The 144179-nt window shown below is 38.2% G+C and overlaps 4 protein-coding genes across 8 annotated transcripts in view; all 4 read left to right on the top strand.

Moving 5' to 3' along the window:
* Positions 1–9157, top strand: part of DPH6 (diphthamine biosynthesis 6) — a 200524-nt gene extending 191367 nt beyond the window's left edge. For both annotated transcript variants that reach the window (XM_033063508.2, XM_033063511.1), the window contains one exon: positions 8837–9157. In XM_033063508.2, coding sequence (XP_032919399.1) covers positions 8837–8952 — 116 coding nt within the window. In that variant the 3' untranslated portion in view covers positions 8953–9157. The remainder of the gene's footprint in view (positions 1–8836) is intronic.
* Positions 9158–44844: 35687 nt separating this feature from the next.
* On the top strand, positions 44845–53019 carry ZNF770 (zinc finger protein 770). 2 transcript variants are annotated; one of them, XM_033063640.1, is made up of 2 exons: positions 44845–44951; positions 49023–53019. In XM_033063640.1, exon 2 carries the CDS (start codon positions 49166–49168, stop codon positions 51359–51361), a length of 2196 nt encoding a protein of 731 aa, XP_032919531.1. In that variant the 5' UTR covers positions 44845–44951; positions 49023–49165; the 3' UTR covers positions 51362–53019. The 2 variants fall into 2 exon arrangements, with proteins under 2 accessions (XP_032919531.1, XP_032919530.1); XM_033063639.1 differs by having other exon boundaries at positions 44845–44972.
* A 9722-nt stretch (positions 53020–62741) lies between these two features.
* AQR (aquarius intron-binding spliceosomal factor) lies at positions 62742–114367 on the top strand. Its single transcript, XM_033062606.2, has 35 exons — positions 62742–62874; positions 63721–63777; positions 64583–64623; positions 65599–65634; positions 66682–66802; positions 67924–68064; positions 69624–69692; positions 70165–70265; positions 70917–70993; positions 73076–73140; positions 74991–75107; positions 76562–76675; positions 77436–77539; positions 78044–78146; positions 79141–79261; positions 82063–82204; positions 82901–83079; positions 84877–85044; positions 85458–85627; positions 90740–90981; positions 92497–92640; positions 93141–93210; positions 94157–94267; positions 96316–96425; positions 97782–97917; positions 98759–98968; positions 99771–99908; positions 100762–100833; positions 102248–102435; positions 104018–104189; positions 106467–106637; positions 107376–107461; positions 109212–109386; positions 110653–110766; positions 113842–114367. Exons 1-35 carry the CDS (start codon positions 62779–62781, stop codon positions 114088–114090), a joined length of 4410 nt encoding a protein of 1469 aa, XP_032918497.1. The 5' UTR covers positions 62742–62778; the 3' UTR covers positions 114091–114367.
* Positions 114368–130009: 15642 nt separating this feature from the next.
* The window catches only part of ACTC1 (actin alpha cardiac muscle 1), a 14514-nt gene continuing 344 nt past the window's right edge, over positions 130010–144179 (top strand). Inside the window, exons 1-6 of one of the 3 annotated variants that reach the window (XM_033063330.2) lie at positions 130010–130047; positions 139920–140068; positions 141030–141354; positions 141977–142138; positions 142255–142446; positions 143664–143845. In XM_033063330.2, coding sequence (XP_032919221.1) covers positions 139940–140068; positions 141030–141354; positions 141977–142138; positions 142255–142446; positions 143664–143845 — 990 coding nt within the window. In that variant the 5' untranslated portion in view covers positions 130010–130047; positions 139920–139939. The other 2 variants (XM_033063331.2, XM_033063329.2) reach the window with 2 other exon arrangements.

The raw sequence follows: 144179 nt of genomic DNA, 5'->3' as shown, positions 1-144179 counted from the left end.
ATTTGCTAAGATGTAGCCAGCATCTTAAAAGAATTATTATGGAGGCCAGTTCTTAATTCTTCCTTTTGAGAAACAGCCCTAACTAATACATGGAGGAGCTCAGCAACATTTGTTTATCTTTAAAAGAGTCACATTTATTTCTGCAACTTGCCATTGATGTGCATGATAACATACCTAACTGGATTGGTACTGTGTGCACTTTGGAAGGTAACTACTCAAGTTGGGTGGTTTATAGCTGTTTTAGGGATGGCATTTGGGTCTGAAATTGTAATTGTTGTAAATATTAATATATTTTATGATTATCATTGCCTTATTTTCTTTTCTTCTCTTCCTAAACTACAACTTTAGGAAGCATTCCTACAAGCCTAAGTCCATACTACAAATAAGATGAAGTTTAGGTTTCAAAATTTGAGAGGAAGTTCACAAAAGAATGTATACTTGGAAAAGGATGTTTTAAGATAGTAGTGTCTGCTTGAATATTTTGCCTCACCCAGCCTCAGTTTTCCTGTGCAGGCTGTCTACTATTAAAAAAAAAGACCATTTTAGGTCTTCTTCTCTTCCACAGGTTTGGTCTCTTTACTACTCTTGGTTTCATGTTTTATTCAACCTAGCTTCATATACTCCATGTACGTAAGTCAGGTTTGCTTTTGGATTGTTTTGGGGTTGTGTTGGGTTTTTTGGGAGTTTTTTTGTCTGCTTGTATTTGTATAGTACCCCAATGGCATTTTCTTTTTGTTCATTTTATACAGTAGTTCCTAATTTTACCTACCTATATCATGTTATAAATTTCACTTCCACCTGCTACTTTTTACCTATCAGTACTATTAAGTCTTTCTTCATCAACCACCATTTTAATATTTTTGACCTAGTAGCTGGCCTTTTGCTTTCAGAAAGTCAAAAGGCTTTTCTTGTCTTCTAATGAGAGAGGAGGAGGGCAACATCAGCGACCTTCTCGTACAGAATGACAATGCTCCACTCCCAGAAAGATGCAGAGGAAGAGAAAAAGGTGTTTACCAGTTTTTTCTAAGATGCACAGTATACTTGAGCACCACTGAAAACACTACTTAGAAGCAAAAGCTTCCTAAAGTTTACCTACCCCCTTCTGAAGCTCTTTCTCAGTTCATTAGTTGAAAAGTCTTTATAGATGTGAAATACTGCTTTAATTTTGATTTTAAAAGGCTAGAAACTAGAATTCCTTATTAGGGAATGATAGGAGATAGGTTCTTTCAGGACTGAGTTAAACAGAAGCTTTCAGAAGAACAGAAAAGGGGTTGGTTCATTCCTATCTTCATATAAATTGAATTACAGGGTTTGGTAAGTGAAACAGATCATAAGATAAACCCCGCAGAGGCCAGGAAGCACTAATTAACGCCCACAGTGAGTAACTTTTCTGAAATTGGTCTTTAATCAAACTTTGCTCTGAAAACAAAACAAGATATTGTGGCAGCTTGATAAAAGAGATGCATCACCAAGGCTGACAGGCCCACAATCAAACCAATACTAAAAATAACTGTTTTGTCTACTAATTTTCTTTCAGATGCTAAAAAAAAATGCATGAGCTACAGTCTAAAAAGACTCCTGCAGTTACTCAGCCAAGTGACTCAGCTCTAGAAAAGTGAGCGTCCTATAAATGTTATTGCCCTCTCTGGTTATGAGTGAGTCCTTTTTCTTTCCCACACCCTTCTGTTGAAACAGAGGAACAGCAGAGAGGCTTGTGAGGCTGGGAGAGGAAGAGGCTCTGGATTCCTTCAGAGTTGATCATTTTACACCAGCTGTCTCTCTCCTCTTGCTGCTGGTGGTGCAGAGTTCAGGCATCCTGACTGACTTAGTAGTGTGGATTAAGATAAGCCAATCACTCATTTTTCTTGTATCTCACATGAACAGTAAGGTCCATGACTGCTGCATTTTGCAACCTCTCGCTAAATCTGAGAGCAGGAGTTATCAGTATGGAATGCAGGGAAACACAGCTCATTTTCCTCATTTCTTTTCATTGGCTCAGCTGTAGGAAGAGTTGCTACAACTCCTGTGGGTACCCATCAAGCCTAGAGCAACTTTCATTATGTTTTCACTGTAGCTTGCTCAAAAACATTGCTAGAACTTTTAGGCTTGGGATAGATTCCAAAGGGACAAGAAGTCCACTGCACAAACAGGACTAGCAGTAAAATATAACAGAGCACTAGTATTGTCTTTATAGCAGATTTTCCTCTTGGCACAAAAATGACACAGACCTGTTGAAGCAGGTCCATAGGAGGGCCACAAAATGGTCAGAGTAGAACATCTCTCTCCTGTGAGGAAAGAATGACATAGTTGGGGTTGTTTAGCTTGGAGAAGCTCTTGAGAGATTGTTTATTGGCCTTCAATATGTACAGGGAGCTTATTAGAAAGATAGGAGAGACTTTCTAATAGGGCTTGTAGTGATAGTGTGCCCCTTATCCAAGAGGTAATGGTTTTAAACTAAAAGAGGGTAGATTCAGAGTAGATATGAGGAAGAAGTTTTTCACAATGAGGGCGGTGAGATACTGGAACAGGTTGCCCAGAGAGGTGATTGATGTCTCATCCCTGGAAACTTTTCAGGTCAGGTTGAATGAGGGTCTGAACCACCTGGTCAGTTTGAAGATGGCGCTGCTTGTTGCAGGGGAGGGGAGTGGACTAGATGAGCTTTTGAGGTTCCCTATTTAATGATTCCATGATTTGGTGAATGCTCTGCTCCTATCAGTCTGGAGCCTAATTACCATATCCTTCACAAAAGAGGTTGCAATAATTTAAAATGGCACTCCAATATTAGGAACAAGCTGAAAGAGGATGGCTAACGTTGGCCTTAGTGCTTCCAGTACAGGTTGTATTTTCATCTGTTAGGTGGTTACTTGAAGAAGGTATTTTCATTGTTACAACTAAAACTAGTTTAGTGTGAGGTGAAAGAAGTCTGTCAGTATAGATGGGTCTGTGTGAGGAATTCTTGGAGATAGGTTTTTATGAAAGAATTCTTTGCAAATACAGACGTGCAGATTTGGCTGCTTTGGCAACTGACCAGGCATATGACTTGAGTTCCAACCACAACTACATTCCCTCTGTAATTTCTTTTTTTTTTTATTTTTGTGGTATGTGTGTCTAAATTATACCAGTTACATTTTTGTTAACAAATGTTATTGTGTATTTCACCATTCAACAGGAAAGCTCATTCATCAGCTGTTGTCATTGAAGGAAGGGAGAGAAATCTAGACACAGTTTAAAAAATCTCAACCACACAGATTATGTTATGAAAGTCATGTAGCAAAGAATGCAAGTTGTTTTATAGTCACAATTCCAAGGACTGCCATAGGAAATCACAGGTTTAAAGTGGTTTCACAGCCTTATCCAAACTCCTACTGGTCATTTGTCTCATGTATCATGGCTATAACAGATTCCCCTGCAATTCAAGGCAACTGCTTAACTTGTATTCAGATAAATATCCTAGGCCAGAGTGACTGAAGTACATCATCAGTATTCCATGAAGGAGCTTACATCAGTTTTGAAAAACCAGTCCCTTAAAAGTACAATGGCCAACGTGAAATAATGTAATCAAGAATAATAACGAAAAGCATAAGGCACCACATGAAAAACCAAGCACTGAACTGTGAAAAATATCCATATTGTGAGTTAAAATCCTTACAGCTGCAAGAAAAAAAGAAATCAGCACAAAGTCATATTTTGCCAAGTGACTTCCTTTTATATTCCAATAGTATATTCTTGTTCAGGGGGTTTGATTTTATTTTGGATAGAAAGGCATTAATTGCAATGATGCAAGCAAACTATGCAAGTTTTTTTTCCCAAATCTTATATTCCACTACATCATTTTGTATTAAGAAAAATGTGTGAAAAACCCTGGACTGTAAAAAGAGACAATGTTTTAAAGCAATGTTTTAAAGTTTCTGTTCTTGCTGTGGTTGTACAACACAGAGACAGTCAGCTGGATGTTTAAGAAAGGGAGGGGCATCTCCAGTTCCTCCGGTTTCACCTTTTCATTGCACTGCCTGATTATTTAAGGCAGAGGCTTGTTCCAGACAGCTTTAATTAAACTGTGCTGTGAAACTGTATATAGATCAATGGAAATGATCCATAACAAGCTAATCATGTATTTAACAGTGTTCAGTCCAGTTCAATCACCTTCTAACATTTCTGTGGCTTTACATTCATGTGGCAAAGCCCTGAATGTGTATATGTATTTTTAATCCATCTCATTAGTGACCATATGCTTTGGCTTCAAGGGAGACAAGAACTGTCTGCAATCTGCCAGGGATTTAGGGACATCAATAATTTGTGAATAGTCATGTTGGTACTGGTCGAAGGGTTAAGTGTTCTGCACACCAGGGGCAGATCTTTTGGGACTGGAACTCTTAGTCAACTGTTAGGAACCTGATCCCCTCTGATGCATCTTTTCAAAGTACATGCTGCAATGTCAAATCTCTGCAGCAGAAGCAATGGAGCTTTATTAGCTCAGGGATTTAAAAACCTGCTCTAACCAATATAACAGTATCTTTTGGTTAAAAAGTGAAGGAAAGATAGTAGTAATATGAAAGTGATTTTTTATGTACTGGGCTAAATGTGATCTTCCTTCTTGCTACCATTTTCCTTTTTGTTACCATTTTCCTTCTCCATGTGAGCTATTAGATTACTTCTCCCCTGCAAATATACAGTGAAGCAAGAGTATGGCAACAATAACAGGACCTGATTTGTGGACCTGAATTGTGGATTCTGTGGCCTCACCTGATATTCCCCAAATCCTCCTGAGACCAGTGACAGCAAAGATATAAAAATAACCTCCTAGTCTTTTGGAATGACCCTTTAGGAGTCATTTCAGAGCACTGTTTTTTCTACCTAGTATGAAAATCACCTTTAAAAACAATAGCTTACACTCTTAGTTTGTGCGATGTTACATAAAAGGGCTGCTAAGTCAGCATGAGAGATCATCAAATTATTGATTTCAGTATCCTGTCTTCACAAAGAAATGGCAGGAATAGATTGTAATGCCGGAAGACACCGAATAAGTTTTTTTCATTTGTAAGTTTTAGTTATGTCCATATTCCTCAGCTGTACCCAGGTTAAAAAAAAAAAAAAAAAAAAAAAAAAAAAAAAAAAAAAACAAAAGAGAAATAAAAAAGAAAAAAAGCATAGCAGTGCAGGAAGACACAAAGGGGCATCCATCTTGCAGGATGAAGTTCACCTGCTTTGAGCAAATTTCATGTACTTACAATCATAAAATCATAGGATGGTTTGGCTGGAAGGCACCTTAAAGATCATCCAGTTCCAAACCCCCTGATATGGGCAGAGACATTTCTCTAGAGCAGATTACCCTGAGCTCCATTCAACCAGGCCAGGAACACTTCCAGGGCTGGGGCATCCAGTTTCTCTGGGCAACCAGTTCCAGTGCCTCACCACACTCAGTAAAGAATTTTCTCCTAATATCATATCTAAACCTACTGTTTTTCAGTTTGAAGCCATTTCCCGCTTGTCCTATCACTACAGTCTCTCTCCATCTTTTTGGTAGGGTCCCTTTTAGATACTGGAAGGCCACAATAAGATCACACCAAAGCCTTCTCCTTTACAGGCTGAACAAACCTAATTTTCTCAGCCTTTTCTCACAGGAGAGGTGCTCCATCCCTCTGATCATATTCATGGCCCTCCTCTGGAGTCACTCCAGCAGATCCCTGTCCTTCCTGTGCTGGTACCCAGAGCTGTACACAGCCCTGCAGGCGGGGTCTGACAGAGCAGAGCAGAGGGACAGAATCCCCTCCCTGCCCTGCTGCCCACGCTGCTCTGGATGCAGCCCAGGACACACTTGGCTCTCTGGGCTGGCAGTGCCCATGGCTGGCTCATGTTCAGCCTCTCAGCCAGCAGCACCCCCAAGTCCTTCTGGGCAGGGCTGCTCTCCATCTGTCCATCCCCAGCCTGTGCTGGTACCGGGGGTAGTCCTGACCCAAGTGCAGCAGCAGCACTTGGTCTTGTTAAAACCCATGAGATTCCCATGGGCCCACTTTGACTTGTGTTGTAGTGGCAACAAGGACATAGATTTCAGGCAGCATGGTGTCTTCCAACTCTTCCTGTTTACATTCTGCATGCATTGGTGTAAAGGCACCTCAGCTAGGCTGTTGGCTGTGTCAACTTTCTAGAGGAATAACCCTTAATTTCTTTGAGATATTTCCTTCATGTTTTCCTGTTGACTTGTGTTACCTCAGGAGTCCCTGGCTGTCTCCATAAAACTGCAAGTGTGCTGCAACATGGCTATAGTATAATTAGTGTGGACTCCCACAGGAAAAGCAAACATCCACAATGCACACCACTTGTTTACTGCTTGATAATCAGTTGGTTTTGGTTGTACTTAAACATTCTGTATCAGGGCAGTTTAAATAACTTTGAGACTGACATCAGCCATCTATAGTCTCTATTAAACCTCCACACTCACTGTAACCCTTTGTGCTTTACTTGTTTTAGCTTTTAAAATCAGCTTTTACAAGTATGGTGCACAAATGAACAAGCATTCCCATATAAAAGAAATAATAATAAAAGGAAGGACATTTTTGGAAATCTTTGTATTTAAACAAAGAGTTACATATTCAGAAAACACTCATGGCCAAGGCTCTTATTTATCTAAAGCATATTTTGAATGATTAAAAAAATATAAATAGCATAAATATAATTTCCCATCATTAAAAATATACAATTAGTGTTGGAAGATTTAGAGTCACTTATTATAGCAGTTAAAATACAGAGCTGTCAATTATTTTAGTTTGTTATAATTGCAAAGATTGCCACAGAATTGCTAATTGTGCATTGTCTTCCATGAGACAATTTTACTGTTTTAGAAAATCCAATCTCTGCTTTTTAGGGGAAGTTTGCATAAGCAGACTTTAATCCACAATTTTTAAGTGTATAAATATGCACATCTAAGTTGCACTGCTTTCATATCAAACTAATTGATTTGTAAAATATTTAGAGGCATATGTCCCAGATTTTTATCCACATTTCATTTATGCATGTAGGCACTGGCAATAGAAAAGGCACTGGTCGTTAGGAGAGGTGGCTCTTCCTGGTTGGTAAGCAAGTCCACTAGGGCACATTCAAATGTAAATATTTAAGGCTATTTTAGCCACCTCAAACCGACCAAAGACTGGAGTTCTGTTTCCAGATAGCCCCACTTTAAAATTCTCCCTTTAAAAGGAATACCTGTACTTGTATTGTTAGCTTTTAGCACTGATTCCCAGTTTTTAAGCAAGTGCATAAAACATTGAAGTCTAAAATCATATTTTCACAATGTTAATTGATGAAAAAAAGAAATGTAATTTTAATAGGGTGGAATCAATGATTTTGAGGTGGCTTGTCTTTACCCCTTCCACTTAATGACTTCTGAGTCAGCATAGCCATAAAGTTTCCTGAAGTCAAATTTTTCAAGAAAAATGCTAGTTGATAGTTAATTACCAGGTCACTGCTGAATATCTGTAATACAGAGAATGAGTTCCTTTTTACACACCAGATGAAGAAGTCCTTTGACCTTTGAGATCACTGTTGATCTTTGGCTCACCTTTGTCTGTCTTCACCTCCAAAGTCAATGATGCTTATACAAAAGGAAGCCAGCAGAATTTCAGAAGACTGGTACTGTGTTTGCAATGTTTTGTAGGCAGCATTGCCATTATTACATTAATTTATGTTACTGCTGCCAGATAAAAAGAGGAGTTTTGGCTTCAGTGAATACAATTGCAAAATTCCTGTTTTATCCTGGATGAGGTAACACTTTGACTGAACTGCCTATTCGCAGTTTCACAGGCAGTGACGCCAAAAAAAAAAAAAAAAGCTCTGACAGTCTGCAAGTTCTGCCCTCTTTACACCCTTTCTAGCCAAGATTGCTTAGTGTTATAAAGAATTGCCATAATCCCAGAAGCTGATGACAGAAATAAGTTATTGAAACAAGAACCTTTGCAGGCTATACCTTATCATTAGGAAATGTGGGTCATTCAGCAGGTTTTCAGTAGTTTTCTTTAGGGTTCTGTGTGGCTTGATTTCTAGCATGTTCACTGAGAGTGAGCACAACCAAGAATGTCTTGATGCCAGGTTTAAATTTTCCATTCTTTACTTTTCTTCTGTATTCTAATTAGATCTTCTCAATCATTCATTCTGTTCCCACAGTGGACTTTTAAATTTGCAAATGTCTGCCACACATACCAGTCCTATTAGAGCTTCTTGTAGCCAGATTCTGTATTTTTAGCAGTTTGAATCTTGCTGTAATTCCAGATATTCAGTCATATATGTTGCCATTCCTGGACTTCCTCCATTATGTCTTCAAGATGGCATGCATCCACTGATTACAAATTGAAATCAAGTTCATAATGTTTTTTAAAAATGGCCCACTTTAACTTCTCTTTTGATTGATGTCCCACAATGGGACTTGAGAGAAGAGTTCCATTTACAGACAACTATGTGCTGATAATCCAAATATCAAAAATAACAAAGAATTGAATTTGAAAGCTGGCCTTTTGGTATTTTTACTACCTGCTCTAGTTCAGTTCTCTGTATCTGTAATCAACAGATCACTCACTCACTCACTCGAGGTTGAGAAATATGCGTTTAACTGTTTTGTTGACTTCTGGCCTAAGGCAACAAAATTAATCTTAATCTCAATTTAGTCGAAATGGAGGTGGGAGATTTTCCTTCTATATAAAGTGAAGATTTAAGAGTTGTATTTCATTTCCTTTTTTGTTAATTGCTACTTGACAATAATTTTTAGAAAAGTATTTAAAAATCATTCTTAAGAGATAGGATATAATAAGACATGGGGGATTAATTAGTTGTTTTGTTTCTATTTTAGGACTGCAAGAATACCTTGAAAAATATCTGGAAGAGAAGACCCCAGCTCTGATTTTAGTACCTGTGGTGGATTTACCCGACAAAGATGTTATTCATATAACATGCTGGCTAAGCTAGCAGTTAAAGGAGATGAGTTGATATCAAAACACATATACATTCCATCCAGGCGAAAACAAAGAAAAGAGTTGATACTAACTCCATTGGATACTTTCATGAAGCAATATTATTTGATTTAAGAAAAGTCATATCACCTTGTTAATGATGCCTCATGCTCTGTAACAGTCAGGTTTGTATGAAGAATAAAGTTTTCTTTTAAAAATAATGTACTTTTTTCTGACTTGTTTTTAGATGTCTGCAGGTTATAGCAGGTGATTTTTGGGAGATGCAGTTGGTCTGCTCACATTGGTTCTTTGATATATTTAGGTGTGGTTACAATACACCAATTATAACTTTGGATATAACTTTGGATGGAGGTGAAACTACAACATTACCCCCAGTACTGTTTTAAGGACTGCATTTCTTTCAATTCTATGTTGAATTTACTCATGTCGGGCCAAGTAATGAAAACCTTACTTGTGGCCAGATTTTAAGCATTTCCTAGCACCCAGTAAGAATTATTCAGAGTAGTATTTAGGATGCACATTTTACTGAAACAAATAATGGAAATTACGGGCAGACAGTAGGATTTGCCACCTTGCTTTCTAATCCAGGGGTATTTTTATATTTTATATCTGGAAGACAGCTGTTATTAAAGAGCTACCAACATTCAGGTATCTACCAGCTACCAGTATTCACAACTATCATAGACCTCAGGCTTCAGTTTTCCCCAGAAAATCAACAGGAGTTTTAGCACTGCTTTCACTAAAACAGGCTCAAACACACAGGTGAAGTTCCTGTCAACTTCATTACTTCTGATATTTTACTCATTACATAAGGTCAGTATAGAAAAGAAAGCCTTTTGGACTTTGCTTGAAGCAGTAACGCACTGCAGAAAAATCTTACTTTCAGACAAAGGCTACAAAATTAAATCTTCAAGAATGAGTGTCAAACCTTTGCCTTGCTTATATTCTGCATGTATATATTCTCATTGCTTCTCTTCCAGAGTGTGAGCACTGGAGCTAGGAGACCGGCACTCAGTTATCCTTCTCTATCCTTCTCTATCCTACCTCCACATATCTGAGATACCTCCACAAAAGTCAACTGTATGGCAGGACATTCACATTGAGGTGACAACAAGGTGGACTTAACACTCCAGTTTAATTATCTTACCCGTTATCAGAAATGCACTTGGCAGCACCTGATATAAGAGACTAAAGATAGGAGGATCTTCCTCTGTTAGAACTTCTACATGCCCAGCATACTATGATGATCAATATTTGAAATTATAAACTGTTAAATGTTGTTGTTCCTTACTATTGCTTTCAATAATGTAGCAGAGTTGCCATCTCCTTTAGAAAGAATTACTTTTTTCACAGATCTTTAAATGTTTTTGAAAGGGGCAAGTCAAAGAGTTTTTTGTATAACAGTGTATAAATAAATGATTGTATTAAATTTCTTAAGGAAAAAGCGATGAATCTATTAACAATACATTAGTTGATTAGTATTCAGGATCATTTTTAGGTTAGACTTAAACATATTTGATCCTTTCCCACGATCATAAAAGGACTTGTTAATACCTGGATATGCCTGGTTTATTTGAATTCTACTCTTTTAGAAGCCTAAATCATTTTCTCACTTCTCCCTGAAAATGCCAGTATTTTATTTCTCTCAGTGTGGAGTGTCCATGGGCCAGAGACACAATGGACTGTAAGAGAAGAGAAGATGTACTTTCAGAGAGATAAGCATGAAGCTTGTTTTTTCATTGATGCCTATGGAAACTAAAGAGATAGCATAAGTTTCACTGTAGCAGTAATTTTTTTTTACCGTGAGTTAAAAAAGATACTGAAAGACCTTGATCTTAGCTTTTATACTGTACTGGGTACTTTAAGATGGCAGGATATTTGCTCCTGAAGAAAACAGCTTTTCCTGCAAGTCTTCCTATAAGACTCATGACTCAAACTAGCCTGCTTTTTTCTCATTAGAACTGCATTTAGAAATGGTAACAGAATGTATTGGTCTGAAAAACAGTGTGATCTTCTATGTTTCTCTCAACTGAAAGCAAACCTTTTCCTTTTTTTGAGAGAGAGAAATAGAACTTCAACAAGTCTAAATCGTGAATATATAATAAAGAATAATTTGCTGACTTTTTCTCCTAGAGATGCTTCAAACAGTTTCTGAGTGGTGCGAATGACTAAAACTGTAAGTTCAGTCTACACTGTTCTAAGTATGAACAAGGCCATTTGTGCAACATTGATATGCAAAGTAGGTGAGTAAAGTGTTGGGCCATAGAGAGGCCTAAGACTTTTATAATCGAGAGAAATAGCACCATTTTATCTGCCTTAAGCTGCTGTACTTTCATCAGAATTACTGGGTCCTGCTATGAATAAGATCTTTCAGCAGAGCTCTTTCTGACTTTGTAACAAAGTGGTGGCTGAAGAGATGAGGTGGGGAGATGGGTACAGACATCCACACACACAGACATACACATGGTTTAGTGAAAAGAGGGAAAGACATCAATACTCAAAATACATAGATACGGGGGCAGGGGAGGGAGGGAGGGTTGTGCTATTTTTTATTAGGGGATTTTTTTTTTTCACAGCAAGCTTAGTGGACTGATTACCCCATCAAGTTTTAATCTTGCGACTATAAATTCCCATATGTGCTAAGACACTGTTTTTGAGGACTTTGTATGCACACAAATTCTGTTTCTCTGATTTTTACTAAGCCTGCAGGAAAATGTTTTGTATACTTATTACGACACAAAATGTTGGCTTGTTCTAGCACCCCTTATGTTAAAGGCTGGAAAAATGTCTTTAAAAATGTAACCCAAAGTTTTAACTTTTAGTTTCTCTCCTTAACAGGTGTTAGAATATGTCTTGCATATCTTCTCTGCTTCCTTTTTTTTTCCAAAAAGTAATCTATGTCTTTTTATAGTTCTCTGTGTCCATAAAATTTTGTCTCCTGCCTACTTTTAAAAGTCTCTGTATATCAATTCCTTTAATTGCTTGAAAGTATGAACCAAATGGCTCTGTAAGACAAAAACTGATTTAGTAACTTTGTGCTGTACTCATTTCAAAACCAGTGATGGCAACAATACTAGTGAGCCTTTACAATGCACATGGCTAAGCTGCTATAAAGGCACCAGAGCTGATCTGCCTAAATAGATTTTAAAATGACATTGAGATCTTTTAAGCAGAGATTATTTAATTTTTTCCCTGTGAGTTTTACAGTTAGGTAATTCAGGAGCTGATTTGTTACAGCAGATAGCATGGGTGCATCTTTCCTCTTAGCGTTCAGAATTGTGACGAGTACTGGAAGGAGGATGTCTCCTGAGTATTAGAGAGGTAATCTGAAGCAGCTCTTCTTCTTCAAGGACATCCTGTTCAATCCATTATCTCCTGTCTCTGTGCAGAGTCTAGTCTATCAAAATACAGTGACTGAACAATAATTTTATTTCAAATACATGAGTGCATTGGTTTAATAAAAGATTTCTACTGCATGGTGTTATAGTTCTCTAAATGAACATTGAAATCCTAAAATACAGAAACTTTTCACGTGTCTTAGTTAAATCTTTGTTATTCCTTTCAGGATAGCTTTCCTGAAGCAAACCTAGTTTGTTCTATGTATTAAAGAAAAGCTGTTCTGAGATCTCTGAGTACTAACTGGCACTTATTATTTAAGTAACCTGCTTTTACTATTATAAATGTCTGGCATTGAGAATACATATTAAGAACACTTGACAATTTACTAATTTATGATCTTTTTACTTGTATTTTAATATTTCTGGCAAGGCAGCCTGTGTTGATGTATTAGACAAACATTCAAAATACAGACTTGAGATCTTGAAAGCTTCTTTTTTTCAACTTTCATCTGAACACTGAATATTTTTGACCTATTTTAAATTTTAATTTTAAAAAACAGACTGGGTACCTGTGAATTGAACTCATATGTTACATGCAAGTGCCCTTTTACTGATGATTCACTGCTCACAATTTCTTGGATTTGACTTCTGTGGGATTAATTCATGCAGGATTTGCCTGTGATTTCCTGCTTTTATCATTTTTTAGAGCACTGCCTGCTTTTTCACTACATCCCAAACAGTCTGGTTGTTCTGAGGCTCTTGGCACAGGTTATGTCACTGGCTATAGGTCTCCTTACCATTACCTTGGCTCTCCAGTTCACTTGCAATGTTTAAAAAACATTTGTTGAATATGTTTGCTCATCCTCCATTTCCTATTATAGGGCTATTTTATGACTGTATCAATCTTAAATCATTTCAAAATGCTGTTTGCATGAATTAACAGGGTTGATGAGACTTAACTGTCCACAGTACAACAGCATGGATTCAAAATAGGTCAGATTTCACATTTGCTTTTCCAAGCTTTCAGAAATTCTTGTCTGAATTATAAAGATCCCCAGTTCAGAATAAAACAATGGTTCAGAACAAAAAGACAAGCTGAGCTAAATGCCATGAATAAATTGACAGCTGCCCTGATCTAGTAACCTGTTAGGGCACATGTTCAAGTCAGGAGGCAAAGGTTAGGGCCAACTCCACCTCCTTCCTGGGATAAGCATATCCGTTAGATTTCTTGTGCCTTTATTTCCATATTTGTATGTTTTCTCACCCTTGTAAAGGTGTTAGCAAAGGGATGCTATGTTGTAGTCATACAACCTGCAATAACAAAAAGTTTAGACTGAGTGAGCAGCACACAGGAGTGTGAAAGTAATGTTGTAGTGGGAACCAGAATGAATGTGATCACAGACAGAAATTTGCATGAGCACAATCTGGAAAGCTTTTCTCCCAGCACACTGCCTGCAGCAGTCTCAGATCACAGAAGTCTATAATACATCTAGTAACATTAATGATACATTTTACAGCATGATTCATCCCTGATGATCCTGAAGTGCTTCACAGGTCCATCACATAAAATTTTCTTGGTCCATCACTGGGACAGCCACACACATGCTTGGGGCCTCCCTTGCCCAGCATGAGGGTAGTCAGGTATCAAGTTATACTGATAACTCTCCACAGTCCCCATGTAGGAGTAGTTGCTTTGGCAGAAGAAGCAGTTTTCAACCTCAAAAGAACATTACCTGGCAGCCAGTTACTACTTTTTGTTACTCATGAGAAGATGCATTCTACTTAAATTTTGCCATGATACAGGGGGAAAGTCTCTCTTCTGTGCACTGTTCCTGTCATCTTTCTGCAACTCCTGCTACTGGCAGCTGTTGACTGTACTGTCTTACCACAACATCCTTCATACATCACGTTATTGCCATACCCTCACTTCACAAGAAAGACATCGTTTGTCTGAGACATCATTTGTCCGAGCTAGAAGTTGAAGCTCTTGCATTAAGGGTGCAAGCATTGCTTCCCCTTCACTGATTCCCACGGGTCTGTTGGTAGCTGCCTTGGCATTAGTTTATTTTGTTGCTTATAAAAGACCAGAGGCCCAGAAGGAAGAAATACGTTACTCAGATGTAAGGTTTATCTCGTTGCAACAAAGTTCAGTCCTACTCCCACACATACCCAACCGTTCTGCAGCAAGACCCAGATACATGCAAATGTGGAGCCTTTTGTAACTGAAGCAAATTACCACAGCTCCAGAGCTGGATCTGTTAAAGTTCAAAGGAGGAAGTGTTAAAGGATATGAAATAATAGAAAGGAAACACAGACAAGTTACTGCCAAAGGAATGGTATTACTAGGAACTGGTGGGGAAGTCAAGCTAAAAAGGCAAACAACAGGTCTAGGGACCTAAGGGGTTTATTCTTTATTTATGGGATGTCTTTGAAGGAAAGGACCCTGGACTGCCTTCTCACTACTACTAGTTCTTACTATAAAAGATTAATGAAATAAGAACAAAGAGGAATAAATAGAGGTGCCAGGAAAGAGATCCAGAAGTGAACTATAAAATGCATCTCTCATTCCTTCAACAAGGTAAATGCTTTGACTACTCTCACAGCGTGCTTTGGTCTGGGTCTGAAGGTGAGGATGCCTGAAATGAGGGTAATATGTGAGAGAAGCCACCAGCTGTGCAGCATGTTAAGGGACATTTCTCCTGGGTACTGCCACAAGGAATGTGGTTAATAGGTCTTGACTGGAGAGCTGTAGCTCATAAATGTGCTTCTCATCTGTACTCCTTGATCAAGGTGCTACAGTGTACCAAGATGTTGATTCAGGACTCATCTTCATCGTTATGGCTACTGTATAAAACTAACTATTTAAATACTGAAAGTCTGAGTATCTCATATTGCAGCTCAAATTAGGCAAGCCAAATGTGATTCTCTTTATGCTACAGTCCCCAGTGCAGACAAAAAGCTTTCTCAGGTTGAGATCCTGCCACTCATGTAATTATTTAGAGAAAGACAGCTCCACTACTTCAACTCCAGTACTTCACAAGAGGAATGGAAACATTAGGAAAAGTTTTTTTCTTTGATGTAGAATATGCTGCCACTTTTTTGTTATTAAAATAGGAGCTAACTTTAAATAAATAAAATTTTGCCTGGAGGCTTCTGAAAACTAATGTTGTGTTTTGACAGTGTCATTTTTCTGATTCCTGAAAGCATTATGTGAGCTAGCTCAGGACTTCAGCATGATTTTTCTTCTATGCTACATACAGTGAATTAGCTTTTCAGCTCTGGATTTTGATTTCTCTCTCACACACAGGCAGTGTCGCATCACTGTGAAAGTTTCCTACCTGACAGCACACCCCAAAGTTGGGTTTTCCTGTTTTTAATGAACAGGTGGATCAACACCATGTAAAGGAAGCAAAAAAAAAAGGGTAAAGCAAAGTAGAGGCAGCCACCACTATTTCTTATTGGAAAAAAATGGATGGAAAACAATCATCTTTGAAAACAAACTAAGGAAATTAAGAAAGGTCACACAAAACCCCCACAAGATAGAATTTTTGTTTGAAAAACCCCACACTACCTTCACATGCAAATTGCACATAATGCTTTTTTAATTGAGTTTATAGGTTTACATTCCCCTTATTTCTGCTTTTCTTTAAAGGATATTGATGTAAAGATGGCATAGGATTTTGAGTACAAGCAGATAGATAGTCTTTAACTAACAGCTGACTTGAGACACCCCTGTTTTTGATGACAATTTATGGCCCTCTTTAAAAGAAAAAATAAAAAGTCATTTAGGTGTATGCTCAACTAGAAAACTCAAGTAATGTGTGCTTCATGAGAGAAAAAGGATTGCTAACAGCACCATGTGTCTTACAGCATAAAGTGCAACCCTAAAACTGCACGTTGCTGAGCATTCTTAATGTGCTGTGAGCAATTCCATACAGTGCATTTCAAACACTGAGTGCCCATCCTAATATGTACATATATCAGGGGTGCCTGCATTTTTTGCTACATGATTTCAAGAAACAAAAAGAGCTGGCCAAAGGACTTCTATTCCACCTTACAACTGTCAGACTATTTTATTTTCTATTTGAATGAAAGTAAAATACTTAAAATTGTTTCAGGATTGGGTTTTCTGGTGGTGTGTTTTTGTTTGGTTTTCTTGGGGTTTTTTGCTTGGTTGGTTTGGTTTGGGTTTTTTTTTTTTTTTCTCATGGTTGTATTTTTCCCCCAAAAAGAGGTACTTCTTTTCTATTGAAAAGGTCAGATTTTCTGTTCAGATTCCCCTTTTTTTCCCTGGAATTACCCTAAAGCATTGAACCATGGAAATTTTTCTGTTGCAGAACTTGTTGCAATTTATGTATTTTAAAATGTTTAGTTGGAATGCCTAATTCTAGTTAAAAGATTATTTTTAGCATACTTAGAGACACATTATTTCAAGTAAAAAATAAAAAATAACTTTGTGGTGTAAACAGAATCCAGAGGTGTGAGTAGAGTCCTCAGAAACAAGAACTCTTGCATTCTGATATTGACATTGAACCTTGCAGCAGTTACAAGTTATATATTTATAAGTGGCACACACTGTGGTAAAGGAGAACATTCCCAATGTTCTTTATGCCCATGGTTCACAAGGTAGTTTTGAGTCTGAGTGAGTTGTGACAGAGACTTTTTTAAAATACAACACTGAGAGTTTATCACTTGCTTTCTGGTCCACACAGCAGACGTCAGGATGGGTGGGGATGCTATTGCAGGTGCAGATTGGCCCAGGAGCCCAGAGCATAGCCCACGCTTGTCTCCTGTACAGCTGCAGGGTTACTCTTCAGATTCTGCCTGGATTCTTCCATCTCTGCACTACAGAGCAGTATGTAGCATGCGCATACTTTGTCTTTTAGGGCTACTCCTTCATTGTCATGGATTTCTCTGTATCCTCAAAACTAGAAAGCCCTGTGTTTAATACTACTGAGATTTTTAGATTGCTTCTTCCCAGAACCTGGGGAGTTAAGAACTGCCAACAGAGCAGGAGAATTGAGAAAATTGCTATTATCTCTTCTATCATCAGACATTATATGCCTTCAGTCCTCTTCATCTGTTACCAATGTGTTTCTTTTCTCTCCTTTATTTCCCCCTCTTTGGGTCCCTATTCCTCTTCTTTGATTTTATTTTCTTCTCTTGCTCCCTGGTAGTGACTTAACATGTTCAGTGTATGTTCAACAAAAGGAAAGATCCATGTGACCTCTTCTTTTGCATTCATGACTATGGACCTTAGAAATCCAAGTTAGGATGAAGATCATAAGCATAAGTGAGACAGCACACAGGAAAAAAAATGCTGAAACATGCACCTGGTCCCATTGGCATCAGATATATTTAGAAATACAAACTGCAAAGTTTCATAGATCCAAAGCAAGGTGAGAGCAAGCCTTACATTGTACCCAAGTGTCAGCTGCATCTCAACAATGTGACTCAGTAGTGAAATACCATCTGTTGCCTTTACCAAGCCCCACATACATCTTTCAAAATGTCCAAAGTGACTGGGAACACAATTTGTATTTTGACTGAGTGGAATTTGTATTCCCAAGTCATGTAAGGACCTTCGACAAAAAGATTCTTGGGAAGGTAATATTTTATGATCTGGTAGCTTGAACCAAAATTTCCGAAGTTTAGCAAAGCAGACTATATAAATAAACTATAAAGTCAAACTACAAAAGGTGTTAGAAAAACCCTCACTATCCCTTGTCTCTTTTACCCATGTGATGTGAGGCTTTAAAGGAGGTGCACCAAGAGTGCCACGCCACTTAGTCTCACTGTTGAAGCCCAACGCCTCTCCTAAAAATCTTCACCTTTGCCTGGCTGAATCTGCACCTTTGCGTGGTTGCTCTGGTGAAACGGCAGACCAGTCTTCGCAGAGAAGTGGAAGTGTGTGAGTGTGTAAGAGGAATTAGGGCATTGCCTCAAGAGCGCGCTTTGACGCTGGGCCTGCCCGCAGCGGCCGGCCCGTGCAGGTGCCCCCCGGCTCCGGCCCATCCCTGCGCTGCCCTCCGGGCTCCCGGGCCCAGCCTCGGGGCACCAGCCAGCCACAGCTCTGGACCTGTGTTTAACTGTAAGTCCCAGGTTTTTCCTAAGTACGCCACACGCTTTCAACTTAAAAATCCGCTTGGAAGCCTTTGTCGCCTTTCCCAGGCAGAGGCATCCCCGTCGCTGCAGCGGACACCAGCTGCCGGTGCTGACTGCAGTTTTTAATCTCGCACTCTGCCCTGAAATGGAAAGGCGGTAAAGGGGCGTCCGAGCGCGCCGCAAAGCAACTCTCGGCAGACTCCGAAGGGGCACAGAAAAGGGGCTTTCGTCTCTCCGCTTCCCCTCCCTCGTCCCTTCCCCGCTCCCGCCCGGCCCCGGCAGCTGCCGCCATTTAGCGGGCAATGCTGCCCCCGCCCGTCGGCGCCGCGCAACAGCACGGGGCTGCCCGCGGGCCGCCGCAGGGGCCGGGGCCGGGGTTGGGATTGGGGCCGGGATTTGGGGCCGGGGTTGGGGCCGGGATTTGTGGCCGGGACCGGGGATCGGGGCGCCCCGAAGCCCGAAGCTTCGCTTCCCTCTCTGCATTTGTACAGAAGCGGGGCAGAGTTATTACAGTTAGTAATTAATGGTAGTAAGTATGGTTCCTGATTGATGCATGAAATGTCATGGACAGCAAACACATACACAAAGACCCACCCCCCCTTACCACGCCATTTGCTGCTTTGCAAACTTAAGGGTTTATTTTAGTCAGTTTTGTGTTTACCTTTCGGACTTAGTACTATAAATACAAGAATTACATTCACAGCAAATACGGAGAGATACAAGTATAATGTGTCAACCAAGAGGGAGAGGGAATGAGGCTGCATCATGAATTGGTGCCAAAGGGAGAGTTAAAATGCAGGAAGAGAAGAGAAGTCTGCTCTGCTTTAGACTTTTCAAACCCCTTCTGTCGGCTGCTTTCTCATGCTGCAGTTCTTCCATATGCTCCCTACACCCACCAACACACCCACCTACACACACTCACAATTTACCAACATACTTCATGTCTTTGCTGAATTAAATTCCACACCATCATCCAAATAAAATAAAATAAACAGCTGTTTTCTTTCCACCAAAACCTAATGTTTTCTGACTTGCCACTTGCAAAGCATTTAAAAGAAGCAGGCTGCTGGAGATGCTTTTGTACTGGCACATGGTGATGCTGCACACAGGGCCAGGGCTGGACCTAGACACTCACCCGTGCTCTTAGAACCACTCCACTTAGGAAAGGGACCCTTCCCAGGAGGAAGGGTATAGAAGCTATGCAAACAAGAGCAAACTGCCCTGGTGGTCACTGAGATTCCAGAACATGCTTCAGTTGAGTCATCAGGCCTGATAAATAGAATATTCAAAGCAGCACAGACAGGCAGAAGACGGCGGAACCACATCATAGGTATTTATTTCACAGCCTCCCTTCCTGTGGGAGAAGTACACCTCCAAGAGGCTGGCTGGCATTTACGCTACCTGTGTCATTGTCTGTGTTAGCTCCTAACTGAATTTCCAGCTGAAATTTGAAAGCCCAGTGCACAAAACAAACAGTAGGAAGGCAGGACCTAGAAAGAGTCATCAACATGATCCTGTTGGCAGACATTCCTGTGGTTTGTCAGCCGTGGACCAATGTACATCTCTGGAGCCCAAAAGGGTTGAAAGCAAGACAACCAGCTCAAGTGGCCATCTCAGTATGACTCTTCTGTACCACTCCTTTCTGACTGCTCCAACATGGTTGTCCGAACAGCTCTGGCAGGAACTGCTCTCTCCGGTCATCAGTTGTGTTGGTCACAGCTGCAGGAGCAAGGCTGCTGCACTGTATAGGTAGAAAGCAGATAAAAGAACACTATCTAACTCAGAGCTGCCTTGTCATCTAGTAGAATCCAAAGACTGAGATTATATGCCTGGTTTATCCATAAAGCACATTGTGAGACACAGGTCACATTTTTTAAACCAGCTGTATCAATTTCCCAGAATGTTGTGTAGGTAGGCACATGCCAAGCCAGCAAGAGCAACTGAAGGACTCAGATGCCTTGCTCTCAGCTCAGTGCAATTCAGAAGTCATAGATAGTCATGAATACTCTCCTCATAATAAACACCCAAGCTAGGTTGGACCTGGCACAAAACTCAACTCAAAGAAGAAACAGTGCTCTCTTATTGTGCAGTACAGTTCACTGGGGTACAGGACAACCATAAACATAAATGCATTCAAAATGCATGTAAAACTTGCCGAAGGGTTTTGAATCAGTATTAGCTGTTGGCATCAATTCACTGAGCTAGTTAAGTTTCTGGTTCATGATGTAAGTTTTCATCTGTCCATCCAGTCTTGAGTGCTTTGCATCACTGCTGTTATTGGGTACCAACTTCTACACCTAGAGAGATGGAGTAGCAGTCAGTGGTACAGGATGGGATACAAAACAAGATATTTCACCTCCATCTCATCACACATCAACTCAGAACTGCCCTCTGATAAAAGCAGCTGAGGCACAGATTAACTGCAGCTGTAAGAAAAGTCTTTAGGCTTTCCTTCCCTCAAATATATTTCTTTTCTTCCTCTGCAGATGAGCTAAAGAGCACCAGGACTCGGGGGAAGCGCTGTTACAGGATATGTGAACTAAAATTTCTAAAAGTGACACATGTTGATGTATAGTTTTTGGTTCTAAGTCAGGCCACATGTCAGTGAACTGTAAGGACTAGAACCCAAAGAAATACCTGATCCTGTTGTTTGCCCTATACATCAAAACCTCTACTCAACCTTATAATGCCACTTCCCAGTTCATGAGAGAAATTATTTGCCTCAGATGTGCTTGCCCAACTACTTTTTATAGTTTATTTACAGAGCTGCACTGCTGATTCTCCATGTTGCTGCTATCAAGTAACTCTCCCAGAAGCCTTTGAGAAGGACAATAGAAAATAACTTACAACAACTAAACTAAGTAGGGGAAATTAGCTGTTTTAGTCCTTTGCTCTAGGGACAAAGATATTTGTTTTTTCTGTTTTCTTTTCCATCTCACTGGGGAGTGGGGAAAAATGAGTGAGCAGCTGTGTGGGTGCTTGACTGTTGGCTGGGGTCAACCGACCACAGCAACATTTACAAAATTTCACAAAGTCAGTCAAAATGCCTCAAATTCCTCCTTTTCATAACTTGTTCTGACAATCAAACAAGCTGCAGTATCTTCAGATCCTTGCGTTATCTTCTCAATTTTGGTTCTGTTATCCCTCTCATGTAAATCAGGCTGACATGACAGGCAGGGGAACTCTGCATTGCTTTGGCTACAGGAAGACTCAAGGAAAAGAAACCTGTTAGAATAGGTCTTCTGGGATGGACATTAATGTGTACTATTTGTGGAAGAAGCCTTGGAACATGGTGCCCCAGGCCTCTTACTTGAGACACCAGAAAAGTACCTAGTGAAAACTAACAGCAGGAAGCACTCTGCTTCAAGACTGATGACAATAAGGGATAAAAGAGAAAAGGAAAAAAACTCACAGCACTCCGTCTCTGTATTGGGAACCTGATTTTGGCAGCTCTGCAGGCTCAGAGTTCTGCTAAGACGTGTTCTCTGTTAATATTTTAATGAGCTGAGCAAATGACAGTCCCAGCTGAGTACTTGTCTTTGTTGCTGTTGCTAAGCAAAACAATGGTAAAAAAAGCTCCTTTTTCATCTTCTAAATCATAAAAACAACCGAACCATTCGTTTGATATGGGCAGAAATTCATTCTACCTCTATGCCAGCTCAACCCACACGCCTCAGTTCACTCTTTTGTGTTTTTCATACATACTTGCTCAATTTCTCTAACATGTGCCATGACACATCCCAGTTGGATTGTCCTGCACATCCTATATACCATTCAGGCCGCACAGAGTCCATTCAGTTTGTCCTGTTCATGTGGGCTCCAGCACAGTTTAATGCAGGTTTCTGTGTTCTGGATTGACTGAGTATCTTGCCGTGCTGGCTCATGCAATTTTAGCAATAGCGTAAGAGATGCTGGCATATTTTTGCGTTTTTGCTACCTTTCCTTCTCTGGTGTCTTCCTGCTTTCCTAAAAAAGCTTCCTGTTTTCTTTTCAAATTAAGAGATGTTTCCAGACTCCCTTTATTTATCAAATAACTTTTTGCATTCCTAATTCTTTCTTTCTTTTTCCTTTCTCTCTTACATTTTCTTTAGCTGTCTCTCTACATTCTCTTTAGCCATTTGAGTTTTCACTCATGGGTAGTTAAAAGAAGTTTTATTCTTGCATACATTTTGGTGGGGCCTGCTATCTACCCTGTTCTTCAATGGCTTGTCTTCGCAGAGCCTGTCTCATGATAAGAAAGTTTTATCTAATGCGATATTAAACCATTTTGTCTGTAACATGAGTAAGGAAATTCCTACTTAAAGTGTCAGTGAATGGTAATTATCCCTTTCTGATCAATGCTAATCTCTGATCCTGAACCCTGACCTGTAAGACACAGTCAACAAGCGTATTGGGGAGCTACAGATCCAGTTCCAGTTTGAATAATGAGGCAGAGCAAAACAAGCAAGTGATTATTAGCCCTCCATAGGCCATCAGTAATAGATTTCCACAAAAAGAAGGGAAATTTCTACCTCTTGGTGATACTACCTGACATAAGTGCCTTCGTGGCTGACAAAGATGCTGAAGAAAGAACAGTAAGTAGGAGAAAGTATTTTCAGTCATACTGAGTGTTTAGCTTTGATGAATCTTCCTTTGACTATGGAGTTCAACATTACGATTGTGCTACTCCCAGGTTTTTAATATAATGAGATTACTATAAAAACATGCCCATCAAAACAAACAAACTCTAACATAGCATCATTTTTCAAGTTCCAGTACAGCAGTATTTCCTTCATGACAGAGAACTCTGAGTACTCATGAGCTCAATGTCAAGGAGCGCTTTAAAGAAAGACTGCTGAATCTCAAAAGTGTTTTCTATGCTCACCACAGTTACCTTTTTTTCTGTCTGCTGGGCACAAATCCTGAGCAAGGTACAATGCTCTACCTCATTTTCTTCAGCCTTTTGCTCGCATCTCTGGAATCTACACCTTTCAAGTGCAGTTAACCGATTACACACAGAAAAGGAATTTAATAAATCACATAGGCACACAGTAAAGGATTTTCATGCATTCCTTTCCTATGTAAATGGTCTGTAACTTTTTCATGAATCAGGCCCATAGACTCTTTATTTCACATTTCCATCCTCCTTTCCCTGTAGAATTGCAATTTAAATGATCCTTAAACTTTTGAAGACAATTAAAGGTTAGCTTTGCATATCAGTGACCTACCAGCATTTCCCCTGTAAAGCTCTGATATATGTACAGTGTTTGATCTAACCTGCCTGATTTCAGGAAGGTAGAAATGTTTCCATGCTGCTCTGAACTCTAGGTAGGGTTGAAAAATAGACTCAGAAGACACCACAAAATAGCTACCACTTCCTGAAAGCTTCACACAGTTCAAGGACCCCATTGAGGATTGCCATGACTTTTTACTTAATTTGAGTTTTGAACAACACATAAATTATTAATAGGGTTTGGACTGCCTTGCTAGAAAGATTTAAGAGATGTTCAGAAAATACTTTTGGTTGGTTATGTGTTGTTTTTCTTACATCAAGCCGCAACAGTATTTTGTTAGAAATTGTATAGCCTTTATTCCCAGAAGCAGCAATGGAGACTTATAACTGTGACTGTCTAAGCAACCTCCCTCAACCCAAAACCTGTGATTTCTATATTGCAGCAGCCCCATCAGACATGATCTGTGTGGGTTCTTAGAGGAAATGAAGGCTGCTTGACAGCTTGGAATGACCATGTGTGACTTGATTAAAGGTGGAATAAGATCTACCAAACCAATAGGGACTCAGCACGTAACTAGATTTTGAGTGAATTGTGAAATATTTGAACAAGATTCTTTTCCTTCCTTTTCAGTCCTTTCCAACTTCCTCCCTCTGGAAAAGCCCTTTAATATGTAGAGTATAAATTAACAGGTCTCCAAAAGATTTGATATACATTTGAGAAAATATTGTTGCACAGCATGACTGGACAATTTTATTCCATGTAGGACAGATTCAAAAGATGAAAATTACTATAATATTGGAGGGTGGAATAGCTCCAAACTCTTTCAGCTTTTTCTGGAACAGGCATTGCTTAACTACTATTGTCTTACACAGTGACTAAATATAAATATTATAAAATATTTATAAATAATGAATGGTAAAGTGATCACATTGTGGAGTTTTACTGGAACATATAATTCCTGTTATTAATCTGGCACTTATAAATTTTTTACTACTGATCACTTAAGACAGTCATCTGTCCATATAGGCTGTCTTATTAAAAAAAATACAAATGAGGGGATGGAAACAGCTTTGTGATTTATTCAATCTCTCTGAGACTGTTTCTGCCAGTATGTGTGCTGATAAATGTTAGGCTAACTGTTTCTCTGTTTGTTTAACATTCTCTGGAGGAGGGCTTGATGTGATTTAAGCACTCTCATATATTTAAAGCACAGCATTAATATCTAGTCTGTGGTGAGAAAGACAAGGAAGGGCCACAGGTGGCAAAGGCACTATTCTCACAGTGGATAGCCTTTGTCTTCCTTTGTAAAACCTTTTTTGCATCACAAAATACTACTGATCTTGAAAATTTTCATTTAGTAAAATATAGTCTGGAAATTACATTCTGCATTGCAAAACTAACTGCCTAATACGACTTCGTTTAATGACAGTCTAATATCTGTTTTCCACCTTTTTTTTTGGCTAGGTTTGCATGCAGCTGGGTATACAGCAGCTTTTTCTTAAAGGAAAAGGAAGTTTTTACAACATCTTCAATACACACAGAGGCACGCATTCACACTTGCATCCTTTCAAGCTATTTTCTAGAACAGTCAGTAATACAGATGTGATGAATAACGCCTCAATTGAGATTCCACTTGCATCCCTGTTTTCCAGAGAGCATTTGGAATTGCTAAAGCAATTCAAAGTCTGAGATTTTTGCCTTATTGTCATGAATATTTGTTATGCCTTGTCTGCATTTGATGGGCACCTGATTAAAATGTAGAAAGCTGAATCCATATGACAGAAAACCTCATTTTTCTCACTATAGACAGACTGGAAGTAAAAAACATTACTAGAGAAAGCCTACTAGATCAAGTAATCCCAGTAAGGTTATGCAAAAGTGGTGAGTTGTTTTTGTTTTGGTTTTTTTTTAGCTCAACCATTATAGAAGAAACGCTATCATTGAGCATCAACTATGGAAAATTCAGGCTGTTAGAGATTCATTAAACACTTGGTGAGAAGAGCTGATGGAGACTGCTCTATGTCCAAGTTTTGATTCACCTGCAATTGCCAAAAAACCACCCACCAGGCTTCAAGGGAAGTGCTCTCTACAGAAGGACTTAGAAAATAGATTATCTAAAAGCTGTCAGCTTTCCTTTGGGTGAAATGATAAAAGTGACAACCAGATAGTTTTAGTTTTGGATGAGCTGGCTCTGAGGTTGCAAATGTTACAGAAAATGTAACATGTTCCCTTCTGAATTACCTTTCATATAATGTAGTGCCTGGTGTGGATAAATGAGATTACCCCTAAGAGTTATTAATTCCAAAAGCTGGGTCTGCTGTTTATCCATAGACTCAAATAACTTTTGGTCTTTGAGCCCACAGGCTAACTAAAGTTTTCAAAAGAAGGTCAGCAATTCAGCACTGCAAGGCTTTTATCACCAAACATACAGCTGCCCTTAGGGCAGTTTCTGCACTTTCTATAATATCACCTGACTACAGAAAAAAAATCACCTGACTACAGAAGCCAAGATGATTTTTTTCAGATTATATCCTGAAAAAATGACAACTTTTGGTCCCTTAATACCTTCAGTTTGGATGCTAGTTAGCATCAGCCTCTACTACCTGAATAACTACGGTCCAGTTGTCATTCTCTGGAGTTCAGAGTGAAATATTAGGACAAGTTCAAGTCATGGTGAATTTTCAGAATCCTTAGAAGGGCCTTATTTCTCCTAAAATACTGATTCAGTGACCATTACGCACACAAATTAAATCTTGATGTCTTTAAGTTAAAAGCTGCACTTCTAGAAAGTTGTTATTATTATTATTATTATTATTATTATTATTATTATTATTATTATTATTATTATTATTATTATTATTACTATTATTATTATTATTATTATATATCTGAGGGATCTGCCAAAGAAAAACCATAAAATTTCTGTAATGTTACCACTGTCATGTTTTTATTAGACACAGTAAAATGATCCTAAAACACAAAAATGAAATCATCTTTCATTGTAATATGCTTACTTAGAATATTATGTTATGTCCAACTACATATTCCTTGTAAAGTCTCTTTGCCAAAAGTTCTTTTGAAGTAAAAAAAAGGCAGAGATGACACAACAAGAATAACTGATTACCCAATAATTCTTATTTAGTTTATCAAAGCTCTCTATTTCTCCAGTTTTTATTCTTCTTCATCTGAGTTGGGTGAAATCAGCACTTGTCACTTGTAGATTTAACTGCTTTGGACGTTTCTGAATAGGGTATGTTATTGGGGGTTTATGTCAGTCTTAATTAGTCTGCTTTCAGGTTTGCTGGTAACTCTAATCTTACCATTGTCAAGATACTGTTCTGTTTAGCAGGTGCTAAAATGTATTAGGCTGACAAATACTGTATATCCTTTCTGTGTTTTTGAAGTAAACAGAGATAATTACTTATTATTTTTCTGAAGTTTCATGAAGTTAAATCCAGGTACAAGATGATGTATTTGGTGTGTGCTTTGAAACCTAGACTTTACTGGCCAACATGCTGATTTCATAGTCAGTAACACACTGGGATTCATGGTAACCAACCAGCTGCAGTGGTGCAACCACATGAAATACTGTATTTCAGGAAACACAGATAGGAAAATTAGAAATGGATCCCCAAAGACATTTTAGGGGTTGCAACCAAGTCCAGTGAAGTATATTAAGAGTGAATCTAATATAAAGGAATCCAAGGTCTTGACACTCTAAAATTTACCATGGAATGGGTTAAGCAAAGTTCTCAGCTCCAACATAAACACTGGGGACAGCTTTTTCTCTGAGTCCGACAATGAAGAAAATTTGCCAATATGGAAACAAACCAGAAATGCCACACTGAGGGAGGAGAATTTATTTAGTGGTTTTCTGTCATCTCTGGCAAACAGTCAACAAAAAAGCCCTTGATCTTCTGTGGGGATCTGTGGACATTTGCCTCTCAGTTATACTTTGGAGTATTTTGTACTTGTCATACTTCAGGAAAAAAGAATCAGCTGGAGAATGCATATTTAGATGGCATGGGATGATTCAGTTGGATGCTAATGCTTGACAGGATCTCTAAATTTTTGACTACCGAAATAGCAGTTTTCATTTTCTGTCCTTTCTGCATAAGCCACTTCTGAAAACAAGCAAACCACACCCTGTTTGTTCTTGCTGCTCTGTCGTGAGCTTCAGCTGGCAGCCATTGCTCCTTGCATGGCAAGAGATAATAAGCAATAGATACCCATCCAGCTTCATTGCTGCTCCTTCTGGAACACATGATGATTTATACTGACAATACTGTGCCACACAGAGATTTCAATACCACAGTCATTACTACAGTACACAAACTTCTGTCTGCAGTGCATTAAGCAACATATTCCAATATCTATATGTGAGCTTCATCAGTGATGTAGAGCTGGAGTGCCCTGTTCATAGCCTGGTGGTTAGGTGAAATTTGTGAAGGCAATTCAGTTAGTGATGTATGTCCTTCTCATTCCTCACTTTTTAAAATAAGGGCCAAAACATGGACAGGTTGTCCTGGCAACCTGCTGAAAGGATCAAACAATTCCTTTCCCAGGTACAAACATATGAGGTGATAAGACTTTCTGTGCTGGTCATATACTGAATGTAACTGCTGGTGACCGTATCCTTTACTTCCTTTTGCAGTTGGCATCTAGTTTCTTCAGAAAATTTATAGCACATGATTTCAATATAGGGCAGGGATATGCAGGAGTTTTTATGAGGGGGATCAGAGTGAGGTTATTAATTATTTTTGTAGTACTATAAACATGCAGAGTTGTCTCTGTTCTTCCTAGGATAGCTAACAATGCAATTTAAACATTTGCAATTTAACCCCAATGAAAAGAATGAAAGAAACAAAACATGGGGCAGTTGGAAGAAGGCAGAGGTTATAGCATTATATCTACATGGTTAGACAGCAGAGGTTAGCATGTAAATGTAAATTTCACAATGTAAATTTATGAGAATAGAAATAAAATAAAAATAAAATATAATTAAATTAAATAAAATAAATAAAATAAAATAAATCTATGTCCTTTTTATAATGGAATTTAGTAATAATGATAACAGAGGTCTCTGTAGTACACCAAATGAGGTTACCCTTGCTGTTAGAATGTTCAATTCAGAAGGAATAAAAGTTAACAACTGATCAAATCAAATTAAAATATAGAATCCCCAGCATACCCTTTCATCATGCTTTAATGGCATGTAAAAAGCACATACTTAGATAACCAAGTGAATCTGAGCAAATCTTTATGCACAGATGTCACGGACAAGGACTTACCTCAGCTTTTTACAATATCCTTTTGAAGAGTTGCAAATCTAAAACTAAATCCAAATGCATAATTACTTAGGGATTCTATATCCAGAGAGCAGACTTGGATCATTTGTGAGAGCAAAACCAGTCCAGCATACAAGAAATCTTTGAACTGTACATCCCATTTAAGGGTACACATAAGCTTGTATATGAAGAACAATATCCAGCTGAAAAGTCAAATAAAAAGGGGGAGTAAAGCTAGCCTTTTCTTGAAGCAATTTCTGAGGGAATCTAAGAGAATTGGCTTTGTGGAATTATCTGGAAGGTGGATTCAAAGCATACTATTATCATTCTAAAATATTCCTCTCTCACGGAATTAAATTTTGTGGATTCATCTTTGTTTCTCTGCAAAAAGGAAAACTATGTAAGTTACTCTCCTCTCCCAGCTTCAAAATCCTGGAGGTTGTTTCTGTCCTCATTAGGGTCTTGCTGCGTTTTGCTATTAACCTCTAAAGGAATAAGACTTGATTGTAATACTACTTCAGGGGCCTCTGAAGATTCAGTTGCTAATCCACTTTTATATGTAAATTACATAAATCATTGATTTCTATGAAACTGAGGGAAAGGAAATGCTTGTGATTTTGTTAGGTAAGGAAACAAGGCCTATGTAATTGTCAGCTCTCAGAGTTACAAAATTAAAAGAAAAATAAACCCCTTCAGAATAACAAGAGTATCCAGTTCATCATCATTCTGCAAACTGGTACCTTTATGGGTTTTGCTTTTTTTCTTTTCCATCCTCACTGTTCTTAATAATTCAGTATCTTCTTTCTTTAATCATATTATTAAAGGCAATAGAGTGATGATTCATTTTGCTTTCTTTGCTCTCTCAGTGATGTCCATTAATGAAGACTTACTTTTCAGTGCCATTGACTCAGTTATCTAAATTATTTATTTGGTTGAGCAGTTCAGTGTATCAAACTTTTTTTCTCAGTGTAGCAACTACTTGTAACTCAGATTAGAGTTTCATATTGATTTTCTCTAGGAAAATGTGTATGAAATGGGTTGTGCTTTAAAATGCCAGAAGTGGTAAAAGCACGGCTAAAGAAGGTATAACTGAAAAGATAACAATAATCCCTTTTTCTGTAGCAGTTTTTACATTTGTCCTTTACATTTTGAATGAGTAGAAGACTTTTGAAAACCATAATGGTACTGAAATTCCCATAAGGAACCTCATTTCCTGCTGATTAGGGTATTGGCCTAAGGTATCAAAATCAGATATACATTTTCTGCCTTTTGCACTCAGCACACAGTATGTCCCTGGTCACTCTAAATTGAAGAAAAAAATGGATTTTAATGTCCTCCCCACCCAAAGCCTGTACACTAAATCATTGCCTCCAGAAGACCTCATGTAAATGTTCAAAGGATGAATATATACTAATAATATTTACTTCACAGAAAATTTTTGAGATGCTTCATTTGTGTTAGTGATTTCCCACTGCTTTGTTTGTCCTGACTAAGGAAACTTAGGTTGCTTGTTGGATATGTTGTTGTTGCTCAGCTTCATTTTCTCCCAGTTTTTTACTCTACTGTGACCATCAAATTCGTAATGGCTCTTCAGCTGCTTTCACAACTGATCCTACAATCCTTTCCTACTCCTATCTCCTAATAAAAAATATTTTCAAAAATTTAATTCCTTTCAGTCTTTCATGTAATCCAGTAAACAGAAGTATTTGTTTCTACCCGAATACTTGGAAAAAAAAAAGTCCGATAAATTCTCTTCTTTGTACTTCATATGACATTGTAAAAGGTTATTTTCTTTGTTATGCCTACATTCATAGCCTTCTGAAAAATGCTCATATCACTGATTCAAACTCTCCATATAGATGAATATTGGCAAACCCATCGGTCCCAAAAAAAGAAAAAAAAATATTTCTGTGAAATAATGTTACTTTTGAGCAATGATATTTTCTTCACCTAAATACAGAATGATGGAAAAAGCTTTTTTCCATTCAAAGTCTGTGATCATGTGGTGGTTAGATTCCTAGGAATATCTGTACAGTTCTGATAAGCTCTGTAGGATCTATGTAAAGCAGTTATCAGAGACAAGGGTGGAAGCTTGATTTAGTACAAAAGACTACAAATTAGTAGAAATTATAAAATGGAATGTGAAACATACAATAAAATGTGACTACTATTTGGCAGATGGAAAGGATCTTTATTGTCTATTTTATTTGTTATGGGGATGATACAGAAAAAACTTTGAATGGAGAAGTACTGGAAATTCCTTGACTTGAGACCTGGTACCACCACCTGTAGCTATGTCTGCAGAATGTGACTTTGGGAAAATTGACAGAAGCTATTTTATTTTCTCCAGATAGCAGGAATGTTTATTCCTAGGCATGATGTGACACCAAGTGCCATGGTGTTTCAGTATTGCACAGATAATAACAAATTTGATTTTAAAGTATTTTTTTGATCGAGAAAATATTTGATCTCTCCATTTTTTAGAAACAAAGTGAAGCACAGAGAAGTCAGAAAGTCATATTTTTCTTTATAGTAGACCATGAAACTGTTTCTATGTAGGAGATGAATTTTTTAAAATTTTCTTTTTAGAAGAAATTTTTAGTGAACAGACTGAGAAATGTCACTCAGATCTTTTGCATCTATCTTATTAAAATCTAGATTAGCAATGCTAAATTTTCAGGGTATTCCAGTATTGGCCCTTAATTTCAATAACATAGAGCAGATTCCTTCCTCATTAGTGCTAGATCTTATTGTACAGTAGAGGTAACAAATACATTATTTTCCATTTACAGCACAGAAAATCATGTGCTTATTATCAAACCCAGTCCAGACCTTATAACCCAAATCCTTCATATCCTGAAATCTTCAGTACCATTCTCTACTGAAAAAATTGAGGTACAAAGTGTTTTGATAATATTTGACTAATGAATTTAAGTAGCTTTTATTAAATATTTTCTGAACTTAAATGCCTATAGAATACTTGGAAAAACAGTGTCATTTTTGAAATATCAATTACATAATGCATTAGTGCAAGCACTGTAGGTAAAATTCCAGCCACTTCATAGACTGGATGCATTCCCAACCACCTCTTTGCAGCACAACAAGCTCCTCTCTACAAAAACTTTTACTCAAGATGAAAGACTAGACATGATGCTGCTTATCTGGACTTTTAAATATTTCAGCAGAAAAAGCAAAGTATATGAAAAAAGTAGCAAAATCTGAGGTAAGAAAAAACTTGCAGACATTTACCAGCATTCTGAGTGCAGTCTCACACCTCTGCTCCAAGGGATTTCTCTGTTCTGAAGTCTCCACAGACACAGTGCAGCTGCATAATCGTGGTTTAGATAGTTGAGAAAAGAATTGCATGAGAAAAAACTGTAAGAATGGAGCTGGTTTAACCCTCCTTGCTCAGAAGCAGCTTTCAATTCCTTGTTCTTTCACTTGATCTCCACCAAGGGTCCTTGCCCATGCCTGGTCATGTACCCCAGTGATCCAGACTTAATCCTGAATCAGTGACTTACTTTCACAGCTTGGGCTTGCACTTGTCTCACACCACAGGTTTGTCTGGCAACCCCTTGACTATTGGCTGACCCTCACTGCCATCTTCAGATTTTCTGTCCTCTGCTTTGGGTTTGATGGGACTGGACCTTTGTTAGTGCAATCACAGACCTGCACCTGCCTTTGGTCACCCTTGGTTCCTGGCTCCCTTTTCTTTAGAGAGTAGAGATCATCCTGCTCTTGCTGCTCTCAGACAGTATCTTCAAATGCCATAAGAAATCATAACACACAGACTCAAAAAAAAAGAGAGAAAATAACAGAAGACAAACACAGCAATGGATAAAAATCCTTTGCAGGTCACCTTAGGCATTGCTTTTTGACAGAAACCAATTTGAGTATTTATAGCCAAATTAAAACCCATTGAAAGCACAGGTCAAAATGGAAACACTGACCCTTGCCTACTGCAGGGCTAGTGATCATCACCCCTGTCTGAGTACATGTAAGCTGCTTGCAATAAAAAAACCTCTTAGTTTCAGCCCTCCAAGTGTCAGCCCTCTGTACTGGTTAATATTATCGAGGGAATCCTTGCCTGACAGAAAGTAATTTAGGATCCATTAAATATGATTACTTGGCCTTGAAAATGATGGATATTGAACAGAATTATAGGATCACTTTACAAAAGAAAGGTCTCTTTTACATCCTTTCTTGTGGGGCATTAAATAAAGTCTGAGAAAACTCCTAAGGGATTTCTGGCATTTATGGGTTACATTTGTGAAAAGAAGGATTGATATTCATATTAAAAACTCTAAAAACTTAACAGGGTGATGTGGTAAGCACATGGACAGCTGAGACATGTCTAAAAAGTGAGTGACATGTTCACCAACTGTTTTCATTGCTCAGTTTTACTAGAGATATGAAAAGTGCCTTTAATTTCAGACTAATCTTTCATGTACTCTATTGGAATATTAACCCCAAGTGGTTTCCTAAGTTCCCCATACTTCTCACTATATTTCTGTTTTTAACTGAAGTATTTATGCCAGAGGTTTTCAAAATTCTTAGGTCACTGTTTTCATCAATGTCCTTTCCTAGCCATATGTTGAAAGGGAATTTGTATAGAGTTGTATAGAGGCTTGATATGTTTGTGCTGCTTTAACCTAACTGAAATCTATTCCTAAGAACATATTTTAGGTACATGGGATGTTTAACCTTTTCATTACTAAATCATCTGCCTAAAGTTCAAGAATACAATGAAAATAGACAATATGATCTTCCTCATGACTAAAATTTTAAACTTAACAGCTTTTAACTTTTATTTTTATTTTTCCATGAGAACATGGACTGGCTGACTTATCCTATTGAGAAAATAGGAAATATGGCCCCCAAAAATAGAAAAAAATTGTTTTGGATGGCTCCTCCTGAAAATAAATCCTTCTCAAGAATCAAAGAGAAAAGAGAAAAAAAATATAAAGAGAAGATACTCAGGAATAATTAGGTATTCTGCAGTGATCTTCCCCATCTCATTGTTTCCCCATAAGAAGCTTCCCTCAAAACCACAGCATCCTAAAATCCTGATCCTCACTCTGATTATTCTCTACAGATAAAGGTTTGCCTTACAAACAGAAATTCCAGACATTTTATGTCAGAATCTTCCTCATTAACCATAAGGCAGCAAATTCAACATTAAGACAAAAAGCACATTCATTATCTACTTCACAGACATAAACACAACCACAGTTTGGGCACAGTACAAGGCATGGCCCACTGACAAATCTTGGCTTGTGTGCTTTCTGTTATGAGATTAGGAGGAGGTTTAATACATCTTTGAGTTTCAAGCCAGTATTGTCAAGGAATTCCCTGCCAAACTGATTTTTGATTGCAGTGTGTATGTTGAGCATATATTCAGACATTGCAAGACTGTGGATGTGTACTTGGAACCATTCACATACACTGGCATTTAAATTCTAGTTATTTTAAAAAATATTAATATACCCACTCAATGACATTAAATCACCCCTCTGGTTTTCAGATCTGACTGTAAGCAGTGCACAGTAGAAGCAAGTCCGACCCTTTCCAGAGGCAGCCTTTCCACTACTTCATATAATGTGGGATCACTTGTACCTGTGTAAACATGGCCCAATATTTTATGGGACTAATTTACACTGACAACAGCTGCTACGTGCATACAGCTGAGGAGATCTCAGGATATCTCAGCTTCAACAGCAAAGTAGGTTAACTCTGAACTGTTTTCTTTTAACTAGTAAAACAGCAACAATCAGCAGCTTCATGCCTCAGGCACACATCACATACAGACACATGGGTTTAAATTCCAGTTTTGCCAGTTGCAGAGCACAGCAGTGAAGTGGGATTTTTCCACATCCCCTATGAATGTCTTAGCTATTTGTTTGTTCGGGAAGAAGGGCAATCTCACTTTACAGTTTCCATCAGGAAAAACACATGCTTGACATGAGATAATTTCACCAAAAAAGGTTGCGTTAAAACTGATAGATGAGTAAAAAAAAATAGCTTTAGTGAATGAGTATTTTTTAATAGAAAAGTAGTTTCATCATGCAGTTCTTGAACAGTTCCACTAATGTAGGCTTTGCATAAGCAAAATTCACTAATTTTGGTGACTTTATAATACATTTAAAAATGTAATTAAATTTATACAAAAACATTTCCTGATGGTATCACTATAGTTTCATAATCCTCAGCATGCAAACTAAGGCAGCACTTAACCACTCCCTTTTTGAAAGGAATTTATGGTTACATATCTGGGAATATTTAGAAATGTACGAAGTTTCTTTTTGTTTATTTTTTCTTTCCAGTACATAACTGAAATCCCCTTTGAGATAAAGACACCTGGAAAGTTTATCAGCTAAGTATAGGAGGAGATGGAAAGGAAAAAAATAGATACATATTTGTAAATAAAGCAGCACTAGTCAGCCTTTGATCATAATACTAAAAACTTTATTAACTATGTTCCAATGTATGGAAGCGTGCTTAAAATATTTTTTTTTTATTATGCATAATCTAATTAATCCTTAGACAGCAATCTTAGGTAGTCAGACTAAGTCAGAAACACATTTTTATGGTGGCAACATAAACCCTCCCAAAACAGGAGCTCATAATGGAAGTGCTAAAACAACCTTAGCATTTCAAGTGCAAAAAATATAATCAAATTTAAAAACTATTCTACCTTATCCATTAAAAGCATTGTCACAATCTGGTTGTTCAGCAGGAAAATAGGTGATGACAGCATGCAAGCAAAATAAATCAGGATCAATTGATGCTGTTTATTTTATGTATTTTCTAAGTTTTAAGAGTAAAATACAGTTTTCAGTGTTGTGTTTTTTTATAAATGCTGCTGACTGATGCTGAAGCAATCAGAAAGTTGTGTTGGAGTATACATTTTCTTGAGCATCTTTCCCCTCTCAGTACCAGAAGTGAACATAATGAGAAGTTGCAATACTCAGGCTGGAGGGAACAACATTTCATTCTGTGAGAGAGTTTAGAAATGTGTCCTTTACTTGAGTGCATCAAAACAGTATCCTAAGTTTTGTAGTTTCATGCTCTTCCAGGATTACATTTACGTTTGAAATTTGCCAGTTTATTTCTGAGGGTTGAATGATTTGTAGCACCAAGTCTCATCATGCTGTGTGTATGGACACATGCAAGTAAACATCTTTCCTTTGACTTTCTGTGACTATCCTGCACTAAAGTGCTTTAAAAACAGTGCTGAATGCCATGGTTGTACTTCACAATACTCTGCTGTTATTGCACATATTGCTGGATTTATGATGCTATGCACTGTTGGACCCCTATCAGAAAATGATATAATTTCAGACCAGGAGTGAAACGAAATAGTTTCTATAGCTTCTTTTGTTCCATTCTCTAATTTTTCATTTGTTGTTTTTTCTTTCTCCTAAACAGTGCAATTTTCAAGGTACTGGCAGGTGGCCTGGAGATCTGCTATTCCTTATGGTGATTAATATAGATAGACTCCTGAAAAAATATCTGAAGTTGTGCTGTGACATTAAAAAAAACACTTCTGAAGATATGAATGAAGACATGGCTCAGCAAATCTTGAGTGGAACTGAGAGAAATCCTATGGTCCGCTCAGACAAAAACATAGGATGCAGGACTGGGAAAAGCAGTAAAGCAATTATGAATTGGCCAGTGCTGACTATTGCTGATTAGTAGGTAATTACAGCATTCTTAGTTAATCATTCATCTTGAAATTAAAATGTTTGTGACTACTGAGTGAGCATCTTTGTCTCTAACTCATAAACCTGAGTAAAACACAAGAGGTTCTGTTGGTTTGTGGTCACTGGGTTCCCAGAAAGTGCTAAGGCAAGTAATGTGATATATGGAACTCCAGTTGTCAACATTCAGTAACAGAAATTAAATTTCTCTTTGGACTGGTGTTTTGGTTTCTAATCTCCCTATATATTGTACTGTTTTCTGCCAGGTAACTTTTAGGTGCTGGGATTGTTTATCTATTCATTGGTGGAACTTCTACAGGTTTGAAGTCTTCTTATCTTTTTGAAGTTATTAACTTGCTACTATACAAAAGATGTGTGGAAAATGTGTAAGAAAAAATGTACCACATAAAGTCAGAATTCATTATAGGATGGCAAAATTGTGGTGTGCTTTTGCTAGATCAAAACCAGACCCTATATAGGAAGCATCTTCAGCTTTTGACTTAATGAAACAAGAGTTTGAATGGAAAGCTGCTAAACTCAGAGCACAGAGCCCAGGAAGTTTCTCATAACATTATTTGCTTTCTGACTAAGGGTTAAAGCAGAAATTAGAAACTAAAGAATGCATCAGGGTTTTCAGAATAACTATACAGTAGTGATCACACTGCTGAGCAGATGAAGTATCAGAGTGAGTTTTGAAGGCAAATGTATCATTTATCCATGGTGTTTGACTGTGGAATCTGTCAGGGATAGCTCTGGGCAAGAAAGTGTCTTCTTCTGGCAAACTCAAGAATGTACCTTAGGTGAAGACAGGTCCTGGAACTTCATGCCTAAACCTGGCAGCTTGCTTATGCTATCGGTCTGTGCAGCGGTATCAAATGACTGATGTCAAGTAAACTCAGTTTGTCATAAATGGAAACACAACTACTTCCAGATTTTAAGAGGATCACCTGGAACTTTTAGGATTGACCAGACATCCAAGATACATTTTTTTCACAAAGGGACCTCAAGAGTACAAATACCTGACTGTGTCCATAACATATGGTAAAAGATAGACAATCTGTGGAAGTAAGGGATGGGACCCTGAAAAATCAGCAATTTCTGTCTCTCCAGTGCAAAGGGGAAGTAGGAGATGTAGGCTGGCATTTAAAGGTGTTGCACTCTCAGTTCTGGAGTTGTCAAGGATGCACAAGTAAATGTATAGGCTGACATGAGTGCCCATAATATATTTTAGTAACTGGAAGGCTTGGCAGGTGTGTAGAATTTACCAATTTTCTATTTTCTTCTTTTTGTTACTCAAGGTAATTTAAAGCTGGAGTCAGAAGGGTGAAGTACTGTGAGAGAGAAAATATCTTTTACCTTAATATCCAATCCTACAGATCTTATGTAAGCAAATATCTAGCCTTAGAAGCCAAAAGTGTATTTTTCTCCAAGCTAATAATTTTATCCTTCCTGCAATATGACTTTAGTTGACATTAAGCACATCTATTAAATTTCAACATATTTCTTGAGTTATCAGGTAATTTGATAATTTGACAATTTGATTTGTCAAGATCCTATGCAGTGTAGATAAAACTAATTGTATTGTCAGAGAGGAGTTTTTGAGCAAGTCAGTACAGGGGCACTGGAGTTTAAGAATAGAAAGGATTTTGTAGCTCATCAAATCCAATTTCCTGGTGCCACAGGTGGTCAAGTGTTGCATGTTCTACTGCTGTTATATTTTTGGAAAAATAAATATACATCTTTCCTAATTGTCTCACTTCAAGCTTTACAAGTTTTGCTGCTACTTAAGAATCTCAGTTTCCCTGTCTTTTCACCTACCTAGTGATCCATATTGAAAACTGAGGCAAAATATTCATTGCATTTTGAATATTCAATGCATTTTGAATGATGCATGGTTTATCTTCCATTGCTCCTTTCTCTTTTGTGAACAGGGATGTCACTTAATGTTCTCTTAAATTTATGTGGATGAAGAACCTTTTATTATCTATTATTTTAAAGATTCATAATGTTTGATTTTCAGTAAAACTTATTTCACCACTATACTTGGCATCAGTGATGTTTAGCTTTCCTTGCTGACCACTATTTGGTTTAATAAATTCTAATTTTGTGAAATTCACCCTTTCACTTGAAATCAATAAACCTGAAGACTTCTATTAATCTACCAGCTAATAAGAATGTTATCTGTATGTGATCACTTAAAAGGTTGTTTTTATGACTAACTCTTCTTTAGTGCACATACCACTTCAAAAATCAAACGTAAATCAGTTCTAAAATAGAATCAGCTCTATTTGATTTGGTAATCATTCAGTATTGTCTACCATATCTGACGATAAATGGTTCTGAATAATATTATTGACACTTTTCTCCCAGGGAGTGACACAGACCCTCATCTGTCCAGCAGTCATTTTGGCTATTGTGTTCCTAGCTCATTTATTTCTTCTCAGCTAAAGCTGTGGTCCCAAAGAACTATAAACCAGTTTAAATGTTAGATCATTTTTTCTTCTTCATCTTTTCTTCCATCAGCTCCTACTACATTTAATTTTGTCCCTAATATCTCCAATGACGGACACCTCACAACATCTCTGGGCAACCTCTTCCAGTGTTTTACCATTTTCAAAGCAAAAAGTTTGGGATTTTTTCCTCATGTTTAAGTGAATTTTCCTGGATTTCAGGAATTCAGTCTGTGCCTCTTGCAATGGCGTCCACTGAGAGGAGTCCAGCTCCAGCTTCTTCCCTCCCTGCCTCCCACTTCAAAATGTATTTAAACACATTGATAAGATCCCTGCTAAATCTTCTCTTTCTGAGGCTAAACAGTCACAGCTCTTTGAGCCTCTCCTCACAGAGCAGATGTTACTTAATCATCTTAGTGGTTTTTTGCTGGACTCATTCCAGTCTTTCCAGCTCTACCTTCTACTGGGCAGCCCAGCAGTGAGCACATACTGAGAACGTTTTGTTTTCTCAATGTCTCATTTTGTTTATGTTAATTTTACTAATTCCATTAAAGGAATTAATTTCCATTTAATAAAAGCTCACTTTTAGCTCCTGCATGCATACATATACCTTGGAATTATATTGCACAATTTAATGTTTCAGTGATGTAAGGAATACTTTATCACTGAGGCCACCTAAGCTAGCAAATGGCACCGGATGTGCAAAGTCAGAAACTTAAAACTCACATATTAGACACAGCTCATGCAATTTTATATTATATTTTAATTTTTCACTTCTATATCACCAGAAATTTCTTTTAAATTGAAACAAATTAATCTAGAGGAAGGAGGTGAAGAGAAGGGGAACTTTCTATGGAGTATGTCAATCTGTAGATTAATTAATACATTGATTCTATTTGAGAGCCTGAATGTACCTATCTTCCCACTGAGATACCCACTGTGCAATCAGTGGTAATTTAAAAATCAATTGCTCTTCTGTAGTAATTAGGTTTGTCCATTTAAACAGATAAAATTGATAGAGCCTGCAACTAATTTCAATGCGGGGATTCTTAAGGGATTGTAGAGATTAAGAGCTGTGAGCTAGCAACTTGTTGGTTTTTCACTCAACAAATGAACATCTACGCGCACTGGTTTATGTATAAGTTTCAAGTCCATTACACCAGATAAGAAAATTATTTTGAAATATACTGCTAAACAAAGCATAGTATATTGCTAGACAAAGCCAAAAGGTTAATGAAAGTGATTCTTAAGGCACTGAAATATAATTATTCTTACATCTCGTAGAATTAAATACATTGCGTTTAAAATTCCATCATATTCTTTTGAAATTTCTCTTTATTTTCCCTGTGTTTTTATAAGCCTGGCTGAATAAAGTTTACTCTTCTCAAAAATTTCATTAAAAGTTGTTTTCTGTTTTGAACATAGGGAGAAAATTTACGGAGCTCTTGACACACAGTGCTTAATCAAATAAAATATGATACTTGCGCATGTAGAATACATATTTCTGAGACTCATTAAACAACTATCTTCCCTCAAGGCAATTCATTGTTATGCACCAGAGGGCTTTAAGATGGACTATTTAGGGAAAAAAAAAAAAAGGCAGAAAATAGGACAAGAGAAAAAGGAAGAAACCTAAGACTAACATGAAATGCATATTCACAGTTTTAAAAGCCTTTGCAATTTACTGCAGCCCTGAGGTGGCATTAATTGACACATTAGCAAGTTATATACTGTGTTATGTGTCTATTTAGCCTATAACACAATAAAAATAACACCAGGGGAATCGCTGTAACACATTGCATATACAGCTTGTGTTTAAAGTAGGGAACACCTTACGAAAGCAGACAGGAGCAGATAAATGATAATGTGTTGCAGTTAACTCACAGACTGTCCCTGCAACTTGTAATGGAATTGCCAACTGTCAGCTTGCAGAGGCATCCTCACAATACTTTAAGGCAAAATCTTATACTTCCTAAAATCAATGGGAACAGAAATTTATTTGAATGAGGTCTGGTTTTCCATACCAATAGACTACAGCATATACCCACAAAAAGACTAATCACTCATTTTCTGTTAAAATTGAGACTGAGATGATAATACCTACTCCAGATAGTGTGCCTTCTACAAGAAGTGGAGCAATATTAGAAAAATAACATTAAAGGACTATAGAACTTATGTTCTTTTGTAAAATTTTCTTTCACAAATGAAGGAACAGTTCACCATTTCAGGATCTTGAAATTCAGCACTAGTCAGTGAAACAATTCTATTGCACAATTTTTTATTTAAGGAAACTTTAGCAATTCTTTCATTATTTATTTTTTAAAAATAATTTTTTTGAAAAAAAAATTTAAAAGGATCTTGCATGTAACACTATAGCTATCACTAGAACTAATTTTGTATAATTTCTCAAGTGCCAAGCTAGATAACAATCATGCAGATTGTTTCAATATGCTCCTGGTTTATTATCTGTTAAATGTAACCTTATCTAGATAAGTAAAACAAGGATAATATGTATTCCAAAGCATGCACATCCTGAATATTCTGCATATTCTTAGCATGTAGAAAACTGCTACAAATGTTAATATTAGTGTGCAGGGAGAATGAATAACATCTGGGTGTGGAAACATCAGAAAGGAAAAACCAGCTGGAGAATACTTACAAGAATGGTGTGTATCCATAGCACCTCGATTAACAGATCATCAAGATCCTAGCACATATCTAACTACAGCTTCGAAACACACAAGATGAGGCAAAGGGCAGCGAGTAAATCCCAATGACTTTCTGAAGTGGGACAGGATTGTGAAAGTGTGGCCAGGTTACAGAAAGATATCCACAACCAAGAGGTGGGAAGAAGGCATAAGTGAATAGCTGAAATCAGTTTAGATTTAAAATAAATCTACTTTCCTCTCCTAGGAGGTCTTGTATTGTTGCTACAAGTTGCAACATGATTTCCTGCAAACCCTGCCTATTTTTCCTTTGGTGTTGTAAAAACATATAATTGACTCCGTGTGTTCGCAGCATTTTCTACAAAAACATATTGAATTAATCCACCTGTTTTGTTATAACTGGGCTAGGATTGAATTTAGTATTTTTTGGATTATACTTTCTGGTAACTTCCAGAACTACACAAGAAGATTCTCAGCTGGTATTCATTGCAACAGCATCTTTAAAATCAACAGAGCAACAGCAATCTACACCATCTGTGGGTCTGCTATACTAGTTTGTTACCAGGCACATGCAGAACTCAGCTGCTTGTGTGCTTGCTTCAGACCAGACCCGAGGTTCCATGAGCAGGCTTTTCATGAACTTTAAAATTAAATAGATGCTTTAAAAAGAAGAAGATATATATTCAAGTGATCTGCAGTTATTAAATGATGAATAATATTTCTGAATAGCTTTATGAGATGCACATGGCAATTATCATGCACTTTTTATAGCTAAGGGATGGGCATCTAGAAGCCTAAGTGACTTCCCTGTGGTCATATAGTGTTTCCAAGCTTTCAGCTCTAGGCTGTCCCAATGCCCATTTAAAGCACGAGACTTGGCTCCCTTCAGGGAGGTTAATACGTGACTGTATGCTACTGAAGCAACAATCAACACTAGCTAAACTGTTTGCTTGAGCATTTCAGCTTAAATGGAAATAAATTTTGTTCTGTAGTGTTACAATTTGGTTTGTGTGCTGTAAACTAGGTCAGATGTTATTTATACCACTGGCGATGAGAACGATTTGATTTCTAACGTTGCTAAGTCAAGAAATAGTGATTGTTTTACAGACATTCGTTTCTTGGTATCAGAAAAGGACATTTCTAGGTATTTCAAGAGCAGTTCTTCACAGACACCAGAGCCTTCAAAATTATCCTTAGGCTAGTAAATGCTGCCAACTTCTCTCTCATTGATTTATACAACATTCATGAGTAAACAATTACTTTTTTATATATACAGCAGTAGTTTGGAGTTTCCTCAGCACAGATAATTTCTACTTGAATTCCCAGTAGGACTGGGAGAGAGGGCTTAACCACCAGAGCAGAAAGACAGTTTAAGTTACTGCAGCTTTTGTAAAACTTTGCTAATTTACATCTTTGATATTTTGTTAGTTCTGCCCACTTCTGTTCCTCCTGCTAAGAGTCAGATCCTAGCCTCATCCATTGTACCAAGATGGAGTCTCAGTAAAAGGACAGCTGAAAAAAGATGAGTGAGCTGGCAGTCATGTTTTTCTAAGAAATTAATGCGGCATGTGCAAATAATTATTTAATATCAGTCTGCATGAACAAAAGAAAATAAGCAAAGCTCTTAGGAAAATGCATCTGTATGAAAAAATAAACCTCTTACAAACTTTATCTCAAGGAATTACTTATTTTGTCTTCAGTGTTGCAATTTCACACACAAAGATGGTCAAATTAATTACCTGATGTTTAAAAAGGTGAGGTTTAGTGAACCGTCCTTTTTTTTTTTAAAAGAAAAAGGAAATCACAGAAGACATCTACTGGTCCTCTGTAATTCCTGGGACATGGCAGATACCTTAAAAATAATAAATTTTTTAAAACTTAGAAAAAAATCTTCAATCTATCTTTATGTGGTTTTAATAAAGAACTTAAAATTTGACTAATAGAGTCCATATTGAGCTGTAAATGCCAGTGGCTAAGTCACAAGTCTAGTGACTAGAAACTCTCTGTCTCAATGGGGGCAATGTAATCAGAGCCTCATCCATGTCCTTGTGTTTCGTTAACAGACATTTATGATGAATCTCTTACACTTCACTGTGCCATGTTGTTTTATGAAGCAGAATCACAGAATAGAGTGATTTGGCTTGGCAGGGACCAAACCCAGGTTTTCTAGTCTAACCCTTTGCTGTAGATAGGGACATCTTTCACTAGACCACGTTGCTTAAAGCCCATTCAACCTGGCCTTGAGCACTTCCAGGGATAGAGCATCTACAGCTTCTGGGCATCTTGTTCCAGTGCCTCACCACTCTTACTTGTGCAATATTTATATCGTATGTCCAACCTAAATCTACTCTCTTTCAGTTTTAATTTTTTGCTCCCTGTCCTGTCACTATAAGCCTTGGAAAGTTTTATAAGCCTCCTTTAAGCATAGGAGGGCAGCTCTAAGGTTTTCCTAGAGCCTTCTCTCTTCCAGGCTGAACTACCCCAGCTCTCTCAGTGTGTCTTCATAGGGGACGTGCTCCAGTCCCTTTCTGTGACGGACTTTCTCCAGCAGGCCCTGTGCTGGGGACTCCTGAACTGGATGCAGGACCCAACTGTGAATTGTTTCTCTCTTACTCTGTATGTCTTCAGCCCTTTGCAGGCCATTCCTCTGAGTTAACCTCAGCCAAGCTGCTGCCACCAAGGGAGACCTGACTCGTGTCCATGCTTCAGCCCAGAGCTCCAGCGCTTGTTTGTTCCCTCTCCCCTGCAGAGGGGAAAACCCGTCACCTGTATGTGTGTGTGTTATTGAAGATGGTTTCAGAATTCCCTGGCAAGCCTCTCTTTCCCCTTCCTTCCAGGTACCATTTCCTGGCTTTTAGGCCATCTGGTTTGGCTTTATGGTGCGTACAAGAGTATAACCCTGCCATCATGCTTTGGTTGCAACCCTGCAACCACTGGGAACTGGCTATTTGCTTTTAGGTTGCTGAAGCAGAAAATGTGTCTTTTTTTGTATGGAACAACGTGCCACACCAAGAAAACATTCATCAGCCGGGCCGGGGGCATTTTCAGCCTGGGCACAAACGAAGCCTCCCCCGCCCTCGTGCGGCGCCGGCCCGGCCGCGGCCCAGCGGCGGCGGGCGGGGCCGCACTGCGCGGGGGAACGGAAAGCAGCGGCCCGGGTTTCCCGCTGTCCCGGTGCCATCCGGGGGAAGCGTTTAGGCGGCCGCAACCCCGGGAGAGATGAGGAAGGTGAAGGTGCGGTAGCTGCTTCTCCAGGTCGCTCCTTCTTCGTCCCCGGTTGCTGCCTTTCCCTGGGCCGAGCGTGTCCCGGCGCGACGCTGCCGAGCCCCGGGGCACCGCGTGGCCGGGCCGGGCTGGGCCGGGCCGGGCTGGGCTGGGCTGTACCGGGGGGGTCTCGGTGCGCGGCGGGGCCGGGCGGCCGCGGGCCCAGCAGGGACCCTCTGTGCGCCGAGGGCGGTGGTGGTGCATCTGTGTGTGCATATATCTGTGTGTATATATGTATGTGTGTGTGTGTGCGCGGTGTGCTGGCCGTAAGGGCCGCCTCGCCACCTGCTTTTTGGTTTCTGACTGCATTTACGTGTGTCCTGTTGCGGGAGTGTTGGTGTCAGACCCAGAGGTCTCAGACCCCCGAGGCAGAGCGTACGTGGGTTCTTAAAGCAACCCTCCTTCACCATCATACATCTTTTACTTTGGTTGGCTTCAGGAAGTGTTTCGGAAAGTTACAAGGAAAACAGGAGAGAATGAAGGGTGTTTGCTTTGAGGAACCATAATTCCTGGTGTTGATTTCTGTGTAACTGGCGAGTGAAGATTCCATTTCTGGTGTGATTTGTTTTCCCATTGTAGTAATCTAAACTTTTCCTTCGGGAGAGCTGGTGAGGAAATCCAGCGGACTGTGTTTTTCTTGGTGCTCAGGTTTCTCTCTCTTTGGCATGCTATGTTTCATAAATCAGCAACTAGATTTTCGCTTTCTTGTTGTGTCATTAGTGTTACTGGAGGCCCCTTATGTTTCTTCACACATCTATTATTATAATTTGTTTTCTTGTTTAATTGTTTCTGGGAAATTATAAGCATTAGTATGCCTCAAGGATTTGAAGATATACTAATAACAATGCAGAAGAATCCTACCTGGCAAATTTTGAAATATATTGAATTTTCAATTCCTAAATGACTTGTTTTGAATTACAATAACAAGTCACCAAAAACCAAGCAAGAATATATTATTTTGTATAGGGTCAGCTGTATGGGTGTGGGAATTTGAGAAGTGTGTGTACAACCTTCTTTGGAGACTTCCAATGTTGGCAAAGCAATCTCCCCACAAAACTTACTTGTATGCTCTTTAAGAAACACTTTGCGGCTGTCTGGACAATAATATACTTGACTTCTTTCTACTTTAATTTGAAGTCATTTTCATTCACAACAATAAATGGGGAACAGCTCATTTCTATTTTCTTTAAAAGTGATTCTTCTGCTTTGTCTTGCAGGGAGTGGGTGTTATTTTTTAAAAATATGTTTCCTCTTTTTTAACCTAAATGTTCCCAGTTACTTTAATATTTTCTTGTATATTTTGCATTTGAGCTCAGATCATTCTTGATCCTCTTCTCTGAATTCATTCATTCCAATCAGTTCATATGTTTGACTCAGTTTGAAGGGCAGTATTCAAAACTGGGTAGACTGCTCCAGCTGAATTCTGAACAGTAGTAAGGAAGTAAGAAGGAAGATTTATATCCTTTCAAAGCTTTACATCTGTTCACTCATCCTGCTATGGATGGTAGCCTTTGTCATATTCACCTTCTGTTCCAGCTTATACTCTAGGTCTTTTCTGCACCGGGGGATTATTCTGTCCTAAATTGAAGATCTTGCTTTTCTTCTTATTTAAGTACCCTCTTTGTGATTGTTTGTTTGTTTTTTGGGGGTTTTTTTGTTGTTGTTGGAGCTTTTTTTTGTTGTTGTTTTTTTTTTAAACTCCACAAACTTTTCTGGTTAGTAAAGACTGGATTAAAATTTGAATTTTCTTCCATCATGTTTTCATTTTGTTGCAGCTTGCTGCCATCTGTAATATTAAAGAAACAGTTAATCATTAAACAATACTACTTAGGAGGGTCCTCTCTGAACTTTTAGTGGCCTGTGTAACTCCTTGATTCTATTTTTCTGCATGACCCTGCAGCCAAAATGAAAAGTAGTGACAGTGTAATATAAAATTGGACCTTTGCCATAAACTAAATCCTTATCACATAGTGAGGCATGTTTTCTAACTCGAATTAGGACAAGCCTGTGTACTTTCAAGGCTAGCAGGAAGCAATATTCCAAGCTTGTCTTTTGCTCTTTGATCTTCAGCAGCAGCATGTTCATTCCTTACTTGTCCAAGGCACAGAGCACCCTGAAATAGATGCCTGTCCTTAGTAAATAGGATTTGAAAATATATTGGGGCCACACAGTAATGCCCATCTTGGCTCCTTTTCTCTTTCCCTTGCATCCCCTTAGTTTAGCTTATCTGAGCCTTCAGTCTTTCACTGGACAAGAAGATCACAGCAAGAAACTCTACTCTGCTTTTGACACCTTGTACTACAGAGCATTTTCCTCATTCACCAGATAGAATCTTTAAAAATTCATAAGCTAAATACAAAATCCCTTGTGTAATATGCCACAGCTGTCTCTTGCTTCGGACTTTTTTTCTTTGCATGTCACTGTAGTGTTTGAGCATTTTCCTGATGTGTAAATTAGATCTGTATGACAGTATGATAACTGAAATTCATCACTCTTTACAGTTCTTCCTCAGGAGGTTTTCTTTCCCTGCTAATGGAGGCTGCCTTGAGCTGCACAGAAACTCAGCATGGCATGGAATCTTTTCTCCTTTTCTCAGCCTGCCTGTCTTTAGGTTCATGGTAGCACAAACTAAAAAGCATTTGGTGTTACACACTTACTTTCTCTAAACTCCCAGCTTTCACACTCCTAAAAGTGTTGTGTTTTCTTGCATCTTCAAAAGAAGACTGAAACTGAGCAGCTGTTAAAATACTACAGGAAAAAAGAATTGGAAAGGAAAAGCTGAGTTCTCAACTGCTTTATCTACCTTGAACTGTTTCAGTGAGATTAAGAAACTCTTCAGTGTAATGGCAATCTCATCTAAGGCAGACATCCAAAAGTTCCTTATTAAGGCCCACAGTTAGATAGGAACATATCTGTTAGGGGTGAAACAATTCTATCTCATGACCAGGTTTTCTTTCCATTTCCAAGCTTAAGAAAAATCTTGATTCACCAGATGTTTTCAGTCTTTGTGCATATTTCTTGGATCTCATTGTAGCTTGCTTTAAAATGCAGTAGGCTTTTATTATTTGTAATTATTTTGAATAGACATTCTGGATATTTATGAATTTTTAGAAAATAAGGGCATTATCTCTTTGTGAAGTGACAGGGGTTTTGGATACACTGAAGAAATTAAGTTTTTATTCTGCTGGTATGTTGAATGAATATGCAACTTGTAATAACTTTGAGATACACAAGACATTTCTACTAACTAATTTGTGGTAGTTTGATGCTACAACTCACAAGTGCGCATTGTTAGGCTCTTGCTTTAAAGTTTGCTCCTTTATTATGATAATTACCTTGGTATTCATGATGACTTCACAGTATATGCATGGTTAAGTATCACAACCCTGATATTCTAGTTTATGCTGAGATAGCAAACACAGCCTGTGTTTTTTCCATGTTCTGGGACTTGTCTTTGTTATGGTTACAGTTAGTGTGTTGCTCTTGCTGACTGGCTCCAACACTTGCGATTTTGAGAGAAATCAAAATTGATTCTACTGCTGGATACAGTTGATAAGATGCAGAAACATGAATAGTAAATTTAACAATATATTGAAACTAAGTGTTTTTCTTTTCACTAACACTGCATTCATTTAATGTATCTCTGAAGTGCAAGAAATCTTAGTTCTTCTCTTTTTCTCTCATCTTCATAAATATTATATTTGGGAGTTAGAATTACTGCTGTAGAGAAGGCATTAATTGCAATAAGTTCTTGATTTTTTAAAATGAATGTATTGTAGCTGAATTGTATATTATTTGGAAGAATAGGTGCATTTGTAGCACAGATGACTTACACTTGTTTTTTTTTCTGAAAAGGAATCTAGTTTTTTTGTATCCTCTAATGTAACTAGTGATTACTCTGTTACAAGGAAAGTATTTTAAGCTACATTAAATCAAGAGTGTTCTCATCTAGATACTTTTGGTATCTTATGTAGAAAACAAGAGAAACTTTGGCAATTATGTATTAATATAGGCTAAATAATACTCTCTGTCTTGTTTTAGGAACCCAGTGGGATTTAAGAATCTCTCTCCTAAGAAAATTTGCTACTTCTACAGCTTTCCATCTTAGTGTGCACTTGATGATTTCACTTGAAATACCTATCTGAAGAAATTAAGAGTAGGCGAGGTGTAATTACCTTTTAAAAATGTTAAAAGTTCAACATTGTGTAACAGCTGTCAAGATACCCAAGAAAAAGCCATATATTTGTGACACGTGCTATAAACAATTTGAAACTCCATCAAAATTAGCTAGGCATTATCTCATACATACTGGTCAAAAGCCATTTGAATGTCATGTGTGCAATAAAACTTTTAGGCAGCTAGTCCACCTGGAGAGACATCAGTTAACCCATAATCTGCCTTTTAAGTGTATTGTTTGTTATAGAAACTTCAAAAATGTAATCACTTTCTTAAAGCATCAGAAGCTTCATAATGAAAATTATGAGAATGATACAAAGCAAGCAGAAAACTATGTGAATTCTGAGCAAGACAGGGTCACTTGTGGCATATTTCATTGTTCTGTGTGCTGGAAATCCTTTACAACTGAAGAGAGGTGGATGCTGCATCAGTGTCTCAAGTCAGATCATCTACATGGTGCCAGAAGGAGAAAGAAGAAAACTCACACTTGTGAATCATGTAACAAGATGTTTCCATCAAGATCCAAGCTAGAAAGACACTTCCTTATTCACACTGGCCAGAAACCTTTTAAGTGTTCTTCATGTGGCAAATCTTTCAGACAGTCAACACACTTGAAAATTCATCAGCTCACACACACAGAAGAAAGGCCTTTTCAGTGCTGTTTTTGTCAAAAGGGATTTAAAATACAGAGCAAACTCATGAAGCATAAACAGCTCCATGCCAGAAATAAGACTTTCCCCAATATTGTATGCAAAGCAAAGACTCTTAAATATCCCAGACCACACAATGTGTTGGAAGGAAAACGGGATAGTTTTGAGAATGCTGATACACACAAGTCACAGGAGAATGACCTACATGATGTGCACTCAATTTATATTGTACCTTTTCAGTGTCCAGCATGTGAGCAGTGTTTTGAAACAGAGCATGTTCTAAACTTACACAAATGTTATTATTCAAAAGACAGCAGACGTTCAAATAATGGTACAGCAGCACGCAGACACACAGTCAACAGGAAAAATAAGACCCTGATGAAACTGAAGCATACTGGAGTAAAGGCAACAGATTTTTCTCTGACTGACAGAAAAAAAATGAAATCAGGTCACGCTGGAAGTCCTGACCTGGTTACAGCTAGAGATCAGCACTGTGATCAGCATGTGTCCACTAAACCTTCCAAGGCTTGCCAGAGCAGGCGTGACATGCACAAGTCAGTTTGTAATCGGATGAAAAGAACACTTGCTGTGCCATTACCTTGGCAAGAGTACCCACAACCTCCCAACTTGAGCAGTAATTTAAAAGGGGTGCCTCCTGGTGAAAGCATGTTAAATGTTGATGGTTCACTGGATAATAAAGATGATGCTTTTTATGGTTCATCAAATGATAGTTTTTTTGATAATCCAGAAGCACTCCTCTGTGCTTTTTCATCTTCTGCTAAAAATATACATAACAGACACAAAGTGTGTAAATGTGACAGATGTGAAAAAATTTTTCCATCTTCATCCAAACTTCAAAGACATTATCTTATACACACGGGACAAAAGCCCTTTGGCTGTAATGTTTGTGGGAAGACATTTAGACAGTCAGCTCACTTAAAAAGACATCAGCTCACCCATACTGAAAAGAGAGCCTGTAAAAGCCCTGTTTGCCAGGAAGAATTTGAAAACCTGAACAAACTTTTCAATCATCAGGGAGATCACACTGAATTTAAGTCTTCTCAGCCTGTGGGTTATTCAGGTTATTCTCAAACACCTTCACAGCCATCTGGCTTTCAAGAATTTGAGCTGATTCAGTCAAACCAAACAGCTGAAATCAAAGTTGAAATCGAGTCAGGGGATTTTGTTCTTGACACCAACAGTAGAAACCCACAGCCGTATTTGTGCAGTGAATTGCTGGAAACAGAGCAAAGCTGTTACAGCCATTGGCCTGATTTTTCTGAAGGTACTGAAAAAAGTGAAGCTGTTAACAAATTATATCAATGCAATACCTGCTTTAAAACTTTTAAATCTCCTTCTAAGCTTGAAAGACATCACCTAATGCATGCTGGACAGAAGCCATTTGAATGTTTAGTTTGTGGAAAAAAATTCAGACAGGCCCCACATTTGAAAAGACATCACCTTATTCACTTTAAAGAGAGCTTAAAGCTTAGTTCCACTGAGGAACAAGCAGAGAATGTATTAGTTTTATCAAAACAGGATAATGTCCTATGAAATAATTTTTAAATTGTTTGGTTGCATAATTATAAAAGATTTCTATTAGGCCAAACAATTAACTGAAGGGGATTATATTTTCTATTACAGAGATGACCTAGTGAAGTTAATTTACTGTCTTCAGAACTGTCTACTTGATACAATTTGTGAGATATTCATGAGACTTTTTAAAAAATGCAACAAACACACACACTCTTTGCATGCCCTTTGGCTAAATTAATTCATAAATAGACATTCATATTGTATCAATAGTGTTGCAGCAATCTGCAATGTTCCATGAATAAGATAATTATCACTGAACATAAAATACCATATGGGAAAACGTAACACTTTTAAACTATCACAAAAATAAAGACAAAAAGGTAATTTTGAGAATATGAAAAAGTAGGTCCTTTTAGTTTCTTCTGGCTCCCCATATGTTCCAAGCAAAGGATTCTTGCTGTATTTATCCCATACTTTTAAAAAATTGTTATTTTTAGATAAAAGAGAAGAGGGTAGAAAAGGGGGAGAAAGTTCAATAAGAATGTTGATGTTGCACTGCAGAACATTCTATTTCCTATAGGATAGAAAAAAACTGCTTTTTTATTTACACTTAATGTGCTTGGAGAACTATACATAAGGAATTAGATCATTTCCCTTTTTATATAAAATACAAGGAGACTCCTGTAATATTAGGATTTTTAATCAATTTATCCATTTCACCACTTCATTAACTCCACTCCTTGTAAATCCCTTGCCTTCTCTAGCATTTTTGGCCAATTTATACTTTACTGAACTATTTTTCTGTAAGATAAGAAGACATTAAATTATCATTAAGGTTACAAATGGGCTTACTATCTGTTCAGTCTTCATTCCTTCTAGCATACATAGAGTACCAGTAAAAGAAATGTTCTCTAAGATGTGATAATAACTCAGATGAGCAGTTTTGTCAGGAAGTCATGTTCTCATTACGTTAAATACAAGAGACTGAAAATTACTTTTAGCTAAAATTAAGTAATTCTGATTTTGTATTAATAGAAAATGTAGTTATACTTTCTGGTCAGTAGATGGTTCTGTCCATTGTGCCAAGGGGGCTGGCAAGAAGTGGACATGCAGTGGAGCTTCATACATAATGAACACATATGAAGTTTGTTTCTTTTTTGTCCTCTGAAAAAAACAACCTTTTAGGATACTTTCTTTGTTATGCAACTTTTGAATAGTTGAATCCTGAAGTTCTTATTCCTGTTTCTAAATTAACGTTTCTGTAAGATGCATGACATTGTTTTTAGTATTTAAACATATTTAAATACTAAAAGAACCATATTTATTTAAGTAAAATGGGTTGTATTTTTTTTTATTTATTTTGGAAATGGCCTGAACTTTGTGATACTTGGTGAATATGAAGGGTAAAAGGAGTTTTATTTTCATACATGTAATTCTTTTCCATTTTCAGCAAGAATAAAATGAAGAAAAAAACTCAGAAACAGTCTGTAGTTACTACGCTTTTGTATAACAGACAAATTCAGTATATTAATGATGATTATAGTTATATATTGAGATTTTTTCTCCCTTTGTGAATTGTTTCATATTGAAAGACAAAATGCTGTATAAAATGTTTTGAAAGCATATTGTAGAGCTCTTTTAAAATACTTGCAATAAACTATTTTATTTATATTGTACTTTCAGAGTGTGCTTTATGTGAACCAGAGTTTTGAAACTACCTAGCATTCATTATGCAGAAAAGACTGCATATCAAAATAACTTTGTATGTTAGAACAATAGGTGTGGTTTCAGATATTTTTTGTTACAAAATATAAATATATTTAAAGATAACATCCTTCTTAAGGAGCTACAGTCATTTAAAAATGCTAGGAGAGTAATGTTTAGAGATCACAAAATTCATGTTTTGAAAATATCAGTTTAAGCAAAATGAAGGAAAAGTAATAAAAAAGGTATTTTTGAGGGATGAATAGACATTTGTAGGAAGTGTTACTGTCTGATGTATTTGGAAAGTGATTAAATCTTTGGGCTTGGATTTCAGAGCCCCAATGTCTATCTGGCTCTCCATCCCTTCATAAAAAAAGTTGTGTCAGTATAAATTCATGATTTTATGGGGACTATTCCATAAACTAGCTAGAAAGGGGTTAAATGGCTTCTAAGAGTCAGGAGAGAAGAAAAAATGAGGTTGAAATCCTGTGTCTTTTGCAGTTAAGAGTAAAATTCTTCAAGTATCTTTGAGAATTTGAGCTAGAAAATTTTTCTCTGTGTTCACAGTAACACTTCTTGTTGTTCATTAGTATGTCAGTCATTTTTCATAATGCTTCAAGGCAAGTTCAAGCCATCAAACTTTTAAGTATCTTTGGTGGCAGAAACATTGCCTGTGGTTTTGTTAGAATGAACTGATGGCTAATACTAATAATCTTATAGTACTGAAGTAGTGGATTTTTTGAGACTGTGCAGAACCAAAGCATATTCTACAGAGGAAAGCAGTGGGTTCTGCTGTGTTAACAATGAGCTCCTGCTGAGGAGAACTTCTCCAACAGCACGGGTTTAGCACTGAGGTTGTTCTGTGTGGAATAGAAAAAGGGTCAAATATTTGAAACAAACAGAAAAAAAAAAAAAGGTAAAAGGGATTTTTTTTTAAAGACAAATTATACAACTGCAGTACCAACTGATCACATTGCCCATTTTGTGTCTAGATGTGGCTATGGATACCTTTAAAATGTTTATGCTGCATTGTGTCACAAATGACTGTTTTGGGTGGCTCAAAGAATCACTGGCAAAGTTATCATCAAAAGCAGCTTTAATGTAAAAGTGAAAGCACAACGAAGTTTGTTGGCAACATTCACTCTACTGCTTATTAGACAGTTAAAGCACACAGACAAAAATTAGACTAAAATCGTAAAGAAATCAACCTAAAATTATCTGTGTGGAGGCTGGTGATGGAAAAAGGCTAAGGATGGGAAAGGGTAAGGATCAAAGAAATAAGGGGGACCCGGACCCTCCAATTGTATGACAAGGTTCAGAGGGGAGCCCCTTGCCAAACTTAGCCCCAGATTTGACCAACGGTTTAGGCCTAAAGTAACAGCACTTAAAACCACTTAATTTAAACAACTTCCCAAAGATTCTGTAGAATTTATATAGCACAACAGTTACTCACAGGCCTAACTCACAAAATAAACATACATCAGAATCCAAGACAGCAACATTCACAGTATGTTTGCTTCAGCATATTCACCCTTGCACACACACAGAACTGAAGGAGTATGTCCAGGGTATATTCCTGTGAAAAACTTCCTTCAAGTTCAGTGAAGTTCTCATGTCAGATGCCACTGCATCTTCTCAATGAGCAAAAGGCTGAGCCTGTGGGCGTATCAGCCCAGGCTCTGCCAGCAGCAGCCCTCAGAGTACAACAAGCTCAAGTTCACCGGCTGAGAGCCATCCCCCTCAAGGGCAAGTGCTGGTTGAAGCCCACTCTGGTTCAGGAGAGCTCCAAGGGTCTTACTTAGGACTTCTGTTTATAGGGTTGCTAGAGAATTGCCTTTACTCACAGTAACTTTCCATCCTGGATGAAATTCGGCTCAGTAACTTTCTTTGAAAGTTTGGTAAAATAAAATTGTTCCACTTGTGTCATTATGCAGGCAAGAAAAATTAGTTTCCAAGGCTGTTGTTAAAAAAACAGGAGCTTGTTAGGTAACATAAGCTCCTGATAAGCTCAAGAGGAGCTCAGCCCCACTGCTGTTTGTCAAGGCTGAGGCTCAAGGAGCAGTTCTGAGATCATAGTGTGGCCCGAGGTGTGTGTGTGCGCGTGGCAGCTGTACCCCCACACAAGGTTTGCAGAAAGCCTAAACATACATATATAAGTATTCCTATATATGTCTACAGAAAAATGCAAAAGAGGAAAAAAGCAATAATAAACCACAGAAAAACTGTTTAGTCATTGAAACTGCTTTTTCATTGTGTGCTGAGCTTCTCACTCAGCTGGGATCTCCTCTCACACATCCAGAGTCAACAAGAAAATTAGTGAGACAAATGGGAGATAGATACAAAAGAAACTCGACCTTAGGCTTCAAACCAAGATGCTGGATCTAATATTTAGTTTTCCTGGCTGCCTCCTAGTATAAATGTAAAACTCCAAAAGTCATAATCTCTCAATAGCAGCTCATTTGAGTAACACTTACCTAAGTACAGTTGGATGACTCTTAAATCAATAAAGACTATGGATTTGGTCCATCTAATGGCCCTTTGTAATGATGTTGTAAATGTCCAGACCTCCTAAATAACTGAAGTGGTAATGGTTCATATTTGTGGATTTTTAAAGTGCAAGTTTTAACTTAATAGCCTGGTTTTATGGTCTGATGGCTGTGGATGAGATGTGTCTGAGAGGCAGTTATCATAAGGAAAATTGAAATTACAGAAGTGACTTCTCTATGCTCTCTTATAATGTTCTTTCTCCAGGTTAAGCAAATAAGTTGTATTTCTTCATATAATGACTAGTTCTGTCAAGCAGCTTTTAAACAGCTTTTTTTTCGCATCTGTTAAAAAAGTGAATCTTCAAAGTCCACGTAAGTGAAGGAGAAATCAGTCTTATGACAACAAAATCACTAACAAATGTACTGATATCTCCTTGTTCAGAAACTATTGTTCTAACATGAGGGTGTCATTTTATGTCTATGCTGTGTTATTACGGGTCTCTGAATGTTATTTTACTTCTACTCTCTGCCATTCCAGTTCCTGTCTGCTCCCAAGATATCCTTACATGTGACTTGATGTGATTTGGATACGTGGCTGAAATTTTTCCTCTTCACTTTAATCCTTCCAGTGTCCCTGGTGCCAATCTGTATGGCTCTGTTAAACCCCATCTATGAGTTCTAGCCCAAGAGTCATGGAGCTGGCTGTTGCACGTGTGCTGCCCTGGTATGTAAAATAGTGCCCAAGGATGCGAGTGCAGGAAGGTATGAGAAGCTCACTGGTGATGATCTAGACTACTCAAAGTCATCTGGGTGTGTAGGGTCATAGGAGCACATGGATATAGTGACTGTCCAGCTTTGCCTGTGGCACTGGAACGTACCTTGCTGACATAGTGAAGAAGCAGAAACAGAATTCCATGGCCACTGCTATTTAAAAAAATGAAAGATGTCCCTAAACTAAAGAAGCCAACTACGCATAGTGTCTCCCCTTTGTACTCGTAATGCACTGCACTCAAATCCTACTGACATAAAGGAAAACACTCTCTGCATGCTAAGTGACATTATTTTACCTGTGTATTTTTTTGAGTATTAATTTTAGTCCCTAGTATGTGTTTGCAAAAGTAGCTTGCTGAGCCACAGAAAATTAGATGATTTTCTCAATTTCTAGTTTATTTTTTGTCTAAGATGATCTTGAAAACACAGCAGTGAGATTCCTGTTAATGACAATACAGTCCTTCTAAATGAAGTAGAAATTTGCTAAGCTATTTAGACATCCCAAATGTAGCAGCCAATTTGAGAATAATTTTTGAGTTCAAAACAGGTTAGGATTTTTTTCATGACACTGAGAGCAACCTTGGAACAGTATCGTGGCAAGCTTGTTTACTGTGGTGTACTATATCTTGTTTTTATACTCTGGGTCTTAAAAATAGCAAGCACTTGGGTGGTGAGAATAGCTCCATAGGAATCGCCTCAGGTGTTGAATAGTGTGTCTGATGCTAATGCAATTAGCAGAGGAAAAATGTCTATTTTCTAATAAGCTAAAATGATTTGTTGAGTAATATTGTCATTTATATTACAGTAGAAATTTTTTTTAATAAAAGGAATTATTAAAAGTCAATTTTTTTTTTATTAGACAGGTGTGAATTTGCTATTTTCAGTAAGTATTCTGTTTTATTACTATTTTATACTCCTTTAAAATCCTGAAATGCTAATGGAAATGTCTACCAAAAACCTAGAAAATACAGAGAAAAGCAAGGATGAAAGCTGTAGGATGCTGGAGCTACGTCTCAGCATCTTAGAATAGCTGTCTCAATTAAGTTTTATGCTACCTAGATATGTTACAGTTTTGTCTGTAATGTTATTTTTTTCCTTTATTGTGAGAAAAGAGATGTGGAAATTATTTGCCTTAAAATCTCATTTCAGTGATGAAATTTCTCCATCAGATTTATTTCATATTAATTTTTTCCACATAGAAACTTTATCACATAAAAGCCTCTCACAGGATTTTCAGCAAGTATTGCTAGAGCTTTTCTGGACACTCAACTTCTTACCACTGTTTTCCCTCAGCTGGCAGGAACCCAGATAGAAGTCTCTGAAGTTAATTAGAATGGTCCAGAGTCTGCTTTAACTTGAGCTGTTACCCAAATGTGAGCCCAGCAACAGAAAGCTAAGAATGACACAAAGTCTCCTCTTTCACCGTCTCCTTCACTAGAGGCACTACTTGCTATTCTGGGATATAAAAGCAGCTGGGTTGCTGAATTAACCATATTTTCCTCTAGTCATGAGCTCAGAATATCCATTGAAGTTACTGTAAGTTTTGCACAAAAATCAAGGGCAGTACATTGGCCAGAATGTGTGCTAAATAAATATTTATACACAAATCAGAATGCTACTGATGGCTTCTTTACACTTTAAAATTCTAAATATTTTAAGAAGCATCTGTTACTAAACTGAGGCATCATTTTTGAAAGTACCCATATTTACTGAGTGGAAGTACACATATTTAATGAGATGAACACAGTGGCAAAAGTCTTGGACTAGAAGAATGCACATAAATAAAAAAGTAAAACCAACGTGACATGATTGAATTAAAGCTGTAATGAACAGACTGAACATTTAGTTTATATGAATATTAACTGCTGTGAAGAACAAGCTATAACCAAAGGAATAACCCCCTGTCATTGTGCCTAAGCTTTTTACATGTTAAATGATTCCTCTGATCTTTTTTGAGAAGATTTTCCAAAATTTACCTGAAAGCAGGTTTAAGTCAATATATTTCTTTTATAATTTCAACAGGCAAGAGACACGGAGATTTCAGATCTTCTTTGCTTAATGTACATATTAATATGCCATTCATCCCCTCATCCCTTTGAAAAACTTATTTCATATAACACAGCAAGAAATATTTCAAAATATTCATAGTCACTTTCCTCCTTTGCTTAGAAGAAAAGCTGTATGTGCAAGTTGGTATATGTACATGATGCATGATGACACTTGAAATTCTCATATGTGGAGATTTCAGTTTCAGAGCTTTTCAGAGGGATGCCTCTTGAAAAATCTCGTGTATGTGTAGAAGTCAATAAACTAAGATAAAAGCTGATTTTAAAGTGATGTGTTCTAAGCTTTACAGACTCGCTTCACAGAAAGTCTACCCAACATACGGCTTGGTGTCACTCAGGCTGAGATTCATCTGCTTTAAATTGAGATGTGCAGCGTGCAGGTAGGTACCTCCCCAAAGCTAAGTGTACACATGTAGTATAATGCAATGATGCTAGGCCAGATAACACATTCCCATACAGCAGTGAGATGTATCCCAGGTATTTCAACCCCCATCCTGAGAGGCATAGTTCTATTTAAAACCACCAGGACCACTTCAGTATTTGTAAGTTGTGCACACAGAAAGCACAATTTAGCCATCAAAACTTAGCTGGATTTGACTTTCTGCACACAGAGCATGACTGTCGGAACACTCATGGCTCACTTTTGAAAAGGGAATATAAACTTCCCTTGGCCTCTGAGTTACAGAACACATGGGCCAAGAAACACTAAGAGTATTTAGTACATGCAGAAAGGAGAGAAAAACTGCTGTTGAAAGGGGAAGTACAGCCACAGTCAATGATTTGGGAAGAAAGGAGTCTCCATCTATCTCTATCAAGAGATATCAATTGAGGCCGAAGATTCAACAGCCTTGGTCATTTATGCCTTGGAGCTTTATGCCTAGCTTGAAACCGTACAGGTGGACCAGCAGCAAAAGAACCCCTGGATGGGAGAGCATGGGGCCGTACAACAATGCTGCTTGTCAGTGAGCTGCCTTTCTCTTTTATGAGAGCAGTGTTAGCATGCCCTCAGCTACAAGGCAACAGAGTCTCCACCCTGGAAAGAAGGTTTTGATACCTTTAGTTCCATGTTATGTCAGTGGAATGTTTGTTCTGCTCCCCTGGCCACCTGGACAGGTGGCAGTAGAGTTGTGATAGTACGACCCCATCATTCCAGATCAGACAGCCAGGCTGAGGCACATGGGAATCATCTATCCCAGCAGAATATTTCCTTGGAGGAGAACAAGTCAGTTGTCCACCGGACAAGATGCCTGTTCATAATTCTGAAAAAATTTGATGACTACAATGGGTAAGGTAATGCCATTTTTCATGCTGAGTAGAGTGCTGGTATTTTTTACCTGCTTTGTAAAAGCTTTCCCACCAGAGTACACAAAGGTGCAAGATGATATCTATACAGAGTCTGCATCTTAGTGCAGAGTTAATGTCTAAGAAGCTGAACTCTAAATCTCAATGTGATACACTAACAGTCAAAAGGGAGACTGTTTGTATTAGAAGTATGGCCTTGCTGAATCTGCTGAATTCACTGGTCATGTCTCAGTAACAAACAAAATCAATTCATGTTTGAAATCTTTATCTATTAACCGTCTGGAGCTTTCATTGCTAGCAAATAATATATTTTTTGTGACTCTAGGTAGAATCTAAAATAATCAAAAAGGTAGAAAATAGGGAACATAGATTCAACCCCTGCTCATTATCACTAGGTATTTCCTGTTCTGGTGGAACTGTGCTCAGGAGAGTATAACTGAAATAAAAGCAATGGCCAGCTTACTGATGACCTTGGCTTACATGGTTTACAAAGAAAAGGAGAAAAGCATATTTTTCCTGATTACAATAATGTAGAAGGGGAAGCATCCAAAACAAGAGGAGCCAATTAAGCAAGAAAGCAGCATGGAATATAAATTGACCAGGACTGTGTGCTGCCTAGAAATTAATAATAGTCTTGAAAACTGCATCTACTAAAATATGTGACTTTTAAATAATGCATGTCTTCATGAATGAATTAACAGGTTTTTGAAAGGAATATTTTATTTTCTTGACATGTTAAGCCAATGAGTATAGAAAGATGGAGAACTTCACAGAAGGCTGCTGGGATGATGGGGTACAGGGTTTATTTCTCCTCAATTACAAAGGAGTTTGGAGTGGAAAGTGTCAGATGTGCCTCCACACTGGGGGAAACTGAGCATAGGAATCCAAGCGGCCAGTCTTACTAGACAGTTGTGAGCTGGGGTGAGATTTGCAGATGGGGAAAAGGTACAACACTGGGTCCTTTATGCTTGGTCTCACCACAGTTCTTTAAAGGTTCCCCTGCTCTTGAGGATGAAAGCAATGTATTTTTCCAAAGCACTAATTTATACTTTTGCTGCTCATCTGTAGTCCTACTGTCCCAGCATTCTCTAAATAAACAACACCGTGTATAGAGAAAAATTCAATATATTATTTATAGGGAGGGAGGGAGGGGATCTTTGTCATTTTATTTGACATTTTCAGGGAGGGATGTAATCATGCTGCCTAACATTAGGCATTTAATATTAGTTTCTGATATCAGAAGCTCCTTCAGAGAACGAGAGCACTTAGATTAGTTCTGATTTGCGCTTTGGAAGGACCTCCGTTGCCACATTGACTGTAGTGAGACTGAGGACAACTGACCTCCTCATTGGGACACTCAAATGAGTGGGGTGGGCCAAAAGTTAGGTAAATGTGGATTCCTCCTTGAAGCTTCATAGCTTTGATAACATATGGAAATGTGTGGGTTTTGACACTGGCAATGGTTATGATCCATCATAACCAGAAGATTTAGGTTAGCCTCGCAAGCCTGTCCAAGAAAATTCACAAATTTTTTTACAAAATTTACAAAGTCCAAAACACATCTGCCTCTTCTAATTGTCCCATCTTAATATAAATTAAGCTTTGGCTTCCATCTTAAAGCCAGTTCAGAAACTTTCCTGGTTTCAGCCTGCATTTATAGGTAATGAACTTACATTCCTTTGTCCTTTTTTATCACTGTTTTGTAGCTTCAATTTCAATCCTTGCTATTTATAAAATTTGCTACTTTTGGTACTTTTGTAACTTTTAAATTTTACTAGTTTTCATTTTTCTGGATCTTCTAAAGTACAGGCATGCAGTAGGCATATTTATTTGAATGTAGCCATTGTCTGATCCTATTCAAGGTACTGTCATTGCTTTTCCCACTCCCACTGTACATTCTAATTCAACTTCAAAAGGAATATTTAGTTTAACCTCTGCTTGAAGAAATGAAATGGAGATCACCTTCATATGAAAACAAAGGAGGTCATATTCAAACAGACTTCAAGGGGACCTGCCTGCAACTTTAAAGTACTCGAGTGGCAGGTGATGGACAATGAGTCCAGAAACAAAGCACAGTAACTTCCCTGGGGAGTCTGTTAATATCCTCTTTAATTAATCTGTTTACCAAAGAGAATAAGTTAATTCTGAAGCATTAGCAAACTGTTGACTTTCTTGAGCGTGCAATTTTCCCCTCGTACTTTTGCCTTTCCTCTACATATTTCAAGAGATTCATGGAGTATTCTGAGTTGGACGGGACGCCATAAGGATCGTCCTGTCCAACCCTTAAGTAAATGCCTTAATCACGCGTGCTGAAGTGTCAGTGGCAGTTGTTTGATTGTTAAAAGAGTGTGTTTTTTCCATGGACAGATGGACAGAAAGCTGCGCTCTAAGTGATACATAAAACAGCGGATTCACCGAGCATTGGAAGGATTCACCCTTCACCTTTTCCCTCAGCCTTTGCACACCGGCTCCTGAACTCCGACCGGCAGCAGGGAGGGAGCTGCAGCGGCACGGAGGGAAGGAGCAGCAGTGCAGGGAAGCAGCAGCAGTGCAGGGAGCAGCAGCAGTGCAGGGAAGCAGCAGCAGTGCAGGGAGCAGAAGCAGCAGTGCAGGGAAGCAGCAGTGCAGGGAGCAGCAGCAGTGCAGGGAAGCAGCAGCAGTGCAGGGAGCAGAAGCAGCAGTGCAGGGAGCAGCAGCAGTGCAGGGAAGCAGCAGCAGTGCAGGGAGCAGAAGTAGCAGTGCAGGGAAGCAGCAGCAGTGCAGGGAGCAGCAGCAGTGTAGGGAGCAGCAGCAGTGCAGGGAAGCAGCACCAGTGCAGGGAGCAGCAGCAGTGCAAGGAGCAGCAGCAGCAGTGCAGGGAGCAGCAGCAGTGCAGGGAGGGAGCAGCAGTGCAGGGAGCAGCAGCAGCAGTGCAGGGAAGCAGCAGCAGCAGTGCAGGGAAGCAGCAGCAGATGGCGCCGCCGCCCGCCCCGCGGCCGCTCCGGCCCTCCCGGCCCCGGAAGCGCTCCCGCCTCGCTGCTCCCGGCCCGGAGATCCCTCCCTCGGCCCGGCCCGGGCTGGCAGCGCCGGGGCTCCGAGGCCTGTGCCGGGCGGCTCCGGCAGCACCATGGCGGCGGCCACGGCCGCGGCGGCCCCCTCGGCCCCGCCGAAGAAGATCGTGGCGCCCACGGTGTCGCAGATCAACGCGGAGTACGTGACACAGGTAGGGCTGCTCCAGGGACAGTCGGGCGGCCGCGCTGTTTGAGCAGCCTTTGCAGGCCGTGGGTGATGGGGAGAGGGTCGTGCTCGGTCCTGGTTGGCGAGAGACGTACGCCTCTGTCGTACAGCGCGGGAAATTTGCCCGCGGGAAATTTACAAATCCCCAGCGGGATTCACAAAGCAGCGCTACCGAGCGCGTCAGTGCCATACCCCGAGCATCATCGCAAGGCGGGTTTTAACGTGTGAAAAGCTGCCGAGACTTCCTTGGTGGTGAAAGTCTTAAGTGATTTTCTCCAAGTAGTTTTTTTTCTTTCTTTTTTTTCTTTTTTTTCCTTGGAAATCTGCTCTTCCTCTTCCAGAACATAAAGAAGCTTGAATAAAGCTGCATAGGAAGCTCTTGTCATCGTCGCTCAGGAGTATTGGCGAAGTCATGGCTGCAGCAAAGAGCCTTAGAGTGCTAGACTTTTATGTAGAACCTCTAGTTACTTGTCACCTTCCTCAAGGAAGTATAATCACTTGCCATTTTGGATTTTCAGTTTCTGAAAGATCATGGTTTATTTTTGATAGATTTGTTAGATGAACTTAAGAATAGAAAAAAATGTTTGTTAGATAGCAGTCTATGCATCTGAAATTTTTCCGAAGGATCGCATTTCTGTTGAAAGAGGTTTAGGCGTAAAAGCCTTAAATGGTTGATAAGCATTGCTGTTAAAAACCATAATTTTGTTACTTGTAGTTAGCATAAGCTGAAATTAAGCAAGATACTAGTGAAATAAAAGTTTGAGTGTGTTGTGAGATGTTGTATCGCTGACATGAAAATGTATGTATTTAACTTTTTTTTTCCGTTGTGCAGTTAGCAAATAAATACTGGGCTCCACATGCGAAGAAAACGTTGTCTTTTGATGTGAAGGTAACTACTTCTACTGGAATTTTGTTGGGGGGTGTCAAAGAATGATGATCAACCATTCCATGATGTGCCAATATTTTTGGTGTTGCTTATTTTATGAGACTATAGGAGACTGCTTGGAAGGTCAGCTGTTTTTTGAGACACTGTAATTTGTTACGTATTTGTGGTTTATAAATGTAGGCACTATTAGGAAGGTATGCTGTAGCATGCAGTTATTTTGTATGCTATTTAGTTTATTTTGGCCAAGAATTTATGAGGGCAAAAGACTTTTGAGCATCTCATTTGAGGTTAAAAGATGCTGGAAGGGATTCTACTTTCAGAAATCAAACAGGAATGAAAGATGCAGGTATTACTGAACCGTGTCCTTTCTAAAAACTTCTTTGGTGAGCTTCCATCAGACAACTTCATTGCCATTCTGGTGGATATGTGCATTTTGAATGTTTAAAATTTGGCATGGTGTGTTTAGTTTTGTGTACTGCAGGGTACTTAAATGTTAAGTTTCTTTTCTTTGTGGATGTTTGCCTAAGTCTCCCTGTTTAGCCTCAATTTATTTTGTAGTATTTGTGGTAGAATTTGTCTGTGGTTGTTGGGGTGTACCTAAACAACCGAACTGCATCTCCGTGTCATGTGATGTCAAAGTGTGCCTGTTACAACTTATAGTGGAGATTCTTTCATTCATGTTAGAAAATTTTATTGAAAGTGTTTTAATAGCAGTTAGCGGAGAGTAACTAATTCAGAGTAATATGTCTTAATGCATTTTAAATCACTTTAGTGGGTATGTAAAATTATCTTAATTTTTTTTCTGTAGGTCATTGAAGATGTATATACAAAAGAAATTGTCAGGTCAAAGTAAGTACACCAGTTGCTTTCTCTTATTTACCACCATTCCAACATCATCCGTGTTGGACTTGTTTCTAATGTTTGATAGAATACTTTAAAACTCATCTCTGTGTTGAACACAGATGAAAATTACTCAAGTGCATTTAAGTAATTTAATCATTATGGTATGTCAAAGTCTCAGTGTGGTAACAAGAGAGTTCCTAAGCCCTGAAACCTTAAACGTGATGGTTTAATATTTTTCAGACCCTTTATCTGGAAGTCTGTTGGTTTTGTTGTGGTAGTTATAGGAGGCTGATCTGCTCTTTTGTCACTAAGGAACATAAAGAAAAAACCTGTCATGAATTGCACTGCCTCTGACTTCCTTCTCTGTTCTGGCTGCTGTCACCAGATTCCTGAAGGGAAAGTCTAGTTTCCATGAATTATACTGTTAGATGGGGAAGACAAATTCAAGATACACTGCATTCTGCAGTTCTCTGTGCAGAAAAGAGCTGTAACTGTTGCTGAAGTTTTTTGGGGAAAATTAAGCTCTGCAGAGAATTCTCTGTATTATTCCTGTATGAAAGCAATCTAAGAATTTGTCATATGGAGTCAAAGCAAACTTCCGTTTCCAGTCGCTAAGAAAAAATACTATTATGAACAGATAAAATATATAATTGTAGTTTTCCAGGACACAGTCTTAGCTGCTAGCAGTTTGTATCATCAAGGCTATTGGAAGTGGTGTCTTCATATTTAAAAGAAATACATGAATTTTTTAAAAATATGTATTTAATTGCTTAATGAATCCCTATGAACTTCAGCTTCCCGCAGTGTTACAGCAGTTGTTTCTGCATTCAAGTGCATGGAAATGTCAGGACAGAAATAATTCCTGAGTGTTCCTACAAGTTTCCTTATATAAGGAAATAAGGGAAAATGTAGTCACTTTCCATGCAGCTGTGTGTGGGAGGCTTTCTTTCCTGTGTTAATTGATTAATTTTTCCTTTTTAGGTTTGCGATTAGAAAGATAATGCTTCTTGAATTCAGGTAAGCTAATGGGAGGGAAATTTGGTGTTATTTTTTCGTAGGAGCCTGTGAAGGTAAGAAGCAAATGCAGGGCAGTAAGACAGTCTGAAGGTAGTGTACGTGTTCATACTTTGTAAGACCTTGAATTGTGTACTGAGGAAAATAAAGTGAGGAGAGTGAGGAGAGCTTAATTTAAATGAGAAAATAATTCTATGAATGTAAGTAACATCTCAGAGTGTCTTGTTTTATGATTCTCAATTTCTAGTGTAAGTGGAGCACTGAGAAAGAGAGAATGAATGAAATAAGTGAAAAACTTGTTTCATAATTTGGAATGTGTCATTAAGCCTTAAATAAGAACTCACTGAAATCAAATTTTTGAATTATGTCTCTTACTATGAGGTTAAAAATGAATTGTGCTGTAGTGGCATCATTAACATTTTCTTCCCTTGAGAAAGTAGGGAAATATATTTAAACAGTAGTTTACAACTGCTTCAGACTTTCCTGGAAGAACTTATAGAGTATGTCTAACAAGGTGTAAAATAAATATTTGCAATATGTACTTAAACTCACAATATTTTATGTTCTGTTTGGTTCTTTTATCTCTCAAATCTTAAGAAAAAATACGAGATTTTTTTTGTTTGAGGTAGATTCTTTGTTTCAAAAAGGCGCAAGTCCGTAAGTTAATACCAGTAACTACAAAAGGACAAACTTCCCTCATTTTTTAGCATCTTAATGAGAAAAAGTGCAGAAGAGGAAATGTAAATTATGGTTAAGGGTTTGACACTAACAAATGGTGTGCAGTGGTCTTCTGGAATTGTGTGTCAGCAGTAGCACAGAGTTAGAAGCTCCTGTCCTTTCTGTGAACGCTGTTAATGTTATCAGTTACTGAGTCTAACAAGTTTTGCTTCAGTGACCTAGATGAGAGGTAACTTGCAGAACTGCTCACAAACTATGAAGATGGCTTTCAGGGGAAGGAGAAAAAAACCCTTGTGGATAACTGCTTTTTTAAATGAGTGACAGATTATGTGGGTGGCTGCAACTAATGAAATACTCTTTATCTCTTCACAGTCAGTACCTTGAAAATTACCTATGGATGAATTATTCTCCAGAGGTGTCCAGTAAGGCATATTTAATGTCAATCTGCTGTATGGTGAATGAGAAGTTCAGAGAGAATGTCCCTGCGTGGGAGGTAACTGATTTCAATTGCAGCTAGAATTGACTTTGATCCGCAAGTTGCAGCTTTTACAGTGTGCTCGCTTACAGTAACAGAAGGTAGAACAGCTTTTGGTGTTAAAAGGTGCCTCAGCTGGAATATCTCATATGATGTTTTAAACTTTGTGTTCTTTTTTGGAGAAGAGAATGGACAGGTGAAAAATTACTGGATTCCTTCTGGTGTGAAAATCCTTGGTTCTGTTGTGAGATGCCAACCATTATAACCAGCATTTGCTTTTTTGGCACTTGACAGAGGTTGGGTATTTACAGAGAAGTTCTTGCTCTGATACTGAAAGAAAAATAAGGGTTTATATATCTGTAGGTACAACAAAACACCACTGGAAGCCTAACGTATTATCCAATAATGTCTTGCTTAAAACATGTGAATATCAGTTTCTACCTTTTTTGCTTTATGGTAAATAAATCCATTACTTCAGAAGCACACTTACTTCAGTACGTGTGCCATTTTGCCAGCACAAAAGATTAATAACTTACTCATGTTGTCTGTGTACTTTTCTGCTGGCATATGTGCTAGAAGTAAAATGACAGGTGCATGTTATGTTTCAAGCAGCTTAGTTAAACTTGTTTGGTACATGACTGCCCTTGTAAAGGAACTAACTATTTTAGCTTGGTGATTATTCAGTTTATCTTTTTCTGCTCAGGTAGCTGAATGAAAGTTCCAGGACTATAATTAATCTCTGGTGGCTTTTACTTGCTCACTTTTTGCAAGTCACTTTGAGCTACCGTAGTTTTGGCCAAAACCTACCATTTGTCTTTTATCTGGGAGATTTTAGAGTATTTCTGTGCAGTTACCAGGTGAACATTCCTACAAGACTTCACCTGAGCTTCTTGTTAGCTTGTTCTGTGCATCACCTGTTAGACTATGCAGAAGGTATAGGGGGAGGATCCCTTTTCAAGGGGATCTCATCAGTCTGTTTTGCTTGTGCTGCCTGGTCAGAATAAATGAAAATGAGAAAAACTAAACCCTTCTTTCATAGATTTAAATGGATTTAGAGAACTTAAGCTATGTTATGTGAATGAAGATTGAAATTATTTGTATCCACTTGACTCAAAATTACCTTCCTCTTCTATTCCTAGACATTCAAAAAGAGGCCTGAACACTTTCCTTTCTTTTTCAAACGCATACTGGAAGCATCGCTGGTCGAAAATGAGAGTGAGTACTCTCTGCATGAACAGACAGTCCTGCTGCTTTTCCTTGATCACTGCTTCAACAGTTTGGTATGTTAAAAGTAACTGTAAATATTTCCAGTGTGTTTATGCTGTTCTCTGTTAATAGGCAGTTTAATTTGAACAATTTCTTCTTACAAGGCAGATGAAGCAAAATTCCAGTTTAAGGAAAACTCAGTACCAGAGGGCTTTTACCCTCTGTTTTGACTCTTACTTCATCTCTTTCATCACAAGGTCATAATTGAGACTTGTGACTGGAGGATTGGCAGTTAAGCAATTAAATGACAAGCTTTAATATAAACTTTTGTATTAAAAATGGTACTTTAAAATTTATGTATTTATATTTGAAAAGGTGCTTTACTTTTAAAAGGGATTAGTTACTACTGTGCTCTTCTGAGTTTGCCTAGTAAATAGCATAAAAATTATTTCCATTAACTATTGAGAAAGACAGTGAGGCTTTTTTCACTTTTGAAACCAGGTTTACATATGATTTTTATCTGCAGTTCTCCTGAGTTAGTTTGAAGAAAATGTTAGACCAACTTGTGATCTAAATCTGTAGTTAAAACATAGTTATCGTAAGTGGCAAGCAGGAAGAACAATTTACAATTACCTGTTACATGAAGCAGTGCTCTCTAAAATGTCTTGCTACTGGGCTTTTTCCTTACTGACATTGCACAAGGGATGTATTATTCAAAATCTGGGTCTACACAAATAAAACTATCTGAAAACACTCTACAAAACAATGTAGAAAGTGTATTATTTGATTTTGGGAGCTAGAACCTTCTTGGACTTTATACATGCAATTTACTGAGATAGTGTTTTTCTGTAGTGGCCATGGTACAATGTGTCTTCATTTTAAATAGTTTGATGGTGACTACAGAATCCTTGCACATTTCTAATGCAACATGATAGGGAAGCTGGTGAAAATGTGCCTGTAAAAGCACACTGTTATTAGAAGCTGCCCTTCTTTGTGAAGGGCCGAATGGAACAGTCACAGTAGTGTTTTAAGCGAAGAGCACTGAAGTTTGAAGTTTCAGAATGCTGAGAATGGAGTATTTGTCCATGAAGACATGCTGAAGATGTTAATTGAAATTTTTCAGTAGCTCAGGAAAGAAGGAAAACTTTGTGGATCCAGATCACAGGCATAGTTGGAGAGCATATTTGAACTGTCATGGAGAAAATTATTTGTTTCATATAATGGGAAAAGTGTAGAAGAAGTGAGAGAAACTTGATAAATTAAGGGCTTTGGGAGACAAAGAGCAGCTTAAAAACAAGTAGAGAAAGCACAGGAGGTGAGTTCAAGAATACAGAATGACTGAAGAAGGAACATCAGTTCTCAACAACTTTTGTACTAAAAATACTTGCATGGATGGGGCCCCGGTGAAGTGTTAAGAACTGACAGACTCCATGAAAAGAAAATGCCTAAAAATACAGAGGTGTCACTGGTCAGGATTATAGTGCAGTTTCCTGCTAGAACATTGTGAAATCTAGTAGAACAATATAAATATTTTTATCAGATGGTAATGTACATTGATGTATTTTGTAAGACAGATGTATCAAAAAACATAAGAATGTTTTACGAATTTTTATCATTTGTAACTTTCTAACAGGAAGTGGATTTGATCAGAGGTCAGGTGCAGCAGCTCATTTCCTTACCGATGTGGATGGCTCTACAACCTGTAAGCATAACATTGTTAACTTAGAGCAGTTTTCTGGGCATTATCCAAGTAATGTAAAGTAAATTCTCATGCCATACTGTTAAGGAGCTCCAATATTTACAACATTGCTATGGAATTGCATTTTTGTGTGCTTTGCTAAATTCTTTCTTGTTTGTTGCAAATTTCCATGTAATACTGTTTTTAATGTAATTTTTCAAAAAACTGAGCTTTGTTGTTTATAGCTTCTTCAAGCTGTAATTTGTAGACAAGGCCATGAGGTCACAGGGAGGCAAAAGAGTTGACATCTAGTTATGGCTGGACTCTAGCATTATTACAGTTTTGTTTTACAGTGATACTTACTGAGAATAGCTAGAGAGAGCTCTTTATTTCAGCTTGTTATGTAGTTTTTCTTTTTTAACAAAAGGACTGAACTGTATTTTTATTTAATGAAAACAAGGTTCCTTGGTGACTGAATATCATTTTAATATTTCAGAATCGACTGGAACAAGAGTTGAAAAAGACACCAAAACTAAGAAAATTCTGGAATCTAATTAAGAAAAATGATGCAAAAATGGATGAAGAGTCAAGAATGCAGTATGTACAAAAGGCTTTTTTCCTTAATTAATTAATTGTGTTTTAGCTAAAATAAACTGTTTCAATGAAAAAGGTGTTTTTTGGAAACCTGTAGCAAATGAGGATTGATCATATATGGCCTCCTAGAAGTTGTTCTGTTTTTCAGTAGTCTTTATGTAAAATACTGTTCTAGAACTCTATATTATTTGGTCAGTGAATTTGTGCTACCAAATCTCAAAACTAGAGGATGAAAGTGTAAAAGAATATTCATGTCGCTACTCACTTTTTTTCATGACCTTTAGCAAATGTTTAGCTCTTAGGCGTGTAGCTTATGCAAGTATTTCAGTAAATCTGTGTCTGTCTCACCAAAGTTAAATATTCCAATGCCTTTGTGTTGTGCTGTGGTAAGGTGTAGGAGGAGATTTACTTCTTGACACAATAAGAAGTATGGATTGTTAATCAGTTTCTGTGCCTGAAAATGTAGGCTGCTAATCTCTCTGCCTGAGTGCGGAGAGAAAAGTTACCAGCTAAACAGTTTAGGTGTGTTTCAAAGTAACCTTATTACCGTTATATGAATTTTGAAGTAGCTAACTTTGTATTAGTGAAAGCTACAATATACGGTCAGTCTGCATTTCAAGAGTATTAATTCTTTTGTCATATGTTCAATTTTAGAGCGTATCGAGAGAGAAGATTTCTTTCGCAGCTCATTCAGAAATTCATTTCTGTTCTAAAGTCAATACCTGTCTCAGGTAACTGTGATTCTTATCTCCTAATCTGTGTGAAAATATTTTCATGTTGCTGAAGTCCTTAGGATATCAGCCTGAGGTTGGGGACCTTGTTCGGGTGGGGCTTGTAGTGAAATCTATGCCTGTCTGCATGGATTTCATATCAAAATAAATATTCAAATCTGTATATACTTTAAAAATGAAACAGCAAAAAGTTACTATAAGTCTCCTTTTGTTCAGTTCTGTACTTAGTAAAAAACAATATTTCTGGGAACTGATATTCTTTATTGTGTGCTTAAAGCCTTAAAGCATTAAAGCATTTAATATATACTTAGGTGCCTTGTTAAATAGGTGGTATAAATGGATATCGTAATGCTCTGTCTGTTCATACTGTTGATTTACAGTAAGAACAAAAGCCTAAGTGAAGTGAAAGTCTGTAAGATTTGACTGCTCTTGAGTCATTGTGACAAGCAAAATTATCTCCTTGCCAGATTTAGAAAGGCAAAGTGTTTGTAGAGGAAGGTGTTAGCCTTTTAACAGAAAAGGGTTATTATGCACTAAGCACAGCACAATTTCGGTGAAATTAGTTCCCAGAGTTTGCTTTTGCTGTTAAACTCGTAGCAAACTTCAATTCTTACCTGAACTGTAAGGGTAAATTTTGTAATGTGGCTCTCTCAGAAAGGATATTTATCCCCCTGTTCTCCTAATTATGCTAGAGCTGTTTCAGGAAGATTTACTTTAACAGTTCTTTAGGCTGTAAGAATTTGAAAGTCATTAAAGGAGACGTGGTGTGTTCTGACGTGATTCTAAAGGCCCCTTGTACCACCGAGTAGCTTTGAATATGGTGAAGGCCTTTTGCACATATCTTGTTTGCACCATTTTGACTAAAATTTTGGTCTGAATCCGAAGTGCGGCTTATAATCAGGTGCGGCTTATATATGGACAAAGAACAAAAAGTTGCTGTTTTAGTTTGGAGGACAGATGTCTGCTGAGAAAGGCAGGAACTTCTCTTTGAAATGAAGATGTAAACCCCCTCCCTCCAAATTATTATCATTTTGAAATCAAGGGGCTTTCAGGCAAAGATATGGAAATTAGGAATAACAGTTCTTTTCTAGGGAAATTAAAATAGAAATACAGTGCTACAAAGAAACAAACTCCAAACCCTGACAAAGTCAGTGTACAACCTGACACCCCGTCAGGCAGGGTGTTGGTAGCAGTCCCATTAAATGGTGGCTACATCCTCCTGCAGTGACAGATGTGATTCAGTTGGAACAGTGCTCCTAGAAGGTGCAACTTCCCTCCAGAGATCCAGTGGTGATGTGGAGAAATCTGGTTTTCCTCTGGAGTGCAGTGGAGAAAGGGGCTCCCTTAGTGTCCCAAAACCTCTGTTTTTATCTTGGTAAGAAATGTTGGGCTCTTCCCCCTGGCTGGAGCAACTTCCATTGGGATGCAGTAATTTTATCAGTCCCACAGTGGGACTCAATGGGCCATTAGCAGAAAATGACTGGCTGGATGAAGGATGGGGTGTGAAAAGATAAAGAACAATGCCCTGCCTGGTTTCAATGGATGGCCCATTAGCAGAATATCTGCCACAGAGATAAGGATCACTGTCCCCACCCTCAACAGATGGTGATAGAATAGATACCTTTTATCACACTCTGTGTTGTAATGTGTGGCTTATAATCAGGTGTGGCTTATATATGGACAAAGAATGAAAAGCTACTAACACCTGGAAGTGTGGCTTATACTCAGTGTGACTTATAATCATGAAATTACAGTACTTGACATTAAAAGTTCTTAACAAACATAATGGATGAGTGATATCTCATGGAAGTGAACATTTTTGCAAGTTACATTCAAGATTTTTCAAAGCTGATGTAATCACTCCTGACATTCTAATTCTGTTACTCTTTCATTGCTAACCAAAAGAATTTTTGATATAAGAAAGGATTGTTTTAAAAATAGAATAGTATTTTAGTTAGCTTTTAACAAGATTGAAATTAATACTTTTGTATTTGTAGCATTTATTTAGTTTTTAAGGAATTGTTCAAGTGTAAATACATTGTGATGTTGATCAATTTAAACTTTTTTATTTTTTTAATCTAGGTCCTATTTCTATGGACAAAGTTCATTATTGTGAGAGGTTTATTGAACTCATGCTAGACCTTGAGGTGAGTTTTTAAATTGATTCAGCCGGTTTCCAGGTGTACTTTTCTAGGGTTTAAGTGCATAAGGTAATTATTAAGCCTTATTTTAAATAGGAGGTGATTATGTCACGGCTATGCATATAGTAGTGATTTCAGTAGTGATTTTTCACCTGTAAATAAGAGGTTGTAGTGCTGCATCCATATTGGTGTCTGACCAGCAATGTTGATAAGCCAGTTGCTCAGCGAAGTGGATTTAATTGGAATAGTGGTAATAATACTAGCAATTTCTGAAAATGTGTGATGCTGTAATCTGGTAGGAATAATTCGTAATTATTCTTCCCAGTGCATAACAGGTTACTTAAAGTCTGTTTTGTGTTGTTGGGTTAAATCCCAGAAAGTAGCAATAGTCTGAATGTCCTGTTTGACTAGAGTTTATTATTTAGAAGGCTGTGGTCTGATGATCTGCAGTTTGTTGGAGTAGTAAGTTGTGGAGCAAGGTTTTGTGACATTTTTCAGCAGATACCGAGGATGTGAGATGATTTAAAGCACCACAGTATCAACATTAAAAGGCATTTACTTACATTTTCTTGCACAAGTAATTTTTTATTTAGAGTAACTACAGATTCAGAAGGCATTGTGAAGTACAACAGAGTTTTCTGAAACTGTATCACAGGGAACTTTAAATTGGCTTTGTGATGGATTTCTGCAGGCTGACTCTGTTATGTGACTGAAGTAGTCTGTGCCTGTAGTTGCAATAGATTGAATAAATTAGAGCTTGTTGTCTTATGTATGTAATATACTCTGGTAAGAGAAAATATGTTGGAAGGTGTACTAAAGTCTGTCTGATTTAAAATGCTTAGAAGGAGCACATTTAATAGTGGTTCTCTCTAAGTATTACAGAAAGATTAGAATTCAGACAGGTTATAAAGCCTGTTTAGGTAACTGGAACAAGCAAATGAGAAATTAACTGTAAATCCTGAAGTCTTTTTGCCTTTGGAGCATGTGCTGTGTTAATGGGCTCTTTTTACTTTCAAGCCCTTTTCAGACTATTACTGTTTCATATTACAGTGCATACACTGCCATCAAAACTGGTGATTTGGGAATTTGAAAGTAATGATTCAATGGAGACTTCTTAGGATTTTATGAGTTTGTTTTTGTAATTATTGTGCAGGGAAATCAACATTTTCTACTACAGATTATTTTATTTTCATCATCTTAGTTCTAGATACCATGCTGATGCTTTTTGGCTTTCTAAATTCAGTCTGTAGAGAGCAGCTAATTTTTCTCTTAAATTGTTGTGATATTTTACTTTATGCTCTTCAACAGTTGCTACATATAACAGCTTAGTCTATTAACATTGAGAAGAAGAGTATTTTGTTGTTATTGAAGATTTGAAAAATACTTGAGTATTTTGCAAAGAAGAGAAATATACTATATTTAGAAGAAACAGTTGGCAATTTTAAGGAAAACATGCTTAAAAGTCATCAAATTAGTGTAGAAAACAGACATTTAAAACAATGCTGAAGCAGTTTGACGTATCACTTGTAGCACACAATCATTATGTAGACACTTAGTAGTAGAATAATTGATTTATATAATTTACTTTTTTACTGGTAGGATGATTTCTCACTAATGGCAAGTTCCTGCCCTTCTCCTCGTTACATAAAGGACTTTGTTCGTAGCAGCTTACCTACATAAACCCAGTGTCTTGGCATACATGAATAGTGCTTTAATACCTCTGTGAGGGTATTAGATATGCAAGTAACTGCAGCAATATATCTTAATATGCCTTCTTGAAAGGGAAAATTCTGAGAAGCCAGGATTTCTTACTTTTTGAAGAGTTGCTTGTATTAATGTGATGTTATTTACCACAGGCTTTGCTTCCCACGCGGCGCTGGTTTAATACAGTGCTGGATGACTCCCATCTTGTTGTTCACTGTTACCTGTCTAGCCTTGCTAAAAGAGAGAAAGAGGGTCATCTCTTCTGCCAGGTGAGATACAAAGTTCTTGAAAAGAGCTTTTTCAATCCCTTTGTTTCTGAATGCTGCAACTGTTTTGGTTTTTTGGGGTTTTTTTTGTTAAACATAGGCTTTTGTTTGGATGCAAACTACATGTTTATTTAAATCTTTCACACAGTAGTTTTTTCTTACCTGTACCTATGTGTATGAATGCCCTTCCATTTCATGGCATCACAGGATGGCTTGGGTTGGAACCTTAAATATCATCCACTTCCAACCCTCCTGCCATGGACAGGGACACCTTCCACTAGATCAGGTTACTCAAGAGTCCCATCCAACCTGGTCATGAGCACCTCCAGGGATGTGGCATCTGTGGGCAACCAGTTCCAGTGTCTCACTATCCTCACAGTAAAAGGTTTTATTCTACTATCTAATCTAAACCTGCCCTCCTTCAGTTTAAGGCCATTTCCTCTTGTGCTGTCACTGTATGTCCTGTGAAAAGTCCTTCTCCATCCTTGTAGATCCCTTTAGGCACTGTAAAGGCTGCTGTAAGGTCTCCCTGGAACCTTCTCTTCTCCAGGCTGAACAGTCTTAGCCTGTTGCTACAGAAGAGGTGCTTCAGCCCTATACTAAACTCCTCTGGACATTTTCCACCATGGATTTTTTGTGTTAAGAAACCCCAGAGCTGGACACAGTACTCCAGGTGGGCTTTCACAAGAGCAGAGTAGTATTTCTGCTTCTGTTTTTGAGAAGTTCTTAAAAGTAGAAGCTAGAAAGCAGTGCAGCTTTATCACACACATAGCAGAAGTTGTCACCACTGCACTCTTCTTTTGTTCATTTTGACTTCCCACTGTTCTGCAGTGCAGCTGTTTTTCACGCCTGTCCTTCAGTTTACTCACTCATAGCACAGTATATTGTTCTTTTATGGCAGGGTCTGAAGATTTGTCCCCTTTCCTTCATCTCAGCTGCTTTTCCTACTGCTTGCTGTCCCTCATCTCTGGCACTTGTTCATTTTCTCTGAGGGTCAGTATTGATGGAACACAAAGCCAACAGCACATCTAAAAATTTTTCTTCCTCCAAGTTACATAATCCCATTAAAAGGTAGGATGAACTTGAGAGCTGCCATCAGAAGAGGGCAAAAGGGCACAAGACCTCTCCCTTTTGGTAGCAGCAAGCTGTAAGTTGGGTTTGATGACAGCCTCTGGCTGGATCACCTTACTGTGATTAGTTTCAGTTTCAAGTCCTAGTATATCAAGAAACCATATTGCTTGTGGACTGTACTGGAATTTTGATGGCTTGCAGATGAGATACCTGACAAAAGCTATTTTGTGCATCAACCACGTGTAAAATTTAGATACCACTCCTTAGTCCAGTTCTTCTAGTACTTTGAGGAGTTGTTTGTGCTTTTGTCCTCTTGAATTGTGGTTTTGTTCGTAGTAGGGTGTCTCTTATTGTTAATCCACTAATTTATATTAATGATGTCTCAGCTTTTAGATATGCTCAAATTCTACACTGGCTTTGAAATCAATGATCAGACTGGAAATGCCTTGACAGAGAATGAGATGACTACAATTCACTATGACAGAATTACTTCTCTGCAGGTAAGCAAAGAATGAAGTGCATACGAGAGACAGTATTTGGTTTTGCTGTTGTAGTCTGATTTGCATCTGGAATAGGCATGAGGTTATTTCCCAAATCCAACCCCTTATTTTCCTGTTGAGTTACAGGAGTAGCTTGACGGCCTAACCACATTAAAGACATGTAATGCTTCAGTATGGTGGATGTGACTATGACTAAATAATATGTTCTAACAAAACATCAGCAATTGGACTTTGTGTTACCAAAATGAGCTGTTTCTATTAACTGTTGAGGAGGGAAAGCAGAATGCTGAAGGACCCTGTGGCAATGCAGTAGGTGGCAGCATTTCCTCAGGATCAGTGTGCACATGTGCCTACAGTGGTCCCTTGTACAAAAGAGACAAAGTAAATTCACTCACACTTTTAAAATTGTTCTCATCAGTTTTAACAGAACAATTCAAGGAAGCATGGTTAAGTTAAACTTGCTCCTTGCTTTTCTTAGTTGCCTGCAAACTACATATCTGCTCCCTTATGTTTTATTTTAATGACAACAAATGCTGGTAGAAGAGTGTATAAGAAAGATATTTCAGAAGTGGAGGAGTAACAAATAGATGATGTTAAGACAAATGGAGAGTTAATCTGGTGTGTATTTCTATCCTGGTAGGGTTCATAGAGTAGTTTGTGTTATGAACCAGAAGCTGTGTATTTTTCTAAGATTTAAACTGTTCTTAAGCCATTTTGTTAGTATGCTTACATCCAGTTTTCATGCATGGGTCTTTTGCAGAGAGCAGCGTTTGCACATTTCCCAGAGTTATATGACTTTGCACTCTCAAATGTAGCTGCAGTAGATACTCGTGATGCACTGCTGAAGTTATTTGGACCTCTTAGGTAAGTTATCAAATTGAAATTGAAATTCAGTATGATTAAATTTAACAAATTGCCAGCCTTTTTTCCTTCTGATTTCTCACACACATAACCAGTAGTTAACCTCTAACTTGTTTAGTTTATTTTTTAAACTCTGTTTTGTAGAAGAACTACAACAGAATCATGAAAGCAATGCCACTGTATTAAATGTGTTAGATTTTAAATGATAATTTACAGATAACTAAAAGGATAGCAGTATGTATTTTGTTAAAGGCAGTGTGTTCTTTGTTGTTTAGTTCCATGCCAGGTCTTGAAACAATAAAACATACCCACCCCTTGCCATATTTATTGTAGGTGAGAGGTTCCACTTAAACCTTATACACAAACTTCACTTAGAATCCTGAGTCGTAATTGTTTATCTCTGGTCGAATCAGCCAGTTGGAGTTTTCTTTAAGGAAAAGCAGCTGCCCTAAGTGCTGTCTCTGGTGTCAGTGTGACAGAGGCTCTTTTTTCCCTTTCGCTGTGCAGCTCCAACGTTCTCCACCAGGTGGCGTCGTACCTGTGCCTGCTGCCGCCGCTGGCCGAGGGGCAGGACACGAGCTACGAGAAGGAATTTCTGCTGGAATTGCTGGTAAAAACGTGCTTCGGGCTGCTTGCACTACTTTACTGCAGGCTTAGCTGCGTCCAGCAGCTACACTGCAGTAAAGTAGTCATTTAGAATGTTTTCTGAACCACCTGTGAACCACAGCAGTAATTACTGTTATAGCACTAATTGGCATATTAAGATGGGGTTTAAAACCCTATAAATTAAGTATTTGAAAATGCTTATTCATAAATATAGTTCCCATGTGTTTTTTCAGTCAATAAGAAGAATCTTGGAAATGGTTTTTGAGTTCTTCTGATAAAGTTTTTCTTCCATTTAAAAACAAATCGCTAAAGTAGATCTGGATATTCGGTACCTATTTGGGCCTCAAATCAATTTGAAATATTGTTTGATGCCCATCATGATTGTTTGGATATTCAAGGTGTACCAATATTACTGTAGGCTTCTAATATGGTAACAGCATCAGAACAACATAGCTGTTTTTAAAAATCTCTTTCAGAAGTTTGTTTTGTGGTCGTTGATTTCTTTAAAACTTGTTCATGTAGTTTTCTAAGGTTCAGAGGGTGATGCCTACAGATGCCATGGAGAGATACATGGAGAGATAATATGTTCAGATAATATTGTAGTATTGGATAGATTTTTTTTGTGTCCCAAAGAGAAAATAAAGACTGTTACTGAATGAGCAGTATTAGTCAGGTACTGGCCATATTTTTAATGGAAAGTAAGATAACTTTTATTTGAAGTTGATTCTCCTCTGAGCCTTGACTATTTTCTCTTGTGCCATTTTTGGTCTGCTGAATAACCAAATGATGCTTTGATTCTAGTACTACGAACAGTAGTTGGACTATGTGTTTTTTCATCTTGTGATGTCACTGTGCATTTAGTTATATTAAAATATTTAATTAGAAAAATATTGATGGATAAAATGCAAGTGACCACCTTACGGTTTATTGTCTAGGTTTCAAAAGTATCTTTATTGTTCCTTTTTGACTTAGAGCTTTGAAATGCTTCCTTTCTTTAGGTTTCCCGTCATGAACGACGAATATCTCAAATCCAACAACTCAACCAGATGCCTCTTTATCCCACAGAGAAGATTATTTGGGATGAAAATATTGTACCAACTGAATATTACTCTGGAGAAGGTATGATTAGTAGTTCAGTAAATGCTGAATAGAGTAGTAAATGCTGCAGTAAAAAAAGGAATTCTGATGTATTATGTTTATTATCCAAGAAACTTAGACGAGGTACTTTGGTGTCTTCCAGCATCTTAGAGTAAGGTCGGGGCGGGTCCTTGAGATTAAATTGTTAGCAGAAATTAAGTTGTTTTTAAAGAAAAATCAAGAAATCTGTTTTTACGCAAGGATGTTTATTTGCTTCTGGAAAACAGATGTGCTGTACTACCAGCTGAGGCACAGGTAAGGTGAAAAAGGTTGGAAACAGCAACAGAAGAGCTGTTGACTGTGCTCTGTGCTGAAACACGTTCAAGAAAGCCTTTCTGAAAAGGGGGAAAGGTGGTAATGGGAGGAAATTAACACTACTTTTCTTACTTCTATTTCGAGGTAAAAGTACACATAGTCACTGAAAGGTCACTACTTTGGGAACCTAATATGCACATGATCAAGGAAGCAAACTGCTGGGTATGGCAAACATGTAATTCTAGGGTTTGCAATAAACAACACATGTACTTTAGTTTGGCTACTTTTAAAAACTGTTGTTTTAATGTAGGTCACGAGAAATTTTATTAGAAATATGAAAAATTTAATTGAGAGTGTGGCAGTTTCAAATAATGTGTATCTTCAAAGACTAGTATAAAGTTTGGTTTGGGTTTTAGCAGCCAGTATTTATTCCACACCCTTCTCCATGTAGTTTGGGTTTAAAGGGTTTCTTTTACGTAGATATCAGCTGTAAATTCAGCTGCTTAGCATAAATTAGTCTTTTTGGATAAATTCTCTATGAAACAAGTATTAATGAGAAGAAAGAGAGGACCCCCTTGAGACAGGCAGGGTTATAGGCAACAAAGGATCTTTTTCTCAACAAGAAATAATACAAATGTCATCTAGAGACCTGCCCCAAAAGAAGAAAAAAAGTATTTTTCTTTAGTATGATGGAGTTTGTTAAAAGCTGATTCACATTCTTCTACTGATGATGTTTAATCTTTAAAAAAAAGGCAACAAAAAAGAGACTACTCCTCTTTCCCTAAAAAAACCCCAAACCAAAACAAAGGAAAAAACTCCTGAACCGGAGAGATTGCTGTAATTTCTAGGAAATTATTATATAAACCAAATCTTTGTTTTAATTTTCTTTTTTTGTTTCAGTGAACAGCACATAGGTTATTCTATTGCTCTGAAGCATTCAGGTTCTTTAGTGCAGGTCAGGGCAGCTCTGCTGTCATTCATTCTGTATTGGGAGGCTGACTTCTGTGGGTTACAGGGGGGGTGGGAGGAAGGGGCAGAAGGAGAAAGCAGCTCATCATTGTGTCTTCTTTAATATTGCATTAAAGAAATTTTGTTAATGATGAAATGTTATTTTGTCAAGTAACAGTGGCTGCTAGTGGAAACATTTCCTCCTGTAGTGAATGCTTTTGGAATTATGGTATTGATGGTGCTGTTGAGAAGTATTTCTTTTGCTGACAGACTGTTACAATTATTTTTACTATTTTACTTCTCTTAGTTTAGTTTACACTTTCTCTTTTTTATCTCCATGTATTCTGTCCTGATTTCAGACAAGACAGTATTGGTTTTGTGGTCTTTAAAGGGTGTTTTGTGTTCTTAAAAGTAATTAAATAAGTAAAGGGTTTTTTGTGTTCTTAGAAGTAGTTAAATAAGTTTGGCCTAAAATTTTTGTAAGAGTAATCTAACCCAAGAATGTTAGGAGTATTGTTTCTTTTTTCTTTTAGAAAATGAGGGAAGAAGAATATCTGTCTGAATACTGTGCAGCTTTAAAGAGGTGCTGCTTCACACCCTGCCCTTTGTGCATATAACTAGCTTTACAGGACAGGGTTTCTTGCTTGGTGTTGGGAAATGTGTTAAAGTATTTTAACACCATCAGACTTTCCACAGTAGAAATTACAGTGTTCTGCTGCCTTTCTTCACTGCTTTTATATCTCAGTGCATGTGAAAGTCAGTATGTAGTACCTATACCAGAGAAAAGTTTCAACAATGATACAGCAAATTTCAAAAGCAAGATGCTTTCACAGGTCTTAAACATAAGTATCAAACTGGAATAGTAGTCCAGTAATGTTAGATGAGTAACTTACAGAAATTTTAAATATGGAAAATTTGCATCTAAAAATTTGCATCTATCCTAAAACAATGGAAGAAGCTTTCGGACCTGTTTAGTAGTTCTAATACTACGATCTAATCTGCCTATGTTTTTCATTCTCATGTAAAAAACAAACCAGTAACAGAAACTTTAGAGATTAATGTTGAAATTTGATTTCTTGACTTAAAGCTTTTTTCTACATTAATGGTTTTCATGGCATCTAATAAACGTAAAGGATGGGAATAGGGCAATTGTTGGATGTTGCATGGTTTTTATTAGTTTATGAGCCTTTTCAACATTATTTAATGCTAACTTAATTGTTGCATTTCCAAAGACCATTACTTTGCTTGCATTTGGTTTTCCTAAACTCAATTTCGTTATAGTCTGAATACACTGGTGGATTTAATATTTTAAGTAATTCACTGTATTACTGCTAAAATGATGAAAACGCCTTCAATCTTGTGCAGGTTCTTCTGGAGAGGACTTGAAAAATACATGCTTTTTGGAGGTGTGTATTGGTAAAAGGAGTAGTTTTTTAGGATCTCCAAGGATAACAACTATGGCAGTTGTACAGTAAAGTGTGTATGTATTATGAATTCATAGAAGCAGTATATTAATTCTTTTTGTTTGTTTGTTTGTTTATCCCTCAAATACCTCTTTCCTTCTACCCTTAAACCCTTAGGCTGTCTTGCGCTCCCCAAGTTGAATCTCCAGTTTCTGACTCTTCATGACTACCTGCTGAGGAACTTCAATCTTTTCCGCTTGGAGTCCACCTATGAGATCAGACAGGACATCGAAGACAGTGTCAGTAGGATGAAACCATGGTAATATTTATTAACTGGTGCAAACCAGGCAGTTCACTTCTAAGCAAAGTGTATTTAAGAATCAAAAACTGATGCTGTGTGTATACTAACTACATAGCAACAAATGTATTTAAAATTATTACATAGATACTGTGGTGCCATCCCAGGGGGTTGATATTTTAGGGGTTTGTGGATATGTGTCCCTTCAGGTGTATTAAAAGCAGTATGTTGGATGCTAACAAACAACCTTTGTTGTGTTAGGATGGATGAGTTAATCTTCCATGAGTAGTAAGCCTTGGCTGATGTTATGAAATATGCAAATGTCTTAAACTCCTCTGTTTGTGGGAGATGTTACTGAGTATTCTTGAATTTACCATCTGCCACATTTTAATCCTGTTTTGATTTAAAGGGTTTATTTGGTGTGATATCTTTTATACTCAGTAGTTGCTTTTTTTTACCTTTCCTTTATCTTCTGTCTCTTTTTTTTTTAAATAATGTTAGCATAAATTGCCTTTGTTTTTTTGAAATATAGGTCAGTTCATGTTATGCTTTGATTCTAAAATGCAGGATTATGTGAATCTAATTCAGTAGCATGTAAAGTTAAGAATTCTACTTTTGTTTTAAAACTTACTGTGTGGTCATTTTTGTAATAGTTTCGAAAAGAATTAAATCTATTATCAGCTAATGACTAACAGAATTTTGGCCTTTATTTCTTAGGTTATCGGAATATGGAGGTGTGGTCTTTGGTGGATGGGCTAGGATGGCACAACCCATTGTCTCTTTCACAGTGGTGGAGGTGGCCAAGCCCAACATTGGTGAAAACTGGCCCATGCGAGTAAGAGCAGATGTTACAATCAATTTGAATGTCCGAGATAACATCAAAGATGAATGGGAAGGTACTTAACATGCTTTGAAGTCAAGTGCTCAAAATAGGTGCAAAAAAATACATTTTGATGTAATCTTATTTGTAAGAAAGGGAAGTTTTAATCCATGATATAGATTTGTCAGTGCTAATACATTGTTTAGAAGTCAGTTACTCAAATTCCAAGTCTAAGCAGTTTGTATTTTCATGAAGTGACATTTGAAATAATTACTTAGACATTCATTGGGAACACAATGTTTATTACTTCAGACTGATGTCACTCAGGGACCAACTGTAAAATGCTGTCCTTTGCAGGGACTGTGGAAAGTTAACTCAGCATTTTAAATAATGTGTATGCTAAAAATGTCATATTGAAAAGTATGAGGAATGTGATATCTGTCTCATACACAAGTATGAGAGGACAGATTTTATTTAATTTGAACCAGTGCATTTCAGTAGTTTTCAGTGTGTTTGAATGTTATAACTGTACCAAATACTGTTTCTTATGAGTATCCAGAGGTGACACTTCTTTTGCTTGGGGATTTGAACTTCAGTTGACTGTGTTGGCAAGTGACATAGAAGCATGCACTTGTACTTGCATTATCAGTAAATGTCACTCCTCTCTCTTTTGTTAGAGAAACCCAATTAATGTGCTGGAGCTGCATAGTGTGATTACAGGTCACATAGCACATATGCTAAAGCTGGACTGTGTGATAAATGAGCAGATACCAGTCTGGGACTGCAAATTTCTGTTAAAGTAGAAAATCTAGGGGCATGGCAGAGAATTCACTACACCGAAGATATCTATATAGTGGTACACCCAGCTTTAGGTACTAAAACAGCCTCCATGAATTATAGAAAATCATGTTTTAACTGTATCAAAATTGAGATGAAGGATTCTTGAATCATTGCCTCACGTAATGGGATCTTGATAAAACTACCTTGTGTTGAATAATATCTGGTGCTTAATGAGGAATTATTTATCTCATGAAAAAAAATACAGCATGTTTTCTGAACTTTGAAGTGTGTTAGATCTCTGAAACTCTGGAAGTATACTGAAGAGAAGGTTTAATGATCCAGAATTATGTTAGTGAATTGGAGAAGCAGCAATTTAAAAGTAGGATATAGTTCAACAGGGATGATGATTAAGCAAGAACAAGTCACTGTACAAATGCATGTTGAAGGAATAACTCACCAGGCAGTACCTCTGCAGGATGGAAAAATCAGAGGTCATCATTGCTCACAAGTGTATGTGATTCCCCAACATCATATTAGTTCTGGGGGAAAAAGAAAAAAGCTCAAGTTATATTGGAATTTATAAACTGGAATTTAACAGTAAACAAGTAACTTGCTTAAGTGACCTTTTACTCTATTAAATACATAACTAAAGTAACTTGGTTTAGGATTCTGTGCCCTGTTCTAGGCACTGCACTTAACTTGTTGCAAAAAAAAAAAAAAAAAGGAATTGGAGGTTTGTCCAGAGAGAAGCAACGAGAATAAGAGATGAATGCCACACTTCCTTAGAGATGATTGAAAATAACTAGGTTGTGTAACTGGAGTAAGGTTATTGGAAGAAGAATAATCTTGAAATAATGTTTGTTCTTATGAGAATAGCATTCAACTTCTACTTTTTAAATCTAATATATCACAGTGGTTTATGGTTTTATATTCTTTAAGTTCAATGCATATTTTGAAGCAAAACAAAATATATTCTATACTGGTGGTATTTTATTTAAAAGAAATGTCAGTGCTTTCTTTTCTATATATGTTAAAGAATTGAAAAGGAACATGCCATTCAATGAAATCACTGACTGTTCCTTTTGGTGGTCAGGTCTGCGTAAGCACGACGTCTGCTTCTTGATTACGGTGCGTCCCATGCAGCCTTATGGCACCAAGTTTGACAGGCGGCAGCCTTTCGTTGAGCAGACTGGCCTGGTGTATGTCAGAGGCTGTGAAATTCAGGGCATGTTGGACGAGAAAGGGCGTGTTATTGAAGAAGGTATGATACACCAATACTTGTTCAAAAGATTTATCTTTATTTCCTCTCTCTATTTTTTATTTTTAACAGCCTAGTTGATAATTTTTCTCTCTTTTAAGAAATGCTCATAGAATTAGTTACATACTTGGAAAGGAACAGACCAATTCCATAAGCAGCCTGAGAAAGGTTAACTAGTTTCCTCTGGTAAAATCTGATGTGGCTACATTAATTAAATAAATCCAATGTGTTGGGTTAAGCAGTAAAACAGATTCTATTCAAAAACTATTACTATAATGCAATGAAAACATTTCTATTGCTATACAGAAATTAGTTTCATCATATGAATTTGTCTAAATTTAATTTGAAAAACAACTACGGATCACTTATTTGAATGACAATTTGCTTTTCTCATGTTACTCTTTCATTATGGGCAGGACCTGAACCAAAACCAAGACTTAAAGGTGATTGCAGAACATACAGAGTATTTCTGGACCCAAACCAGTACCAGCAGGACATGACCAATACAATCCAAAATGGAGCAGAAGATGTCTATGAGACATTTAATATAATCATGAGAAGAAAACCAAAAGAAAACAATTTCAAGGTAAGGTACTCGCTCTTTGCTCTTAGGTAAGAGTATGTCTGAATATTCTGTCAGTACTGAGACTTTTTTATTTTAGATGCACATAGTTAGGCAAAGTTTAGGCTTTTCCTGCAGGAAACTGTCATTTGGTGATAACTTTCACCTGCAGATAACTTACACTGAAAATCAGAACACTCTTACTTTGCTTGAGGATATAATAAAACATTACTTTATAGCTTCAGTCTTCTAACAGGAAGCCTGGAGATTTGGACTTCTGGGTTAAGAGAGTACATGGAATGTTTTTTGTTACCTAATGTAATAGTGAGGTGTAAGAAAATGAGTAACCAGTCAAAATGTGAAAATCAGAGGAACATGTTCACTTTTGGGAGGGTCACTGGATCAATTTCTTATTGGGCACTGGAGTGTGTCAGATCAAGGGCAGCCCCTGCTGGGAAGCAGTTGGAGGTGCTGGTGGTTGATAAACTTGATCTGAGCCTACAGTGTGCACTCAGTCCAGAAATCCAGCTGCATCCTGGTCTGCAACAAAGGCAGGGTGGCCAACAGGTCACAGGAGAGGCTTCTTCCCTTCTGCTCTGCTCTGCTCTGCTCTGCTCTGCTCTGCTCTGGTAAGGCCTCACCTGGAGTGCTGCATCCAGCTCTGAGCTCCCCTACACAAGAAGGACCTGTTAGAGCAAGTCCAGAGGAGGGACATGAAGATGATCAGAGGGATGGAGCACCTCTCCTGTGGGGAAAGCCTGAGAGAGTTGGAGTTATTTAGTCTGGAGAAAAGAAGGTTTCAGGGAGATCTGACTGCACCCTTTCAGTAAGGGGGCTTATAAGAAAGATGAGGACAAACTTCCTAATAGTGATAGTACAAGGAGTAATGTTTATAAACTAAAAGATGGTAGATGCAGACCAGATACAAGAAAAACATATTTTATGGTGAGGGTGGTGAAACGCTGGAATAGATTGCCCAGAGAGGTGGTAGATGCCACATCCCTGGAAATATTCAAGGTTGGGTTGAACAGGACTCCAAGAAACCTGATCTGGTTGAAAATGGCCCTGCTTATTGCAAGGGGGGTGAACTAGCTGGGCTTCAAAGGTTCCTTTCAGCCAAAACATGATTTAGCCTCAACATGATGAGCAGAAAGGAAGGAGCCACTTCCCTTGACCTGCTGGGCAAATTTGTATGTATTGTAGCACAAGGTGTCATTTGGCTTCTTCACTGTGAGGATGCATAATTTTGTACACCTAAAAACATTTCTTACTCAGTTTCTTTGCTTTTTAGACCTCTGAATCATTAATGCTCCTTGAATTTTCCATTATGAAAATGCAACATGAATGAAAAACTGCATTTCTTTTGGTGCCTTAAAATCATGCACTGCATAATTGAAGTGATTTTCATTTTAGAGGATTCTGTAGCAAGTTCTGTGTAAATGGATGAAGAGGTAGGCAGGAGGACTTGGACTTCTTTTTCTTTCTGTATCTGGAAAGATACCTTTGGTGTGAAGCAGTAGCTTGCAGCCTATATAGTGCATTGTGGTGCCATCCACCTGTGGGTTGGTACTTCACACAGAGCCCTTTATAAATATATTCAAAAGAACCACCAGAACTGATTGTTTATGTTGTGTGTCTGTGGCAGGTCCCTTTCACATTATAAATACAAATACCCTCTGCCAAAGCCTCCTGGTGTACAAGCTTTCACATTTGTACTGTGTTTTTGCAGCTAATTTACAGGCAAATCCCTATGCAAGCCATTCTCTGGCATTTACTAAAATCCCATACATTCATTTTTCAAGACAACCTAAGGCATTTCCATTTATCACATTGCTACCAGTTTAGGTACATGCATTCCATGTCATTTGCAAACCTTTCTAACTTCATCTGGAGAAAAGAAAACAAGATGATGCTGTGATTAGTATAGACAGTGCATGCAGCAGATAGAAGGCAGCTTGAAGTTTAAAGCTGAGCTTGTAGGAGAGAAGACAAGAGAACTCTTGTGCAGTCCTTGTGAATTAAGCAGATGAGACAGCAAAGAAAGTGCAAATACAGTGTATTTGCTGGAGGTGACACCGCTGTGTCACTACAGTTGGTCAGCAGTGTTAGTTCTTACAAGAATGAATCTTGCTATTTTTACATGCATAGAAATTACATTTTGAAAAGCTGAAGCAAAGTTTTTGTGAAGTAGAAGCATCACATTAGCTGTTAGGAACATATTTCATGCTTCCTTAGAAACTGATCACTAGGTTTAGAAATAATACCTGACAATGTGACATTGTCTGATTTCTTTGTACTTTTCCTAGCACATAGCATATTATGTTGTGCTTAATATATATTTGAACCAGAAGTACAGTAATTTCACGAATACAAGCCGCACCAATTTGACCAAAATTTTGGTGGAAACCCGGAAGTGCGGCCAATATTCCGGGGCGGCTAATACATTAACAAAATTCTAAAAGCTGCCAACACGGAAGTGAGAGCCCGCGGCAGCCCCAAGCCAAGCTGGAGCCCGGCCGGCCCCGGCTGAGGTGGGAAAGCCTGGCAGAGGCGGGGCCAGCAGTGTGGGGGGCGGGCGGCAGAGCCTGAGCCAGCAGGGCGGGGCAGGGGGGCGGCAGAGCCCGGGCCAGCAGGGCGGGGGAGCCCGGGAGAACTGGGGCTAGCAGTGCAGGGGAGCATGGCAGAAGCAGGAAGGCCGACGGGTGGGGCTGCCTGGCAGTGGGGGAAGCCCAGCAGAATCGGGGCCAGCAGCGTAGGGGAGCCCGGCGGTGCGTGGGCATGCAGTGCCGGCCAGGGCGAGGAAACGCGGCGGCGGTGCAGATGGGAGGGGGCGGCCGGCGAGCCTGGCAGCGGCGGCAGTGCCTGGCCCGCCGGCAGGGCGACTACGTAAACAACGCAGCGGCGAGGCGGCCGGCATGCCTGCCAGCGGCGGCAGTGCCTGGCCCGCCGGCAGGGCGACTACGTAAACAACGCAGCGGCGACGCGGCCGGCACGCCTGCCAGCGGCGGCAGTGCCTGGCCCGCCGGCAGGGCGACTACGTAAACAACGCAGCGGCGACGCGGCCGGCATGCCTGCCAGCGGCGGCAGTGCCTGGCCCGCCGGCAGGGCGAGTACGTGAACGCAGCGGCAACGCGGCCGGCATGCCTGCCAGCGGCGGCAGCGGCTGACCCGCCGGCAGGGCGACTACGTGAACGCAGCGGCGGGGCGGTGCTGACGGGAGAGGGGGGCCAGTGAGCCCGGCGGTGGCTGCAGCACCACCCAGCCGGCCCCGTCGGCAACCATGAGCGGACCGAGCCTGCCTGGCCCCGCCCCGAGCCAGTAAAGCCCGCTATGCCGCGATCCTGTTACTAATTGGCCAGTTTGTGAAAGCTGCGCACGGATTCTCGCGACGAACGAAAGTGCGGCTAATATTCGGGGTGCGGCTTATCTATTGACAAAGACAGCAACATTGTCGAGGCACCGGGGGTGCGGCTTATAATCCGTGCGGCTTGTATTCGTGAAACTACTGTACTTGTTCTTGAAACAAAAATATAAAAGTTCTTAGTTAATGTGGGACTTTTCCATCTATATATCTTTGAAGTAATTGCAGGACCTTCAGGCTTCAGAAGTGCTAAGATGCCTTCAACTTGGTAGCTTTACAGGTCTGTCACAGAATCCACAGCCTGACTGTGGTTGGAAGGAACAGATTCAGGGAATGGTTGGGGTTAGAGGGACCTATGAAGATTATTTAGTCCAAGACCTGTTTAAAGCTGAGTCAGCTAGAGCAAGTTGCTCAAGATCTTGTGACTTTGTGCACTTGGAATTGGATATGTCCAGTGATGGAGACTACATAACCAGTCTAGACAACCTGTTGCAATGTTGCATTACTGCTGAAGTAAAAGTGTTTTGGTGTATTTTGGTGTAATTTCCTATATCTTAATTTGTGTCCATTGCCCCTTGTTCTTTCACAGGGCACTACGTAGTGGACTCTGATTCCATTGACCTTACTTCCTTGTGTTATGTTTTTTTTGATACAAATTGATCAAATTCTCCAGTGTTCCTTAGTTTTGTATTCTTGAGGCTAAACAATCCCAGCTCTCACAGCTTCTCATACAACAGATTCTCCAATCCTTTAATCATCTTAGTGGCTCTTTACTGGACTCATACCAGTATGTCTGTGTCTCTTGTCTTGAGGAGCCCAACACTGGACACAGCACTCCAGATATGGTCTCACCCACGCTGAGTAGTGGGCAAGAATCAGGACTTTAATAGAAATTGACTAAGCAGGTATGGTGATCACATTACTTGACTCCTTGAATGATACAGCACAAGCAAGAAAAGAAAATCCTACCCTTTGGAGATGGATATGTAAATGTGGACTATCAGAATAAAATTCTGTACTTGGATTTCACTGACTGTTCATTTACAAGATTGACATTTGGAGGTTCTGTATTGTGTTCTGGTGTGGATGGCTGATGAACTGTGTTTGTCATTCATTTGTATCCACATTTGGCGGCATGGGAAGTCAGAGGATCTGGAAATCAGTGGAGGTCTGATATCCTGTGTTCTTGCTGCTGCCGAGGAGCAGATGTATGGTGTCCAAGTGCCAAGTGAGATGATTCTTCAAGACTTACCACTAAAGTAGCCCTTTAACGGGAAGGCTGAAATCCAGCTACCTCTTAGTTAAAAAGCACACCCTCTGTGCAGGATCAGGAGCACTGGTGTTTTTACAGGAGGGGAAAGGAGAGAAAATTTACATAATCACAGATTATTAGATAAATTAATTTGTGGGTGAAGAGCAAATGAAGGGAAGGTTAAGCTGATTACAGGGATGCTCTTACAGGCATGTAAGAGGAAACTTAAACTGTATAAGGATCTTCTATGCTTTTTTTTCCCCTGCTGTGAGTGTTCTGAAATGAAGACTTTGCTAATGTTTATGGTCATCTTTACTAGCTCTGAGTGTAAGAATTCTGTACTTTGATACTGGTGTTTTGTTACATATGTACACTGTCTATATATTGACTCACTCTAACCAAGCATTGTCAATTAAAGAGTTCTGTCATCTTAAAATGGATTTGATTGATCTTCAGTATGATTTTTACTTGGTAAAAAGTCAGTCTCTTCAATCATATTTTTTATGTCTTTTCTCATTTACAGGCCCTTCTGGAGACTATTAGGAATTTGATGAACACAGATTGTGTGGTTCCTGACTGGCTGCATGACATCATTCTTGGATACGGAGACCCAAGTAGCGCACACTATTCAAAAATGCCAAATCAGATTGCAACTCTGGATTTTAACGACACTTTTCTGTCCATTGATCACCTAAAAGCTAGCTTTCCTGGGTACAATGTTAAAGTCACTGTTGACAATCCAGATCTGCATGTGCCCCCCTTCAGGTGATCTCAGTATTTCAAATACTTCTGGTCTGGTATTCTTGCTGAAATGTGTTTTCAGGTGGAGTTATGTTCAGGGGTCGAAGGGAGATGCTCTTTCTCTTATGAAAAGATGGAGCTGTGTTAAGATTTTAGATAGCTACATGATAGAGTTAACTGTACTGCATACAGTTAGACACAGGACCAGCTTCAGTTCTATTCTGTACAAAAGTGCATCAGAGCGCTGCTTGTGGATCAGCCTATGGAATATGTGGAAAAAACAAAAAAAGTATGAGATAGAATCAGGACGCATAATTCTCTCTTCTGCATTATGGTATTTAGCCTCCTCAAGATCAGCCTAGAGAATTTTAATTATATAGTTTCCTTACACATCTCATTACAAGCTAAGAACAGCAATTTCAATGTCAATTAAAATTTGAGCTTTTGGAAACACCATTCAATCAACACAAAGGATTAAGTCTGAAATCCCATGTTGCTTATTTTTAGAAATGATTTGTGAAATAGGATGCCTACCTTCTGGGCAGCTAAATGAGTTTTACTCATTTTGTTTCAGTGGTGCTATTGTCCAGTATTTTTAGACTTGACAATTCTGTTCCTCCTGGTGCACTTCCTTGAATTTTGACAACTGAGATTCACACTGCATAGTATTGGAGAACAGTTCCTTCAGCTGAAGTAACTACATCTTTTCCTTGTGAAGGAATAAATCTGTGGAGGGAAAAGATGCCTTTCCCCTGCACCAGTCTGATTTATCATGGTTAAATTGTATCTTGAAAAGCAGGGAGATAATCTCCCAAGCTTTTTTTGGAAACACTGCATGGAGAATTTGTATGGAGAAGGCACTAAAACTATATAATAATATAAAAATAGTCTGAAGGTATCAGGAAAGAGCTCACACACAATTTTCCTCAATGACCTGGTGTTCAGTTTCAATTCCTATATTGAGAGATACTGCTCTTTATGAAGAGCTGTTGCTCTTCTTACTGCTACATTTGCCCTGTAAGAGATTATTACTGTTACAGGTATATGCTTTTTTGTCTTGACCTATTTGGATAGGTATTGGGATTCCTTCACCTGTGATTTGTTTCTGAATTGGAGAAACTTGCTAATATATACAGAAGACTATAAAAAATTGAAATGGGAAGATAAAAACTTCATCTGCTGGAATAGTTTAGAACACTGACACAGCTTATGTTCTGCGATAACTTTTCTTCTATCTCTTCCATTTTCGCTTATGAACTTCTTGTTTTGAGTGTTTATCCAGCTGGCTCTCAGCACTGCTCCTAGCTTACCCAGTTTTGAAAAGAGTGATTTTATGATATGCTTTTTGTTTAATCAACTTCATCAATTTATTTGCCATTTTTCTCTTTATTCTCCTTAAAACTTTGTCATTTGCAGCACTTGTTTCCCTGTTGTATGAAAGTTTGTCTTTATGGTGAGAAAAAAATCTTTCTCTGTCACCTGAGAAACTCTGTATCATAGTGAACATGTTGAACTGCAACCTTAAATTATGTGTTACAGGATAACTTTCCCAATGAAGGAAGGTAAAGGAACAAAAAGAAAAGAGGATGGAAGTGAAGAAAACTCTGAAGAAGCTAAAACACTGATTGTTGAGCCTCATGTTATTCCAAATAGGGGACCATATCCATATAATCAACCAAAACGGTAAAAAGTGGATGGGAACTTATTTTCAAATTGTAACACATGCATAGCAGTTCATTTTCAGAAATGAGACTGGTTTGTTTTATATTTAAATAAAAATATTCTTTTGTCCCCCATCTGTTAAAAAAGTCCATTGAAGAATGGTGAGAAGTATTGTCTTCTAGTGTTTTTTGTCTCAGGAATTTGAATGTTAGGAAAGTAATAACTAAATAATTTTGCAACATTCTCTGCCAATAATAACTAAAAACAAACAGTCTTTTAGATGGAATGAGTTTGTTATCACACGGACAATATGATTTACTGTCTTGCTTAGAAATTATGAGACTGTTTTATCTAAAAAATAGGTATTTGTGATGCTGATTTAATTTGTGCAAAAGTTTACAGGTATGTAGTTTGGGAAAGATACAAACAGTGAATTGAAATCAAACTTGTAAAAAAATTGTTTTTATCAAAACTGTTGGCAAAATCTGTCAATTATCTGATCTTGTTTTACTTTGTTACAGCAATACTATTCAATTTACCCATACTCAGATTGAAGCCATCCGTGCAGGAATGCAGCCTGGACTAACTATGGTAAGAATGCTTTTAAATATGGTGAGAATGTTTTTAAGGATTCTATACTCTTATTTATTTAATTCTGGCCTTAGGTACATTCAGTGAAATACTAGTAATGCCCTTTTCTTTAACCTTACTGAGGTAATGTCGATTGATAGTTTAAAGATATGAAAAATTAACATTAAAACGTTCAACATTCTCCATTCCTCAAAAAATCATATGGCAACACTTACCTCTGTATCCCGTGTTTCAGTGGCTGAAGGCTTTCCACAGCAACTGAATTTGCTTTTGCAGTGGTTGGAGAGTCTTTAAAAAAGGCAAGAATGATTTTGTAGCAGTTTGTAATTTTATGTGTAGGTGCTTATGAAAACTGCTATTCTGTGCTTCTTAATCCTGAACAAATTATTTTGAGATGCTTTATAATACTTGAATACCTTTAAAATGTCTGAGGTGTCACTTTTGGAGTGTTTGTGGAATTGAGCCTATGGAAGCATTAACTGTGAATTTATCTATATCATCAGTTTTGGATTTCTGAGTAAATAGAAGGAATGAACTATTTTTTAAAATTTTCCTATTCTTTATGTCTGTTTCACCTTACTCTTTTTCAGATGAGGTTCTTTATTCTCTTTTCATTGTTTCCCCCCTGTTTAGCCTGTTCTGAGGCTGAACTACCTTTTCTCTGAGGACATATATTTTCATATTAGTACTTCCTGTGCTGGATTACTATGTTCCTTTTAGTCAGGAATCTGCCAAAATAGTCTGAAGGAGTCTTCTATAATATGCTGTATTTGATCTGAAACTTCACCAAAGCCAGGGAGCAACGTGTAATGTCAGTGTCTTGTGGGATTGTTCTAGGTTTTCTCTTCCCCAACTGACTCTGCATTTTTTACTGTGAAGTATTCTGATAAACTGTGTATTGATTTTTGTTTGGTTTTATTTTTTTATGTATGTGTTTGATTTTTAGGTAGTGGGTCCACCTGGTACTGGAAAAACTGATGTAGCAGTGCAGATAATATCCAATCTTTATCATAATTTCCCAGAACAACGAACTCTAATAGTTACCCACTCTAATCAGGTAAAGTGTCAATCATGTGTGGAATTTTCCAGTAATTACAACATAGAAGAACAGTAGGCATTGAGATCAGCAGTTTGGGAATTTCATTTGTATCCTAAGAAAGGAAACTTGTGTTGGCTTGTGTGCAGTTTTGCCAGTTTCATAATGTGAAATTAAATTTTTGAATTTCAGGTGTGTAGTTCTAAACTATTTATCTGAAGTTTTCAATGTGTTTAATTGGTTGGAGGACAAAGATAAGAAAGTATTTTGAAAAGTCTTTGCATGGTTCTTACAGTTGCACATGCATTGCATGCATGCCAGATCTTTGCTAATTAGCTCTCACACTGTTTGCTCTGTGCTTTATGCTCCTAAGGGAAGGCCTCTTCAGCTGAATATTTGCTTCCCATTCATAAGAGAAGGAGTCTAACTGCTAATTCTCAAGCATATATAAATTATATAAATGACTCTTAAGTTTTTAAGAGTCTTACTCTTAATTTTCCCACTTTGCTCTGCACTGATGCGGAGTCCTTGAGTCCTGTGGGCAGTTTTGAGCACCACAATATACAAGAAACTATATATAAAATATATAAAGCTGTTAAAGAGTGTTGAAAGGGGGGCAACAAAGATGCTGCAGGACTTTGAGGGGCAGCTGTATGAGGAGCAGCTGAGGTCACTTGGTCTGTTCAGCCTGGAGAAGAGGAGACTGAGGGGAGATCTCATTCTTCATGAGGGGAAGAGGAGAGGCAGGCATCTCTTCTCTGCAGTGGCAGTGACAGGATCTAAGGGAATGGTCTGAAGCTGTGTCAGGGGACGTTTAGGTTGGATATTAGGAAAAGTTTCTTCACCCAGAGGGTGTTTGGGCACTGGAACAGCTCCCCAGGGCAGTGATCACAGCCTACCAGAGCTCAAGAAGCATTTGGAAAATGCTCTCAGGTACATGATGTGCCTCTTGAGGTGAGGAGCTGTGCAAGACCTGTTGGACTTGCTGATCCTTATGGGTACCTTCCAACTCAGCATATTCTATGATTCTATGAAATCTTCATCTGATTTGGAATTATTTGTTGGGAAACCAGGGTCAGCTGTTTCCTGTCCTGTCTCACTTAAGAGTTACTTTAACTGAACATACCATTGGAAAACATTGCATAATTTTTCATCAAAGTAAGATCAAAGAATGGTTGAGGGGTTATTATTTTGGTGAAGTGTTAGAGTCTGGAATAATACAGTCCAGTCTGCAATGGGTTGCAGGAGAGTGACGGGTTAAAGTTGGGAGAAATGTTTGAGAACATGTGCATTGAGGCGAAAAAAAGAAAAATACTGTGAGGCAGATAGAAGACTGTTCTTAGCAGACAAGACTTTCATGAAGACATTAACTTGAAATTGTACCCTGGGAGGTCAACTGTATCTCAGCAGGGTTTGTTACCCATACCTTGATGCTGCACTTCAAGATGTTTACATGACTAGCAAGTGGAGCTTGCTTGTGTTTATTCTTATTTTCAAAACTTGATGATCCAGTGCTTACAAGCTTGATCCTTTGAAATACATGAATTAGCTGATAGTAAGCCACTAGAGACCTGAAGAGTTTAAGGCAGAAAATGTAGCACACCTAGAAGTTTAGTTAAGCAAAATTCAGTTATCCAAAATGGATTAGAGTAAGTACCTGACAGTCAGTACCAGATCATACTTCTCTAATGTACAGTAAAAGTGAAATTGTTTAATGTCATCATACAAAAATTGATGTTTGTGAGACAGTTTTGTAAATTGATAGCTTTATCAACTAAATTAACTGTGATAGAGTTGAATTTTAAAATTGCAAAATCAAATGTAATTGTTACATAAAGAATGCAAATAAAAGGGTGTTAGTAGACTAATTACCCTGTTGTCAAGATTAGGAGTTTCAGTATTAACTTTGTTTTGTTAAAACAAAACTAACTTTTGTTTGTTTTGACTTCCATTTATACTAAAATAGACATCATCTCCTACTTTACTTATGAGTAATTCCTCAGTCTTCCCCTGCAAGAGCCTCTGAACTTCTAAAAACTGCCTTTTCTCCTGTTCTTGTCAATCTTTAGGCTTTAAACCAGCTGTTTGAAAAAATCATGGCTCTAGACATTGATGAACGTCACCTTCTGCGTCTGGGTCATGGAGAAGAGGAATTAGAGACAGAGAAAGATTTCAGCAGGTGAGAAAGGAGATGCTAATGATAAACTCACTAGTATAGACAAGGCAGCAAGATGTCTGTTGAATCCACTCTACCTCCCATGCAAAGGAACTGTGTTGGACAAGTTTTACCCTTCTCATATTATTGAATCTTATTGTTATTTATATCTTACTGAATATTATTGGTACTACATAGAGTGCACTATTTTTCACTTCAAGGTTTAGTAATTTTAGTTCTTAATCTGTACAGAAGCTGTGCTCCCTTGAGCATCTAAAGGCAGAATCAGTTGCTTGTTCACAAACTCAACTGCTTGAATAATAGATAATTGTATTTTTGGACCCTTAAACATTTTGTACAATTATTCTGTGAATAAAATTAGAACAATAAAAAGGCAGATTCTTGGAGTTACAGGGTTTTTTGTACAAATATGGTATTGCTTCTGCCATCATGGTGATTTCTGCGTTAATAAACATGAAATTAAACTTTTTGCTTTAAATTCTTCAGTTACTGCTTAACCTCAAAGTTGCTTATTTCATTGATAACACATTTTGAAGTAACACATACTTAAGGAAAGCTATCAACTCTGTATTAGTGCAAAGACTTAAGAACCTGTTCTTCTAAATATTTGTATGTTTGTCATGGGTTAGTCCAATTGACGTCAGTAGGATTACACACATTCATAAATGTAAGCGGGGTATAATGGTCGTGCACTGGAAATATCTGAACTGTCCAGTAGTGGATTATCATAGCAATACTTTGACTTCAAAAGCTGTAGTAAAAATTATATATAGTCACTAGAAGCTACCCACATAGTAGGTATACATAGTTCAGTATTTGGCAAAATAAATACCTTGTGATTTTTTTCTTTTAAATTGAATGCTTTGACGTAGTCACATTATTCCAGAAATTTGATAGCCAAAAGATTACTGAAATGATGCCATAGAAGATACTTATTTAGTAGTAGCCATGGTGTAGTGTATTCCTTGAACTGTAGTTTTCATCATTAAAAGGAGTTTTCTTTGACACTTCATTGTCTATTTTCACATTTTCTCAAGCTAACTCCAGACCTATGGGATATTTCTGCAAGCAGTATGGGTTCTGGCAATTCAAGAGGGAGTGGTAAAGGTTGAGGAATATTTTTGAAGGTGGGCTGTGCTACTCTGAGAACTTTATTTCTCATAAGCTTGGCTTTGTGAATTGTTAGGGCTCAACTGATAGAAGTAGTCAACATGTAGCCAATTCTTAGGTTTTGGAAGAGGGTTGTGGCTGTGGGGGATTTTTGGCAGGGTGCTGGGGTTTTTTGTGATCTCTTGTTGTGATACTTAGATACTATTGTGAGTTTAATAAAAATTATGTTTTTTGTAATCCATTTTGTAGGTATGGAAGAGTTAATTATGTGCTGGCTCGAAGGCTTGAACTTCTACGAGAAGTTGGGCGGTTACAAGAGAGTCTTGGAGTCCCAGGAGATGTTTCTTACACTTGTGAAACAGCTGGCCACTTTTTCTTATATCAAGTAAGGACTGAAATACTTTTGCAGAGACTGTATGACCTAAATACATTACAAAACACTTTGTAAAACTTGCAGTAAATTCTTCAGAGTTGAGAGTAAAAGCAAAAAGCATTTTCCTTGGTGATTCACAGCACAGTAACAGCTAAAGTTAAAATTGCAGCATGACTTGCTTGTGTTGCTGTTGTTTTAAATCCTGCCTGCTGACTCACCAAGTCATTGCTGCCCTTCATGAATGCTGGCAAAGATTCTAACCTGAAGCTTCTCCTTCAGATAGGAAAATCTGTGGGCTGCCTTATGTTTTGGACAAGCATTAGAGCAGCTACTTGATGCTCCTGATAGGAGGTTTTATATTGGCATTAAATGCCAATGTGCAATCAGATGTACAGTGTACAAAATGGTATGTTGCATGCCCCTCATTTCTTCTCCATATATTTTTTAGTGGTGTGGTCTACATTTGCAATTAGTGTTGCATAAGGAGACTTGCAGAGTGGTACTGAGGACTGAATGCACATACTGTGTATGTTTTTGCAGAAGTTACTCTGGGCTAGTTTTAGTGTGGACATTAATATTAAATGGACATTAGGTGTTGAAGAGTACAAGGAACACTGCTAGAGGTCATCTTCTGGTTCAGTTTCCTCCTAAATGAATCCCACTTGGTATTTAAATCAAAGTAGTGTAAGTGGAGATAGTAAAGAAGTTGACTTCTGAAGTTTACTTCCTGACACAAGGTCAAATGCTACCTAAGACATGCCTTACTTTTGTGATAATTTTTTTTTAATGCTATGCTGCAAGTTCATACATTGCCAAAAACCTTATTATATAAACCCACTTTGCTTTGTCATAGGTAATGTCTCGGTGGGAGGAGTATATCAGTAAAGTGAAAGTTAAAGGTGGAAAATCGCCAGATGTTGCAGATGTCTCCAGTTTCTTTCCTTTCCACCAGTATTTTGCAAATGCTCCTCAACCAGTTTTCAAAGGCAAATCATATGAAGAAGATATGGAAATTGCTGAAGGGTGTTTTAGACATATTAAGAAAATATTCACTCAGCTTGAGGTAAGATGTGTAACTGTTAAAGGCAAGTGAACCTGGCTAATCCTGTAGAAAAACTTTACATGGTTCCAAAATTCTCATTTTCCCTACATCCTAGAAGAAATATACATGTCTTGGCAGCTTCATTACCTTGCAAGGTGAGAATTTCCACCTTTGAGTAATATAGGTATGTTATACATTAGGGGCAAGGGTCTAGTCTCTTTTAGTTGGGTGGTGGGAAGCAGCCATTCTGCATCCATTTTCACGGATGAGGTTACAAGGATTGCTACACCTATCACTGTCCTCTGATCGTCACAGGGTCTTTGTATTTACACTGAATTGCTTTTAATCAGATAACCTAAAAGTAGCAGATTATCTTTGCCAGAATTGCTTAAGAGGCTATTAAAAGTTAGGATAAAGGTGATTTGCGTTCATTTAATTATATTCACTGTAATGGTCTTTCTACTACTGAATTTGATGTGATGTTAGGATTCAGTAAAGTAGGAAACAAGAGGATACAGTAAAAGGAAATCCTGAGGGATTCTGAGAGGGTTCCTCAGAATTATTTGAGTATTTGTCTGCAAATTTTTATGTACATACAGGTTGGAAGAATTCTTTGATAGGTTTTTCCAAGATTGTTTTTCAAAATATGCTAAACCTGGAAACCACAACAAATTATTCAGATGGGATTGTTAACAGTACATATCCTCAGAACATTTCTTGTTTAATTATATTAAGAAGGTGACCACATAGTTTGAGTGATTCATTTTATAAGTGATAGCTTTTCGTATTCTGACTTTCAAGAGTTTTCTTTTGTTCTCCTTAGGAATTTAGAGCATTTGAACTTCTCCGCAGTGGCCTGGATAGATCCAAATACCTGTTAGTGAAAGAAGCAAAAATCATTGCCATGACTTGTACTCATGCTGCTCTGAAACGACGTGACCTGGTTGAATTGGGTTTCAAAGTAATGAATATACTAGTGTTACTGTACTACTTGATTTTGGTGTTGGCTCTCCCCTATTCCCCACCTCATATGAATCTTCTTATCTGCCCCAAATCTAGGCAACTAGATTATTTAGAGTTGAATTTTTTTACCTGTATGTTTCAATTTTTTTGTTCTACTGAAGAAAAATAAAACTTCTGTAAGTAAAAGATTAAATCACTTTTAAGTTATTATACATACAAAAAATGCTTAAGAGTGCACTTTTAAAAAAGTCCGTTTTGCCGTATTACATGATAAACAGCAGTGATAGGATTAATAAAATAGAGGCAAAACTGGGTAGAAAAATATGACCTTTACAGCTTTATTTACCTAAAAATTAACAATTTGAGGAAAAAGAGCTATGATGCAATGCTTTTTTCGTTCTGCAGTGGTAGCTGTAACTATTAATTTAATGCAGTCTATTTTTCTGACAAAAGTCAGCCACCAGTAATTCTTTCAGTACTCTTTTTCACTGATCATGTACTATATGGGATCACAAAATAGCTCCTCTTCAGCTTCAGTGCAGAGACCAAATTAATTTGCACCACTGCACAAAGCTTTTCTCTCATGGTTGTGGCATATAGGAAACATGTAATGTAATTCGGTCATGGATTCCTTCTAAGCCCTGGCTGATACAGAGAAATCTGCCATTGATGTGGTAGGACTTCACCTATGTGGTAATGCTGATATTTTGCCGATAAGGTGAAATCCTGCTCCAACTGTCCCACCCAGCAAAATCTGAAGGAGTAATAAATGCTTTCTTTTGGTAGGCTGAATAAACACATTCATTTGTGTTACTGTGTTTATGGACATCTCTTTACTTTTTTTTCCTCAGTATGACAACATCTTAATGGAAGAGTCTGCTCAGATTCTGGAGATAGAAACCTTTATACCTCTTCTGTTGCAGGTTAGTCTTGAAACATAAAAGATCTTTGAAAAAAAATCTAAGTCAGACTCTGTGTTCTTGAACAATATTGAATATTAAAATGAAAAATATGATGTGCAGAAAGTAACCCAGAACTGATATTTGCTAGTAAGAACTTTCACATTGATTATGAAATTATTTTATTCAAGGAAGTAAGCATCTTACAGTTTTTTTCAAACTTTTACATGACCATTGTATAACCAGATGCATCTGGCAGGTGAAGAAAATTGGTATATGTGAGAAATGCAGAAACTGAAGAGTTTGTGTAATTAGAGTAGACCATTTCACCATAGGGGTATATTCTTGGGGATATTCCATGAGTATTTATGTGAGGCATCCAAATAGTCCTTGAAAATTGAGTGGGTTTTTATTTTAACAAAACTTAAGGATCTGGCCTTCCAGAGTAGCAGTACTTGATTTCTTCACTTGCAATTCAGTGGGAAATTTTTAAAAGCAGCGGGGGGCTCTTTGTCCATGATTAAAATAGCTGATACACACAGAACAAATATATAGAATGCTTGGACATCTCCAAAGCAGAAACTTTCGGGAGCGGGTAAAAAATAAAAAAAAAAAAAGTTTTGGGTTTTTGTGGTTTGTTATTCTTGCTCATAAAAATTATTTCCATCCTCTTACTTTCTTACTAAGCCGTTTTCAGGCTTTAAGAATTGGACAGTCCAGTGTCCAGTTTTCTTTCCTTGCTGTCTGATCAGAAATAGCTTCAGAGCTCTTCCACTTCAAGTGGCAGGAAAAGTAGCTTTACCTACTGTCTCAAATAGTATTCCCATGGGGAAAGGGAATTATCACAGGAGTGAGTAATGAGGATCTGACAGCTGAAAGTCTCCAGGATGCTAATTGTGAGGAGCATTCAGTCCAAGAGCCAAGATGGGAATTAGTTAGGGGCACATCCTGGTCATGGAAGAGGCTATTTGAGATTTACAGAAGTAAACAGATGAAACAAATGAGCTAAAGAGACACTTGAAAGGCAGGTTCAGTTTTGCCTCACCCATCTGAACACTAAAAACTCTTTCAGATGCTACATATTCACTACCTCAGAATCCAAAAAATTAAGTTCAAATGACATTTCTGGGGTAACTACTGCTACTGTGTGGTAATCAGGGGTTTTTGGCTTTTAAGGCAATATAATATGATATTTATTCTGATACTTCTCTACTGATTTTAGTAGGTAAAGGTGCTTGTTTTATAAGAAAAGAGACTTTATTTACAATTCTACTCTGATTGAATGGAAGCTAGCAGTCTTTAAAAAAGCTGCAGTTCAGTGTAGCTTAAAAACAAATATTGAACAGCTTAGACAAAGGTAGTCAGTCTGACTCTTAATGTGTTTTGAGTGCCTTGATTATATTGTAATAGTTGCTGTAGTGTAATTGTTCAATTCTAGAACCCCCAGGACGGATTCAGTCGTTTGAAGCGGTGGATTATGATTGGTGACCATCATCAGTTGCCACCAGTCATTAAGAACATGGCTTTTCAAAAATACTCCAACATGGAACAGTCTCTTTTTACACGGTTTGTTCGTGTTGGAGTGCCAACTGTTGATTTGGATGCACAGGGAAGAGCCAGAGCAAGGTAAGACAGAAAATCCTTTGTCTAGCTTGTAAGAAAGTAACAGGGTAAAAATGAGAGAAGGGCACATATAGTTATGGAAACTGTTTTTTTATTGTTAGGACGGGAGTTTGCAAAACTGGATTTTAGTTGCTTTGTTCCATTAATTTCAGCTTAGACTAGGAAGGCAGATTTTACTTCTCTGGAATGCAATCAGATTAATTTCTTCATTGTTATCTTTAATATAGTAGTACTCTGCTGTTGCATGAGTACTTAAATGAAAATTATTTTCAAAGGTACTTAATCATCTTAAGTGTTTAGGGTTTTTTTACAAATGAAACTTCGCAGAAGCTTTCTTTTCTAAACTAACGTTTAGTATATTCAAAGTTAAATAAAGATCTGATTTATTTAGCATTGAATATATAATTCCCTTAAAGTCTGTAAAAAGGTGTTTTTCTGTAGTATTTCAGGAGAGATGCATCCAAAAATTGGACACATCCAGGTTGTCCTCACAAGAACATAAAGCCTTTTTTATATTAAAGGAGACTGTGACTCTGTAGTGTAATAGCTTTTCTTTTTTATCTATGTATTTGTTATTTCACTGTGGTAATTTAAATACCAGATTTATTGGTTGTGTAAATTGCATATTTGTGGTGTCAAGTTAAGAAGCAAAAATAAAGCCAAATAAGAGAAGATTACTCCATATAAAAATCTTGCTACTCTAGGTTTAGTTTTAAATCTTTATTTTAGGCATAAAGTGTAGTGAACAATATGAAGGATAACTTCGTTTTTGTCATGTAGGAAATATTTGGAATCTAGAATATTATTTTCAAGTCTTATGACTGACAGTTCAGTCATTGATTTTTTAAATGAAAATTTTATCTGAATGTGATGGTAAATAAAGTTTATTTTACAAAATCTTTATGAATTTCTTGGTGATAAGAGAGCAGAAGTCCTTCACTTTGCAAGGATATTTTTGTCCATAGCTTCCTATGATTTGTCTTTCTTGATCACCATGAACTATCTGCTTCTTAATGTGGTCTGGATATTGTTCATTCACTGTGCATTTGTGAATGAGGCAATTTGTTAGCATTACTGTCCCTATAAATATCAGGAATCATTCAGAATTAGGTAGATTTTGTTCCAGTTCATGTCTTGTGTTAATTATTAGGCAATGCACAAAATAAATAAGGAAATCAATTTCTTTTACTGTAAGAAGCCTTACCACAGTTAATGCAGAAAATACTTTTTTCCTTATTCCTTCTGTTTTGTAAAGAAGCATAATATTCCTGAAGTTCTGTTATCCATGAAAATTCTTGCAAAAATTTGTACCTTGATCCAGAGGAACAGACTTAAACCTGAGTGTGCCACATTGACACGGCATCTGAAGTTTTTGGGGGCAGAGAACAAACAGAATCACAACCTAGAAGTAACATTGCTGGATAGATTGAGTGTGTTCATTCAGATATGTACAGGCTGCCTAGCAAAATTATTCTTTCCACTGAAAACCTACAGAAGCACTAATCTTGTATGCATCTGAACTATTTTGTATGAGTTCAAGGGCCTGCTGTAACTCTGTGGTTTGTGTCTGTGTGGTTTTGAACAGTTTGTGTAACCTCTACAACTGGCGCTACAAGAACCTGGGTAACCTGCCTCACGTGCAGCTTCTACCAGAGTTCAGAACAGCCAATGCTGGCTTTGTGTATGACTTCCAGCTCATAAATGTAGATGACTTCAATGGTGTAGGAGAGTCTGAGCCCAATCCTTATTTCTATCAGGTAAGAGAACTTCTACGTGTGTAATTAATTAACCTCAGTAGGGTTTGTTAGATCTGCAATGAAGACAGACTGTCAAAAACAGTAAACTGACATTCAGTTCATGTTCCCAGGTAATTGCATCACATGTATGATTTTTTCCCTCCTTTTAATGAGTTTTGAATGTTGAAAATGAAACATTATGTTGGGGCTTTTGCTCAGTGAATGACTTTGATACCTGTTTGTTATGGGAGGGATAAGACTTGGTGTCATTCATTGCAAAACATCATTTTGACCCAAGGCAAATTAAAGTCCGTAGTAATTCAGCTGTACTGCCATGATAGTGAAATAAACAGTAGCACTTCCCCTGAACACAAAAAATTGTAGTTTGCTTGGTAGCTCATACCTGAGTTTGAGGAGTCACTGTTGATTCGATCTATATGTAGGAATGCTAAAATGCCCATTCACAAAAGAATAGAACTACTGAAGAAAAAAAGTACTAAAGAATAAAAATACTGCTAGTAATATGCATAAAGAGGCATTGAGACGCTGGGGATGAGATAAATTGCCAAAAAACCTTAGTCTTGGAGTTTCTTACCTAAGTTTTCAAACTCTCAAGTAAATTTTGAAATTAAGCTATCAACAACAGTCTCTAACTATTTCTCTTAAATTAGGAAAACATTTTACACTTGTAATGAGATGCTTCTATTTTCAGTCCTTTTTCTTGTTTTAAAAACTGATGAAACAAACTATGGTGCCTGAAGTAGCAAACTTGGACTTTGGAAGAGTTAGAGCTGGAGCGATGTGCAGGTTAAGGAGTTTATTTGAAACATGGAATTAATGCCTTATATTTTGCTTAATGTTATGGAAAGCAAACAATATACTTTATGACCATAGTATTCATGTTCATTTTTCCTACTGAAGATCACTAAGACTAACGTGCATATCTATATTTTTTTAAAAGGTATGAAATTTATTCCTAAGTTTTGCTTGAATATTTCTCAATACATTTTCAGTACAAATCAGTGTGCTGCTAAAGAAGAAAGCAATGGTAAATCATAATCTGCTTTATCTCATTGCTAGATTGAGGTTAGAATTGTTTAGAGAGATTCTTTTGATTTTGTTTTTGAAACTGTAACACACAAGTAGTAAAAAGTTGTTCAGTGGTACACAAACAACTGAAAGGAGCGCCTGATAATTGAGGGTGCTAGCACTGCTTTAGACCACTCTAAAGAAGATTAAGAGCACTGACATGAGGACACAGACCACACTTGTCATTATATCAGTACTCTCATGTGCACACTCTTCTAATACTTTTTAGCATTACTTTTGTTTGTGATCTTGATAATTGAACGATATCTAGCTGAGTATGTTGGTTTTTCATGAGATAACAGATTGCTGTAATGTGTTATTTCTCTTTGTCAATTTGGACTTTTATTTCCAGAGTTAAAGGGGATTAAAATTTGTAGAATAGCTTTACACCCACAGGTGTTTGATATGGCTGGCAACTGCATTTTCCAAGTAATGCGGAGCCCACTTAGTAAGAAAAAATAAATGAGACTGGTATGTCCAGCCTATTCAAACATACGCCAAGTGGGGATAAAATTCCTTGTATAAATAGAGCAGGAGTAAATGTCAGCATTTGAGAACAAATTTTTAAACTGAAAGATAATTTTTGTTGACAGAAAATGGATTTAAATAAGCTATGAATAACTTCAGTCTGGAAATAGAACAAAGCTTCCTGTAGCCACAAGAGTGGTACTTTGGGACAGACTCATGAAGTAATGACAGAGAGAGAAAGTTGCAATGTACAAAATAACAGCTGGTAATTTGTAATTGAAGAGGATGACCTGCAGTGGAAATAGCTGGATTTGATAATCCAGATGTCTGTCTCCTAATTAATACTTGAAAGGCTTTATGCTAAAGTGCAACCAGTTCTTACTTTTCAGTTTACTGGTAAGTGAGTCATTGCAGCTTTTTGGGGTGACTGGAACTTTCGAGTAAATATAGCAAAGTTTCAATCAATGCCTAACAATAATATTGGTGTAGGTATTTTTAGCAGTTCTCTGAAAACGAATGAGAATGAAGGTATTAAACCTACTTGTGGTTCTTTTATTCTTTCAAAATGTCTTGTGTGAAGCGAACCAAGAATTGTCAGATCTAGGGACATTTTTCTCAGCACTAAAATATTTGTCTAAATGCCCAGCAATGTCACAGGTATTATTCTTTTTAACCTTACAAGATGAATAACCTTTTTTTGGTCTTTTTCTTCATGTCTTTTTCTTTTATTTTAAACCTTAGAATCTTGGTGAGGCAGAATATGTTGTGGCAGTCTTCATGTATATGTGCCTGCTTGGTTATCCTGCAGACAGGATAAGTATTCTGACAACATATAATGGACAGAAACACCTGATCCGTGATGTCATTAATCAGCGATGTGGAAACAATCCTCTGATTGGACGGCCAAACAAGGTGATTTTGGAAACATATTAGTCATTGGAGTAGTTCTGGTTTCTGTGTTTTTAAATGGTCATATTGAATATCATGCGAATTTAAGCTATACTTAAACAGCTGTCTGTGGAAGTATTTCCTGTTTAACCACATATTTATGAACCTACATTCTATAGAATTTCAAAAACTGGTGCCCTATTTTTTGCCTGTTGATAATTTGGCAGAGTGAAGTCGGTGAAGGTGAAAAGATTACAGGCTATATGGGACAAAATAACACTTTTTTGGTTGTTTGTTTGTCCTCAATAATAACATCATTCCCCAAAGTCACATCTTTAGAAAGGTCTACCCAGAATGGAAATTATTTGATAGTTTGATTATTCATGATCACAAATCTGAAGAAACAAATAAAGAACATAGTTATAAATGTCTGATGCTAATTCTGCAGGTTAAAACTGTATTGCAAAGTTAATGGCTTTCCATAATCTTTTGGTATTAGCACCCCACTTCTAGCTGTCTGAATTTAAAAAAAAGAAGTAAAAGAAACAATATACTGTCAGACAAAAGCTCCTCTCAACATATTCCGGAAAAAAACCCAGACTTTTTGTTGGAGGCCAACTAAATCAGTTAAAGAATTTTCTTTTCTCTTCTCGTTCACTGCAATCACAGTCCAAAGTTTATGTTAAAATTTTGGTGTCATGTTTTAATTGAAATGGCAAAGATTAACCTATAGTGTTTTTTTCTTATTTTTTCATTCTCTAGGTAACAACTGTGGACAGATTTCAAGGCCAACAGAACGATTATATTCTCCTTTCACTCGTGCGTACCAAAGCTGTAGGCCACCTTAGGTATGTAAAAACATCTTGTGGTGCCTTAGCAGTGTTTGTACTCTGTATCAGATACAGAAATGTTTATAGTACATTATAAAAAAGATTCTGTTGTATGAGTATGTAGCAGAAATGAAGTTCAATGCTATGTATATAATGAAGTTCAGACAGACTTCCTTTTATAACTCTCTGGTACCCTCTTCTCGACCACTTCATCTTTTTGTAATGCCTCTTACCCTGTAATTAGTTTATTCTGTAGCAGATAGGCTGACTTTGGTTTCACCCTTGTAGAATGATAGGACTGTAGTATTTGTTGAGCAAATGCAGGCTTAAATTTTCTCATAGATCCTTTCCTGTAATAGAGATTTTTATTTATTTTACATCAGAAGTGTTTGATCATTGCATAAGTTGCATTATTGTGCGTAGTTTTAAATGCTGCGCTGTTGGTTTGGGTTGTGATGGAGGAAAACTTGTCTAATCTTAGGTAGATAGATGAGTTATCAGATTCTTCTTTACTCATTCAGATACGGAAATACTCATGGGATTTTTTATCAGTGTTTATTCTTGACTTTACTTCTGAGGTGTAGGAAAATAGTAGAGGCTGGTTTTTCATAGGGGTATTTGTACAGTGAACCAATGTATTTACAGTTCTGTATAATGGTACTAGGATTTGTTTGTTATTGAAACAATATGTAGGGAGAAAAAATAAAGACAAGGTAGTGTTTTGCCAGATGATTTTATATTTCTTTTAGTTAAGACTCCTATGTACTTCTAATTACAGTAATTTCACGAATACAAGCCGCACCAATTTGACTAAGATTTTGCTCCTAAACCGGAAATGCGGCTAATAATCAGGAGCAGCTAATACAACCTCAGAAGTGCCTACCAGAGTGCTGAGCCGAGCAGCTGCAAAGTGGGCATTTTGCGATTGTTACAAATCACTACTCTGTTGCACCGCGGGTGGAGCCTGGCTCCCTGTAGGCAGCACGGGGGGCGGGGAGAGAGGCGGGAGAGCTCTCTTTCCTCCTCTGCCACAGCCCGGGGGAGAGACGGGGGGGGCCCGGCGCCGCCATTGCTGCGGCCCGGGGAGGAGAGGGGGGACCCGGGCCGCCATTGCCGCGGCCTGGGGAGGAGAGGGGGGACCCGGGCCGCCCCTACCGCGGCCCGGGGAGGGGGGGGAAGCGCGCGCCGCCATTGCTGCGGCCCGGGGAGCCGACGGGAGCTCCGCGCAGCCATTGCCGCGGCTCGAGGAGCCGACGGGGTGCTTTGTCCCCGCCCGCCGCCGCCACGGCAGGAGCGGGGAAACTCCGTCCCTGCCCGCTGCCGGCGCCACGGGCGCGGGAAAACTCCGTCCCCGCCCGCCGCCGCTGCCGTAGGAGCAGGGGAAGCTCCGTCCCTGCCTGCCACCGCGGGGCAGCGCCGACCCGGGGTGACCGAGCCCAGTGGCAGCGGCGGCCGGCCCCGAGCGGCAGCACCGGGCTGGGCCACCTGGCCCCGTCAGCGGCCCCTAGCGGGCCGAGCCTGCACAGCCTTAGCTCAGCCAGTAAACCCCGCCCTCCCGCGGTTCTGTTACTAATTGCACGCGGGTCCTCACTGTGAACGACAGAGCGGCTTATATTCGGATGCGGCTTATCTATGGACAAAAACCAAAATGTTTGCCAACACCCAGTGATGCGGCTTATATTCAGTGCGGCTTGTATTCGTGAATTTACTGTATTTTTATTGCAAGTGTGTCATTGATAAGAAAATATGATTGATTTGTTTTCTGAAGGGATGTCCGACGATTAGTCGTTGCCATGTCAAGAGCCAGACTTGGGCTTTATATCTTTGCAAGGGTATCACTATTTCAGAACTGTTTTGAGCTAACTCCAGCCTTCAGCCAGCTCACAGCTCGACCACTTCACCTCCATATTGCTCCCACAGAATGCTTTCCAACAGCAAGACAGGTAGGAACAGCTGTACTGGATTTTGGTATCTATAATGGGTGTTTGTGTTTTTGAGTGGGCTGTAAGAGGTGAAACTTTTTTCTGTGCTAGACTGGTGTATCTGCTTCTTGGCATTGGACCAGGCTGCCCAGGGAAATGATGCAATCACCATCCCTGGAAGTATTTAAAAAAAGGTGTGGATGTGGCACTTGAGGGTATGGTTTAGTGGTGAACTCAACAATGTCACTTGATGATTGGATTTTGTTATATAGATATTAGAAGTCTTTCCCAGCCGTAATGATTCTGTGATTGTATTAACTCTAAGGAGTTATCTTTCGTCATGATACACACCAACTAGTTTTAATTGATGTTTCCACAAGTTAATTATCAGTACAACTTAAGTATCAGTAACTGTTGTGCCCGCTTTTTCCTGAGTACTACCTGTGTAAATAATTTTTTAGTTTTAAATTATTTCAGTTTTGTTATGAAACAAAATAATATCTCTTAAGCAAAGCTACATAAAGCTACTAATTTCTCATTCAAAGTGGTAAAATTACATGTAACCGAGTAATTCAGGATTACAAATTTTTTTTCTCTTAAAATTGATTCCAATATTACAAGAGTTTCACTGCTGAGCTAGGTTCACAAGTACAAAAATCTAATGTGTAATACTGCAGTAGATCTTTAGGGAAAGGTTCACGTTGAGGAATCTAAGCACAGAATACACAGAGCAGAATGCTGAACGAAGAAACAAAGGAGCATATCCACTCTGCTTTTTGAAGCTTTGAGAGAAGGGATGCCTGCATGTACCCACAGTGCAGTTACAAATCTTTCCCTGGTCTTAAATGCTGCTGACAAGTTTGGGAGGGAGCCCTTTCAGTTTTAACTTCCAGATCAACTATAAACAAGAATGCAAGAAACGTGGTCAGTGAGTGTTAACAAGGAGCTGGGCTGCGACAGGCAAGAGGTTAAATCCTGATCTCATCATAAACAATTTGTGCCTTTAATATGTTAAGTTACTCGAGTCCAAAATTTACTTTTTGGAGTAAGAGTCAGAACCCATCCTCTTTTGAGTTTCTTCTTCAGGCTGCAGCATCATGATTAATCCAGTTCCCCAAAATGTAAGACCTATGCTTCCAAACTTTCCAAAGAATTCACCAACTTTTTTTTCTTTGAAAAGTGTTATTTAATTTCTCAGGGCTTTTGAATTCTAATATAGTTAAATAACCTTTGAATGATGATTGTTCTGCTTTGTTTGCTGAATGTCACCTTTTTCCCCTTCCTTAGAATGGAGAAAGACCAGCTCACCAAATACATGTTATTAAGAACATGCCTCAAATGGCTAACTTTGTGTACAATATGTATATGCACATGATACAGAGTACACGCCACCATCAACAGGTAAGGACCTTCTAAATTTTGGAATGCATTTAAAATAAAATAATTTTTCAGTGAGAAGCTGTTGAGATTTAAGTCTCTTTCTGTTAAATTTAAAATTCAAGAAGTGTTTGTGACTGGAAGTGAGAATATTAAGGTTTTCTAAAATGTAGCAAAAGCTGTATCTTCTAGTGGTTTAAGCCCTAATTTAAGGCCACAAACCTATCAGTAATTGATGATAACCTATCAGAGCATTGATGGCTCTGTCTGGGCCAAAAATAATATTAATTAATACTTAAGAACTAGCATGTCCAGTATTAATTTGAAGGAAACTTGAGTGTGATGTTTCAGGTAAGTGTGGTATTTCAGCTAGTGGGATTATAACACCACGGCATGATGTAATAATTAAGAGAAAGACGAGATCATGTCTTGAAACCATTTTAACCCTGTTAAATTGCCCTATTATCCAGGTTGGTTTGCAGCTGTAGTGTGTTTTGTTCTGGAGCAATTTTTTTCAGCCCTACTTCAGCATCAAGCAAAATTGCATGGGTTTGGAAGCAGTTGCAGGCACTTCTGTCCCTAGTTTTGTCATTGTTTAATCCCTGAAGCAGAATTCAGAACGCAGCAGAAAGTCTTTGCAGTCTCATGTGAGTGAGTGGAGCATTAAGGTATCTTAGGATACTGAGCAGAAAGCTGCCTTTACTCAGCATACTTGCATCTGTAAAGCCTAGAGGTAGTTAAGCCAAAAGGGAATGGTCCTAAATGCTACCACTCAACTGCATCAGTTTTTACTCAGTGTCTGTCATGTTTCTATTACCTATATATTATTCTTCATATATTATATAATACCTATATATTGCATTATCTATAATTTATGCTTTCATGGTACTCTGAAGTTCGCATATTGGTTTTTGCTCTTCTGAAAGATTTCCAAAAGTGGACAAAATTTATGTGAAAGGACATTACTTACTCTATATTAGCTGACTGGGGAAAGAGAGTGTGAACATGTCTGTCCTTGAACAGATGGTCTAAGAAATCTAGGTTCTGTTCTTTGAAGCAAGGATGTGTCTGTCACATCCTCTTCCTTTTTTTCTTTCACTTCTATGTTTCATCTAATACAGAATAGTGTAATCAGTAGAGATCAGAACTCAAAACTTTGACTGAATGTCAGACTTTCAGATAGAAAATTTATTTTTCTCTGCAGTTCTTACCCAGTGACTCCTGGATTTTATTTTTATTTCTGAGAGAAAGCTTCAGCCAAATTTGAAGTGTTTTGTTACCTAGGAAAAGCCTTTTCCAGGCTGTCTGGACAGAGAAGATACTTTCTCACTGCTTTGGAGAAATGCTGTGATTACCTGCATACTATAAAGAAAAGGGGATATACAAAGAGGATGCTACTAGAATTTCTTCTTACTGTAATTTTTTTAGTAGTAGTGAAGTAAGCTCACACTGTTTTTTTTGAAACCCAGTCCTATAAGCACCTGACAAGACTTAACTTTGAAGCCAGTTTGTCTAAAATAGTTGGAGATCTTTCAACCATGCAAAATGTTATGTGATCTAGATTTAGTAGATTGTGCAGTAGATTGGCCACATTTAGATGTAAATGGATAGCCGTGTCAAAACAGGGAAGTGTATGCATGTTCTGAAAAGCAGATGCTAGCATCTAAATTTTACCGAAAAGCATTTGCTTGACACCTAATCAAATATGTACCCAATTCTCCTGCTAATACCTCTTAGTCTTTTTGGCATCCTAATCTTCCCCATTGCTAGCTAAAATTAGTTCCAAAACTGCTGTTTTCCTACTGTGACAATGAATCACATTCTCCTTGCAGGAGAAGCCAAGAAGTGAGCTACTGAAAAAAAGCAAAGATGGCATTAATTTTCTTTTATTCTGTTCAGTACAACATTATTGTCTTCCCATTCTTTTGCACTAGTCTTTACAAGTACTTGTCACAAAGCATAACATGCATCTAAGTAAGTCACAGAAGTCTGAGTTTGTCTCATACATCAAGAATGTATTTTTGTAAGATCTTTGGTTTGGAACTACACTTTCCTGTGCACAGATGGATATAGAGATCAGTCTGATAACTTCAGAGTCTATAGAAAATGCTTTTTATATCTCTTCTGGTAATCATAATTGATTTATAGATTTGCCTATGCAAATTTGTAATATTAGTGTCATCTAATTGAAGGTAAAACTTCACTGTAATTGAACACCTCATTTTTCATGTGAAACAAAGTTGCCTTTTGAGCAAAACAAATCTAAACAATTGTCAAGTTTTTCAACATTCAGTTTCATTAAAATGATCCAAAATATTCTAAAGTAATACCCATTATGTCATTAAATAATGTCAGGCTGCAGGAAATGTGAGTATTTCTGTTGAGCCTGGAGTTGTATGGCATTCATCCAAACTCTTCAGCTCAATGCATTCCTGGTATTTTTTTGTCCAATTGTGTTACTTGGCTACCATTCGAGCCTATAATGTTTTGGAAATCACTTCTTTGGTTGGAAGCAGAACACTTTGAATACACTAAATTACTTTTTCCGAAGTATTATGTGAAAATAATTGGCATTGTTTAACTTTTAGTGAAACTTGAATTGTTCTGTGTTTACAACTGTGCATGAAACTTATGTAAGTACAGATAACATTCACATAGTATTTTGTAGGATGTTGCAAGGGGAAATTATGGATATGAGTTGTTAGACAGGCCTGTTGAAGGCATCAAAAATCAAGTTAGGTATATCTAGGGGTTTGAAATGGCAACAGATGAAGCTACCATTTGAAGGCTCAAAGTGGGGATTTACCAGAACCCTATTATTTGTCTGAGTGCTTGGGGTAATGAAATGTGTTTTCTCTCCTTGAGTTGGAAGTCCTGAGATTTTAACACACTCATTTCTGGAAAAAATGTATCTAAGATATATTGTGTTCATTATTCTAATTTTTTTTCTATTGGAGTGGAGTGCTTGCAAATCATTATGGCTTCTAAATTTTAAGTGTTTGTTGTTAACTTGTTATCTAATGCAAAATCCTAAATATGAGGTGAATGGTTCAAGGTAAAGTATAAAAACTTAAAATCCTTCCTTTTTCAATCATCCAGCATTTGCTGCCCCCACCTGCCATGATTGAAGAACCAGAACCAACACAAACTGGAGAGACTGAAGCAGAAGGTGAAGGTCAGAGCATGCAGGAAGATGCAGCAGAAGAAAATGAAGTCATGGAAGAAATAATGATGAGGGAAGGAGAATTGAATGTGGATGAAATGAATGAACATCGAAAAATGCCAGAACACCCTGGAAGAGACAGTGATAGTGGAGACAGTGAACCTGAGAATGAGACTGAAAAGTGATAGATGGAATCCTTGTCCTTAATGCATTTTGGAAAATTGACACGGAAAAAAGCAGTCAAAAAAATATTAGCTATTTTTACATTGACTTTCATGAAATGGTTGCCTGTGTAATACCTGTTTGGTATATTTTTCACTGAATACTTTGTGGACAAGCAAGATGTTTGGCAAGCATTCTACTGAGTCCTTGTCACTATTGGTAATGTAATTTGTTTAATGGCCTCAAATTGTATGCATTTTCCTTTTTATAAATTGTTCAGTAAAGATACTTTTTATACCAGTTTTGAATATTTGACTCTTAATTCAGTCACCCATTAAACCTATTGGTCAGACATGCTTTCTGGCTTCCTTAGTATTTTGCCATGGAGAATTCCTTATGCAGAGCTATGCTTGTATATGCTGAGATGGTATTTTAGGCATAGGTTCAAGTTCATTAAGATATTTGACTGTATGTCTGAGAAATGTGAATTGTCATGGGACTTTGAAGTGATCAAAAACTTTATTGAATTTTGATCTTACTGGATTCTCAGGATTTCAAAGGCAGGCAATTTCTCATCATTGACTTCTGATGTTTTTAATTTCTTATTCTTTACAGAAGGAGGAAGGATGCAGCTTGTCAGCAACACTGGGTTCTAAATAAGTGTTTTGAAATAAATTTCGTCTGCTTGGAGAAAACACAGTAATTGCCCAGGCTAAAGCCACATGAGGAAGAAAAGTGAAAGTAGTTCCCTGAATGCAGAATATGTATAATATGTAAAACATACAATATCAGCATTAATGACATAATGGTTGAGTGGGGTTTTTTTAGGGTAACTTCTGAGAGTACACATTTCATAAAGTGATCAGAGAAAGGATTTGTCCCTGATTCGTTATGAATACTTATCACAGTGTCAGATTAGTCAGTGTTTTAATGAGACTTAGGAATTTCCAAGTAGATTTTCAAACACAGCAATAGCCATAGGAATACCTTTTGCTGGCAAAGGGAAAACTCTTGGCTTTCAAGTGTTGCAGTTGTGAAGTTGCCAGATGGACTTGCTAGAATGATTTGAGAATAATTAACTTACAAGCTTTTTAAAGAGCATTGATGTTTTTTTATTTTTCTTACTGTTTTTTAAAGTATATTACAGGAAAAAGTAGTATCAAGTTAAATGTTAAATGCCAAGCTCCATGAAATGCATCTATTGCATACCAATCTGTGCGTGCTGGATCCCATCTCCCTCTCCCCCTGAAATAATTCTCTCCCCTCTCTCAGAGGGGAGCTCAGGAGTAGCAAATCTAAGTACTTACCTTTGGTATACAGTGTTCTTTTATGTTCTTCCTTTGCTGAAATCAAGTTTTCCCGAACAAGAAACAAATACCAATGCAGAATTTGTGTTCTATCCTTGTGTGGTTTGATTTATTACTGAATTGCCTGCCTTGGAAGAATGAATTGTGTTGAACATAGGGGTATTAAGTTTCATGTTTCATGCAGTAACAGTTGTGTTCATGGAGAATTGAATGACACTCAGCCTTCAGGCCCCATGCAACTAGCTCAGATGAAGGCTGTCATTTTTGTTTTCCAGCTGATTTTCCATAAATACGGAGTCTGACAATCATTTATTTGCTTTAGTATTTTAGGAATTTGAAAAGGATTCTCCAATTGTTTGGGGTTTTTTTTTCTAAAATGAATAATTTAATCTGTAAAAAATTAGGACAGAATAATTCTTAACAAGCACCTGAAGCTGAAAGAGGCTGCAGAGACCTTTTTGAGTGGTGCAGTTTGCAGTGGGCAGTGTGCACACCTGGCTGTGCCATGCTGTGTAGAGCAGCAAGGCGAATACAGAGCTGTCCTAGACACACCTCAGTGTTGCCCTAAAGTCAGGAGTGGAGTTGCAATGGAGGTTGTTTCTGGCTAAAGTGCTGGAAGAGGCAGTTGAACTGCAAACCATTGTAAAAGCTTGAAGAGCTTTAATGTGCAGCTTTCTGAGGCATCAAACACCACCTGTAAAAAAAGTGAAAGGTTTTGTTCAGGTACCTTGAGCAGAGCAGGTCATTTATCCTTAAAGCCATCTTCCACGTGTTAAACTTGACTTTTTTTCAGAGATAAGGAGGCATTAGCAGAATAAGTTTTCAGGAATTTGGGAAAATCGTGTCTGTTCTAGCAGTGGCTGGAAAGTTCTTGGAGCTTTGCTTTGGAGTGTGATGTTGGGTTTGGGGCCTTTCACTTCCAAGCTTTTTTGCTCTGTTTTTAATTTTTGATAAAGGATGAACTTAGTCTTTTCCACCAAAATAGTTTCTTTATGATTGATTTGCATTTTCTTTCAAGAAAGATTCGATGGGAGAAGTGAAGGAGTCTATAACTGTAAATTTGAGCTACGTTTTTTGGGGTGTTTTCTAATGGCAATATTTGCTTAGGATTTAGCATTTCTATTTAACAACAATAGCCAGTTGTTAAACTAAATGTATTGAAATTTTTAAAAATACACACAAATATACTTTAAATGAACAAAATAGTTGTTAAAACAGCTTTTAAAAATTCCTTTTAAAATATTATTGCGAAGGTTATTATATCACTGCATGAAAACCTTATGAACAAAATTAAAATCTTTCTGAGGGCAAGGTCCTCTAAGGGTATGAACTGGAGGAAAAGATATAAAGTTGCTTTATTTTCTTGTTCCAAAGCTATAGAATAAGAAATCCATTAAGGACATTTGAGTGAAACTAAAGAGCTATTTGTGGTTTTTCTTCATATTTATTTAGCCAACCCTTACATTGAATTGCCTCATTTTCCTCTTACACTGAGCCTGCAAAACAACTTAGTTACTACTTCCCAGACTTGCTTAGAGACTGGTTTAGAAACAGCTCAACCCTTGGATGATGATGTAGTGCTAATGTAAAAATGATACTGTAAGGCAATGTCCTGTTCACTTCTGTAACAGCCAGAAAAAGAAAGGTAAAGAGCAATTTACTTTGGGTTCTGTCATCCACATATTGCTGAGATAATGGTATATAGATACAGGCTGGTTTCCATCTGTAACTGAAATAGTGCAGTAAGGACAGGTTTTGGTATTATCGCAGAAAATGCCTTGGTAACTCTCAGAGCACAGTTCGCTTTTCCTTTAGTCTGTATGGACTTTGAAAAGGCTTGGCAAGGGTGGTGGGTAAGTCAGGACTAGAACATTCAGGAGCAGTTTTGCCAAGGGGAAAAGAAGGGGCAAGTAAATGTAGGACATACCATATATATCATCTTTAATATTAAATATTATAGTATATGATAAACTTCTAAAGATAACGCCGTTACTTTTTGCTAACCTCATTGTATTAGTTTTAGTGATATATACTGAGTACTGCTCTGTGTGTTCCATAAGGCAGGACCTAACTTCCTTTGGAGGGGAAACAAGCATTGGCAATTTCCTCTCCCTCTTGGAATGGATCTTGCCATTTCCTGGGGTGTAAAAGGCTATGAATCCTGAAGAAAATTATTCTCTGGAGGAGTAGAAATTAAGGGGTTTTGTAACAGAATGGCTTTGCTGACAGGACTAGAGAGACCAGCTTTCTGAAATCACTGAATTCTTTTAAAAGAAGACCTAGAGGTGGTGATGATCACATGCTAGATAAACATAGTATGGTGACATACAATTCTGTTGAAACAAGAAGTAGGTAATACTTAAATCTTATAGCAAGCAGACAAAAGCAAATGTCAAAAAGCTGTGAGTGCTGTTAAGATACCTTACAGCATAGTTTCCTTTGCCAAACGTGGTAATGCTCTCAGGAGAGATAATCAATAGAAAATGAATGTTTTTGTGGGAGTTTTGGAAGCTGTTTTTATGGCCCTTAGCGTTTCCTTTGCTATGCGGTTTCTCAAGTGTAGTTCTTCTGCTATCCTTTTCCTCGAACCACTGGTTGCTTAGGTATCTGTTGAAAAAGCCCAATAACAGTGTAATGCTCGTATGCTATGTTTTCAAGGAATGCTGTTTTCATTGCAAATTGCGAAAGAACTTTCTTGAAAGACTTTCAGCTAAGTATCCTCTGTAAGTCATGTATTTTCCTAAGTTTTTGGGAGGTATCTGAAAAAGTACACTGCTCAAACTTTGAAAACTTGGAAACATGAGCATCTACAAAATTGCTACGTTGAAGAGAAGAGAAGAGAAGAGAAGAGAAGAGAAGAGAAGAGAAGAGAAGAGAAGAGAAGAGAAGAGAAGAGAAGAGAAGAGAAGAGAAGAGAAGAGAAGAGAAGAGAAGAGAAGAGAAGAGAAGAGGAAGAGGGAATAATTGCAGTTACTCCCTCTCAGTTTCTAAATAGTAGTATTTCAGACTAAACACTAGCACAGTAATGAGAAAGTAATTTTTTTCCCACACTCACTTAAAAAGTGATTTTTTACTCCCACTTAAGTAACAATGACAGATCATCTCTCCAGGCCTTGCTCTGGCAGGGCTTTAGCTTAATCTAACCAATATAAGGGATAATGTAATATGTTGCTATTAAGAAAGATCGTGTATTTTATTTAGCTACCATTATGATTTTCACTCACCTTGAAAAAGGAGCAAGGGCAAGGATAATTAAATCAAGCAATAGCGTTAATTAAGTGTAATACAGGGTAGTCTGGTACTGTATCACTATGTCTGGAAAATGAGATTCAAAAAGAAGCTGAAGAGGAGTTGTTTCAGCTATGGGTAAGAAACTATCCAGAGTTCAGGTGTTATCTTCCTGCTTTAGAAACACTATCAGAGCAGGGTATGTTTCTCTACAAGAATGTTTTAAGAAAATGCAGACCCCACCAAAAGGTTGAGCCAGCTGATGACAATGACATAGTTCATCTATAGATGTCAGTGAAAAAGATATGTACAATAACAGTGCATGTTTGCTTAACCAAACATTAGAATTTTGTGATTCCAGAGAACAACATAAAAGAAGCAAGCTGGATTGCCAAATAAGGATCAGGAATACATCACTCCTGGCACCATTTGCAAGCGATAAAAAGAAGCCGCCCTTATTGCATTTATCAAGTGTGAATTCCTAAATTGCTGCAACCCACTGTAAGAGAAGCCCTGCTACGCATCTAGAGACACTTCAGCATCCTGCTGTGCTAGTCTGACATCTCTTGTGTGTCAAGAGCACTTATTTTTAGATGGGACAGTCGTTAGGGACAGAACGTATCTTAACTACTGTAAAGGAAGAAAGGAAGTAGTTCAGGGGCAGCAGAAGTGGGTAGGGAGAAGCTCAGTATAGAGGCACAAAGATTCTGTTTCTGACCACAAGCCACAGCTTGCCCCATTTAGGCTTGCCCCATTTTTTCAGAGTGATTTTTGGAAGCAGCAGTCATATCCTATTGGGCAATACCCTGTTTTCTAAAATGAGACCATGTTTTGCAAACTGAGTCAGAGAGGGGAGAAATCCACTCACCAATAATCCTCCTCTGCTGAGGACACATTCAAGAACATTGTAACAGGAACAGGACTAACTGGGATGAAAAAAGTCCAGCTGTGGAAGGGTTTTCTTGCTGTCACTGACAACCCCTGGAAATGTGATCAGGGTTTGATAAAAAACTGCTGTATTGTAATTATGCAATATAATGTATGGTCTATGTTTGAAGAGAACTCATGTAAGTCCAGATACTATCTCTGTATAACTCTGAATTAAAGCTAATGATGACTTAAATAAATTTAAGATAAGAAGAGAAAATGGTTTTGCACATGAGAAAGATATACTGAAAATTACTATTCTTTGATAAAAATATTTACTGAGACTAAGTCTCTATTAGGAGTTTTGTGGTTTCATACAGATTCTAGAGGAGAATGCTGCATATTCACCTTCAAGAAAATTTTGAGTTCTTATTTTGCAGACTGTTTTGTTGTTTTTTTTTTTTTTTACTGATACTGTACTGTGTATTGATCTGGATTCTCTTATCTCTGTTGATGTGTAGTAGTGAGAAATCTTGTGGAGAGCAAGGCCAGAACCCATGGCATCCAGTTCAACTCTGTGCTATAACTTTGTGTCTAAGCAATTGCGACAGATGTGTTTTATATAAACTTCAAGGGATGAACTGAGGGTTTTCAAAGAGAAAATAAATGACATTATTTGGAAACTTCTGTGGGATATTGTTTTTGAAAATAATGGGGTTCTAAACATGACAATTTTCCCAAAGCAATGCTATTTCTGAAATGTTACATTAATGTTGAAATTTTTTGGTCGCTTATTTAAAAACAGTCAACAAATAAGAACTGCTCAAGCACTTGCCTTTAGTAATGTCTGCACTTTTGCCTTACATGAATTATACATTTTTAGGAAGTCAAGGGATGAAATATAAAGTAAAAGATGCAGTATTAAAAAAAAACTAAAACCAAACAAAAAAAACCAACCAAACAAAAAAATCCACACACACAAAAAAACCACCCCAACATATTTGATTGTTTAAAATTTGTATTATTTTATTTTGTTTGTTGATCCAATTAGCACTGAAAAGAACTTAAAATTTGGAGTTTCAAACAAAATGAAAACATCAAACTGTGACCAGCTCTGATCAGGTATGTTTGGATGTTGAACCATCCCTGCACTCAAGTGGTAACTTGAGTTCCAGTTTGGAAAAATGGCCTCTGTGCAGGAGTGGGTTATTCACTATAATCTTCATAAAGTTCAAGCAATTGGAATTGTCCTCAATGCCCTGCCTTCCTGTCCTGGTAAAAGATGGAGTATCATACTGTTTCTTTCCTTGTCCACATTGCACATGGCACCTGCTAGTTTTACTCAGAGCTAAGAAATGCTAAGAAATTTTTACAGGCTCAGTTCTTTATCTCATTTGATCTCTAATGTACTATGAACTAATCTTGTCCCTGTATACACAGATACTTCAGTGATGGGACAGTTGTCCTAGATTGCTCCCTGCTCCTGCAGTGCTCCCCCGCTGGCGCTCTGTCAGTCTGAGCTGCATAAGGAGATGAGACACTGAGGACAGCTGCTGCTCCTGACTCATCTCGGTGCTCAGTACCTTCCTGTAACTCTCAGCTGAAACAATCACTGTAAATTGGAAACAAATACTGACCAAACACAGCAGGTATCATATTTTACATTTTATCCATTGAAACACAATTATCAGTGCAAGTACACATGCATACTCTGTATAGTGGTAAATGTATATCCAGCTGATTTTAAAGAGAATCTCTTACTATAAGCACAAATGTGTTTAGTTTTGCCAGTATGAAGCCTGAAATTTTATATAAGGTAAAGCCTGTTTTGTACATACTTAATTTAAATCAGATTTTTGATACGATTTCATTGTAAGGAACTATGAGTGACTATGTACCCATGCTTTCTTTCTATGTAAATATGCAAAAAGCCCTTCAATTTAAACAGCATTAAAGGGTTTGTCCTCAAAACTAAACATTTTATTACATTTAGAAAGGACACCTTACAGTGTTACAAAATGAATACAGTGGAATAAATGGCCAATGCAAGTTATTGTTATTGCTAATACTCCTCTACCTTATAGGAGATGTGGAGAAGGCAAACCCTCTCTTACATTTCTGAATTCTGCCAGCAAAGGAGAGTACTAGAGGAAAGCAAGTTTCACCCAAGCTAATGAGGCTTTGGATCAAGAGTATTTATCGTGATTCTCCTAGACCATAAAAAAATATGCTAAATTTACCCACATATAAATTTTGTGTAAGGGATTGTGTGACTGTGAGTAACTGGGACCTGGAAGGCAATAGGTATAAACTGGTGAGACCACTAGATCAGAGGTGCATGACATGCCATGAGCACAGTTTGAGGAGATGCCCACTAATGTGTAGCAGCAAGCTAAGTATGTACCTCAGTGGTTTTGCTTTAATTTATGAATATAACAACAGCTCTGTGTTTCTTCTGGCAAGATCTTGTACATGAGCTATAAATACATCTGCTTTGATAAAACATTTTCCCAGTTGGCACCTGTCTCCACCTTAGGCTACTTTTCTCCTTTGAGAAGTGAGAGAGGCAACTGTGTTTGTTCCTGTTCTCACACTGATGCCTGCAGAGCCAAGCTCTCTTCCTCAAGTCAACCAGAAAAGCCTTAGTGGGAATCTTCCCCCACCCTCTGCCTTCTGCCATTTTGCTGTTGATAGGAACTGCTCAGCTTGGAAACTTTGCTGAATGAGTTGTGCAGCTTTTTGCAGTCTAGATGTGGCCACATTCAACACTCAGTTGAAGGAAAAGACATAAGCTTCACCTTGCAAGGTGCCTCTGAGAGATTAATGTGAAAAAGAATGGATGTGCTCATGAGCAGAAATCTGTATAAGGTTTACGAGGGTAACTGTAACACTAAAGTGTAAAACTACCTGACTCAGTGTCAGCCATGTACATCAAGGTCTCTCCCAAGCTACACAGCCCTGTGGCATCAGGTAGGACATATGTGCACATTTTCTGGTTATGGTTTTAGATTAAGATGTTTACATGCTGTTTTATTCACAAAAGTTTTGGTTTGGGTAGGGGTTTTCCTTTCAGATCTATCTTTATGCTGATGGGTATCAGTATCTTTTCAAATCAGCAACTTTGAAAATAAGGAACAATTACTCATAACAATCTTCTGGATAAGTCTGAGAAAAGACTTGGATGTGTTCATAGTGTTATCATTCAATTTTTTGGTGTATTGCCAGTTCAGATACCCTTATATCTGCTTAAAATAGGGAACTCTCTCACCCAATAGAACAAGAAACACAGTACTTTCCTGTCTTGTTCTAGATTGAAGCCAGATTTGGGACATCTTAATATCTGAAATGTATTTCATAACTGAGAAACTTGAAGACAGGTTTAATTACCTATTTAACTAGTTTGTTTAGGAAAGGCAATCAGAAATCAACTACTACTTTGCAATATTTCTTTGGGTACATGTTCAGAGTGAAGATTGTGTTTGTTTTGTATTGGAAGAAAAAAATTAAACTATCTACAAAATAATGTTAAGGGCCTGTTCAGCAAATACGAGACTGAAGATATACTGCCACTATTTTGCTGTGTCTTGTGTATTTTCTTTATTTGAATTTGTTTTTTGCTTAAGTTGGACTGTGTGTTTAAAATTTCAGCTGCAAGCTGTCAGGCTTACCAGCAGCATTATAACTGTGAATATCATCTGTATACTTAAATTTTCAACCAAAATATTTGTTTAGCAACTTCAGTGATGAAATAAATTTATGAAGAAAAAAACACTTCTTCATATACACTGTGAAAAAAAAAGTTGACATAGTTCAAATCAACATTTATTTACATTGACTATAAGATGTTTTGTTAAACTAAATGCTCAACTTGTTTTGTGGGAGAAGACTTTGAGATATCTCCACAAGAAGAAAGCTACTTAGAATATCTTACAGCATTTCACTCTGGTGTTATTTAATATAGTCTAAGTGGATTTTAACAGAGTTTTCTGAAGCATAAACATTGTTGAATTATAAAAAAACTGTCTATACAAAAGCATTTGTTAAACGCCTTTTCAAAAATTACCAAATGTACTAACAGAAATACACACTGAACATCCCCTAGAAGTCATAGAATGTTCTTTTCATCTAGCAAAATGATGCAAAGACAAGGTAATGGGAGGATTTGATGACGTGTTTATTTATATATATAATTCATACAAGCAGGAACTTCAGTATAGGGGTTTTAGGACATGTTTTCCTCCCTGTCTGGTTGGTATGCCTGTACCAAAATCAAAGAATCACAGATATTTTGGGTGGAAAGGGTCCCACAAGGATCAAGTCCAGCTCCTGGCCCTGCACAGCATCATCCTCAAGGGTTACACCCTGTGCCTGAGAGCATTGTCCAAACCCTTCTTGAGCTCTGTCAGGCTGGTGCTGTGACCACTGCCCAAACACCCTCTGGGGGAAGAGCCTTTTTCTGATGTCCAGTCTAAATCTCACCTGATTCAGCTTCATGCCATGTGAATGACATAAAGAACATACTCTTTCACAGTGATCACAGTGGAGTTTTCTGTAAGATCACTGCAAAACTTTTCTAACCCTCTTTACTTTTCTATTCCTGTCATGGAAGGAATGGAGGGACTAATTTTTCATATCTTCAGGTGTGCCATGTCTCTCCTCCAGAAGTTTTCACTAATCAAAACACAGCATGCACGTGCATTAGTGCCTATTTTTAGTTTCCCTGCCCTTTGTTTTTTGTAGCCAAGATCAGAAGAAACTTACTGTATTCATTAAAATGCATCTGCCAAACATGGCTGAGACTGGAAGCTGCATCTTCAGCTCTTCAGAAGAGTGACACACAAGGGTCTTACCAGGGCAGCCATCAGTGCCTCTTGGCATGTGCAGTCTCAGGCTGATGCTGGTGACTTCTACCCACTTCTGTCTTTGGCCAGCAAAGCCCAGCCACCAGCTGGGATTCCATGAGCCAGAACAAAGATATTTCCTGCCATGGTTGCCAGTTCACAGGTGTGAGTGCTGGGGAATGTCAGGTTCAGGAGTTCCTCAGTTCCTGGGAGATATTTCAGTCTGCAGAAGTCCCTCCATTCCTTGCAGCCCTCCTGAGGCATGAGACCACATTTGTGGGCATGACTGTGTTTTGGCTGTGGTGTGGTCGACCGTGTTCAGGTGACGCAAGAGGACACAGGCTTGTGTTGAACATTGCATTCACCTTGGTTTCCTGCTCTGGTGACTGCCCACTGGAGAAAATATGATCATTTAAAAAGCCATAAATCTCTGCTGTCAAGGTGAGGAAGGCTGTTTTCCATATATTTTTCTCCTTTTACTCATAATTGATAAATTCGTATACTCTTTTAGGGCAGTAAAAACTCAGCTAGTTAATCCACATCTTCCAATCTTTGAGCCCTCCTTTGATTCATTTTCATTAACAGGAACGATGAAAGCTGCAATAGTATGTTAGCATGTTCTTGTGATTCTGATAGTATGATTAGTGTGATCCCTAGTCCATCAGCAACACTCTCTAGGTAAAGCTATACCGTTCAAGAAAGCATGCTTTCTGCTCATACTTTAAATGCTTTGTAAGCAGAACTTGGCTGAAGAAATGAACTATATATGTTGCCCACTCACCAAGAGATACTCTTATTTTTCATGTCATTGTTTACTTTGTCGTGAATTAAAAGAGGTGCCTCCTGTGTGTTGTTCATGTATTTCATTAATATCTGAACTACAGCAATCTGTTTAACTCAATAATATTGTACCATATCCAGTTATCTCTCATTAGGCTGAGTAATGCTGCTTTTTAATACCCCAACTTTTGCTTCTCTTTCTCTCTCCTTGATGTTTAACCCCTTTATCACCTTGCATATATAACTAGTTAAGAGCAGTCATTGGATAACCAAGAGTGCACAGGGTTCCTGGATTCCAATTTTAAAAGAATTTCCTGAGGAGTTTGTATTTTTACCATGAAATCTCAGTGATGAATTATTAAAAATAAAACATTGAGAAATGTCTCAGTATTTTAGATACGATGATTTATTTTTCCACTGTATCTTTTTTCTAGGTTATTTAGTGGTTGGACCTCTCACAAGACCATCAGAAAACAGCAGGTTGTGTTTTCAATTGTGTGGTGTTATCATACTTACAAATATATCTGCAATTTTCCAGTCTGCTGAAAGAATGAGCAAGGCAGAAATAAAATACTCTGACAGCTCACAACACATCTCAGTCATTGGGGAGATAGCTGTTAATAGTCTTGGTGGATAATAGGCTTGATGGATCTGTTAAATAAAGCACATAGTCTCAAAGCTCATCACAGGGAGTAGGTGATAATGAAAAGAACTAGCAGATATGCAAACTCAATTAACCTGCTACTAGTTGTGTGCAACCTATTCCTCATTAAGCCAGAAAGTAAGCAATGTTGTCAACCTGAGATGTTCTGCAGCTTTATGGACTAGCTATAATCTAAATCTTGGGATTTTATTAATGTATTATATTCCAAATGTATTATCTTCCAAACATTAATTTTATTCTTCATCAATAGCCATATTTTATCATGCATTGAAGGGACATTGAAACTTATCTCTGTAGAGCTGTGTTAAAAGTTAAGACAGTTAAGACACACTGCTCTAGAATGCTACTCATTAAAATGAATCTGGTATTTTTGTTTCTTCCTCAGGAAGAAACCCCAGAAGGCATGTGTGACTTGGTATTTTTTAAATTAGACTTACATAAATAGAGGAAACAGATCTTTCTGGAAAATATCTTTCACTCCCTCAAAAAAAAAAAAAAAAAAAAAACGAATCAAGCAAAAGAGGTCTATCTGTATGTCTCTATATACACTTGCAGTCACAATCAACCCTTCTTTTCCATGTCAGTGGTTTCAGATGGCAGACTGCAACTGCATAGTGTGGAGATTATTTTGCCTTGTTGTGCTGGTGTTTCTTGGCTGGCCCATGGCATAGCCTTGTGTGCCCTCTATGGATTCCTTTCTCCTCTCTTGGCTTTGTGTGCCCTCTATGGATTCCTTTCTCCTCTCTTGGCTTTAATAGGACCTGATGAATTAAGTGAAGTGTTGCTGAAGGGTGCATGTCTGGGGAGGCAGCAAGCTCAGGATGTATGCAGTGTCAAGCTCCTGTGCCAGGCAATGCAGACAGCTCTGCCTCGCACAAGTTCTCAGCTGTAGGCTGTGTGATTTTCATTGTTTACTCTGTTAGTCCTTGCATTCCAGGTCTGAACAACCTCTTCTCAGATTTTAACTGTGTGAATTTGTCTTTAGCATGTCACAGAAACCTTAACAATCCAGAGGTTTGTCTCCTAAGATATACAATGGAAGCTATTGTACTGAAAATGGGTAATGATACCTTGTCCTTAGAGAAGGTAGCTTACTTGGAAAAGGTAGATACATATGCATTTGTCAGGTTTTGAACTCAGTGTCAAAACATAATTAATTAGAAAAGATTGAAAGCAAGAGGATAGGGCAACCAAGGTTATATTGAGGAGATAGAATGTAAGGAAGAATGAGGTTTCAGGGCTGATGAGATGTTGAAAGACGTAGAGCAAAGCAATGCACACAGGAATCATACTTACCTCCAACATGGCTGTGGAAACCTGTTCTGCTATGACAGTAATATTGGTGAAAGTAAAGACACAAGCCTCACTGGGGAAAAAGCATTATGGTGCTATATGATGTCATTTCTGAGTTTCAGTTTCCTTTTTTAAATCTCCTTGAAACCTTTGTGCAAAAACGATTCAGTGAAAGTATACCATGCTTGCAAAGTCAAGAATCTGAAGTCAGGAATGCTTCTCTTACAGTAACTGATTATGTAAGTAGAAGTTAAATGACTGCATATATTTTCTTCAGCAGGGGTTTTGGAATCACTCTGGGTACTTCAGGACACGAGTGTGATGCTTTGGACTTCAATTTTATTCAAACCTATTCCAGAGCTTTTCATATATGGAAATTAATGTATCGACTTGCTCTGCAGGACCCTTGGAAAGCTCTGTGGTGAAGAAGGATATGGTAAAATGCCTGAGGAAACCAGAGTCCATCTTCTCCAGCCAACAGCTTAGAGAACTATCTCTAGGCTGGTTTACAGTATTTATGTAATGCAGTTACTTGTTAAGAACTGAAAGAGAAGAATAGATAGAAAAACAATCCCCAAATATCTCTCATTATCTCTTTTTGAGGATGCACCTAATCATTAGGGTAAAGTGAGAGATTCAATCCTGTGTACAGCTATCCATAATTGCTCATGTAGTAGCTTCTGTCTAGAACTGCCTTGAATTTGGCTCTGAGAGGTAGGGATATATATTTCTACCTCAGTAGGAACGCAAAAGGATTACATACACTATTTATGAATAAACTACTGCAATTAAAAAGCCACTGGAAAATAGCATTGGGCATAACTGATGCATTTTTGACCCTTTAGAAAGTGATTCAGGCTGTGAATCCAAACTGACAAAAAGAGCATCTAAGCTTTGAAGATGAATGGTATTTCAGAAATAGCCTTGTCCTTATTTAGCCTCAACCTTCAAGCATCATCTTATGCTGAACTGGGTGATGATACACAGGAGAAATTTAATATTTTAGAGGCTAGGATCAGAGAAAGCACAATGCTGATTGAGGTGATTCACTGGGAGTTTTTTTGCTGATTCTGTTCTCTGAAACATTTAACTTCCCCTGTGTATTAACATAGGAGCTGTGAATTCTGCTAGGGGCAGAGCAGACAGCTCAAACTTAGACATTAAACATTCATCTAACATACATGCTAATATAGCGGGTGAAACGACGAGATTTAGATTTGGCACAGCATGTGTTCTTGATATTAAAAATAAGAGAAATAAATACACCCAGACTCAAACCCTAAACTTAGTATGTGGTTCATGTGATGGATTCCCTGTAGGTCTGCTTCTAAGTGCTGGAATGAAAGCATAATTTTTGTTTAACTTACTCAGCACAGACAGAATGACTCAGATATTTTCTCTTTTCTCCCTCTTTTGTAGCTCCATAATAATTAAACAGAATTGATCAAAGCTTCTGAAAAAGCAGATTTTTTTTTGTTGAAAACTGATTTTGAAATATTTGTTTGTGGTTACTTTTTGTTCTGCAAAGAAGTCCACTTTCTAAAAATCAATGCTGTGATTAGATTTCCTTCTCAATCCTAAATGTTGATGTGTGACTTCCAACAGTGATTGTACTGGCTGGTAAAATGGAGCCTCCAATGTACAAACATCTTTAAGTTCCTGCTCAAGCCTAGCAGGTGCATCCTGGGAGTGCTGGAGCATTAGCTGGTTGGTTTTCATGTCACTTGTGTCACACATCCACAGGGTACCAAGGCTGTGTCTGTGGCCCAGAGTCACAGGATGACTTGTGAGATGAACTCTGGGAATTAGAATGTTGAGTGATCTCTCTGAGCACCTCTTTAACTTGCTCTTCCCTCCCCATCTCTCTCAAATATTAGTGGATGGTTGCCCAAAACCATTTGGATTGCAATGAGTTTTGGAGCCCACCAATCAAGAAAGATGTGAATGTCTGTCAGAGCAGCCTCCATTTTTTTCCCTTCCTTTTGAATGTGCTGTCCATCTTAATTCTCTTTAACTCCTTCCTCTATTTTTTCCTATTTTCCTGCTGGGTTTTTCTTTAGTTAATTTCAATTTCCATCTTTTTTTTTTTCCCTGTAAGATTTTAATTTTTTTTTTATAAATTTGAGGTTTCAATAATTGGTTTAATTTTCCTTCATATTTTCTACCTTCTCCATTACACGCTTTACTTCATAAAAGTACCTTTTAAAGAAGCTACTCCCTTAAAAAAGCTGTTTTTATGCCTGACACAACAGTTGTAGAGTTCCTTGTGCTGAGTGTGTCTTAAGGAGTTGCTGTGTTTTGTTTTGTGTTGCTGTGTTTTGGGTTTTTGTTGTGTTGTTTTTTTGGATCACAGTCTGCTAAACCTTATGTTATTAAGTTTTCTTGTTCAGCCATCCTTGGACAGATTTTGGACTGCGTCCTATTGTTTATTATTTCCTAATGGAATGGGTGTCCATCATGAAGTGTTCTAGGCTGGTGGTCTCCCAACTTTTTCGATTGCACACCTCTATCAGTAAAAATTTTGAATGGGCACATCCAACCCATGTGTATTTATTAATGTATAACTTACTTATGAGTGCTACTGTAATAACACATTCTGCACTATAAAACATAAAAAATACCCCAAAATTAGAAAGTGAATTAGATAAAATGAAACAAATACAATATTAAAAAGATTTTTAAAATCTTATATATTAATGGTACAAAGAATATTTTCCTTCTGCACCCCATGGATTGTCTTGTGGACATCCTTGGGTCCTTGCATCCCACTTGGACCCCACAGCATTTACATTTTGTAACATTCTTTTCCCTAACTCAAATTTCTAGGGTACTAAATAGAACCAGGATAATTTCTTCAGTTTTCCTTTTAGAGATCACCTACCCCACATGATTTTTTCCATGATAAATAATTAATCTCTCATGATATCATATGAGTTGTTTTGGTAGCAGTGACATTTTTATATCCAACTACAACTCTCCCAAGAGTTCCAGCAGCAGAAGGTAAACCAAGAATGTATGTTGAGATTTTCAAACCCCTTGTGTTTCTGGACTCAAGATTTTATTTTTACTTTTCATTTGAATAATGCAGAGATAATTTTCCTAAAGGTAAGGCCTCCAGTATTTAATTTCCTTTTTATTAATAATTTAGTTCAGAATCTTACCGCTCTTTGGCTTCAGGTGGGTGTAACTGCTGAAACCAGCAGTACTTTCTAGGGTTTTCAAGCAGATCAGCTTGGAAAAATATGGCTGAGCAAAGGAATTTCTTCATATTGACAACTGTGTTATCATGTTAAATTAATCTCTAAAACTGCATACCCCAAAACACTGGTAGGAATGGGGGATAATTAGAAATTTTAAGGACTATAGGGCTAATGCTTAAAACACTGGAGTGGTACTAATAAGAAGAATTTTTTGGTTTTTGGGTTGATTAACAATTTCCTGTTTATCAATAAATCATTGAGCCTGTACCTCATTGCTTTATACATAAAAGCCACATAGGAATTTTGGGAGTTTAAAATTCACTAAGAAGCATGAACATCTCAGTAATATCAAACTGGAAGACCTCTGAAGATACAGAAAACTACTGACTTTAGGACAGAGGCAGATTGTTAACTAGAGCAAGACTGTCATTGCAGTGCACATCCTATCTTTTTCTCTAAATTGTCAGGCTTTGAGACCTCATTTAGTTTATATACTTCTTAGTGCATATGCTGTGAGGCCAACTGGAATTTTCAGAATACATTTAGACACAATATTTTCAATATTCATCCTATTATTTATTTAATCTTGAATTTATTTTATGCTTGTATGGAAATGCATCTTCTTCGTGGTATTATGAAAACTGACTCAGCAAAATAATGTCAGTTGCTTAGTTCAATAGGAATAATCCAGTTTCTGCTGGGGTTTGAACTGTTCCTGTATCCTTGCAAGGTGACAACCTAAATTAACGGTTTTGTAGGGTACACAATGATTCATAATTAATGGCCAGAGTAAATATGTTAGGTATATTTCTACCAAATAAATATTTCTTTACCGTTGGGCATTTATGCCTTCTATTTAACTATAAATAGTTTTTGAGTCCTTCTTAATTTGACAGGAAGGCAATATACCTAAACAACTCTTCTTGGGCTTATTCCAAAGCCTATAAATTCTGTGCGAGTTTATTAAGAATTTTGGTGCAGTTTTATGAACTCCTTAAGCTTTCTTCTAAAGATTTTCTCTCAAACATACAATGTTTCTGAATTTGTTGCAGTTAATTCCCATTTTTCTTGGACTTGAGTACTTAGAACCTGAATTCTGAGTGCAATAGTTAAATTCTTGCAGTACCCACTTAGATAGTTTTCATCTGAGTTGTCACAGGGTTCTCACTGGGAATCAGCTTGAGCATGAATGACAGAAAAAGGAAACAGGGCAGATGAGTCAAAGTATTTCTTTCCAGTTCCCAAAAGCTTTGACAAACTTTACTTTTCAGAAGAGATTCTGTATTATTTAAGGCCTTTATCTTTAAAATGGTATATTTCCTGAAAACATCATAGATTTGAGTTGTTACTTTCAAAAAAGTGTGTGTAGTGTGCTAAATGTAAGTTAGGCTGGAGGTGCTACATACATAATTCTTAGCTGCCTCTCACACAGCAGGAATCTAGAGAATTGGCATAGGTGCGTTGGTTCCACCTGCAATATGTGAGATAGCTTGGAATGCCCAGCACGTTTTACTTTCTTTTTTACTTTCTTTTTTTTACTTTCTACTTCTACTTTCTTTTTTACTAGTTTTTGTTGAATCCTTTGTTTTAAGGCCGTTTTATCTCATTTTGAAATGCAGTATATTTGAAACATATTCAAATGTATTTAATATACACATTTGAAATTTTCTCCATGTCAAGCTACATCAAGTGTATATCCAATATCTTGGTCTTCCCAAGACATTTTGCACTGGGAAACAGCTGCTTATCATGAGAGCCATTCCTCTGAGGGCAACCTTGTGGCCTAGTAGTTTAGATACCATCTTGCAAAGTAGGAAAACATTTAGATTTTCCTTATGGTGACTGCCTTTGGTTGTACTATGTGTATTATTTTAGAAAATATTTTATGGGGAAATAATTGCTTTATGAACCATTGAACTGACCTTTCTTTTTTTTATTCCCTGAACATCTACTATGCTTAAGGCAACCTATTAAAACTGTATTTTCAGCATCATTTTCCCCAGTTGACTTAAAAGATGAACTTTTGCCAATTGGATTTTACTGATTTCCATCTGGTACTTTCTCTGATCTTGAATTACTGAGATTTTAGGTAGATTACCTGTTCCTTGAATATGCATTTAACCTTTCAGTTTTGATCCTTTTTTCCCAGAAGTTTTCCAGGGTTTTGCAATGATTCAAGTCCCCACCTGCAATGGGTCATTGTTCCCAAGCTTAGTATAGTTCCTGTTAGTCAATTCTTCACTGGATGAATGACAATGAATAGAACTTTTAGCTACTCCTTAACAGTATTGTAAATGGGAAGTTCTATTGCTGCTGTCTACAACTCCTACCTGTGGTAAATATTGGACAAATTTATACAAAATGCTAATTGAAATTTGAATTTTAGACATCTTTGCAGCAAACATAAATAATTACTAAGTTTGATGAGCCAGTAACGTAAGTTCCTATGTTAAGGATGACATTAGCTCAAAAAAAGTATTCCAATACATTGGAGATCCAGCATTCTGTTCTACAATTAACTCAGAAATGCCCCATTTTCTATCATGTTAATGAAATCTTGATAAATGCTTAGTCTTCTATAAAACAGGCTTTTTAGAAAAAAAAAATGAGGGACACCCTGACTTTTTTTCCCCTGTAGTTAGAACTTTGAGTAAATAAGTGACAAAATAAGTATCAGTAGAAAATAACTCCCACTGTCATTCTAGAATACTATTTAGAAAATTATTAAACCCTGGACATAATCCCCTTTTAGTCCACTGACATTGTTTCCTTCACCAAGCATTCTGTAATGTGGCTTAAAATGTGGCTTTACTATTCTCTGATTTTTTGTTGCGGTAGTTGTTTTTTCAGCCTGTAAGTACTCAATAGGAGTAGCTTAATAAATGCTGAGATCTTAAAGTTGTCAGAAAAAATGTTGCATATATATTGTATTGGTAAAATGTACTTTGAAGGAGCTTTGTTTTTTATAGCAAGATAATTTTTTCCAGAAAGTTCCAAGCCAATCTTTGCATCATCCAGTTCTACATCTGAATCCACTTACTTCAACTCCAGGTAACACAGTGCAACTACACCCTCTGTTAATCACTGGGAAGTTTTTATCTAAATCATCTCACATTTTTGCAAAATTATATGTGGGAACCTTCACAATTTTATGAGACTCATCAAGTATCTTTGTGTTCCTAATAGCATCAGAGGAATCCATGGGTTTCTTTAGAAAGATGTATCTATGAATTGTGGCAAAGGAAACTCTCTGCATCGACCATAGATTCAGAAAATCTTATGTACTCATATCTGAGAGCAATGGAATGCTTCCTATTCGATGTCAGAATTGGTCTCCAGAAGCAGGATTCAATTCTTACATAATTTCCAGTGTGACTTCATCCTGCTGAAGCTTAGCTTCTCATCTGTAAAGCGTCACTTCCTTCCCTCTTTAGTCTATGCAGATTAAGAAATTTTGGTCTCCTGCTTTCACACACAGTGCAAGCAAATGCATGTAGAGAGGTTAACAGACAAGCAAGTATTTGATGGTTTCCTCTACTAAAGGTTGATTCTTTAGTGAGAATGCAATTAAAATAGACTGTTTAATTGCTGCTTTTGTTGTAATCATGAGACATCTGTCTCTGATTCTGGAAAACTAAAAGGCAACTGAGAAACAGCCTGGAAACTTGCACCTTACTTTGCAGGAGCTGGTAGATTCAGGGTCCTTTAGTTTCAAATTGAAAGCATTTCTTCCTAATGTCTAATCTAAATCTATTCTCTTTCAGTTTGAAGCCATCCATTCCCCCCTGTCCTGTCTCTCCAGGCCCTTGTAAAAAGTCCCTCTCCATCTTTCTTGTGGGCTACTTTCAAGTACTGGAAGGCTGCATTTAGGTCACCCCAAAGCCGCCTTCTTTCCAGGCTGAACAATCCCAATTCTCTCAGCCTTTTCTCACAGGAGAGATGCTCCAGCCCTCTGATCACCTTGGTGGCCTCCTCTGGAGTCACTCCAGCAGGTCCCTGTCCTTCCTGTGCTGGCACCCAGAGCTGTACACAGCCCTGCAGGTGGGGTCTGACAGAGCAGAGCAGAGGGGCAGAATCCCCTCCCTGCCCTGCTGCCCACGCTGCTCTGGATGCAGCCCAGGACACACTTGGCTCTCTGGGCTGGCAGTGCCCATGGCTGGCTCATGTCCAGCCTCTCAGCCAGCAACACCCCAAGTCCTTCTGGGCAGGGCTGCTCTCCATCTGTCCATCCCCAGCCTGTGCTGGTACCAGGGGTTGTCCTGACCCAGATGCAGCAGCAGCACTTGGTCTTGTTAAAACCCATGAGATTCCCATGGGTACAATTGTTGAGCTTGTCCAGGTCCCTCCGGATGGTATCCCATACTTAGGTGTGCCAACCTCACCAGCTTAAACATGAACTGCCAGAGGTGATTGTGACTCAGACCTTGCAGAAGGGCTTACAGTAGAGAATGTGACTACATTTCCAGCAGTGTGCTGGAAACCACATCACTGGAAGTAGATTTGCTTATAGCACTGGTCTGGTAGCAGTTTTAAAAATGCTGAATTTGAAAAGTTATACATGGATAGGGCACAGATTTACTTGCCCAATCTGGCACACTCTGAGGTTTGTTTCCACTGCAAAAGGGGATGAATGTTATTAACAATCTCATCCTTTCTTTGGAACTGACACGTGGCAAATAATACTTCTGGAGAGTGAGAGACTTGGAAGAACAAACTCCTTTGACTGCCACTCACCTCCACTTACGCTGCCCATGCCTAAACTTCTAAGCCTCATAACAAAATGTTTTAGCTGCATCTCCAACCTCCACTGCCCACCTCATGATTTTACCCTTTCAGCACACACTTAAGATGTTTTAGGTTAATTATAGAAGTGCAGCAGCACATGAGTGAGTGAGAGAAAGACGCAAAGAGATGATAAGAGCCTGCAATTATGTGAAAGGTTTAAATGCCGAGGAGACAAGGAATATATAAAGCATGAAACATGGGCTAGTACTAGCGTGGATGAGACATAACTAAGAAAGGGGAATACCCAATGAATTCTCTGGAAAAGTTTGCCAGACAATGTAATAATTAAATTGGAAGACTCTCTTCTAGGGGAAAGATTTCTCACTTGGAAGGTTCAAGACTTCAGTAGTTTCATACGGAATAATTTCAGATTTGTGGTGACTGCAGAACTGTCTTCTCTGCTTTCTCCTGTATGTCTGCATACACAGAGAGATTCAGAACTGCACAGACATTGAAAACAACACATGGCTCCTTTGTGACAGAGGATTTTCATCATATATTGCATGACAGTGATTCATGATAGTGATTTTCATCATATATTGCATGTTTGGCATTCTCATCTCATCAGGACTTCTGCCCATCAACAAGACTCTGCTGCAATGCTGCTTATATTTCTAAAGACCATATAGCTCCAAACAGCTGTTGTGAGAAAAAAGAGACAAAAGAAAACCTGTCAGAATGGCATTTTCTTCTTATTCTTGAAAATGTAAAGTTTCTTTCAAAGACTACTCTGGCCTGAGGCTTAAGAGAGGTAACATTTGGCTCTGTGCTAGGACAGATTTTATATGTCAACATCCATTGGATTTAGAAATAGCAGATTTTAAGTGAGAAGTTGCTCCAAAATCTGCTAGGTCAGGATATACTGTATATAAAATTCTTTGCTTTATTATGAATAATTTATTGATTTTATTGGGTCATTTACACAAAAAAGTAATAAACTGAAAGGTTGAATGAAAAAATATAGAGTGGACCTGAACCTACACATTCACAATTTCTGAATGCATTGTTAAATATAGTAAATAATCTGAAGTCTATTGTAGTAAGTGTTTTATGCTTTGAAGCTTTTAAAGAATCATGGTTATATTTTGAAGCTTTCATATTTTTTTAGTCAAAAGCTGAATAGCAGTTGTGAGGATTTCTAGGCATCCTAAGGTCACAGTGTGATTTTTTTATTCACATTTTTGCCATGCAGATATAAGGGCTCATGTTCTGGCTACAGTCACAATAGTGTCTGCTTGGCTGAACAACACACACAGTTTTGCCTATATGCATGTGTCTCCTATATATATAGATACACCTCTCTCTCTATATGATACACTTCTCTCTGTATATACAGACATACATATATTTAATTTTGCTCTCCTATTAATAATCATGCACATTGAGGCTTCATGCTGCCGTGTGTTCAGGCTGTTCTAGGGACATGCAGATCACGTCCACTGCAGATCTGTCTGCTCTCTAACACCCTGTACTGCCTGTGTTTCCCTTGTCTCTGGGGTCACTCCCAACAGCTAAGTCATGAGAATGTGCACAGCATGTGGGGGCCCTGGTCAGTCAGAGCTGGAGTGTTTTTCCTGTAGATGATATTGCATAACATACCTCATAGGTTTTTTGCTGCTCTGGTTTACTTGAGGCTGTGATAACACTTTACTGCAGAAAGCAGAATTATTTTGGCCAAAGGAGTAACTTTAGCTGGGCCATTTTTGAAGGCTTCAAGGAAGAAAATGGTATTTTGGAATTATTTACGTTGTATGGTGCCCTTTCCGTTTGACCTTGCAATATATGGGAGTGTGTTGGTGTGTGGATGAGTTCTCAAGCGCATCGGGATCCTAACTGTGAGTCCTGCTGGATTAGAAATGTAAAACTTGAGGAAATAGGAGAGAAAGCAAAAATTTAGTTAGAAAGTAAACAAGAGAACTCAACCTGTTTCATAGATTTTTCAGTGAGAGCTGACTCTGTCTTGGTTTCAGGAGAGTCTGTCTCTCTCTAGCCAGAGGGAATGTAGGATGTGTCAGAGAGGGTCTGATTGGGGAGGAATTCAATGCAGCTATCAGCAGTGGACTTCTATGTAAATACTGCAACACCTCTGAACCAAGCAACAGCTGAGATAACACTGTAAACTAATCTCTAGTGCTGGCGAAGCTGGTCAATCCCTCACATAATATGGCTTCTGTAGAAAAGATGTGCTGGGGAAAAAAGAAGCAGATTTAAACTATATATGGCAACTTACCGTGGGGTAAAATCTGCTGTCTTTTTAAAACTGAAAGCTGCATATGGTATTTTTTTCTTTGAAAGAGTGCTCTGTCTCAGGGTGGATATGCTTATAAATCCTTGCATATATATGAATTCTTGTATAAATAGGCATGGCTATCACCAAAGTATTCCCAAGTGTCTGTTACATGTGTCTGATCAATTTAGATAAATATATACTTGCTTGGGGTTCTTATCCCACCAGTATTGATTTTGGTTGATTTTCCATCAAGACAAAACAAACAAAGAGCCAAAGTTTGTCCAGAGCAGTGACATTCAAGCAGTGTTTTGCTACTTTGACCTTTTGAGGTCACTGTATTTCCTATACAGTCCTACACAGCTTTTCTTAGGTAGCTAAGAAAAAGAAAAAAGCAATATGTAAATATATATATATATACACACAGATAAAAACATGCATATAATACGTATATGTGCATATGTATTTTTATATATTGATGTGTTAAATATACATACACAACTCTGTACACAAATGGTGTCTCACCTGGAAAAGGTTCTCTTTCCTCGCGGCATTTAAAGAAAAGCAGGAGTTATTAATATCCAAGAAGTTTGCGCTGCTACCATCTTTTTCAGAGTTGTGCTCATAATTGGGCACAAACCCAAGATAAACTGGGGTTGGGGTGGAGCTAACCGCCTCATTAATTGTGCTAGAAACAAATACAATCTCTGATTTCAGAAGAAATTAAAGTCTGAGAGTCTCTGACGCCCCCTTTGGATATAGTTTAGAAACAAAGAGCAATTTCCAGTTGTCCCGTGCTTTGTCAGAGCTAAAGCACCGTGCAGATTGCTCTTCCCCCAACACTTCTCAAAGCCCCCAGACTGCAGGTTGTGTAGCATTCACAAGCTCTTTCCTTCCTAAGATAATTTAAGATCTATATACCCATGTGATGTCTGTCAGCTTTTGAATGGCATCTCATAAACTGGACCTGCGTTTAAGCAGCTGATCCAAATGAATGTTCCTCTTTTGACGTTGAAGCTCACCATTCCCTTCTGTCCCAAATCTCAATTCTCCCTGCTGCATCCCAGCATTGTTTCACGGGCAAACATGGGGCACTTTACAAGCTGAGCTCCTGGAGGACTCTGTACTCCACATGGTAATGAGTTTCTCTGGGACATGAGTTGACAATCTCTGCTTTCACATGCCAGGCCAAACCCACTCAAGGGATGCCTCTCCAGTCTTTCTATTTTTAACAAACAAAAAAAAGTCCTGAAGACACATGGATTTTCTAGGTTCCACCGCTGGAACAAATTATCAATGTTGAAACGTTCAACAACTGAGCAGGAAAACAACTGTCACATTACATTTATACCATAGCTGGGTTTTGTCCAAGCTATTCCCATATCTCGCCCTCTGCCCTAGACATATCACTATCTCTTACTGATCTGGTGTGCATTAAAAGACCAAAAATGTGGAGTTTAAGAACATGCATATTAACATCCCATTCTGTGCCATAGATGTCAGCCAAAAGCAGAGAAAAGGGTGATTTTTTCAGCGTGTGCTCATCAAAGTTCAAAAGAAATTGAGAGTGCACTGCTCCTTCCTAAGGCAACACAGAGAGCAGATGCTGCCTCCGTGCAGGAGAGGACCCACAGTTGTTGGCACCCCAGCAACCTCATCACATTAAGTAGAAACTCGGCTGCCCTTTTTTTTTTTCTTTTCCTTTTCCGCGGAAAAAATGAAAAGCCGGGGGAGAAAACACCCGTGCGGCTTCCCTCGCACCCTGCGCCAAGCCCGAGCATCGCGAGTTGGAGGCGCCGCGGCTGGCGGGGCACCGGGCGGGTGCTGACCCCGGGACCCAGCCGGGCTGTGGGCTCTGCGGCCCCTTCCCGGCCCCATCCCGGCCCCTGCCCGGCGGCGCTGACCCCCGGGGGCTGCGCTGGGCTCCCTATTTGGCCATGCGGCGGCCGCGGCCGCGCTGCCCCGCACCTGCCTTACATGGGCCGGGGCTGGCCGGGGCCGGGCCGGCTCCATTCATGGCTGCGCGGCCGCTCAGTGGCGCGGAGCCGACCAAATAAGGACAAGGTGGCCCCGCAGCACGCTGCCCCTCGGGGGGTATAAATCGGGGCGGCTCCGCCGAGCCAGCAGCCAGGGTCTCCTCCGCTGCCCCCCGCCCGTGCTGGTCTGGTGAGTAGCGCGGCGGCACCGAGGGGCGGCCGGGAGGAGCCGTGGGATGGGATGGGACGGGACGGGGGGATCCCGGGAGGGATGGACGGGAGGCACCGCAGGACGGCTGGTGCAGGTACAGCCGGGGCTCGGGCCGTGCCGCTCCCTGCCGGAGACACCGCCCGCCCCGGCCCGGCCCCGCCGCCAGCACCGGCCACCCGCGGAGCGCGCTGGGCACCGCGGATCTCTGCGGTTTCAAAAGCTTTCCCTCCCTTTTCGGGCTGCGGACACAGGGATCCGGTAACGACGCTCTAATTGAGCGTTTTGCCAGCTGGGGTGGCTTTTAAAGCGCGGAGAAGAAAGCGGCTGACGGATCCCTTTAGAGCCCTGCCCGCGAGCCGTCGAGCATCCTCCGGGATGAGTCAAATTTCCCGCTGCCGCCGCAGCGATCCGGCGGTGCCCTCCGGAGGGTGCTGCCCGCGGGGCTCTGAACGTGCCACCGTGCTGTTTTCCAGGTCCGTGCTCCCTTCCGAACATGTGTGACGACGAGGAAACCACCGCACTTGTGTGCGACAATGGCTCGGGGCTGGTCAAGGCGGGCTTTGCCGGAGACGATGCCCCCAGGGCCGTGTTCCCGTCCATCGTCGGTCGCCCGAGGCACCAGGTAAATTCGGAGGCAGGACCGAGGCAGGACAGAGCATCGCCCTCTCTCTAGGCGTTGCCTCCACTTTCCTCTTCCTTCAGTTCTGCTGCCCTGTCCCAGATACCCTGCTCTCTCCTCTGCTCACCTCTTGCGATAGTACTGGTGATTCATTCCCAGGTCTGCCCAGTGTTTCCTTAACTTCCCTGTTTGCCTGTCCCATATCTCCTTATTCTCTTATAATTTCTTCGGTAAAAAGTTCATAAAGCTGTTTGGGTTTTTTTGTTTGTTTTTTTTTTTAAACATTTGCAATTTGTACTTTTTTTTTTGTCCTGGATAAATTACTGCTAAGGCTGCATAGTAAAATGAAGTATCTTCGATCACTGGAATGCTAATTTCGCTCTGTATCTTCCTGTTTACAAACTCCTTTTTCCGCTCATGATACTGTGCATTTTATTTTCAGTCAAGTTTTTGGGCCAAAAGGAAAAAAATGGAAAATAAGAGGTGTGTTAAAAATGGGGGAAAATCCATTCATGTAATGGAAGGAACACCTCAGATTCTGTTGACTTAATAATTTAATAATGTTAAATTTATTTTCCCAAACAGCCTTTCAGGGGTGTGATTGCTTGTACCTTTCTTGAAAATAAGATTGAAAATAAGATAGTTAGAATTGCAGAATCACAGAATATCCTGGCTTGGAGGGGACCAACAAGGATCATCAAAGTCCTACATGGGACAGCCCTGGGAGTCACACCATGTGTCTGAGATAGTTGTCCAAATTCTTCTTGAACCCTGTCAGGGTTGGTGCTGTGTCCACTTCCCTGGGGAGCCTGTTCCAGTGCCCAAACACCCTCTGAGTGAAGAATCTTTTACTAATGTCTAACCTAAACCTCTCCTGACTCAGCCATTTGTCTGTAATGTAGTTGTTTGGACTCTGTGATGTTGTCTTCCTCAATTAATTCTTTTCTGTGTTTTCTTCCCTTAGGGTGTTATGGTTGGTATGGGTCAAAAAGATTCCTATGTGGGTGATGAAGCTCAGAGCAAAAGAGGTATCCTTACTTTGAAATATCCAATTGAACATGGCATCATCACCAACTGGGATGATATGGAAAAGATCTGGCACCACACTTTCTACAATGAACTCCGTGTGGCCCCTGAGGAACACCCTACTTTGCTCACAGAAGCTCCCTTGAATCCTAAAGCTAATCGTGAGAAGATGACCCAGATAATGTTTGAGACCTTCAACGTACCTGCTATGTACGTGGCAATCCAGGCTGTCCTGTCCCTGTACGCTTCTGGTCGTACAACAGGTAAAATAAACAAATAAACACCATTTAGATTCTACTTCCTTTCAGGAGCTCTCCTTCCTTTCCATTACAAACTCTTTTAATTCACAGAAAAATAAGTATTTTTTACTTGATAGCAATTGATAACAGTAGCATAAAAGCCAGTACAAAATAGGTCCACTTTGTTCTTTCCACCGATAATTTGCATTGTTGTTGGAGAGGCATCATGGAACTGACTGTGCCACTGCTTGTTGTGGTGCAAATGAAGAGATATTCCTGTAGGGATACTGCAGTTACAAAAATGTTACATCTGTTTAAAGGTTTAAACTGGATCAAAAGATGCCCATTATCAGATCAAGACAGTCACTATCGCAAATACTCTTACTTCTCAGTATAGTAGCAGTGGAAGACTGGTTTTATGGATTATCTTAAAATATGTACGGAACAACTATTCTATGGGAAGATTCACATCCCACAGGAATGTCTAGACAAGTAAAGGCAGAAAGAATTGGAAAGATGTTTGTGACTGAAAAAGAATTATGCTAAAAATTCTTTTATTTTGTTGTCTTTCTTGCTGCTTCCTGTGTGTAAGGACTCTAAGCATTTGCAAGGTGATTCCAGCTGCTCTCTGGCATTTCTCTCCCAGGTATTGTCCTTGATTCCGGAGATGGTGTCACCCACAATGTACCTATTTATGAAGGGTATGCTTTGCCTCATGCTATCATGCGTCTGGATCTGGCTGGCAGGGATCTGACTGACTACCTCATGAAGATCCTCACGGAGCGTGGCTACTCCTTTGTGACAACAGGTCAGTCCTTCAGCTTTTCTCTACTGTGAAAATCCTCACATCTCTCTTGGAAATCCTCTCATCTTCTCTAGTATTGTGCTTATACAAAGCTTGATTTAATTCTCCTATATCAACAGCCGAACGTGAGATTGTTCGTGACATCAAAGAGAAATTGTGCTATGTTGCACTGGACTTTGAGAATGAAATGGCCACTGCTGCCTCTTCCTCCTCTCTGGAAAAGAGCTATGAATTGCCTGATGGTCAAGTGATCACAATTGGTAACGAACGTTTCCGCTGCCCTGAAACCTTATTCCAGCCATCCTTTATTGGTAAGTGTTCCCAGGAAATTCTCTTTTCTGTAGGAGGTATGAATGAATCAAAAGATTTGGAAGGTGACCCATTCCTCCTTCCTGCTTACCCAAATTTGGTACAAAATCAGATGTGAGTGAATAATAATTTAGATTATTTGGTTCTTGTAAGATGAGCTTGATGTGAGCTCATCTCGTAATTAGCTGAGTTCCAGGCTCTTGTTGCAAGTTTTAGATCAAGTTTTAGGGTCACAATTTTTTCATAATAAAACATGCAGTTGCAGTATCAACATTAAGGAGTTGGATTCCATGATCTTCATGGGTCCCTTCCAACTCAAGACATTTTTTAATTCTGTGTCACTAATGGCAAGAATAGCCTTCAGAGCTGTATTTGTAGGGCTTACACTCGAAACAGAATTTATTTCCACGAAGAATTAAAGTGTCAGAGAGGGGAAGGACGTGGAGTGAAGGTGTGTGTATATTTATATACACTGTAATTAACATTGCCCTGGTGGAGATTGTATTCTCGCTGGTTGTGCAGGCAGCTGACGGATGCAGCAAATGTTTATACTCTTAAGTCCCAAGCAGTACATGCAGTTGTTCATCAGCTGACTTCTTACTGGATCCAGTGTCAGCCCTTTCAGGAAGCACCTGTTAAATTAACAAACTGGAATGCAACCTACAAACACTTGCTTCTTGTTCCTTTTTTTGTTAACATCAAGTACTAATATCTTATTCCATGTCATGGTGTTCTCTTGCCTTGATGATTCTGAATAGTATAGACTACATTTTGAGTAGACTGAAGAAGTTACTATTGTCTTCTTTAGTTCTACTTCAACTATTTCTATTGTATCCATTTGCTGTCTTTACTATATTCAACTAATACATTTAGTGAGACTGGCATAAACCAATACTTGCATTTTCTGCTCTTGGTACCCTTCTTCCATTGCCATATGCTAAATGAGTCTTGCGTGTCTACTTGTTATCTTACTGAATATTTTGAGTCTCTTGCCTTTGCACATGCATTATGATTCTTACCTTTTCTAACGAATAGTGTTCACTTCCTTTATTAGTTTTGTAATTCTATTTTTACAATATTTTTCTGTAACACTTAATAATCAGGAAGCATTTTTATGAGAAAAAGGACGTAGAAGTTCAACGATGATAAGAGATGCCAGAGTTTTGCTTCATGAACACCTCTTGTATAATTCACTGCCTACTGTCTTTTTTTTCTCAAGGTATGGAATCTGCTGGTATCCATGAAACTACTTACAACAGCATCATGAAGTGTGATATTGATATCCGTAAGGACCTCTATGCTAACAACGTCCTCTCAGGTGGTACAACAATGTACCCTGGCATTGCTGACCGCATGCAGAAAGAAATCACTGCTCTTGCTCCTAGCACTATGAAGATCAAGGTAAGGAATTTGACTCTGTGTTATAAAACGTGGATAAAGTTGGAGACAAGGTCTGCTTCATTAAACTGGGATATAGGAACAACTCAAAAATGAGATCAACAGCTGATAGACTGATGAGTAGAAATTCCATTTAATCAGAATAGTTACGTTGGTTAGAAGCAAGTATTAGAAAAGAAGAAAATATGATTACAGATTTTTTTAATACATTACATATATTGTAAGAGCTTCTGAAGATCAATACGGTTATAGAAAAGTTCTTTACTTGCTTTACTTGAAATATCTAGTGGTGTGTAGCATTGATGATACAGATTCACTGTTCAGAACTGAGGATTTT

The sequence above is a fragment of the Catharus ustulatus genome, chromosome 6 (assembly GCF_009819885.2).
Source record: "Catharus ustulatus isolate bCatUst1 chromosome 6, bCatUst1.pri.v2, whole genome shotgun sequence".
NCBI lineage: Eukaryota > Metazoa > Chordata > Aves > Passeriformes > Turdidae > Catharus > Catharus ustulatus.
The sequence above is the reverse complement of the archived record's forward strand: the minus strand, read 5'-3'. Positions and strand labels throughout refer to the sequence as shown.

What these genes read in the sequence shown, in the direction of transcription:
- ZNF770 (XM_033063640.1), top strand. Translation starts at nt 49,166, where the DNA reads ATGTTAAAAGTTCAACATTGTGTAACAGCTGTCAAGATACCCAAGAAA.
- AQR (XM_033062606.2), top strand. Translation starts at nt 62,779, where the DNA reads ATGGCGGCGGCCACGGCCGCGGCGGCCCCCTCGGCCCCGCCGAAGAAG. An exon ending in AGAATGTCCCTGCGTGGGAG is followed by an intron (nt 66,803 to 67,923) that starts GTAACTGATTTC and finishes TTCTATTCCTAG; the next exon opens with ACATTCAAAAAGAGGCCTGA. An exon ending in GCCACTTTTTCTTATATCAA is followed by an intron (nt 97,918 to 98,758) that starts GTAAGGACTGAA and finishes GCTTTGTCATAG; the next exon opens with GTAATGTCTCGGTGGGAGGA.